The sequence below is a fragment of the Oncorhynchus mykiss genome, chromosome 5 (assembly GCF_013265735.2).
Source record: "Oncorhynchus mykiss isolate Arlee chromosome 5, USDA_OmykA_1.1, whole genome shotgun sequence".
Lineage (NCBI taxonomy): Eukaryota > Metazoa > Chordata > Actinopteri > Salmoniformes > Salmonidae > Oncorhynchus > Oncorhynchus mykiss.
The window spans coordinates 48,880,464-49,010,067 of NC_048569.1; the positions used below are offsets into that span (position 1 = coordinate 48,880,464).

The window sequence follows — 129,604 nt, forward strand, 5'->3', positions numbered from 1 at the left end:
CAAAGTATTTTGTGTTTATCTTTATTTATTTGGTCAGGCCAGGGTGTGGCATGGGTTTTTGTATGTGGTGTGTATGTATGGGGATTGTAGCTAGTGGGGTGTTCTAGCTAAGTCTATGGCTGTCTGAAGTGGTTCTCAATCAGAGGCAGGTGTTTATCGTTGTCTCTGATTGGGAACCATATTTAGGCAGCCATATTCTTTGAGTTTGTCGTGGGTGATTGTCCTTAGTGTCCTGATGTCATTGTTCTGTGTTAGGTTACACAAGTATAGGCTGTTTCGGTTTTCGTTAAGTTTATTGTTTTGGTAGTGTTTGTGTTTAGTGTGTCACTTCATTAAACATGGATTGCAATAGACACGCCGCATTTTGGTCCGACTCTCCTTCTCACCAAGAAAACCGTTACAGTACCTAGTAAACTGTGTATGTCCTTTGTCTCTGTGTGTCAGAAACAATAATGCAGTGCATCATAAGGTTATGATTCAACTTGGCACTGCATTATTGTTTCTGACACACAGACATGTAGTCGTATTGATTTCTCTTTTTTCAACCCATTTCCCCCTTACTAGCTCTGACTTAGCTGATAGCTACTTTGAGGAAAAATGTACTTACTATGACTGTGATATGTGATTGTCCCACCTAGCTATCTTAAGATGAATGCACTAACTGTAAGTGACTCTGTTTAAGAGTGTCTGCTAAATGACTAAAATGTAAAGGTAAAATAAAAAATACATTTCATATCTATAGGCTACAATGAGATTTCCTGCATTTATCAAAGTCCCATCAGGTAGCCTGATTTCAGATGTGTCCATGTAAAACAGGATTATTACGGTAACGTTCTAATAAAACCGTTATATTAATCTATTGTGGTTAGTCAATCACATTATTGCGTGAATGTAACCGTTAATAAATAATAAAATGTAATCCATAACTGCAAGCTTAACAGTGCCCTTTATTGAATCAAGAAGATATGACAGGAAATACTTTTTGTTTGCAAACATTGCATGTCCATAGACCATTGAATTACATTTCTTAAAACACTTCTCTGATCTAGTTTATAAATGTGACATAACAGACACCTATACCATGCTCCCCACAAAGCACAGGTGATGTCATCAAACACACAAGAAGAACTACCTCCTTTCTCTCATACACACACAAAAAGCATCCTCGATTTAGAGGATACTCACTGGGAATCTCACCAAAGATGACATTTTTGCCTTCAAAGGAGCAAAATAACAGTGACACACCATTGTAGAATAAGGCATGTGTAAGATGTAATTTTTCTTTAAGTTCTCTCATGTCCTGGATGAACTTACCGTTGCACTTTCAGTTAAAACAGTTTCCCAGTGGGACTCATCTGGTCCCATTCTAATCCCCCAAACTAATTTTTACCGCAAACAACCGTTAAACTGAAAGGGGTGGCATTTTGGTCACACTTTAAGACACAGGTTCGATCATCCATCCTCAGTGTTAAGACTTAATGGATTGTAGTTCAGTAACAAACTTGCTTCAGTTAAAAAAAGATGAGGTTATACATCTAATCAATTAATACTGGAACTTTTACAACAAACATTCCCCTGAAAAATATATTATACAAAACATCATAATGACAATGCACTCCCAAAATAAAACAGTGAAAATTGGTGCACGATCCAGTGATGAGAGCAACATAAGACACCAATAAATAGCCAGTGTTCGCATAGTCAGTAGCCTCTGCGTCACGGTAGATAGACATACTCCTTTCCTGACGCCCTGTCCCCAATCTCCCCGCACACATAGCCCAGGTTCCCTTCCAATTTAAAAAAAGCAGAAATATAAAAGCATCTTCTTTATATCATCATGTCAAAAAAAGTACATAAATAAAAAAAAAGTTATTGTCGTTAGTATAAAAATTGGTAATAAAAAAGGAAAATCTTCAGTCAGGTCCGATGTTCTTGTCCATTGTCCATTTAAAAGTATTTTTTATTTTGTTTTCATATTGACGAGTTCTTCTGTCCACTCTACTTAAACTGGTTAGGGATAAGTCCCATCTGAGAATGCAAACTCATTGGAGGACTGGAGATGCCCTCTGACCAATCAGACATATTGGAATTTGGAGAGGAGCTGGACCATTGGTCAGGGGATCCGGGGGAGGGAGTTAGAAAGGGGTGGTCAGGCACCTGCAGCTGGTGATTGGGTGTGTTGTCTATTGGGCCGGAATAGCTGTGCTGGGAGGGTGGGGTGAGGAACTGTGTGCCGAGAATCTGGGTCTCCTGGGGGAGGATGGTGTGGATGGGGACCGAGCGACCCACCCCGTTGCCCTGCTGCAGGTCCGAGCCGCTCAGCTCGCTGCTCAGGAAACTCTGGCTCAGGACCTGGCCAGCCGTGGTGGAGTTCTGGTGCTGGAGCTGCGGGTTCTGCCGGGAGTGCATCTGCTGCATGAGGTGGGGCGGCGTGCCCAGATGGCTGGTCTGCAGGCCCTGATAGCCCATGATCCGGGACAGGGTGGCAGTGGGGACCCCGCGGAGGGGAGCCATCATACCGTGGGACATGGGAAGGCCTTGGTTAAAGCCACCCTGCTGCCCGAGACCCGGGTGTATCCTGGAGTGCCAATCACACTGTCCTCTTCCCCCAGCTCCATCCATGGCCATAGTGATGGTTCCCTGGCTGCCGGGGCTGGAAACAGGCAGGTGGGACAGGCGGGGAGGGTTCGGGTCAAAGGGCATACGCCCCATGTCCTGCCCCTTGCCCATGCCCATCTGACCCACGTGGCTGTCTCCACTGCCTTGCAGGTGGTTGAAAGACATGGGCGGAGACTGCTGGAATGGCGATGTCATTGGTGGCGACGCCACGTCGGACAGGTACCCGTGGGGCGACTCCAGGGAGTCGACGGGCGAGAGAACGGCTGAGCTGTCCAGCAGACTGCCCTTCCCGTCCAGGGACTTCTTCTTCCGTATCCTCATATCTTTGCCACCATCCTTCCCTCCAGAGCCTGGCTTGCGGACCTTCTTGCCCGGGGCGGTGGGCTTGAGGCTGCCCAGGTATCCGTTGGGGGAGCACAGAGGAGGAGACAGGTTAGTGGCGCTCAGGGTCCCATTATGGAGCCCTGGGCTCCTCACCAGGTTGTATTCATCGAGCAGACGGATGATGTCGTGGTGCATTCGCTCCTGGGCGATGTCCCGGGGCAGCTGGTCCAGGTGGTCGGTGATCTCACGGTTGGCAAAGTGCTCCAGCAGTACCTTGGCTGTCTCATAACTGCCCTCTCTGGCTGCCAGAAAGAGAGGAGTTTCCTCCTAGAGAGACAGCAAACAGTGTGTGAGAAAATTTTGTACAATACTTTATTTTACATTCGATTGTGATTATTCTTTGATCCCTTGAACAATGGTGGCATTTACTGGAATGGCATTGCACCAAAATGAGCGTTTAGTATTTTTTTCCAACATTTCAAAATACACCATTGAGCATACAACAATTACACACATAACTACACAAGTTGGCAAATAGTAGTTTCACTAGTGTGTCAACTAGTGTAATATGTAAGAGCCATGTTTGTGTTATCCATGTTTTTCACCTTATTGTTCTGCATGTCTTTGTTGGCGCCATTCTTCAACAACACCATGGCAGCATCCACGTTGTTGACAGCTGAAGCCCAATGAAGGGCAGATTTACCTGGATAAGAAATTAAAATAAATAAAAGGATGGATCATTTAATGCAAAAGCAAATAACCTGCACATTCTTAGACCATGAGGGCCATAGTCCATGAAGATGGGTCAGCCGGTTGACCTTTTGTGACTAGGGGGCAGTATTTTCATTTTTGGAAAAATAACGTCCCAGTAGTAAACAGGATATTTTGTCAGGACAAGATGCTAGAATATGCATACAATTGACAGCTTAGGATAGAAAACACTCTAAAGTTTCCAAAACTGTAAAAATATTGTCTGTGAGTATAACAGAACTGATGTTGCAGGCAAAAGCCTGAGAAAAATCCAAACAGGAAGGGACTCTTATTTAGAAGACTCTGTGTTCCTATGCGTCCCTATTGAGCAGTGAATGGGCTATCAACCAGATTACTTTTTCTATGGCTTCCCTAATGTGTCTAGCGTCACAATACATAGTTTCAGGCTTTTATTTTGAAAAATGAGCCTGAATGTCAACATTGTGTCAGTGGTCAGCTGAAGTCTCTCATAGTGTTTGGTGCGTAAAGGACAAATGCGGCCATTGTTTCTCTCTCTCCTACTAAGAAGCCACCAGTCCCGGGTTGATATATTATTGAATAGATATTTGAAAAATACCTTGAGGATTGATTATAAACAACGTTTGCCATGTTTCTGTCGATATTATGGAGCTAATTTGGAATATTTTTCGCCGTTTTCGGGACTGCAATTTCCGGGCGATTTCTCAGCCAAACGTGAAGAACAAACGGAGCTATTTCGCCTACAAAAATACAATTTTTGGGAAAAAGGAACATTTGCTATCTAACTGGGAGTCTCATGAGTGAAAACATCTGAAGCTCATCAAAGGTAAACTATTTAATATGATTGCTTTTCTGATTTCCGTGACCAAGTTACCTGCTGCTAGCTGGACAAAATGCTATGCTAGGCTATCGATAAACTTATACAAATGCTTGTCTAGCTTTGGCTGTAAAGCATATTTTGAAAATCTGAGATGACAGGGTGATTAACAAAAGGCTAAGCTGTGTCTCAATATATTTGTGACATTTGTGATTTTCATGAATAGGAACATTTTCTAGGAATATTTATGTCCGTTGCATTATGCTAATTAGTGTCAGATGATGACAATGGTCTCGTTCACGGGATGGGGTGTCACTAGAGGTTAAGGGCAAATCTCAAATTACACCCATTCCCTTAGTACACTGTGTGGGAGATATGATGTGAACAGAACCAAAGTAAATTCAGTGTAACACGGAACCCAAACCGGCTGCGCGCGTGCGCCATGGTGCATAAGTGTATTCCACCAAACGCGATCACGACACGCAGGTTAAAATATTAAAACAAACTCTGAACCAATTATATTAGTTTGGGGACAGGTCGAAAAACAAACATTTATGGCAATTTAGCTAGCTAGCTTGCACTTTCTAGCTAATTTGTCCTATTTAGATAGCTTGCTGTTGTTAGCTATTTGTCCTGGGATATAAACATTGAGTTGTTATTTTACCTGAAACGCACAAGGTCCTCTACTCCACAAATTATTCCACACATAACTGAATCGTTTCTAGTCATTTCTCATCCTTCCAGGCTTTTTCTTCTCTTGACCTTCTATTGAGATTGGCAACTTTCATAAATTAGGTGCATTACCGCCACTGACCTCATCTTCAGTCACCCACGTGGGTATAACCAATGCGGAGATGGCACGTGGGTACCTGCTTCTATAAACCAATGAGGAGATGGGAGAGGCAGGACTTGCAGCGCAATCTGCGTCACAAATAGAACTGACTTCTATTTTAGCCCTTGGCGACGCAGACGTTCGTTGGCGCGCGCAGTGTGGGTGCAATAATTGAATAATATAGATTTCTACATTTATTTTGCAACGCTCGCGTCACAGTGTGGTCAGCCTGTAACCTACCAAAGTCATCGATGGCGTTGGCATCAGCATGGCAGTTGATAAGCTCATCCACCATGCCTTCCACAGCCAATCGGGCAGCCAGGATCAGAGGAGTTGTTCCATCATGCATGCGGGCGTCAAGATCAGTTGCCCGGTTCCGGATCAGAATCTGAACGAAAAGACAGACACCTTTAGTGAACATGTACAGTACAGGCTAAATCTGAGAGCAAAGTCCAAATGCCTAACTGGTAATAGGGAATGCTACATATGGCATCGTGTATATAATAGCATTTTCAATTCACGAAAATGCACCGTTTTGCACATGCTATAGAAAAGCATTTTGATAGTCCACAAATGAAAAGTGGCATATAAAATGAATGTATTTACTATTTCAGAGTAGCACTATGCTAAGTATGTAGCACTACTAGAGTACTGTAGTAGTATAGAGAACTCTGGTACCTGGAAGACTCCCTGTGCGTCTGCAGCGACAGCGGCATGCAGTGGAGTGCGCCCCATGTTGTCCTGGACATTGGCGTCGGCGGTGGACTCCAGCAGTCGCTTGGCGGCGTCGGAACGGGCGTAGCGGGCGGCCAGGTGAAGAGCGGTCTCGCCTGTGCGGTCCGTCTGGTTGTGCAGGTTGGCACCCTGGTAGATGAAGTCAGAGATGATCTCAGCCGAAGGGTCCTCCTCCTCCTCACTGTTCCCCGTCTCCAAGCCTCCTCCGCTGCATGATGCGATCATTAGAGGAGTGAAACCATCTGAGAGATGGGAATTAGATAGAGAGAAAAAACACACATTAGGACAAAGGGCAAATACTGAGTGGCACTCCAGTCTCCCTTTCACCTCACTTAACACCTGATTTACTTAACAATAGGTGGGCATGGGGGTGTGAGCCTTTGCTCTTTTGTTTTAGTTATTGCTCCTCAAGCAAGGGGGGAGGCCAATATCATCACAAATTCCCATCAGACCAACTCATTGAATGCCCTACTCCTTGAAGTTTGCAGTTGTGTCTAACAAACATTATTTTTCTCATAACATATTTATTTACCCTTTAGTGTGTGCACTTTCAATTTATTTATACGTGGGATATCCCATTTTAACAGGATTACATTTTTTTTGTATCACTGGAGGACATCTTTAATGTTACTTCTAAACAAGTCATGTGACAGGGGGGTATGACAGAGACACTATATAGGCCCCCCATATCAGACGTCCTCCAGCTACTCCATCCAAGAGGGGGATATCAACCATTTCCAGGCCCAGGGACATGTACTAGTCTGTGGCGACCTAAATGCCAGAACTGGACAAGAACCTGACACTGTCAGCACACAGGGTGACAAACACCTACCTGGAGGTGACAGCATTCCCTCCCCCACATGCCCCACTTGGCACAACTGCGACAACATAACCAACAAAAACGGGTCACAACTCCTGCAGCTCTGTCGGACGCTGGGTAAGTACAAAGTCAACGGTAGGCTTCAATGGGACTCTTATGGTAGGTACATATATAGCTCATCTCTTGGCAGTAGAACTGTAGACTACTTTATCACTGACCTCAACCCAGAGTCTCTCAGAGCGTTCAGTCAGTCCAGTGACACCTTTATCAGATCACAGCAAAATCACACTCCTTGAACAGAGCTTTGCCCAATCATGAGGCATCAAAGCCAAAGGAACTGAATAATATTAACGAATGCTATAGACGGAAGGAAAATAGTGTAGAAATCTACCAAAAAAACAATTAGGCAATAACAAAATCAATCCCTTCTAGACAACCTGGACAAAATGTTTCGCTGTAATAATGAAGGTGAATACTTGGCAGTAGCAAACCTAAACAGTATATTTGACCTCCCAGCTTCCCTACCAAATCTAAAAATGTCAAGCAGACAACCTAAGAAAATGAACAGCAATGACAAATAGTTTGATGAAGAATACCTAAGAAAGAAATTGAGAAACCTGTCGTCTAACCATAAACATAGAGACCCAGAAAACCTGAGCCTACGCCTTCACTATGGTGGATCACTAAAACGATACAGAAATACACTACGGAAAAAGAAGGAACACCACGTCAGAAATCAGCTCAATGTAATTGAAGAATCCATAGAATCTAACCACTTCTGGGAAAATTGGAAAACTCCAAAACAAACAACAACACGAAGAGTTATCTATCCAAAACAGATAGGTATGGATAAACCACTTCTCCAATCTTTTTGGCTCAATAACAAGGAACAGCCAGCAAAAACATATACATGATCAAATAAAAATCTTAGAATCAACTATTAAAGACTACACTGGATTCTCCAATTACATTGAATGAACTACAGGACAAAAATATACAAACCCTCCAACCCCAAAAGGCCTGTGGGGTTGATGGTATCCTAAATGAAATGATAAAATATACAGACCACAAATTCCAATTGGCTATACTTAAACTCTTTAACATCATCCTCAGCTCTGGCATATTCCACAATATTCGGAACCAGGACTGATCACCCCAATCCACAAAAGTGGAGACAAACTACCGTGGGATATGCATCAACAGCAACCTTGGGAAAATCCTCTGCATTATCATTAACAGCAGACTCGTACATTTCCTCAGCAAAAAATGTACTGAACAAATGTACTGAGCAAATGTCAAATTGGCATTTTACCAAATTACCGTACGACAGACCATGTGTTCACCCTGCACACCCTAATTGACAAACAAACCAAAATAAAGGCAAAGTCACGCAAATGAACAGGGACCCTGGGCATCTTCTTTTGGTGTTTTTCAGTCAGTGGAAAGGCCTCTTCAGTGTCCTAAGTTTTCATAACTGTTTTCATAACATAATTGCCTACCGTCTGTAAGTTGTTAGTGTCTTAACGACTGCTCCACAGGTGCATGTTCATTAATTGTTTATGGTTCATTGAGCAAGCATGGAAAACAGTGTTTAAACCCTTTACAATGAAGATCTGTGAAGTTATTTGGATTTTTACGAATTGTCTTTGAAAGACGGGGTCCTGAAAAAGGGGTGTTTCTTTTTTTGCTGAGTTAATTTCCCTCAGATTACACAGACACACAAAGAATACAACTGGATAAACTCCCATATCTATTGGTTGAAATACCACAGTGTGCCATCACAGCAGCAAGATTTGTGACCTGTTGCCACAAGAAAAGGACAACCAGTGAAGAACAAACACCTTTGTAAATACAACCTATATTTATGTTTATTTATTTTCCCTTTTGTACTTTAACTATTTGCATATCATTACAACACTGTATATATTCAGAATACGACATTTTAAATGTCTTTATTGTTTTGGAACTTTTGAAAGTGTAATGTTTACTGTTAATATTTTTTCTTTCACTTTTGTTAATTATCTATTTCACTTGCTTTGGCAATGTAAACATATGTTTCCCATGCCAATAAATCCCATAAATTGAATTGAAAGACAGAGAGAGAAGAGAGAAAAGGGAGTGAATGTATACAGTACCATTCAAAAGTTTGGACACACCTACTAATTCAAGGGTTTTGAAAAAACACATGGAATCATGTAGTAACCAAAAAAAGTGTTAAACAAATCAAAATCTAATTTATATTTTGAGATTCTTCAAAGAAACCACCCTTTGCCTTGATGACAGAAACCTGGAATGCTTTTCCAACAGTATTGAAGGAGTTCCCACATATGCTGAGCACGTGTTGGCTGCTCTTCCTTCACTCTGCGGTCCAACTCATCCCAAACCATCTCAATTGGGTTGAGGTTGGGTGATTGTGGAGGCCAGGTCATCTGATGAAGCACTCCATCACGGTCCATGGTCAAATAGCCCTTACACAGGCTGGAGGTGTGTTGGGTCATTGTCCTGTTGAAAAACAAATGATAGTCCCACTAAGCGCAAACCAGATGGGATGGCATTTCGCTACAGAATGCTGTGGTAGCCATGCTGGTTAAGTGTGCCTTGAATTCTAAATAAATCACTGACAGTGTCACCAGCAAAGCATCCCCACACCATCACACCTCCTCCTCCATGCTTCACGGTGGGAACTACACATGTGGAGAGATCATCTGTTCACCTACTCTGTGGCTCACAAAGACACGGCGGTTGGAACCAAATATCTCAAATTTGGACTCTAGACCAAAGGACAGATTTCCACAGGTCTAATGTCCATTGATCGTGTTTCTTGGCCCAAGCAAGTCTCTTTTTCTTATTGATGTCCTTTAGTAGTGTTTCTTTGCAGCAATTCAACCATGAAGGCCTGATTGACGCAGTCCCCTCTAAACAGTTGATGTTGAGATGTGTCTGTTACTTGAACTCTGTGAAGCATTTATTTGGGCTGCAATTTCTAAAGCTGGTCACTCCGGTGAACTTATCCTCTGCAGCAGAGGTAACTCTGGGTTTTCCTTTCCTATGCCGGTCCTCATGAGAGCCAGTTTTCATAGCGCTTGATGGATTTTGCAACTGAAATTGAAGAAACTTTAAAAGTTCTTGACAATTTCCGGATTTACTGACCTTCCTGTCTTAAAGTAATGACGGACTGTCATTTCTCTTTGCTTATTTGAGCTGTTCTTGCCATAATATGGACTTGGTATTTAACCAAATAGAGCTATCTGCTGTATTCCACTCCTACCTTGTCACAACCCAACTGATTGGCTCAAACGCATTAAGGAAAGAATTTCCCAAAATGTACTTTTAACAAGACACACCTGTTAATTGAAATGCATTCCAGGTGACTACCCCATAAAACTGGGTGAGAGAATGTTTTCACTATTATTATATAGTAAAAATTAAGAAAAACCCTGGAATGAGTAGATGTGTCCAAACTTTTGACTGGTACTGTATATAGAGATAAAAAAGAGCAGAGGGAGATCCTCACACACCTGGGCCTCGGACATTGACGTCCATGCAGTCATTCTCGATCTCTCCCTGGGGAGGCGTGGGGGCGATGGAAGGGATCCGCAGGTCAGCCGCGTCCAGGTGTTGCTGGGTCCACTGTCTGTGGTCAGTGCGGTCATCTAGGTTCAACACGGCCTGCTCCTCAAACTAACACAGAGACAAACATGGTCAACCAACTATCGTACAAAATATTTTAAAAACACGAATACAGGGCAACACAATCTCTGTGACCACACAATACACATTATGTAGGCAAAGGCAATTATGTGTTTATGTATTTAACATTAATTCAACAATTTCCAGATGTGTACACAATTTTATACATTTAGTGGTAGTACATGGTCTGTGTAGGTTTCAGATGCTCTCTTACCCTAAAGCGTCTCGAGTCTGGCTCCTCCTCTCCCCACAATCCATTCTGGCTGTCGTCCATCAGAGAAATGTCCAAAATGTTCTTCAGTGGCCTGATGGACGTAGAAAAGACAAGTTAGATAGCCACACATGAAAACACACACACGCACGCACGCACGCACATACTTGAGTCCCACAGAGTCCTCTCCTACTGGCTCTCTGCGTTTCTTCTTGCTGGGCTCAGAAACTTTGAAGCCCTCAGGGAACCAGAGCTGTCCGTGCTCCCGTCGGCGTTTACGTGATACCAGCACCCCCAGGCAGATGAAGCCCAGTACAGCCAGCCCCAGGAACACCACGTACATTGGGTATAGCTCAGAGGATGCAGGGGTGGGCTGCACACCTGGGAGAGAGGGGCAGGGAGAGTACAGCATGTCAGAATGGGGACAACTGTTGTACCATGTATGTAATTCTTACAGTTGAAGTCGGAAGTTTACACTTAGGTCGGAGTCATTAAAACTTGTTTTTCAACCAATCCACAAATTTCTTGTTAACAAACTATAGTTTTGGCAAGTGGGTTAGGACATCTACTTTGTGCATGACACAAGTCATTTTTTAAACAATTGTTTCCAGAGATTATTTCACTGTATCACAATTCCAGTGGGTCAGAAGTTTACATACACTAAGTTGACTGTGCCTTTAAACAGCTTGGAAAATTCCAGAAAATGATGTCATGGCTTCAGAAGCTTCTGATAGGCTAATTGACATCATTTGAGTCAATTGGAGGTGTACCTGTGGATGTATTTCAAAGCCTACCTTCAAACTCAGGGCCTCTTTGCTTGACATCATGGGAAAATCAAAGAAAAATAGCCAAGTCCTCAGAATTTTTTGTTGTTGACCTCCACAAGTCTGGTTCATCCTTGGGAGCAATTTCCAAATGCCTGAAGGTACCATGTTCATCTGTACAAACAATATTACGCAAGTATAAACACCATGGAAGCACGCAGCCAACATACCGCTCAGGAAGGAGATGCGTTCTGTCTCCTAGAGATGAACATACTTTGGTGGGAAAAGTGCAAATCAATCCCAGAACAACAGCAAAGGACCTTGTGAAAATGCTGGAGGAAACAGGTACAAAATAATCTATATTTCACAGTAAAACGAGTCCTATATATTGACATAACCTGAAAGGCCGCTCAGCAAGGAAGAAGCCACTGCTTCAAAACCGCCATAAAAAAAGACAGACTACGGTTTGCAACTGCACATGGGGACAAAGATCGTACTTTTTGGAGAAATGTCCTCGGGTCTGATGAAACAAAAATAGAACTGTTTGGCCATAATGACCATCATTATGTTTGGAGGGGGAGGCTTGCAAGCCGAAGAACACCATCCCAACTGTGAAGCACGGTGGTGGTAGCATCATGTTGTGGGGGTGCTTTGCTGCAGGAGGGACTGGTACACTTCACAAAATAGATGGCGTCATGAGAAAGGAAAATGATGTGGATATATTGAAGCAACATCTCAAGACATCAGTCATGAAGTAAAAGCTTGGTCGCAAATGGGTCTTCCAAATGGACAATGACCCCAAGCATACTTCCAAAGTTGTGGCAAAATGGCTTAAGGACAACAAAGTCAAGGTCAATTGGAGTGGCCATCACAAAGCCCTGACCTCAATCCTATAGAAAATGTGTGGGCAGATCTGAAAAAGCGTGTGCGAGCAAGGAGGCCTACAAACCTGACTCAGTTACACCAGCTCTGTCAGGAGGAATGGGCCAAAATTCACCCAACTTATTGTGGGTAGCTTGCGGAAGGCTTCCCGAAACGTTTGACCCAAGTTAAACAATATAAAGGCAATGCTACCAAATACTAATTGAGTGTATGTAAACTTCTGACCACTGGGAATGTGATGAAATAAATAAAAGCTCAAATAAATCACTCTACTATTATTCTGACAATTCACATTCTTAAAATAAAGTGGTGATACTAACACTAAGACAGGGGATTTTTACTATGATTAAATGTCAGGAATTGTGAAAAACTGTGTTTAAAATGTATTTGGCAAAGTTGTATGTAAACTTCCGACTTCAACTGTATGTGCTCTACGTCGGTCTGTGAATATCTGTATATTGGCATGCTGTATGACACACATTTTTCCTAATGGATACATATAAAGTCACCATCATCATCTAAATCACAAGCATTAAAGTAGTTATTAGCCTATTTTCATAATTTCATAGTCATATTTTATGAAGGAGAGACATTTTTTAATGGAGAGTATTTCAGCTTGAGAGACTGTATGTTGGTTCTTACTGGTGACTGCCTCGATGTAAGGAACATTGAGGTTCCCGCTGGAGGCCAGCGCTCCCAGGAACGCGGCGACGTCGGTGGCGCTCTGGAAGCATTCCGTGGACTGCTGGTAGCACTGGCGGTTATCAATCTCCAGGTATACCACCGACCTATCAGAGAAGGGGAGAGTTAATTCAACCAATAATAGGGAAGGAAAGGAAAGGATTCACTTGACCAATCAGGTCAACTTCTGACTCTCCTCTCAAATATCTAATCTAAGGAAAATTCTTTGGAAAGACTCAACAAGTAATGTCTGAGTGAGTGAGCGAGTGAGTGAGCGAGTGAGTGAGCGAGCGACTGTGGGTGCATTCGTGTGTGCATCATTGAATGCGTGTGACTGAGCAATCAATGTATAACAAAATGAACAAGTGTGTGTACCTACCCTTTGACCTGCATGAGGTCCAATTCTCGGCGCTGGCGGGGCAGGTTCACCATGGACCCCACGCTCTCCTTCATCTGACCGAGCATGTTGGCCGGCACGACCGCCCAGTCAGGCCAGCTGTCGGTGGAACGCTTCACGTTGTGCTTGGCCAGCTCCTGCTCGCTGCCATAGTAGGGGAACACCATGGGCTCTCCGTTTGCGTCGCGCCGGAACACCACGTTGGTGTGCAAAACGCTGCTGAGCTCACGGAGGAACGTGGACAAACCATTTTTTAGCTGCTCGGGGGGGATGTGGACCACAAGGACCAGGTGGCCATCAGCTAGCTTCTCGGGCATGTTGTTGGCGCAGTCCAGGCCGTCCCACTCGCACTCTGCGTTGTTACAACCCTGGTCGCAGTGGCCGTCCGCGTAGTGGTCCTTACAGTACTGGTCATACAGCGGGCTGGGGAGATTAACATGGTCAATATTAGGATTAGCACTTAAGTTAACTAAAGACAGAGGACTTGGATGAGGTCGCCATGTAGATAGAAAACTAGGTAGGTTAGAAAAGATTACTTGCATAGGTAGACTTGTAAGGAGTTGGAAGTAGACAATGTTCATTATTCTTACAAACACAACATATCATCCTTCTTACATGGTTTAATATGTTTTAATAATCATCTGAGAGTGAAACAGGTTTGAGACTGCGCATAGTGAGATAGTGAGAGGTTGAGATGGAACACACGATATAGGAATTCGAGCCGGACTGAGACTCACTTGCACTGTCCCTCTTGTCCCTGGCAGTCGAAGCCGTCGTAGAGACACCCAGGGCTTTTGCACTGCTCGTCACACTTCCCATCATTGAAGTACCGCCAGCACTGCAGAGCTGCCGAGCAGTTCTGCCATGGGTCATCGAAGTTGAGCGAGCAGTCGCCACCGTCCCAGCCGCAGGCGTGGTTGTTGCACAGCGAGTCACAGATGTGGTTGCCCGCCCACTCGTCGCACTGCGGGATCTCGCAGCTCACCTCTACCTCGGGTGGTGGTGTGATGTCCCGGCCGAACCCACCGGGAAAGGAGTAATCAAGGATGTGGCAGAGCAGGCCATTGAAGTTGTTCGGGCAGCTGCAGTGGAAGAAGGGTGCATCGGGGGTTCTCTGGCAAGTGCCCCCGTTGTAGCAGTGGTTGACATTGCAGGGGCTGTTCGTGGGAGTCTGGCACTCAGGGCCGGTAAAAGCTGTGGGGCACAAGCAACGAGGGCTCAGGTGGCCAGAGACACAGGTGCCACCATTTCTGCAGTTGAGGCTACCACAGAAGCGTGAGTCGTATTCGCAGGAGGAGCCTGTGTAACCCTGGATAGACAGAGATCGGTGAGATGAGGTTGTACCTTAAAACAGTCTGTTGGTACACACATTTACTTTGCATTGCCAAACCGCTCCCTTTCCACAAAGATATACAAAAAAGAGACTGAAAGTGAATCAAACACATAAATAATGATGCTTAATGAGATTGTGGCTATAAATACATAGGGAACTAGGGGCTGTCCAAATGTCACCCTATTCCCTTTTCTCTATATGGGGAACATGTTGCCATTATGGCCAGGGTGAGGTCCACAGTTTGTTGTCTGGTCAGTGGAGTGTGGCTCAGTTGGTAGAGCAAGGCGCTTGCAATGCCAGGGTTGTAGGTTTGATTTCCACGGGGACCAGTACAAAAATGTAAGCACCCACTACTGCTCTGGATGAGATTGTCTGTTAAATGACTAAAATGTAAATGTGCTCACCGGTGGGCATTTGCAGATGAATCCGTCGGGGTTGTTACTGGCCACTGCACACATTCCTCCGTTCCTACATGGTCTCCCCTTACAGCCATCAAACACCTTGTCACAGCGCTGGCCTGGAGTTGAGAAGAGAAGAGAGAGGGAGAACGATGTGTGTTATTTATGTACATTACAAATGTGTGGACAATGTGTTTTTTGCATTGTTGTGTCAATCGGTCATAAACACAGAATAATCACATTTATTTGAGTTGCGTAGGGTATGGTCAGTACCTGTGTATCCAGTGCGACACTCGCAGCGGTAGCTGTTGGTGAGCTGGACACAGTTGTAGGAGCCTCGCAGGTCGCAGGGGTCCGACAGGCACTCGTTGACGTCACCCTCGCAGCGCTCCCCTACGTAGCCAGCGGGGCACATGCAGTGGTAGCCCCCCACTCTGTCCACACACTGACCCTTGTTGAAACACTTGGGCTCATTGGTCAGAGGGTCTGTCGAGGGGTTGCAGTCATCCAGGTTGATCTCACAGTGAATGCCTGGGGAAAGGGTGGGTTGAGGATTAGCATTCAGGATTAGACCCACCATTTGTATAATATCAAGTGTATGGACCAGGTTTTCCTTGAGTAGGGTTGCACAATTCTGGAAACTTTCAAGACATTTCCAGATTATCTTGAAATCCAGGTTGGAGGACTCCCGGAATCAGGAGGGAATAAGCAGGAAATACGGAAGAACATGATTACATCTAATTCTATGTAATTTAGCATAGAGCTCCACTACTACTGCATGGTTCTACATGACTAATATGCTGCTACTCACTGTTCTGTGCTTGTTTTTCAGTGGTAGACTGTAGACGGATGAAAGCTTCATAGAGATTTTTATGAGATGCCTGGTGTGTGTGTGTGTGTGCTAATGTGTACCTTGTGTTCCTCTGGGACAGGAGCATTTGTAGGTGTTTATGAGGTCGATGCAGGTGCCCCCATGCTGACAGGGCTGAGACAGACATTCGTTGATCTCCTTGGAGCAGTTCACCCCGTGGTACCCAGGAAGACACTGACAGAGACAAACCGGACCAAAACCATTCAAATACCAGAGAAATTAAGTACTATCTTAAACACGATTCAAGATACCCAGCATTGCTCTACTTTCACACTGTTCTAATATCAAGTGTATGGACCAGGTCTCCCTTGAGTAGGGTTGCAAAATTTTGGAAACTTTCAATAAATTCCCAGATTTTCCCAAAATCGTGCGTGGTTGGAGGATTCCGGATTTCCAACCTGGATTTCTGGATAATCTGGGAATTTATTGAAAGTTTCCAGAATTTTGCAACCCTACTCAACGGAGACCCTGGTCCATACACTTGATATTATACAACGGGTGGTTCTAATCTTGAATGCTGATTGATTAAAACCCTATTTCAGCCGGTGTCTGTTCCACAAATTACCACTTGCTAAATCTATGACGTTAAAATGCTTGTCTCATCAGCCCAGCCAGGCAATTTATAAACTTGATATCCACTATAAAAAGCATCTAGACATTATCACACATTTCTTTTAAACCAACATTTTGCTTTCAACAGCAGATATTTGTATAAACATTGCTATCTATCTCTCCAACATTTGCAACACTGTTTCAATATTGAAATTCAATCTCCTGCTGTCCCATAGTAATGAACATGTCGGGGGTCAGGACGAAACAGACAGGAAGACAGCGTTTCTCAGCCATTCAAAATCTGGAATCAGCTGGCATCATTTTTATGGATATATACAAAAATATATATATTGAAAAAAGTAATTTGCAGTCTTTCCAGCTTCAGTTTGAAGTGATTATATTACTGTAGCTTTGTTGTTGGCTAGCTCCTCTGAACAATAGTGTCCTGACAAATGATCACATTTTCTATGTCAGGCGAAATCATGCCTCATTAGCTCATTGTTATGGATGTATCCAAATAAATGTCAATAGAAAACAGCTTAAACAAACGCAAATGCAGCTACTTTGCTGTTATTCTGGCTGCACTTCTGACGTGACTGTAAATTAGCCGTAGTTGGCTAGTTAGCAAATAAGGGATAAGAACGCTGCCAGCCAGTATGGCAATGGAACATTTAGAACGAACGACTGGGCCACGTCCAAAGATACAGAACAAAAAGACTGAACGACTGGGTCGCGTCTCTAGCAACCCTAGATTTGTGTTGGGACAACAGTTGAAGTCGGAAGTTTACATACACCTTAACAAAATACATTTAAACTCCATTTTTTTTAACAATTCCTGATATTTAATCCTAGTAAAAAGTCCCTGTTTTAGGTCAGTTAGGATCACCACTTTATTTTAAGAATGTCAAATGTCAGAATAATACTAAAGAGAATGATTTATTTCAGTTTTTATTTCTTTCATCACATTCCCAGTGGGTCAGAGGTTTACATACATTCAATTAGTATTTGGTAGCACTGCCTTTAAATTGTTTAACTTGGGTCAAATGTTTCAGGTAGCCTTCCACAATAAGTTGTGTGAATTTTGGCCCATTCCTCCTGACAGAGCTGGTGTAACTGAGTCAGGTTTGTAGGCCTCCTTGTTAACACAAGATTTTTCAATTCTGCCCACACATTTTCTATAGGATTGAGGTCAGGGCTTTGTGATGGCCACTCCAATACCTTGACTTTGTTGTCCTTAAACCATTTTGCCACAATTTTGGAAGTATGCTTGGGCTCATTGTCCATTTGGAAGACGCATTTGCAACCAAGCTTTAACTTCCTGACTGATGTCTTGAGATGTTGCTTCAATATATATATCCACATCATTTTCCTTTCTCATGATGACCTCTATTTTGTGAAGTGCACCAATCCTTCCTGCAGCTAAGCACCCCCACAACATGATGTTGCCACCTCCGTGCTTCACGGTTGGGATGGTGTTCTTTGGCTTGCAAGCCTCCCCTTTTTTCCTCCAAACATAACGATGGCCAAACAGTTGTTACTATTTTTGTTTCATCAGAACAGAGGACATTTCTCCAAAAAGTACGATCGTTGTCCCCATGTGCAGTTGCAAACCGTAGTCTGGCTTTTTTTATGGTGGTTTTGGAGCAGTGGCTTCTTCTTTGCTGAGGGGCCTTTCAGGTTATGTCGATATAGGACTCGTTTTACAGTGGATATATATACTTTTGTACCAGTTTCCTCCAGCATCTTCACAAGATCCTTTGCGGTTGTTCAGGGATTGATTTGCAATTTTTGCACCAAAGTACATTCATCTCAAGGAGACAGAATGCGTCTCCTGCCTGAACGGTATGACGGCTGTGTGGTCCCATGGTGTTTATTCTTGCGTGCTATTGTTTGTACAGATGAACGTGGTACCTTCAGGCGTTTGGAAATTGCCCTCAAGAATGAACCAGACTTGTGGAGGTCTACAATTTTTTTTCTGAGGTCTTGGCTGATTTATTTAGATTTTCCCATGATGTCAAGCAAAGAAGCACTGAGTTTGAAGGTAGGCCTTGAAATACATCCACAGGTCCACCTCCAATTAACTAAAATAATGTCAATTAGCCAGAAGCTTGTAAAGCCATGACATAATTTTCTGGAATTTTCCAAGCTGTTTAAAGGCACGTTCAACTTAGTGTATGTAAACTTCCGACCCACTGGAATTGTGATACAGTGAATTCTGTAAACAGTTGTTGGAAAAATGACTTGTGTCATGCAGAAAGTAGATGTCCTAACCGACTTGCCAAACTATAGTTTGTTAACAAGACGTTTTAAAACACGTTTTAATGACTCCAATCTAAGTGTATGTAAACTTCCGACTTCAACTGTATATCTTGTGGAAGGATGAAATAATAACGGTTTTATCTTGAATTTTGACACCCTACCACCCTTGATAGAAAGAGAGATTATACTGTAGCACACCAAGTGGCGGAGCTGTCGTTTTTGTTGTGCATGGAATTACGGAGTGGGCATTTAACTGTATAAATTAATGATAACAAATGAATAATAATTTATGTTTGTGTTGATTCAGATGTGCTAGCTAGAGCATATATACCTCACAACTGTACCCTCCCAGGTAGTCTGTGCAGGTGGCACCGTTCTGGCAAGGGTTGGGGGAGCACTCGTCCACCTGTTCCTGGCAGTAGCTGCCCATGTAGCCCGCCTGGCAGCGGCAGTAGTGGGTGTTGCCAGCATCCAGACACTGGCCCGAGTTACGACACAGGTGAGCCACCTCCACACCTTCAGACAAGAGAGGGGGTGGGGGGGGGATATTAGCTATACAGTAACATATATACACTCACACAGCATACAAAAACACACACAAACATGCTCTTACCATCCCCTAACCATCCTGTATTGGTAAATTTTACATGCAAAATTGGATCTTTGTCTGCTTGGCCTAGAGATGGTCATACAGTGTGTGCTCAGAACAATTTGTGCTCTGTCTCGCCTAAATTAACGGTCTAATAGTTACAAATGTCTTCAGAAAGTATTCATACTCCTTGACCTATTCCACATTTTGTTGTGTGAATAAAAAAGTATATATATATATATATATATATATATATATATATATATTTTATATACATATATACAGTGCCTTGCGAAAGTATTCGGCCCCCTTGAACTTTGCAACCTTTTGCCACATTTCAGGCTTCAAACATAAAGATATAAAACTGTATTTTTTTGTGAAGAATCAACAACAAGTGGGACACAATCATGAAGTGGAACGACATTTATTGGATATTTCAAACTTTCTTAACAAATCAAAAACTGAAAAATTGGGCGTGCAAAATTATTCAGCCCCTTTACTTTCAGTGCAGCAAACTCTCTCCAGAAGTTCAGTGAGGATCTCTGAATGATCCAATGTTGACCTAAATGACTAATGATGATAAATACAATCCACCTGTGTGTAATCAAGTCTCCGTATAAATGCACCTGCACTGTGATAGTCTCAGAGGTCTGTTAAAAGCGCAGAAAGCATCATGAAGAACAAGGAACACACCAGGCAGGTCCGAGATACTGTTGTGAAGAAGTTTAAAGCCGGATTTGGATACAAAAATATTTCCCAAGCTTTAAACATCCCAAGGAGCACTGTGCAAGCGATAATATTGAAATGGAAGGAGTATCAGACCACTGCAAATCTACCAAGACCTGGCCGTCCCTCTAAACTTTCAGCTCATACAAGGAGAAGACTGATCAGAGATGCAGCCAAGAGGCCCATGATCACTCTGGATGAACTGCAGAGATCTACAGCTGAGGTGGGAGACTCTGTCCATAGGACAACAATCAGTCGTATATTGGACAAATCTGGCCTTTATGGAAGAGTGGCAAGAAGAAAGCCATTTCTTAAAGACATCCATAAAAAGTGTCGTTTAAAGTTTACCACAAGCCACCTGGGAGACACACCAAACATGTGGAAGAAGGTGCTCTGGTCAGATGAAACCAAAATTGAACTTTTTGGCAACAATGCAAAACGTTATGTTTGGCGTAAAAGCAACACAGCTCATCACCCTGAACACACCATCCCCACTGTCAAACATGGTGGTGGCAGCATCATGGTTTGGGCCTGATTTTCTTCAGCAGGGACAGGGAAGATGGTTAAAATTGATGGGAAAATTTGGGGAGCCAAATACAGGACCATTCTGGAAGAAAACCTGATGGAGTCTGCAAAAGACCTGAGACTGGGACGGAGATTTGTCTTCAAAAAAGACAATGATCCAAAACATAAAGCAAAATCTACAATGGAATGGTTCAAAAATAAACATATCCAGGTGTTAGAATGGCCAAGTCAAAGTCCAGACCTGAATCCAATCGAGAATCTGTGGAAAGAACTGAAAACTGCTGTTCACAAATGCTCTCCATCCAACCTCACTGAGCTCGAGCTGTTTTGCAAGGAGGAATGGGAAAAAATGTCAGTCTCTCGATGTGCAAAACTGATAGAGACATACCCCAAGCGACTTACAGCTGTAATCGCAGAAAAAGGTGGCGCTACAAAGTATTAACTTAAGGGGGCTGAATAATTTTGCACGCCCAATTTTTCAGTTTTTGATTTGTTAAAAAAGTTTGAAATATCCAATAAATGTCGTTCCACTTCATGATTGTGTCCCACTTCTTGTTGATTCTTCACAAAAAAATACAGTTTTATATCTTTATGTTTGAAGCCTGAAATGTTGCAAAAGGTCGCAAAGTTCAAGGGGGCCGAATACTTTCGCAAGGCACACACACACACACACACACACACACACACACACACACACACACATACATATTGTTGCAGTATTACCTTAGTGCCTTGTTGCAAAAACAGGATGCATGTTTTGGAATATTTGTATTCTGTACAGGCTTCCTTCTTTTCACTCTGTCAATTGGGTTAGTATTGTGGAGTAACTACAATGTTGTTGATCCATCCTCAGTTTTCTCCTATCGCAGCAATTAAACTCTGTTTTAAAGTTACCATTGGTCTCAAGTTAAAATGCCTGAGCAGTTTCCTTCCACTCTGGCAACTGAGTTAGGAATGACGCCTATATATTTGTCGTAACTGGGTGTAATTGATACACCATCCAAAGTGTAATTCATATCTTCACCATGCTCAAAGGTATATTTAGTGTCTGCTTTATTTTTTCTTTTTTTTAACCCATCTACCAATAGGTACTGTTTCTTGCGAGGCATTGGAAAACCTTCCTGCTCTTTGTGGTTGAATCTGAGGGACCTTACAGATTTGTGAGTATTGTGTCTAGGCCAGTAACCAACAATCTTAATTTAATCAATTTAAAATTCTGTCTAACACAACAACAACAAAAAAGTCAGGGGAAATTAATATTTTCTGAAGGCACTGTATAATTTGAATTGTTTTTACTCTGTGTGCTTAATGTTCACCTTGCTGTTTGGCAGCCACCTCGCAGGAGACACTGGGGACGTCACAGTAGAGGCCGGTCCATCCCGTCTGACACTGACAGGTGTACGAGGAGCCCTGCTGCCAACATGAGCCTCCATTCTTACAGGGAGATGAGTCACACCACCGCACCAGGTTCTGCAAGCAGAGCAGGAACACAGTAACACACAAATAAACCCATGCGTAACACACACACACACACTCGCTGTTGAGTGAACTACCACTATTACGTCTCAGTTGTTTCAAAGATGTTTTTTTAAATTATATCAATAGAAATAGAGGGAAAATAATTATATACAAACACACACATAGAATTCCATGAAGCTCTGAAAATCAAATGCACTCAGGAGATAGTCGAGATGGCTGCCGCTCTGCCCATACCTGGCAGTTGACTCCAGTGTAGCCATGAGAGCAGGTACACTTGTAGGTGCCGTAGCTGTCCAGACAGGTGCCACCATTGAGGCAGGGCTTGGAGTCACACTCATTGATGTCGTGCTGGCAGTAGCTGCCTGTGAAGCCTGGCAGACACAGGCAGGTGAAGGTATTGATGCCATCCACGCAGGTGCCACCGTTGAAGCAAGAGCTAGAGAAGAAACACCACAACGGAAGAGTTGAGACGTATAGTAACCAGAAGTATTGTAACCAAATGAGAAGTATAGTAACCAAATGAGTTAAAGGGATGTTAAAAGGATAGTTCACTTTTTATTTTTATTTTATTTTATTTACTTTAGCTTATTTTACATTTCTGTTGTTTCTTCCAATCTGTTTTTATTAGCTGGTTATTTAGCAACATCCAGAATAATCTGGTCAGTATTTTACTAATACATTTTTTTATTTAACCGTTATTTAAATAGGCAAGTCAGTTAAGAACAAATTATTATTTACAATGATGGCCTAGGAACAGTGGGTTAACTCCCACGTTCAGGGGCAGAACGACATGTTACTTGCCCAACGCTCTAACCACTAGGCTACCTGCCGCCCCGAGCTTGAATCAAGCAATGTGGAAAGGGATTGTTTCAAAAGCATTTTACGTTTACATTTGAGTAATTTAGTAGATATTATTATCCAGAGACACTTAACAATTAGTGCATTCATCTAAAGATAGCTGGGCGAGACAACCACATCAGTCATAGAAATGAGGTTTTCCCTCAAAGTAGTTCAGCAAATTCAGCACTAGTAGGAAAAGACATGGGATGTATTTAAGATACTCTGAAGAGGTATGGTTTCTTGCAAAAATGGGTATTTTTCTCCGTCCTTTTGAATTGCCACTAACGAAAACACAGTATGTGAACTGCTCTCTGTACCTCTCTGTGCAGTCGGGGGTGTTATTCTCGCAGTTGATGCCACTGAAACCAGGTTGACAGGTGCAGGTGTAGGAGTTGACACAGTCGGTGCAGTTGGCCCCATTCTTACACGGGTTGCTCTCGCACTCATTAATGTCATGCTCACACCTGCCACCACGGAACCCTGGCAGACAAGTGCACACAAAGCTGTCCACTCCATCTCTGCACAGACCTCCATTACTGCAGGGGTCTAGAAAGAGAAAGCGAGAGAGATATGTATCAGGTAAGTGATAGTTGGGCCAAGTTCACTTTACAAGACAGAGCGAAGAGTTTATGTTTAGTTCCTTACTGGGCTTGCAGTTGTTGATGTCCGTCTCACACTTCTGGCCGGTGTAGCCCGGACGGCAGCTGCATCGGTAGCTGCCCACCATGTTGTGGCATGTGGCGCCGCTGCGGCAAGGACTTTTCACACATTCGTTGATATCTATCTCGCATGTTTGACCTGAGAGAAGAGGGGGGCAGTCAGTCTCTCAAAAAACACCCTCTATTGGATGGATAGGTGGACAGATGGAGGAATAAACAGAACAGATGGATGGAGGAAGATATGAGTAGTTTACCTTGCCATCCCTCTGGACAGAGGCAGGAGAAGCTCTGGTAGTCCTCTGACTCATGACACACTCCACCGTTCTTACAGGGCTGCATGGGGCTGCATGGGGCCAGCAGTGTCTCACACATCTCACCTGGTAGGGATAGGAACACAACACACACCTCAAACAAATGCCCTCAAGTGCTACAGGGAACCCATCACAGATCATTAATCGGTCTGTACGCTTTTTGAGTAAGAGCCGTGAATGTTTGTTCCGTTCATACATGTTTCGTTCATGTTACATTTTTATTTCACTCTCCACTTCCCTTTTGCAGTTGGACAACTTTGGAGAAGTACTACATCACAATTCAATGCTTTTAAACTCTGACTTCTTCAAAGTTGTCTTACAGCGAAATGGAAATGGCTGCATTGTATGATATTTCCCTTTTTTACCCCCCCCCCCCCCCCCCCGAAGAGTGGCATCAGTTTTTAAAGCCCACTTTTCCGTCCACCTCCCTATCCATCTCCACAGTAACCAGAGGCCAGGCAGGAAGCTGCTTCCTGTTTCCTGCTATTGTTTAGCCCAGAGACAGGAAGAGGAAGTGGCCACGGGCTCCAGTTCCTTGTCCTCACGGTCTATAGCATGTTATTCACACACACACACACACACACACACACACACACACACACACACACACACACGGTAGACAGGGTGGATTTTTCCACAAACGATAGAGAGGAACAAATTATAAGGCCTGTTTCCACACAGTTAGTGGGCATTAGTCAACCTATTTTTTTTCTGAAATAACACTAAAAGTCTGCGAGAAATGTCTTTTTATACCATTGTTCAAGAAGTCTTCTATTCTGGAGCCCTACAGGGCTTTCTGAGTAGAGGGCCAAACCAAAACCAGAGCCATAAGTCTACTGTACACATCTCTTTAGGCCTATATGGTTCCGGGAAAATCAATACGTTCTCATACCAGTATAGGGCAGTAAGCAGTTGCACTTGTAGCCGGCCACATCGTCAATGCAGGTGCCCTGGTTCAGGCAGGGGTTGGAGGCACACTCGTTGATGTTAGTTTGGCAGTTAGGTCCTAAGGCATGGCCGGGGATTAGAGAACACACATGGGTTAGAGTCGCAGATTTACTAGGGATGATATCCACCACACACAAACTCAGAGTTGCGTCATTGAGAGGGTTTTTATTTATTTATTTATTTATTTATTTATATTCAACTAGGCATGTCAGTTTAGAACAAATTCCTATTTACAATGACGGCCTACCAAAAAACCGCCTGCGGGGACAGGGGCAGGAATATAAAAAATAAATAAAAATATAGGACAAAACACACATCACGACAAGAGAGACACTACATAAAGAGAGACCTAAGACAACAACATAGCATGGTAGCAACACATGACAACACAGCATGGCAGCAGCACAAAACATGATACAAACATTATTGGGCACAAACAACAGCACAAAGGGCAAGAAGGTAGAGACAACAATACATCACGTGAAGCAGCCACAACTGTCAGTAAGAGTGTCCATGATTGAGTCTTTGAATGAAGAGATTGAGAAAACTGTCCAGTTTAAGTGCTTTTGCAGCTCGTTCCAGTCGCTAGCTACAGCAAACTGAAAAGAGGAGCGACCCGGGGATGTGTGTGCTTTGGGGACCTTTAACCGAATGTGACTGGCAGAACGGGTGTTGTATGTGGAGGATGAGGGCTGCAGTAGATATCTCAGATAAGGGGGAGAGTAAGGCCTAAGAGGGTTTTATAAATAAGCATCAACCAGTGGGTCTTGCGACAAGTATAGAGAGATACCCAGTTTACAGAAGAGTATAGAGTGCAGTCATGTGTTGTGTCCTATAAGGAGCATTGGTGGCAAATCTGATGGCCGAATGGTAAAGACCATCTAGCCGCTCGAGAGCACCCTCCCCTCCCGATCTATAAATTATTGATCATTGACAATTTTTCCCAACACTTTTGATTAACAGGTCAAAAGAGAAATTGGCCTATAATAGTTAGGATCAGCTTGATCTCCCCCTTAAAATAAAGGACGCACCCTGGATGCCATCCAAGCAATGGGAACCTCCCCAGAGAGGAGAGACGTGTTAAAAAGGTTGGAGATAGGCTTGGCGATGATAGGGGCAGCAACCTTAAAGAAGAAAGGGTCTAAACCATCTGACCCAGATGGTTTTTTGAGGACAAGTTTAAGGAGCTCCTTCAGCACCTCGGACTCAGTGACCGTCTGCAGGGAGAAACTTTGTAGACGGGCATGGGAAAAAGAGGGAAGAGCGCCGGGGATAGCCGCATTAGAAGGGGTGGGAGATGATGAAATGTTGGACGGGCAGGGAGGCATGGCTGAGTCAAATAGGAATCCTGACTTAATGAAGTGGTGATTAAAAATCTCAGCCATGTGCTCCTTGTCAGTAACAACCACATCATCAACATTAAGGGACATGGGGAGCTGTGAGGAGGGTTTATTCTCCAGGTCTTTAACCGTTTTCCAGAACTTCTTGGGGTTAGACCCACAGAGAGAGAACTGCTTCTTGAAGTAACTAACTTTGCCCTTCCAGATAGCCTGAGTGTACTTATTTCTAATTTGCCTGAAAGAGAGCCAGTCAGCCTGAGTATGCATGTGCCAAGCATTTTGCCAAATGCAATTATTGTGGAGTAACTCAGCAAGATCACAGTCAAACCAGGGGCTGAACCTGTTTTTAATTCTCATTTTCTTTATGGGGGTGTGTTTGTTAACAATACCACTGAAAATATTAAAAAAAGAAGATCCAAGTGTCTTCGACAGAGGGGATCAAGCTGATTCTATACCAATATACAGAGGCCAGTTCATGAAGGAAGGCTTGCTCATTGAAGTTTTTAGCAAGCGTCTATGACAAATCAGGACAGGTTGTTTCACTGAGCAACCATTACGAACACAGGCTGTAAAACAGTGATCACTAAGGTCACTAAGGTATTACAGAAAACACCAGACACCTATCAGGATTATTTGTGAGGATAAAATCGAGGAGAGTAGCCTATTCTGGGTGTTTGGAGTCATACCTTGTGGAATTGGTAATAATCTGAGAAAGATTTAGGGAGTCCCATTGCTTTAGGACTTGGTCATGTGGTTTAAGCATGTACCAGTTTAGGTCACCTCTCTGGACAAATTCAGACTTAGTGTAAGGGGCCAGGAGAGAGCTTTGGGCAGGTAGGGTACAGGCCGGTGCTGATGGAGGACGATAACACCCAGGAACAGTCAACAAGGAGCTATTTGAAAGTTTAATGCTTAAAACCAGCAAATCAAATTGTTTAGGGACAGACTTGGTGGAGACGACCGAGCACTGAAGGTGATCCTTGGTAAAGATTGCCACTCCACCACCTTTGAAAGATCTGTCTTGCCGAAAAAGGTTATAACCAGAAAGGTTAACATCAGTATTCAAAACACCCTTCCTTAAGCACGTCTCAGTAATGACCAACACATCTGGATTGGAGCTGTGAACCCACACTTTCAATTGATCCATTTTAGGTAATAAGCTTCTAGTGTTAACTTGCAAGGTGTAAGAAGGTAGAGCGAGAGAGGGAGGGGGAAAGGGAGAGAGACAAGGAGATGATAGGGAGAGTGAGAAACAGTAAGGGAAGACACGTTGAATTGAACTCACCACTGAAGCCGGCTCGGCAGCTACAAACATATCCACTGGTCATATCCTTGCAGGTGCCACCGTTCATACACGGGTTGGACTCACACTCGTTGTTGTTGATGTCACAGTTAGGCCCACCCCAGCCAGAGTCACAGAAACACCTGTAGCTGGAATACAGATAGAGAAAGGTAAGTGCGCGTGTGTGTGTGCGTGTGTGCGCATGCGTGCGTGTGTGTGTGTGTGTGCTCACCCATTGAGCAGATCCTGGCAGCGACCATGGATGCAGGGGTTGCTGCCACACTCGTTCACCTGCAACAGACAGGTGGCATCACTGTAGCCCTCTGGGCACAGGCATGTGAAGCTGTTGATGCCATCGATGCAGGTGCCACCATTGTGACAGGGGTTGATGGCACACTCATCGGTATTGATGTTGCACATGGCGCCTGAAAATCCAACACAGCAAGGGGTGAGTTTTGATTCATATATGGCCATTGTTTAAAGAAACCACAGCTGGACATACTGTTTTCTTCTCCCTCTCTCACTCTCCATTCCTTTGTTAGTTGCTGAGGTGATGGGGGAGTCTGCACAACACACAGGGCCACATTACTAAAGGGTATATAGAGGCAGGGTGAGGCTGCCTGGCTAGCCACTGGAGATTAGCAGTGAGGCCTTTCCCTCTCCCTACCCATTGAATAATAAGATGTGCTCTGGTAAGGAGGGAGAAGGAATGTTTCAGCTGGATCTGAGGGGGTGTAAGCTCAGATATTTTATACCAGTGACAATGGGACACACAAAGCCTCTCGCCACCCACCTCCTCCACGCCTCATAGGGGGAACTGTGGAGGAGGGAGGGCCACCTTAACCCAGGGCTGGTAAGGAGAAACAGAATGGCCAGGCCCCATTTCACACCCTGGTGAGCAACAATTACACCCCCCCCCCCCTCCCCCCATCAATCAGAAAGGGGAGGGCCCAACTGCCTGCTCTACAACTACAATGGCCCTCTGTCTGTGAGCCCTGCCCCTCAACACTCACACAACAGAGGAAAGAGGACAAAAAGATAGAGGAGCAAGGGGGCAGCAAACCCTAAGAGTTTATTAAATATTCACAGACCCACACAAATGTGATACGTACGTGCACACACACACACACACACACACACACACACACACACACACACACACACACACACACACACACACACACACACACATGTAGAGACAACAGGTCCTACAGGGTTTTGAAACAGGAGCCCCATGGGAATAAGTGGACTGGAATTGTTATTCCACAAATGGTTTGGGCTAAATAATCCACCTTTTCTTCACTGACACCGGGAAAAACATATAAAAAGGGTCAATGCTTAGGTGTAAAAACACTTCATACAGACCAGGTGCACATGCAGCAGGTGTGTGTGTGTGTGTGTGTGTGTGTGTGTGTGTGTGTGTGTGTGTGTGAGAGAGAGTAGTTGCATGTGTGTGTATCAGGTTTGGGGCTGCCTCTCTGTTCTCCCGCCTTGTCCCACACAGTGAATGTGACACCACTCTTCTTTTTCAGTTAGCTCACTGGCCACCTGTCCCTCTCCCTTCCACCTTTCTTCCACCTGCCCCAGATTATCCCGTCGACCCAGTGCTCACCTGCGTAACCTGGCTCACATGCACACTCATAGCTGTTGATCTTGTCAATGCACCTCCCGTAGTCACAGGGCTTGCTCTTACAGTCATCCAGATTCACCTCACAGTTAAAGCCTGTCAAACAACCAAAGTAGGGGGTTCAATGTTACTAACACTGGCAGAGCTTCACACATATGCCTAGATGTGGCTGCCTGTGTTGGAAAATATGTAGGATTGTAGTATGGTGTGTGCATGCGTATGTCTGTATATGTGTGTATGTGCGTGTCTGTCTTCCTGTGTGGATGCGTATCTCTGTGTGTGTGTGTAAGTTCTTGTACCTGCAGTGCCCTTGGGGCAGGTGCAGATGTAAGTGTTCTCCCTGTCCTGACAGGTGCCTCCGTTCTGACATGGCTGGCTCAGACACTCATTGATGTTGGTCTCACACAGGCGGCCCGTGTAACCAGGGTGACAGTAGCAGGTGAAGGTGGCCAGGCCGTCCTTACACGTGCCATAGTGACAGGGGTCCGAGTAACACTCGTTGATGTCAGTCTCACAGTGCGGTCCAGAGTAACCTGGAAAGGAGGAGAAGGTAGAGAGTTTGAAACCTTTCTCCAGAAGTGTGCCCTCGTTCACTCCCCCATGTGCATTTCAAAAGCATTGGATTGGTGCAAGCATAGCTGGAAGGAGTTTCCACCATATTCCTCACACCAATCCAATCCATGTATTTTAAATCCATGAAAGGGAGTGTATGAGAGCACATTTCAGAATAAGGGTAGAGAATCAGAACATAGCTTATGTTCTAGGATGATGAGGTCTTATAGAAGGGGAAATTCCGCCGAACCAAAGGAAGCCTATCGATGAACAGGAGTAGGCTTGGCCTTGGTTCATGTAACCACCCTATAAAATGTATTAATATAAACACAAAAATTGAGCCTCAAAACGTTCTGACCATGTGCAAGCCGACTGTACCTTCAGTGCATTCACATGAGTATTTGTTAGGGCCGTCGGTACACTTGGCTCCGTTCATGCAGGGCGTGCTGGCACACTCATCGATGTCAACCTGACATAGACCACCAGAGAAGCCTGGACAGGGAAGAATATATATATATCAGCCATATATCTTTTTGTTGTTGTTTTCTGTGCTGTTTTGCTATTCTTACAGTTTTGTTATTTGTCTCGTATCGAATCCAAGTTTATGTACATCTAACATGATTTGTGGGCTACACATCTGGGGTCAGTTTTATTTATTTATTTTTGTACTACTTTTACCCCCTTTTCTCCCCAATTTCATGATATCCAATTGGTAGTTACAGTCTTGTCCCATTGCTGAAACTCCCCTACGGACTCGAGAGAGGCGAAGGTTCGAGAGCCATGCCTCCTCCGAAACATGACCCTGCCAAGCCGCACTGCTTCTTGACACACTGCTCGCTTAAGCCGGAAGCCAGCCGCACCAATGTGTTGGAGGAAACACCATCCAGCTGGCAACCGAAGTCAGCATGCAGGCGACCGGCCTGCCACAGGTGTCACTAGTGCACGATGGTACAAGGACATCCTGGCCGGCCAAACCCTGGCAAATTGTGCGCCGTCTTATGGGTCTCCTGGTCACGGCCGGCGGTGACACAGCCTGTGATCGAACCTGGGTCTGTCGTGATGCCTCAAGCACTGTGATGCAGTGCCTTAGACCGCTGTGGCACTCGGGAGGCCATTTTTTAAAATTCAAATCCTGTGTTGTCTTGGAAAGCCTTTACACTATGATATATTAAAGAGTTATCAAAATAATACCAACGTATAAACATATTACTGTCATGTAAAGATGCACATTTCTCACGTCTCGTACGCGACCATTAGATTTTCACCCCTGCAAGCAGTACAATCTAAACAGAATTTTCTCTTCAAGCCAAAATGCTCATACAGTAGTTTTATTTTTTTTTAATAGCAGAACAATGTTTTGAAACAGAACAAATGCAGACATTTTCCTTTTAGTTGAATATGTTTTATTGGGTTTTTCTCTGAAAGTGAACTAATAGCCTGTTACATTCTGAAATTGACGCCGTAGCATGAAAAAAAATTAAGAAAGGAATCTCAGAACAATGCACTGGCAAGCTGGATCAACTCCCCAGTGAATTAACAGTTTTCAGTCGGAATTTGTTCTACCTCATGTAATGATTTGCATATTGATAGCCTGGTTTGTCCTAAGGTATTGAAGCCTGGTTTGTCCTAAGGTAATTTAAATATGCTAAAGTTATAATGTACGCCTAAAAGATATCTAACGTTATCTGAATGTAATTGCGCTCTTAATTATTTTACCACATCTTTCAAACATAATCCAGACTTTATTGTGGCTCTAAAGTGCATGAGTTAGAGGAGGGAAAAACGGAAAAAGGTTAAACTAATTTGCATCTAAAGTAGGTCTGGAGGACCCTGAACTTTATAACGACACCCCCCTCAACACACACACACAACCCATATAGCAGGAGCTCCAAATACATACTTGCACACCCCACCACCCCTTATAGCCCCCTCTTTGGGCGCTAAGGTCTTATGCAAACTGTTTTGCCTGCTAATTATGCTGATGTCCAGGTGACCTTGTTATTACCACCCTCCCTGCCCTCATCAGAAATGCCTACACTAGTCAACCTCAGAAAATGATTAAACACACACACACACACACACACACACACACACACACACACACACACACACACACACACACAGTGACGGCCCTGAATTTTTCTGAACCGTCTCAGTGCTTCTCCTTCCAATAGGGCGCTTTCCCTTTAATTCCCAATTAAATAGCCAGCATCAGCTGCGCAAAAGTGGGGTTGTGATGGAGACGTGAATGAGGATGTGTTCAACCTTCAGTTCCGAAGCTTCTCTATTCCGTTTGTTTTGTTGCCGTTAAACGTGTGTTTTGTAGCCTAATAGAGTTTACCCAGGATCCACTCTTTGCGTCCGTGGACTACGCCTCTCCGTTCTTCGTGGCCTTTCTCCGCTGGAGATCTGTTGGCGGATTGGATTGTCTGACTGACCACAACCTTTTTTGTATACGGTATTTCATTTGTTTTGATGTGATGTATACTGTGGTGATTTATGTAGTTAGTTGCAGTTGACTTAGTAAGAGTTGATACGCTTTAAAGTTCTGTGGTAAAATAATTGTTATATTGATTGTATGATTAATACTGGGTTTACGCTACACTTGAATGGACGGACAAACATTGCGTGACAAAAGTCACTTGAGTTCCCCGAACTCCTTTACCGGGCTGGACTCTTTTTAGGCCCGAGGTAAAGGACATTTCTGGAGGAACCAGAATATAGTTGTTTTTGAAGTTCTTTCCAATGTTTTAAGGGTTTATGAAAAGTTTATTTCCATCCTGACTTTTACATAAGTCCTTTGTATTGGTGTAGACTTGACGGACCAGATGGGACTCATTCCCTCCCAAACCAAAAGGAGAAACCAATGTTTTCTCTGGTAGGCACAACCTACCTGGCACCCCTATAAATAATCACCTCAAGTCAAAACCGTTACACAACACACACACGGTAATCATTCACTTTACTTCACCCTCCAGTGACCCCACTTCCACCCAAACCTATCAGGAGCTGAGGACCCCCGCCCTCCATCTACTCCTCCAACCCTCTCTCCCTGTACACCTTCCTTCCTCCATTCCTCCTTTCATTCATCAATTCCTTCCTCCCGCCAACTCTCTCTCTGGGCCATCTCTCTCACCTTTGTGGCACTCGCAGTGGAAGGAGTTGATCCTGTCGATGCACTTCCCGTTGTTCAGACAGGGCATGCTGGCACACTCGTCAGTGTTGATCTGGCAAAACATCCCCTCATAACCTGAACACACACACGTTTATGACAATATTACAGAAACAGTTTCAGGTCACATTACTTTGAGTTCACAGGCTCAAATATTTAGCCATTTTTAGATAGCTAGTATTGTCTTGTGTAGCAGGGGCAGAGAACTGAACTCCAATCATGAACAATTATTCTTACACCTAACAGCATGTCAAAGTGTCTATGTCAGTAAGACAGTGTTACAAACCTAAATATCCCCCTAAATGGTACATTTCAATGTGTCATCGTACCTGGCATGCAGATGCAGTGGAATCCTCCAATTTGGTCCAGGCATGTGGCATCGTTCTGACAGGGGTTGGACATGCACTCGTTGACATCCATCTCGCACCGCGGGCCCTCATAACCCTGGAGACACTTGCACTGGAACGAGCCTTTAGTGTTCAGGCAGCGCCCACCGTGCTCGCAAGGGTTGGCACCTGAAACGTCAAACACAGGATATACATCACCACTTATATCCCCACTTTCACCCTGTGCAATTTCTCTATCATTAATACAAGAGGTAGATATAAAGATCCAGCACGTCAGTGTTCTAATGCCAAAATACTACCAAAATGCATACGCGTCACACTGACAATTATTCATTTTTATTTAACCTTTATGTATCCAAGCAAGTCTAATTGAAAATTGCTGTAGGGAGTGTTTGGTAAATAACACATTGGCAGAGTTTGTCATCCTGAATGTTCAGAGACGGGTATCTTTCTATAGAGATGAGAGAGGAGCAGAACACAGAAGTCACTCACCTAAGGAACACTCGTCAATGTCCTGGTTGCATGCAGAGCCAGTGTAACCTGGAGGGCAGGTACAGATGGCTTTCCCGTTGACAGGATTGGTGTCACAGTTAGAGCCTTTCTGACACGGGTTACTGATGCAGGCATCATCAAGATGACACAGTAAACCTAAGGAAAGACAAATTATGATGAATGGGATTTTTATAGGTAGTGCATTTCCAGGGGCACAAAATGCTTTCTATTGTAAAGGGGAAGAATTGACTCACCTCATCAACTAACATTGTGAAGCACCAACCTGAAAATAGTCTCTCAATATTGTCAAGCAACTATCATGGGGGTGTAACCAGGCCACCTCAGTCCAGTGTGGCCTGGTGTGCAAAGCTCTCAACAGTTTCTTATTTTTAATCTTCCTCCAATGTGTGTGTGGTTTGTGTGGGACAGGCGAGGTCGTAGTACCTGTGCGCCCATGTGGACACTCGCAGAAGAAGGAGGCTACGCGGTCGTGGCATGTGGCGCCGTGATAACAGGCTGCGCTGGCACAGTCGTCGATGTTCTCACTGCAGTCGTCGCCCGTCCAGCCATTGACACAGACACAGTGGAAGCTGCCATAGGTGTCGTGGCACGTACCGCCGTTCTGGCACGTGTTTGGCATCATCTCACACTCATCCACATTCTCGGTACAGAACTGGCCTAGAGAGCAGAGGGCAACGATTACATTATGCAGGGGCCATAAAAGATTGATATAGGGCCAATGTGGGTGGAATCTCAAGTTAATTTATTTCCAGAGACCTTGTCCATCTTGAAGATTGGAGGGTTTGGTATAAAGGTTACCTGTAAAGTGAGGGGGGCACTGGCAGTTGTAGGTGTTGACCCCATCCACACACAAGCCACCATTCTGACAGTTGTGGCCTGGGCAGTCATCAATGTTGTGATCACAATTCTGACTTGTAAATCCTGAGAGTGAGTGAGAGAGAGCGTGAGAGTTGAGAGAGGGGGAGAAAGTAGAGACAATAGGGAAAGAAAAGGGAAAAAGAGACATGTCATTCATAGAAACCAGTAACAATTTCACTACACATAATTCAGACCCACCTTTCTTCTTATTGTTACAATCCTTTATAAACAGAGATAAGATCTGCATATTCCCATGGCCATCTGCTTGAATCTACAGCCTACGTCGTTGTACGCTTCAAAGGCTCTCTGCTTAGTGTGTAGCCATTTTACAAATCAAAACTCAGGTTAACGATAAACCCAAAGCGGCGTAGGTTTCCTGCTCGCCTCACTCTCTGTCTGCATTCTATCACAAAGATACACGAGAGTGGCACGCCGTGGGTTACATTTTAACTCTTAGTTAAATGTTAAAATGCATGCACACACACATTTATCCAAACCGTCCTTCACTCAGAACCTTTAGGATTGGTCTACGGGTGACTGAACTTTGATTCCCACTGAAATCTCAACCTTTAGGCCAACAACATGCTTCACTATCATCAGGAGGAAGGAATGAAGGAAAAATCTGGGAATACCGTCTGTTTCTGAGCCGCTGGGAATGAGGGAGTCTCGGCAGCTGCATGCAGAACTCCACAGCAGAGCCACAAACAGACACAACCACCATGCATGAACCACCATTAGGGCTGTGGAGGTCATGACATTCTTTTCAGCCGGTGATTGTCATGCAAATAACTGCCGGCCTCACGGTAATTGACCAATAATTACCATAAACACATTTAGCATCTCCTGGCTACCATGAATAGCCTACAAACCACTGATGCAGACCATTGGAACAATTACATGAATCCATTTAATATAGACTACACCATCACAATTAATCCATTATTTATTTTAGACAGGATTAAAGAAACATGATATGAAGAAAATGTAATCTATTTCAGAAGAACAGAATATAATATTCTGAGTTGTCCTTATGTTAGGCCCTGATCTGGCTATGCCATATGGCTGTGGGCTAAACAGTTCATTTAACAGACAAGATTTGTTTAGAATTGTATATTATTTTATAGGATGAAGAATACAGTTGAACATAGCTGAATAAAATAGAAAGGATATTTTCTCCAAAAGATTTCAGAGGGAATGCGCACATGCAGCTATTCTGTGTTGAGCAGTTAACAAAGAAACAGGTCCTCCTAAATGCCTATGTTTTTAATATTACAGTGCATTCGGAAAGCATTTAATTTTTCCACATTGTTACGTTACAGCCTTTTCTAAAAATGGATTCAATATACAGTTGAAGTCGGAAGTTTACATACACCTTAGCCAAATACATTTAAACTCAGATTATCACAATTCCTGACATTTAAGTAAAAATTCCCTGTCTTAGGTCAGTTAGGATCACCACTTTATTTTAAGAATAATAGTAGAGAGTGATTTATTTCAGCTTTTATTTCTTTCATCACATTCCCAGTGGGTCAGAAGTTTACATACACTCAATTAGGATTTGGTAGCATTGCCTTTACATTGTTTAACTTGGGTCAAACGTTTTAGGTAGCCTTCCACAATAAGTTGTGTGAATTTTGGCCCATTCCTCCTGACAGAGCTGGTGTAACTGAGTCAGTTTTGTAGACCTCCTTGCTTGCACACGCATTTTCAGTTCTGCCCACAAATGTTCTATAGGATTGAGGTCAGGGCTTTGTGATGGCCACTCCAATACCTTGACTTTGTTGTCCTTAAGCCAATTTGCCACAACTTTGGAAGTATGCTTGGAGTCATTGTCCATTTGGGAGATCCATTTGTAACCAAGCTTCCTGACTGATGTCTTGAGATGTTGCTTCCATATATGCACATCATTCCCCCCCCTCATGATACCATCTATTTTGTGAAGTGCACCTTTCCCCTCTGCAGCATAGCACCCACACAACATGAAGCTGCCACCCCCGTGCTTCATGGTTGGGATTGTGTTCTTCGACTTGCAAGCATCCCCCCCATTTCCTCCAAACATAACAATGGTCAATATGGCAAAACAGTTATATTTTTGTTTCATCAGACCAGAGGACATTTCTCCAAAAAGTATGATCTTTGTCCCCATGTGCAGTTGCAAAACGTAGTCTGGATTTTTTTGGGTGGTTTTGGAGCAGTGGCCTCTTTCTTGCTGAGCAACCTTCCAGGTTATGTCGATATAGTACTCGTTTTACTGTGGATATAGATACTTTTGTACTGGTTTCCTCCAGCCAGCATCTTCCTTTGCTGTTGTTCTGAGATTGATTTGCACTTAATGCACCAAAGTACGTTCATCTCTAGGAGACAGAACACGTCTTCATCCTGAGCGGTATGACAGCTGTGTGGTCCCATGGTGTTTATACTTGCGTACCATTGTTTGTACAGATGAACGTGGGACATTCAGGCATTTGGAAATTGCTCCCAAGGATGAACCAGACTTGTGGAGGTCTACAACTTTTTTTCTGGGGTCTTGGCTGATTTCTTTTGATTTTCCCATGATGTCAAGCAAAGAGGCACTGAGTTTGAAGGTAGGCCTTGAAAAACATACCCAGGTGCACCTCCAATTGATTCAAATTATGTAAATTAGCCTATCAGAAGCTTCTAAAGTCCAGACACAATTTTCTGGAATTTTCCAAGCTGTTTAAAGGCACAGTCAACTTAGTGTATGTAAACTTCTGACCCACTGGAATTGTGATACAGTGAATTATAAGTGTAATAATCTGTCTATAAACAATTGTTGGAAACATTACTTGTGTCATGCACAAAGTAGATGTCCTAACCGACTTGCCAAAACTATAGTTTGTTAACAAGAAATGTGTGGAGTGGTTGAAAAACGAGTTTAATGAACTAAGTGTTTGTAAACGTCTGATTTCAACTGTATATTTTTCATCCATCTACACACAATATCCCATACTGACAAAGCAAAAACAGGTTTTTAGAAATGTTTGCAAATTTGTTAAGCATAAAAAACAGATACGTTATTTACATAAGTATGCAGACCCTTTGTTATGAGACTCGAAATTGAGCTCAGGTGCATACTGTTTCCATTTATCATTCTTGATGTTTCTACAACTTGATTGGAGTCCACCTGTGGGTTATTTCATTCGATTGGACATGATTTGGCACGGCACACACCTGTCTATATAAAGTCTCTGAATGTCCTTAATCTCTGGAGAGACCTGAAAATAGTTGTGCAGCGACGCTCCCCATCCAACCGGACAGAGCTTGAGAGGATCTGCAGAGAAGAATGGGAGAAACTCCCAAAATACAGGTGTGCCAAACTTGTAGCGCCATACTCAAGAAGGCCTGAGACTGTTAACTTCTTAGGGCTGAGATCCAGCTAACGGGATCGATATGACAACAGCCAGTGAAAGTGCAGGGCGCCAAATTCAAAACAACAGAAATCTCATAATTAAAATTCATCAGACATACAACTATTTCACACCATTTTAAAGATACACCTCTTGTTAATCCCACCAGTGTCCGATTTCAAATAGGCTTTACGGCGAAAGCCCCACAAACGATTATGTTAGGTCAGAGCCAAGTCACAGAAAACTACAGCCATAAATCAGAAATAGAGAGAGAATTAATTACTAACCTTTGATGATCTTCATCAGATGACACTCATAGGACTTCATGTTACACAATACATGTATGTTTTGTTCGATAAAGTGAATACTTAAATTTAAAAAATCTCAGTATACATTGGCGCGTTTTCAGTAGTTTCAAAAACATCCAGTGATTTTGCAGAGAGCCACCTCAATTTACAGAAATACTCATAATAAACATTGATAAAAGATACAACTATTAGACACGGAATTATAGATCCACTTCTCCTTAATGCAACCGCTGATTTCAAAAAAGCTTTACGGAAAAAGCAAACCATGCAATAATCTGAGTACGGCGCTCAGAGCCCAAACAAGCCAAAAAGATATCCACCATATTGTGCAGTCAACAGAAATCAGAAATAACATTATAAATATTCACTTACCTTTGATGATCTTCATCAGAATGCACTTCCAGGAATCCCAGTTCCACAATAAATGTTTGTTTTGTTCGATAATGTCCATTACTTATGTCTAAATAGCTACTTTTGTTAGTACGTTTTGTAAACAAATCCAAACTCACGAAGCGCGTTCACTAGGAGCAGACGAAATGTCAAAAAATTCCGTTACAGTCCGTAGAAACATGTCAAACGATGTATAGAATCAATCTTTAGGATGTTTTTAACATAAATCTTCAATAATGTTCCAACTGGAGAATTCCTTTGTCTTCAGAAATGCAATGGAACGCGAGCTAACTCTCACGTGAACGAGCGTCACAAGCTCAAGGCATTCTGGCAGAGCCCTGACTCTTTCCCCTCTCATTACAGTAGAAGCATAGAACAAGGTTCTAAAGACTGTTGACATCTAGTGGAAGCCTTAGGAAGTCCAACATGACCAATATCCCACTGTATCTTCAATAGGGAATGAGTTGAAAAACGACCAACCTCAGATTTCCCACTTCCTGGTTGGATTTCTTCTCAGGTTTTTGCCTGCCTTATGAGTTCTGTTATACTCACAGACATCATTCAAACAGGTTTAGAAACTTCAGTGTTTTCTATCCAAATATGCTAATGCTATGCATATATTAGCAACTGGGACTGAGTAGCAGGCAGTTTACTCGTGGCACTTTATTCATCCAAGCTACTCAATTCTACCCCAGCCATAAGAAGTTAACGCTGCCAAAGGTGCTTCAACAAAGTACTGAGTAAAGGGCCTGAATACTTATACATTTGCAAAAATGTCTAAAAAACTGTTTTTTCTTTGTCATTATGGGGTATTGTGTGTAGTTAGATAAGGGGGAGAAAAACAATGTAATACATTTTAGAATAAGGCTGTAATGTAACAAAATGTGGAAAAAGTCAAGAGGTCGGAAAACTTTCTGCATGCACTTTCTGTTGAAAGGTGAACCTTTGCCCCAGTCTGAGGCGCGATAGGCTAATTACCATACAAAAAAAAAGGCATGACTTGGATCAAACTTGGATCAGTAGCTTCTTTAAAAAAAATACATAGTGCCTACAGTCAGGAGGAAAGGCAGTCCGTGCAATTTGGGAAGATTATTGTTGAGTTGCAACGGTCTGAAAAGTTGAGCGGCTAAGCCAGCCATATTGCAATATTTCATAATACAATGCAGGAAAATATAATTTGGTAAGCAAATGGTTATTGCTGTAAAGAGAACACAATAAAAATACTAATGTCGTATCAAAATTCTCAACTTAATTGACCGAACAACAGTATAGCCTATATTATTGACACAGAACATATTCACTATTCATCATTGTTGAGTCAGTGCTACTTAAAGGTTTGCTTTTTACAATTTCCTCCTCCAGTTTAGATGAACGTCATATTCTGTGTCTCGCCTTCTCTTAGGCCTATTATATGGTCGTTTTTATTGTATCTACTTGTCAGTATCAGTCGAGTAGGCTAACTGAATAAAAAATATTATGCTAATGTATCCAGTCATTGTGTAGTATAATTTTATGAAATGTGTTTATAAAAAGGCAACACTTTCCCATGCAAAGAAAGAAATGTACAGTATCCAATATAGCCTAGGCCTAATCTACACTATAAGTGCTCAGCTATGCATTGAACGGTCGTTTTTTGCGAACAGTGATTGAGTATATTATTAGCCTAAATTATGACCATCCAATCTACTCATCACTTTACAAACAGTATGCTATCTTACATAAGTCTGCAAATGCGATTATGCATGGAATGCTTTTTTATTAAGGGGAATTTTTATGGTGAAAATTTGCTTCACCAAACTTGAAACTCACGCGCCGCCTATGTATGCCAAGTTGTAAAGCGGATTCATGTGCTTCATTTAAAAAATTTAACAACAAATATAGCAGCAAAAGAATCCTGGGATCACTTGTTAAATAGTGGCCATCCAAAACTCTATTTTCAAATGCGATTGCGCAATGACTGGGCTTAGAAGAACACGTTTCACTAGGCTCTGTAGGCTATGTGCTCTCTAACTGTGTTCCAGGGGTCTTGGGCCTATAGGCTACAGTGCCGTGAAAAAGCACTTGTACCCTTTCTGATTTTCTGCATTTTTTGCATATTTTTTTTATGCCGAATTTTTATCAGATCATCAACCAAAACCTAATATTAGATAAAGGGAACCTGAGTTTACAAATAACAAAACCAAAAGTATACTTATTTTCTTTATTTAATTAACAGAGTTATGCAACATCCAACTCCCGTGTGAAAAAGTAATTGTCTCCTGACACTCAACTGGTTGAGCCAACTTAAGCTGCAATGACTGCAACCAAATGGTCCCTGTAGTTCTTGATCAGTTGTGGAGGAATTTATCACAATACCACATGTATTGCAGTGTTTGCAGTGTTTGGTTTTCGGCAGACATAAATGGGACCCACCTCATCCAAAAAGTTGACAAGAAGCACATGGATGATCATCAAGCCTCTTGGAAGAACGTTCTATGGACAAATGAGTCAAAAGTATAAGTTTTTGGACAACATGGGTCCCATTATGCCTAGTCAAAGTCCAGACCTAATCCCAATTGAGATGTTGTGGCAGGACATGAAACGAGCAGTTCATGCTTGAAAACCCACAAATATCGCTGAGTTAAAGCAATTCTGCATGCAAGAGTGGGCCAAAATTCTTATACAGCTATGTGAGAGACTGATCAACAACTACAGGAAGCATTTGGTTGCAGTCATTGCAGCTAAAGGTGGCAAAACCAGTCATTGAGTATAAGGGGACAATTACATTCTCACACAGGGGAACTTGAGTTGCATAACATTGTAAATTAAATAAATTAAATAAGTATACTTTGTTATTTGTTAACTCAGGTTCCCTTTATCTAATATGAGGTTTTGGTTGAAGATCTGATAACATTAGGTATAAAGAAATATGCAAAAATAGAGAAAATCAGAAAGGGGGCAAATACTTTTTCATGGCACTGTACATTTGGAGTTATTTGGTCACTTTAATTGTGATACAAACCTTAATAACAGAAAAGTGTTTTTGAGATTCTTCAAAGTAGCCATGCTTTGCACACTCTTGGCATTCTCTCTTCATGAGGTAGTCATCTGGAATGCATTTCAATTAACAGGTGTGCCTTGTTAAAAGTTAATTTGTGGAATTTCTTTCCTTCTTAATGTGTTTGAGCCAAATCAGCTGTGTTGTGACAAGGTAGGGGTGGTATACAGAAGATAGCCCTATTTGGTAAAAAAAAAACAGGTCCTATTGCAGATTCAGTCTTCCCAGCCTGGTGCAGGTCTACAATTTTGTTTCTGGTGTCCTTTGACAGTTCTTTGGTCTTGGCCATAGTGGAGTTTGGAGTGTGACTGTTTGAGGTTGTGGACAGGTGTCTTTTATAGTGATAACAAGTTCAAACAGGTGCCATTAATACAGGTAACGAGTGGAGGACAGAGGAGCCTCTTAAAGAAGAAGTTACAGGTCTGTGAGAGCCAGAAATCTTACTTGTTTGTAGGTGACCAAATACTTATTTTCCACCATAATTTGCAAATAAATGCATAAAAAAATCATACAATGTGATTTTCTGGATTTTTTTCTCTCATTTTTTCTGTCATAGTTGAAGTGTATGATGAAAATTACAGGCCTCTCTCATCTTTAAGTGGGAGAACTTGCACAATTGGTGGCTGACTAAATACTTTTTTGCCCCACTGTATTTGATTCTTCAAAGTAGCCACCCTTTGCCTTCAGTAGTTAGCCATAACAGTAGAATTTCAGTAGTTAGCCATAACGTTTCCTACAGGTTTCCTCATGGTTCTATTTAAAGGCATGTTTTCAGAACCTCCCAGCAATCTATACATTTACGTTCCCAGAACAGGAAACATTTTCCCTTCCGTTTACAGAACATTTAAAAAAGTTCTGTTTTACAGGTCAGGAAACTCATGGTTTCGTTCCCGGAACCAATGGGAAACCAAAAACGTACGTTCCCACAACTTCCAAGGAACTAAATGTGTTAGCTGGGAAACGTCTGCGCAATAATATCATGCCAGCAAAAACCAGAGACTAGCAATGCCCTATATCCACCAATCACATCCAAGCTACAACAGCTCTCTATTAATCAATTCCTGACAGTACCTCTTTGGTAAACACAAATGATTGAAAAGTCAATGCCAGGCAGGCTCAAACAGGCACAGATTAAGAATTTTAATTGATTTGAGCAAAGGGGTGAAGGGTTACCTGGCAGGCAGCTGCAGTCATAGGTGGTGTCCCCCTTCTGCACGCAAGTGCCCCCACTGTGGCAGGGAGAGGGGTTGCAGGGCATGTAGGGGGTCTCACAGTTGGCACCCGTGTACTCCTGGGGGCAGCGGCAGTGGTAGGAGCCCACCTCATTCACACACATGCCCCCGTTGCGACAGGGTGACGACATCTGGGCACACTCATTGACGTCCAGCTTGCAGGTCTGGCCATGAAAGGCGGGCAGGCATGCACAGATGTAGTGGGACTCGAAGGGTGAGCATTGTCCACCGTTGGCACAGGGGTTGGATGCACAGGGGTTGGCAATCTGGCATGTCTTCCCTAGAGGAGGAGGATAGGATGACAACAAAGAATTAACATCAAACATACCTGCATGAACAGTATTTCATTTGGTCACTTCATTTAGGCCATACCCAGCTAGCACATAATGTTCTGAAAACCATATGTAACCAACTGTACATTTCGGTGTTCCTCAAGGTTCCGTTTTAGGACCACTATTGTTTTCACTATATATTTTACCTCTTGGGGATGTCATTCGAAAACATAATGTTAACTTTCACTGCTATGCGGATGACACACAGCTGTACATTTCAATGAAACATGGTGAAGCCCCAAAATTGCCCTTGCTAGAAGCATGTGTTTCAGACATAAGGAAGTGGATGGCTGCAAACTTTCTAAGTTTAAATTCGGACAAAACAGAGATGCTTGTTCTAGGTCCCAAGAAACAAAGAGATCTTCTGTTGAATCTGACAATTAATCTTAATGGTTGTACAGTCGTCTCAAATAAAACTGTGAAGGACGTCGGCGTTACTCTGGACCCTGACCTCTCTTTTGAAGAACATATCAAGACCATTTCAAGGACAGCTTTTTTCCATCTACGTAACATTGCAAAAATCAGAAACTTTCTGTCCAAAAATGATGCAGAAAAATTAATCCATGCTTTTGTCACTTCTAGGTGAGACTACTGCAATGCTCTACTTTCCGGCTACCCGGATAAAGCACTAACTAAACTTCAGTTAGTGCTAAATACGGCTGCTAGAATCCTGACTAGAACCAAAGAATTTGATCATATTACTCCAGTGCTAGCCTCCCTACACTGGCTTCCTGTCAAAGCAAGGGCTGATTTCAAGGTTTTACTGCTAACCTACAAAGCATTACATGGGCTTGCTCCTACCTATCTCTCTGATTTGGTCCTGCCTCCTAATTGTCCCTAGAATTTTTAAGCAAACAGCTGGAGGCAGGGCTTTCTCCTATAGAGCTCAATTTTTATGGAACGGTCTGCCTACCCATGTCAGAGACGCAAACTCGGTCTCAACCTTTAAGTCTTTACTGAAGACTCATCTCTTCAGTGGGTCATGTGATTGAGTGTAGTCTGGCCCAGGAGTGGGAAGGTGAACGGAAAGGCTCTGGAGCAACGAACCGCCCTTACTGTCTCTGCCTGGCCGGTTCCCCTCTTTACACTGGGATTCTCTGCCTCTAACCCTATTACAGGGGCTGAGTCACTGGCTTACTGGGGCTCTCTCATGCCGTCCCTGGAAGGGGTGCGTCACCTGAGTGGGTTGATTCACTGATGTGATCATCCTGTCTGGGTTGGCGCCCCCCGTTGGGTTGTGCCATGGCGGAGATCTTTGTGGGCTATTCTCAGCCTTGCCTCAGGATGGTAAGTTGGTGGTTGAAGATATCCCTCTAGTGGTGTGGGGGCTGTGCTTTGGCAAAGTGGGTGGGGTTATATCCTTCCTGTTTGGCCCTGTCCGGGGGTGTCCTCGGATGGGGCCACAGTGTCTCCTGACCCCTCCTGTCTCAGCCTCCAGTATTTATGCTGCAGTAGTTTATGTGTCGGGGGGCTAGGGTCAGTTTGTTATATCTGGAGTACTTCTCCTGTCCTATTCGGTGTCCTGTGTGAATTTAAGTGTGCTTTCTCTAATTCTCTCTTTCTTTCTCTCTCTTGGAGGACCTGAGCCCTAGGACCATGCCCCAGGACTACCTGACATGATGACTCCTTGCTGGCCCCAGTCCACCTGGCCGTGCTGCTGCTCCAGTTTCAACTGACCTGAGCCCTAGGACCATGCTCCAGGACTACTTGACATGATGACTCCTTGCTGGCCCCAGTCCACCTGGCCGTGCTGCTGCTCCAGTTTCAACTGTTCTGCCTTATTATTATTCGACCATGCTGGTCATGTATGAACATTTGAACATCTTGGCCATGTTCTGTTATAATCTCCACCCGGCACAGCCAGAAGAGGACTGGCCACCCCACATAGCCTGGTTCCTCTCTAGGTTTCTTCCTAGGTTTTGGCCTTTCTAGGGAGTTTTTCCTAGCCACTGTGCTTCTACACCTGCATTGCTTGCTGTTTGGGGTTTTAGGCTGGGTTTCTGTACAGCACTCTGAGATATCAGCTGATGTACGAAGGGCTATATAAATCAATTTTATTTTGATGTTAGAGCTTGGTGATAGAATGGTTGTCCTATGGTTATTTTGCATACAACCTTCCCACAACCCCCTGGGAATGGTGCAGGATAGTTGATTGGCTTTTGAACACATTTAATGAAAAAAATAAACGTTATTTTCTTGGTATCCCATTAGCCTGGTTGCAGTCTCTGTTCAGCTACTACATTCCACTCCTATCATTTCCCAAAGAGACTGGCCTTTTGGCAATCTTCAAATATGAACATTCTATCATTAATGAGCTCGAGGAGATCAGAGGATTTGATCCTGATTCAATAACCCTCACAGCTATCATCCAATCACAATATTTATGCAAATTCAATTGAGAGGAAAACGTAAACTTAATTTATACATTTGATTGGAAACATTGTAACATTGGGCATGCTGACAAAATACATGTGTGTGTGTGGCGTGTGGAGAACAGAAGATACCCGTTTATTGCATTTTTACCACCAGCCAATGTGATCACATCACACTAGAGAAGCTCTTGCCATTCAAACTTCCCTGCCAGTTCATTGTGAAAGCAGTAGCCTATTTTATATCCAGCAAGCAAGAGCAAGGTGCCTCTTTCCTCAAATAAATGTATTTGCTCAAAATAAGTAACCAAACTATATTGCTACTTCTGGTTCACGAATTGGGCTAGGCTACTGGTTCAATAGCTATAAGAGGATGGAAGAGAGAGGAAGAAGAGATAGGGGAAGAGAGGATGGAAGAGAGAGGATGGAAGAGAGAGGTATAAAGAGGGAAATGAAAGGGAAAGGGGATACCTAGTAAGTTGAACAATTGAATGCATTCAACTGAAATGTTTCTTCTCTGAATCAGAGGTGCGGGGTGCTGCCTTAATCGACATCCACGTCTACGGGGCCCGGGAAACAGTGGGTTAACTGCCTTGCTCAAGGGCAGAATGACACATTTTTACCTTTTCAGCTCAGGGATTCGATCCAGCAAGAGCGAGAGGATGGAAGAGAGAGAAAGAGAGAGGATGGAAGATAGATGGCCAGTGGAGGCCAGTGGAGATGCATGAATTGCGCAAGAAGGGAATAGTGAAGACAGATATGTGTAAATTAGAAGTTAATTAATAGGCTGGACTATGCTAGCCTATATATTAGACCTAGCCTACCACAATTTAGGCGACCAACATCTGTGTTATGCAAAGCCAGAGCCATTTTTTATTTATTTGTCTGATGCCCATTTTGTGCCAATTAATTGAAGTTGAAGATCTCCAAATCGTCAGTTTAATTAAATGTGCTATAAAAAAAAGCATAGTGCCCAGGTCTATTTAATGAAACTGGCTGACAGTGGCTGTTGACGTAGGCAACAGATTGCAAAACAGGGAATCCCCGATTCCTCACTGAGCTTGTCTTATCCAAAAATGCATATCAAATGCAAGTGCACTGTCCAGCAGCTCACATCAGCAGGATCGAGAGCCTTTTGACTAGGAGGGACGTCTAACGTGGATTGCTCAATTAATGATTATGATCACATTTCCTCAATTTAAATAATAACCCTATGGGGACACCTATACCTAGGCAGCCAAGCATGAGGGATCAGCCTTTTATCATTTAGACACGATGTTGAAATATCCTTACGCCTAGAATAAAAACCATCAGGCTTCCGGCATAGAGCCAGCAGCATACCACCCTGCATACCACTGCTGGCTTGCTTCTGAAGCTAAGCAGGGTTGGTCCTGGTCAGTCCCTGGATGGGAGACCAGATGCTGCTGGAAGTGGTGTTGAGGGCCAGTAGGAGGCACTCTTTCCTCTGGTCTAAAAAAATATCCCAATGCCCCAGGGCAGTGATTGGGGACACTGCCCTGTGTGCCGTCTTTCGGATAGGACGTTAAAACGGGTGTCCTGACTCTCTGAGGTCACTAAAGATCCCATGGCACTTATTGCAAGAGTAGGGGTGTTAACCCCAGTGTCCTGGCTAAATTCCCAATCTGGCCCTCAAACCATCACGGTCACCTAATAATCCCCAGTTTACAATTGGCTCATTCATCCCCCCCCTCTCCACTGTAACCATTCCCCAGGTCGTTGCTGTAAATGAGTCAACTTACCTGGTATAAGAACAGATAAAATAAATAAATAAAATATTCAACTGAATTTAAAAAATAAAGAATTACATGAGGCATTTAGGGAAAAACTAATCCAATGCAAATCTTCCTCTGGAATAAGGCACATGCTGGGATAATCATGACATCACTAGTAATACTATAGCGGTCTCTCCATCTCCCCCTTCAAACTTTCCTTGTCAATTAATTTGATATGGTGAATTACACTATAGGCCTAATCTAAAGTTTCCTAAAATAGCCTGTCTGGACTCCATCTCGTAATAAGAGAGGTAGGACAAATAATATAACTGACATAAAAGTAATGATGATCAGCATATCAAAAGGTTAGCTGGACTTAGCTAAAGACCCATAGATCAACAATTCAAGGTTTACCTAGTAGCAGTGCAAATATCATGGTACAGCTATATGGACACTCAATCATTATGGTACTTCTTAATGGTAAGTTTATAAACATATATTATGATAAATATAATTTAAACTTGTATATCATTATGGTAAATGGTGAAATAAGCATTGCCATTTATAAATGTAATGGCTTAGCAGAAAATAAGAAAATATTATCATTACCTAGCTTAAAGAGAAGGAATATAATATATTTTGTTTACAGGAAACTCATTCAACAAATGTAGATGAAATTGTGTGGAAAAGGGATTGGGTGGGGGGGGGGGGGGGGGGAAATATACATCTCCAATGGGAAAAGAAACTCAAAAGGGGTGATGATATTAATGAACAATAATTTTGATCCGACTGTGCAAATTGTTCAAACAGATCCACAAGGTAGATGGATGGTTTTAAATATATTATTGGACTATAAACAGAGTGTTTAGTTTGAGACACAGACGCCTCTCACAAGTCCTCAACTGGCAGATTCATTAAATAGTACCCGCAAAAACACCAGTCTCATCATCAACAGTGAAGAGCAGACTCCGGGATGCTGGTCTTCTAGGCAGTTGAGGTATACCAAACCTTTTTTGATGTACTCAGAGCACCGCTATCAGCATGTTTTAACCAGTCCTATAAAAATGGTAGATTATCAGAGAGTCAACAAGAAAGTCTGATTTCATTATTACTGAAACAGGGCCCAAGTGTTAAATATAAAGATCCAGTCCGTAAAAGAAATTGGAGGCCCCTTACACTTCAGGGTTGTATTGCAAAAATTCTAGCAAAATGCATAGCACATAGAATAAATAAGGTTTTGTCGGATATTATTCATCCTAATCAGACAGGTTTTTTACATGGACGATACATTTGAGATAATATAAGACAAGTACTGGAAACAATAGAACACTATGAAAAATCTGTGAAACCACAGCTGACTTTGAAAAGGCTTTTGACAAAGTACGACTGGAATATATATATAAATGCCTGGAATATTTCAATGGGTTAAAGTTATGTATAGTAACCTAGGTGTAAAATAGTAAATAATGGCTACTTCTCAGAAAGTATTAAAACAAGGTTGTCCACTATCGGCATATCTATTTGTTTGACAATCGAAATGTCAGCTATTCAAATCAGATCCAACAATAATATCAAGGAGCTAGAAATCCAGGGCTTAAAAACAAAAAAGGTGTCATTTTAGGCTGATGATTCTTTAAAAAAAAGAATGTATCCACAATTTGGATCCGTCCACAGCCTTAGAGGATCTACAGTGCCTTGCGAAAGTATTCGGCCCCCTTGAACTTTGCGACCTTTTGCCACATTTCAGGCTTCAAACATAAAGATATAAAACTGTATTTTTTTGTGAAGAATCAACAACAAGTGGGACACAATCATGAAGTGGAACGACATTTATTGGATATTTCAAACTTTTTTAACAAATCAAAAACTGAAAAATTGGGCGTGCAAAATTATTCAGCCCCTTTACTTTCAGTGCAGAAAACTCTCTCCAGAAGTTCAGTGAGGATCTCTGAATGTTCCAATGTTGACCTAAATGACTAATGATGATAAATACAATCAACCTGTGTGTAATCAAGTCTCCGTATAAATGCACCTGCACTGTGATAGTCTCAGAGGTCCGTCAAAAGCGCAGAGAGCATCATGAAGAACAAGGAACACACCAGGCAGGTCCGAGATACTGTTGTGAAGAAGTTTAAAGCCGGATTTGGATACAAAAAGATTTCCCAAGCTTTAAACATCCCAAGGAGCACTGTGCAAGCGATAATATTGAAATGGAAGGAGTATCAGACCACTGCAAATCTACCAAGACCTGGCCGTCCCTCTAAACTTTCAGCTCATACAAGGAGAAGACTGATCAGAGATGCAGCCAAGAGGCCCATGATCACTCTGGATGAACTGCAGAGATCTACAGCTGAGGTGGGAGACTCTGTCCATAGGACAACAATCAGTCGTATATTGCACAAATCTGGCCTTTATGGAAGAGTATCAAGAAGAAAGCCATTTCTTAAAGATATCCATAAAAAGTGTTGTTTAAAGTTTGCCACAAGCCACCTGGGAGACACACCAAACATGTGGAAGAAGGTGCTCTGGTCAGATGAAATCAAAATGGAACTTTTTGGCAACAATGCAAAACGTTATGTTTGGCGTAAAAGCAACACAGCTGAACACACCATCCCCACTGTCAAACATGGTGGTGGCAGCATCATGGTTTGGGCCTGCTTTTCTTCAGCAGGGACAGGGAAGATGGTAAAAATTGATGGGAAGATGGATGGAGCCAAATACAGGACCATTCTGGAAGAAAACCTGATGGAGTCTGCAAAAGACCTGAGACTGGGACAGAGATTTGTCTTCCAACAAGAAAATGATCCAAAACATAAAGCAAAATCTACAATGGAATGGTTCAAAAATAAACATATCCAGGTGTTAGAATGGCTAAGTCAAAGTCCAGACCTGAATCCAATCGAGAATCTGTGGAAAGAACTGAAAACTGCTGTTCACAAATGCTCTCCATCCAACCTCACTGAGCTCGAGCTGTTTTGCAAGGAGGAATGGGAAAAAATGGCAGTCTCTCGATGTGCAAAACTGATAGACATACCCCAAGCGACTTACAGCTGTAATCGCAGCAAAAGGTGCCGCTACAAAGTATTAACTTAAGGGGGCTGAATAATTTTGCACGCCCAATTTTTCAGTTTTTGATTTGTTAAAAAAGTTTGAAATATCCAATAAATGTCGTTCCACTTCATGATTGTGTCCCACTTGTTGTTGATTCTTCACAAAAAAATACAGTTTTATATCTTTATGTTTGAAGCCTGAAATGTGGCAAAAGGTCGCAAAGTTCAAGGGGGCCGAATACTTTCGCAAGGAACTGTATATATTTTTTTTTATGATAAGTGTACTACATTATTATTACGTATTGGATCACTAAAATATAAAATTTTGATATTACCGTGTTGTTTACCAATAATACCCTGTGTTCAAATGCCAAAAATAAACAAATGATCTCAATAAAATACATTTTAAAAGAAAGTTAAATAGATAAGATCTTGATACCATGGAAAGGAAACTACTTGTCTACGTGATAGAAAAATCACCCTGATGAATTTCTTAGTCATATCCTAGTTCACCTACTTGCTTATGGCCTTGCCTACACACCTAGCGACTTGTTTTTTGATTATATGAGCAATTTATTTTATTTTATTTGGAATGGCAAGCCAAACAAAATTAAATGGGCCTGTAAATATATACAGTTGAAGTCGGAGGTTTACATACACCTTAGCCAAATACATTTAAACTGAGTTTTTCACAATTCCTGACATTTAATCCAATTAAAAAGTCCCCGTCTTAGGTCAGTTAGGATCACCACTATTTTAAGAATGTGAAATGTCAGAAGTTGACATACACTCAATTAGTATTTGGTAGCAATGCCTTTAAATGGTTTAACTTGGGTCAAAAATTTTGGGTAGCCTTCCACAAGCTTCTCACAATAAGTTGGGTGAATATTGGCCCATTCCTCCTGACAGAGCTGGTGTAACTGAGTCAGGTTTGTAGGCCTCCTTGCTCGCACACGCCTTTTCAGTTCTGCCCACATATTTTCTATAGGGTTGAGGTCAGGTCTTTGAGATGGCTACTCCAATACCTTGACTTTGTTGTCCTAAAGCCATTTTGCCACAACTTTGGAAGTATGCTTGGGGTCATTGTCCATTTGGAAGACCATTTGCGACCAAGCTTTTACTGATGTCTTGAGATGTTGCTTCAATATATCCACATAATTTTCTTGCCTCATGATGTCATCTATTTTGTGAAGTGCACCAGTCCCTCCTGCAGCAAAGCACCTCCACAACATGATGCTGCAACCCCCGTGCTTCACGGTTGGGATGGTGCTCTTCGGCTTGCAAGCCACCCCTTGCCTCATGATGTCATCTATTTTGTGAAGTGCACCAGTCCCTCCTGCAGCAAAGCACCTCCACAACATGATGCTGCAACCCCCGTGCTTCACGGTTGGGATGGTGCTCTTCGGCTTGCAAGCCACCCCTTTTTCCTCCTTCTTTTAATTTTCCCATGATGTCAAGCAAAGAGGCACTGAGTTTGAAGGCAGGCCTACATCCCCAGGTAAACCTCCGATTGACTCAAATTATGTCAATTAGCCTATAAGAAGCTTCTGAAGCCATGACATCATTTTCTGGAATTTTCCAAGCTGTTTAACACAGTCAACTTAGCGTATGTAAACTTCTGAACAACTGGAATTGTGATACAGTGAAATAATCTGTCTGTAAACAATTTTTGGAAAAATTACTTGTGTCATGCACAAAGTAGATGTCCTAACCGACTTGCCAAAACTATAGATGTTGGAACATTGCTGCTATAACAGCCTTCACTCTTCTGGGAAGGCTTTCCACTAGATGTTGGAACATGGCTGCGGGGACTTGCTTCCATTCAGCCACAAGAGCATTAGTGAGGTCAGGCATTCATGTTGGGCGATTAGGTCTGGCTCGCAGTCGGCGTTCCAATTCATCCCAAAGGTGTTCGATCGGGTTGGGGTCAGGGCTCTATGCAGGCCAGTCAAGTTCTTCCACACTGATCTCGACAAACCATTTCTGTATGGATCTCGCTTTGCGCACGGGGGAATTGTCATGCTGTAACAGGAGGGGGGCCTTCCCGAAACTGTTGACAAAAAAAAAAGTTGAAGCACAGAATCTTCAAGAATGTCATTGTATGCTGTGGCGTTAAGATTTCCCTTCACTGGAACTAAGGGGCCTAGCCTGAAGCATGAAAAAGAGCCCCAGACCATTAATCTTCCTCTACCAAACTTTACAGTTGGCATTACGCTGTCGGGAAGGTAGCGTTTTCCTGGAATCTGCCAAACCCACATTTGTCCGTCAGACTGCCAGATGGTGAAGCGTGTTTCATCACTCCAGAGAACGTGTTTCCACTGCTCCAGAGTCCAATGGTGGCAAGCTTTACAACACTCCAGCTGATGCTTGGCATTGCGCATGGGGATCTTAGGCTTGTGTGCGGCTGCTCGGCCATTGAAACCCATTTTATGACTTTCCCGACGAACAGTTCTTGTTGCTGACGTTGCTTCCAGAGGCAGTTTGGAACTCGGTAGTGAGTGTTGCAACCGAGGACAGACTATTTTTACACACTTCAGCACTCAGCAGTCCCGTTCTGTGAGCTGTGTGGCCTACCACTTCGCGGCTGAGCCGTTGTTTCTGCTAGACGTTTCCACTTCACAATAACAGCATTTACAGTTGACTGGGGCAGCTCGAGCAGGGCAGAAATTTGACGAACTGATATGTTGGAAATGTGTCATCCTATTATGGTGCCACGTTGAAAGCCACTAAGCCCTTTAGTAAGGCCAGTCTACTGCCAATGTTTGTCTGTGGAGATTGCACGAATGTGCACGATGTTATACACCCGTCAGCAACAGCGGTGGCTGAAATAGCCATATACTTTTGTATATATAGTGTCTCTATCTTTCTCTACTGTCACCATCTCCCAATATCTATTCACTAAAATCAGAAATTACCTTAAAAATATACATCCTCATATCTTACCTGACCATCCGGGCGGGCAGCGGCAGCGGTAGTCGGAGAGCGTGATCAGGTCACAAGTCCCTCCATTGCGACATGGCGAACTCATGCAGGCATGGTTGGTAGGCGTCAGGCACAGCTGGTCGGAGAAGCCCAGTCGACATTTGCAGTGGAATTCAAAAGTGTTGCCGTGGGATACGGCGCGGCACTCGCCACCGTTGCGGCATGGCGAGGGGTTGCAGGGGTTGGAGTACTGGCAGCGGCTACCCACATAGTCACTTGTACACCTGGAGAGAAAGGAGACCAGTGACAGAGGTGGTCGAATCAAGTGGACAGCAGTCTAAAAGGTTACAAATGGTATAAAAGCAGAGGAACCACTTCTTTTATGTAGAGAATGAGGATAGAGTATGGTGGAATTCCATTGCAGTTTCTCATGCAGTACAATAGAATTGTATCTCCCCAAACGCTATATCAACACATGATACTAACGAGCCAGGAGTGGAGGGAAGCAAGAGGATGGGTGTGGATAGTGGCCCTATCAGTTTCCTGTTCAGCAGAGGCCCACCGGAGCCCTGCAAGGGAGGGAGGGATGGAGCGAGAGCCAGGCCAGGGTGGGCTGTTTTCCTAGTGTGTCTTCCTGGATTAAATGTCCCTCAGAACTTCGAAAACACACTCTGCTGGGACAACAGACGACACCAAAAACAGGATTTGGGGACAGTCTCGCTGTGCCCGTTTCCAGCTACCTTTTCTAACCCAGGCTGTCCACCCTCATCCCGTCATGACCCTAGAGATCAAGGGGCACTGAACGGCCCAGCTGCCCAGATACGGAGCACCACATTAAGGCTACTAAGCCCCTCTGTGCCCCTCCACAGACACACAGCAACAGTCTCCTAGTCCAACCGCCCCCCCCCCCACATCATGAGACACCCTCTTTATTCCCAGAAAGACCCTCACCCCCATCCAAACCATGGCAGCAGATGTGGTTGGCAGGGGAAAACTAGTCTGACTAGGCATCACTGTAATAATCTAACGTTTATACTAAGAGATCTAGACTGCGATCTAGAGAATCTGTGTGTGTGTGAGAGGGAGAGAGATAGAGAGAGTGTAAGTGTGTCTATGCATGTCAGAGGGCATCTGTTGGCCTCGTAGAATCTCCACAGGGAGCAGGTGCGCATGTTAATGAAGGCAGCTGTTAGGCACACCTCCTCCCCCTCTCCCCTCCTCTCTGTCCTCTAGAGGGGGATGCTGTCCTCTAGATAGTGGATGCATTTTGTCATGAAAGGAGGTCTACTTGCAGTATGCACAAAAGCAACATATAATTCCTTGCACAACCGTAGGGGCAGTGTTGTGTAGGCAATTAAGCTGTATTTTACCACCAAACTCACTTGGTTCCTTGATCTGATCTTTATAGGATATGTATTGATAACCAAATATGATCTCTGGGACTGCTCAAATAATAAGCCAAACAACATTATTACAATTCACCCCAAAAAGGTATTTTGTTTGGAAGTATAACTACACGATTCCAGGCTATTTTCAAATGGTAAAAACAGCTACTAGCCATGTGCTTTTCTCTGTGTCCAAACATGATGACATTCTATGTTTAGCTTATATGAAAACTGGGATAATGTTGTAGGTTACACTGGTAAGTATAATCATTTTTGCCATGGCATATTATTTCATTATAAAATCTGATTATTTCACGTGGGAAGCTAAAAGGCGAGCTGGCGTGCTGTTTTTAGCCAGCTAGCTAGCACGCTGCTAGAGGAGTAGCCTGCAGCCAACTGCCAGGCACAAAAAAAAGTCATGTAAAACGAACTTAAACTTTCATTACATTTAGCTATTACTCAAATATGCAATTGTTTTTCTTTGAAATGAGCTAACAGTGGTGATGTTTTCAACATGATTCTTCTTTGCTTTTACCACAAATGGGAAGACAAAAAGGACATTTCTGCTATCGCCCCCTTCTGAATGTTGCTATTCGGGGGTCTAGGAACACATGCAACGGCGGGGTTATCATGTTACCGAAAGGTGCGTGTTGCTACAAAAAAACATGAGACCTTTACCGGAGTCACCCTTTCACCTAGTATTGTCACGTTAACAGAATTTTCACTTTGATAGGTTTAGTATCATGATACTCAATACCAAAACAATACCACATAAAAAAACATGAAAATGACAGATTTTCCCCAGTTTGTTTGTGTGGTTTACCCTTTAATTCAAGTATGCATGCAGCTAGCATTGTTGTTTGATTAGCCTATCCAACTACATTAAGACGGTTATCATTAGCATCGCTAACGGCTACACAAAGTTGTAGACACACAGTCAGGGGCATTCCCGTGCCATTACCGCTTCAGAAAGAAGCAGGGAATAGGAATCATTGATGCAATCTTTTCATGTCTTATGATAAGCTTGGGAAAATTAATTACATTTTCAAATAAGTTCAATACATTTAGGTGATTTCCAAAATGTGCAACAAATTTTTTATAGAACAGAAAGTAACAAATTCGAATACCTGAGCATTTTATTGTGTTATAGTATCAAAAGTACTGAAGTTTAGGTACACCATGCAACACCACAGCTTACTTTCTCGAAATACTTTCACTTGTGAATCCTCTCTCTCCCGCTCAAATTCAAAATAAGCTTTACTGCCATAAAAGTGATGACCCATGATCTCTCTCACAACCAGGGGAGAACGACTGCCCCTCTCATTTAAGCCACGGAAGTTCAAGGCCGACCGCGGTACTGTTGGCATTGTTAGCAGAAAACAGCACCCACCATTATAGTGAATGGAAAAATGGCAATCTTACGTGATGAATCTTCGTGTAAAAAAACAAAAAGACAATCATGGGACCAATAATTGCTTGTAATACACCAGATATATCATTGAACAGATTGTTTTAAAAATCGCACACAGAAGACATTAAGAATAATTTAGTTGCTAATAGCAGCCTGCAGTACCCCATTATGCCTTCAACTGGAGTTACTCAATGAGAGGGGGCAGCACTGAGCTAGGCTGCAGCGTCACACCCTGGAGTACCTCCAACTGCGCATGTTATGTTTCCATGCGACGCCATCTTAATTAACCAACTTCATTTGGATTCAATGCGCTATTGAGTCTTCACATAGGAATAGATGGCGTAACATGATTGATGGCTTTGTCAATTCATATGGTGCGGCAGGTTGCCTAGTGGTTAGAGCGTTGTGCCAGTAATTGAATACCCGAGCTGACAAGGTCATTCTGAACAAGGCAGTTAACCCACTGTTCCCCGGTAGGCCGTCATTATAAATAAGAATTTGTTCTTAACTGACTTGCCTAGTTAAATAGCGGTTACATATATACATTAAAAAACAGGGCTGAGAGCAATGACTATCTCTGAACCTTCTTACAGCTCTCCTATATGTGTAATTTTTACAGAGCTCGTCTCAGACCTCACACGGGAGACTGTGGTTGACTCACTACGATATGAGGACCGGAGGTGAGGCCAACCGCTCTACCCTTCCCAGGGGTCCAGCCAGAGGCAATTGGCAAAACCGTGTCTTTCTTTGCCTCCCATGCAGACTTCAGTTTCCACTGCTTTTTATTTATTATAATTTTTTTTCACCTTTATTTAACCAGGTAGGCCAGTTGAGAACAAGTTCTCATTTACAACTGCGACCTGGCCAAGATAAAGCAAAGCAGTGCGACACAAACAGTTACACATGGGATAAACAAATGTACAGTCAACAACATAATAGAAAAAACCTATATACAGTGTGTGCAAATGTAGTAAGATTAGGGAGGTAAAGGCAATAAATAGGCCATTGTGGCAAAATAAGTACAATTTAGCATTAACACTGGAGTGATCGATGTCCAGATGATGATGTGCAAGCAGAGATACTGGGGTGCAAAGGAGCAAAAATATAATAATATGGGGATGAGGTAACATGATAAGTAAACAAAAAAACTCAATACATCATGCAGGATAACTTTTTTGGTTGTGTCAGGGGCTTGTTCACACTACAATTGCTACTATTTGTTTGGAGAGAGTTGTGTTTGTGCGAAATAGACAAAGAAAGAGAAAGACAGAGGTGGAGTCTGTGTGTGCGCGTGTCTGCCTATTCGTGTTCCCCATCCCCTCACTGTAATGGATCTTCTTTGTCCTAAAGTCAGTAGGACGCTGTAAAACTATCAGGCCTCAGCAACAGACCCCAGCAACAGGTCTCTCCCAGCAATGCAATGTCCCCTCAGGGCCAGAGCAGATGCTTCCCTGACCCCTGACCCCAAACACATTTGTGACTTTGGGCCAGCCCCCTCTCCTCCCCTCCCCCTATGGGGCCTGATCTGCCATCTGCCACTGAGAGTGACTTTAGCCTCCTACACAAAAACAGCCCCCAACTCCCACCTTTACCCCCCCCCCATTTACACAACGTAGTGCACTGGGCTTTTACTAGTCCTTTATTATCGAGCCGATATAGCAGTCTGTAGCGCGGATAAAAAACATTCTGGTGTGTATGCCTAGTTAAATAAAATACATAAAAGTACATGTCCGTGCATGAAGAAGTGTGACACTTGTGGCATTTACCTTCCTGCTGTTTGTTGCCACTGCTCAGGTAAACTCCGTCCTTTACCTCTCCCCACACCACCACCCCCTTTCTTACTTAATTAACCCTCTGCTCATATTTTTCCGCCCTTTCAGCATTATGTTAGTCTTCAAATAACATTTTATTTGTCACATTTACCAGCAGCATACCACCCTGCATCTCACTGCTGGCTTGCTTCTAAAGCTAAGCAGAGTTGGTCCTGGTTGGTCCCTGGATGGGAGACCAGATGCTGCTGGAAGTGGTGTTAAAGGGCCAGTAAGAGGCACCCTTCCTCTGGTCTAAAAAAATAGCCCAATACCCCAGGGCAGTGATTGGGGACATAACATTGCCCTGTGTAGGGTGTTAAACAGGTGTCCTGACTCTCTGTGTTCACTAAAGATCCCATGGCACTTATCGTAGGGGTGTAAACCCTGATGTCCTGGCTAAATTCCCAATCTGGCCCTCATGTGGTCACCTATTCATCCCCAGCTTACAATTGGCTCATTCCTTCCCCCTATATTCCCCCGGTTGTTGCTGTAAATGGGGCGGCAGGTAGCCTAGTGGTAAGAGCGTTGGGCCAGTAACCGAAAGGTTGCTAGTTTGAATCCCTGAGCTAACAAGGTAAAACTCTGTTGTTCTGCCCCTGAACAAGGCAGTTAACCCAATGTTCCGAGGCCATTATTGTAAATAAGAATTTGTTCTTGCCTAGTTAAATAAAAGGTAAATAAAAGAGAACGCGTTCAGTAAAGTTACCTGGTAAAATAAAAAAACATGCGCCGAATACAACAGGTGTAATGCTTACATACGAGTCCTTAACCAACAATGCAGAGTTTAACAAGTAAGTAAGAAACATTTGTTAAACAAAAGGAAAAATGGTAACAATAACAAGGCAATATACGACGGGCACCAGTACTGAGTAAATATGCTACTGGGAGTAGTAATGTTGATCAATCACTGACGATGGGGCGTAGAATAAGCTACCATTTTGAGCGAGCGTTGCTCCTTTTAGTTTTCTTTAATATTGATTAACATTTATTTGTCTCCATCTGCCAAATCGTCCTTCTAAAAGGTAGGCTATATCCTACATGTAAATGTAGGTCAAGAGAAAGTGCAAATGTCCACTCTCATCATTCTTGCTGCTTTAAATTTAGTAGCCATGTGAGTGAATAGCTGCGTGTGGTATTTTTTCTAATTGTATTCTATACCTTATGCATGGACGGAGAGCATGAGGCAGCTATTTTTCCAAGGAAATTAACTTCCTCAATATGATTAGGACATAGTTTACTGCATTGTCTAGAAATACATATTGATCACCTACAGTGCCTTGCGAAAGTATTCGGCCCCATTGAACTTTGCGACCTTTTGCCACATTTCAGGCTTCAAACATAAAGATATAAAACTGTATTTTTTTGTGAAGACTCAACAACAAGTGGGACACAATCATGAAGTGGAACGACATTTATTGGATATTTCAAACTTTTTTAACAAATCAAAAACTGAAAAATTGGGCGTGCAAAATTATTCAGCCCCCTTAAGTTAATACTTTGTAGCGCCACCTTTTGCTGCGATTACAGCTGTAAGTCGCTTGGGGTATGTCTCTATCAGTTTTGCACATTGAGAGACTGAATTTTTTTCCCATTCCTCCTTGCAAAACAGCTCGAGCTCAGTGAGGTTGGATGGAGAGCATTTGTGAACAGCAGTTTTCAGTTCTTTCCACAGATTCTTGATTGGATTCAGGTCTGGACTGACTTGGCCATTCTAACACCTGGATATGTTTATTTTTGAACCATTCCATTGTAGATTTTGCTTTATGTTTTGGATCATTGTCTTGTTGGAAGACAAATCTCTGTCCCAGTCTCAGGTCTTTTGCAGACTCCATCAGGTTTTCTTCCAGAATGGTCCTGTATTTGGCTCCATCCATCTTCCCATCAATTTTAACCATCTTCCCTGTCCCTGCTGAAGAAAAGCAGGCCCAAACCATGATGCTGCCACCACCATGTTTGACAGTGGGGATGGTGTGTTCAGCTGTGTTGCTTTTACGCCAAACATAACGTTTTGCATTGTTGCCAAAAAGTTCCATTTTGGTTTCATCTGACCAGAGCACCTTCTTCCACATGTTTGGTGTGTCTCCCAGGTGGCTTGTGGCAAACTTTAAACAACACTTTTTATGGATATCTTTAAGAAATTGCTTTCTTCTTGCCACTCTTCCATAAAGGCCAGATTTGTGCAATATACGACTGATTGTTGTCCTATGGACAGAGTCTCCCACCTCAGCTGTAGATCTCTGCAGTTCATCCAGAGTGATCATGGGCCTCTTGGCTGCATCTCTGATCAGTCTTCTCCTTGTATGAGCTGAAAGTTTAGATGGACGGCCAGGTCTTGGTAGATTTGCAGTGGTCTGATACTCCTTCCATTTCAATAGTATCGCTTGCACAGTGCTCCTTGGGATGTTTAAAGCTTGGGAAATCTTTTTGTATCCAAATCCGGCTTTAAACTTCTTCACAACAGTATCTCGGACCTGCCTGGTGTGTTCCTTGTTCTTCATGATGCTCTCTGCGCTTTTAACGGACCTCTGAGACTATCACAGTGCAGGTGCATTTATACAGAGACTTGATTACACACAGGTGGATTGTATTTATCATCATTAGTCATTTAGGTCAACATTGGATCATTCAGAGATCCTCACTGAACTTCTGGAGAGAGTTTGCTGCACTGAAAGCAAAGGGGCTGAATAATTTTGCACACCCAATTTTTCAGTTTTTGGTTTGTTAAAAAAGTTTGAAATATCCAATAAATGTCGTTCCACTTCATGATTGTGTCCCACTTGTTGTTGATTCTTCACAAAAAAAATACAGTTTTATATCTTTATGTTTGAAGCCTGAAATGTGGCAAAAGGTTGCAAAGTTCAAGGGGGCCAAATACTTTCGCAAGGCACTGTATATTTGTCTCGGTCTGAAAATCGCCCCACTCCAAAAAGGTAGGCTATAAAATAGCTCAAGAGAAAGTGCAAGATTTCACTCTCTCATCTTCAAACTACGTCTATTGGCTGATATAGCACAGCAATAATCTAATATAATGGGCCATATGAGAATCTCTGGTAATTTAACCTATTTCTTTGGTTATTTGTGCATATTTTGATATTGCCTATAGGGCACACAATTGCTGGGACCATGGCTAACTAGTGACTGCGATTGGGTTTGGGACCAGTTCTTGTGGTAGTGGGTGGGCATCGGACAGAAAGTATGAAAAGCTGCGGATGCAGGCGGGATGAAGAAATCTGTTCTGCCCAGACCTCTAGCTCGGGGTAAAACTTGGGGTAAATCTCCAATGGAAATTCAGCACTTGGGAATGGTTCGGGTCATGAAAGGAGTGCTGGCCCTTGAGACTTAAAAGCCAATAAAAGCCCAACACCTGCCAACACTCTTGGCGCTTGACCCTGGGCCGCACGGCTCCTGATATGGCCTTAAGCCTCAACTAGGAGTTGAGCTTTGCCAGAGAGCACGGATTAATCCTATAGGAGGACAAATGAAGAGCAGCATTCGCATACATTGCAGGCAGCATTCCTTGAATCGTGGAGGAGCATCGCAGAGGATAAATGCGTTCCTCTGAACAATCTTAGAGGGGGTTTCGCATACTCCCTTAATTAATAGACCTTCGCTTAAAATATGAGAAAAGGCAGCAATAGTACTGCTTGTCCATCTTGAGACGCCGAAGCCAGTATACAATTCCTAAAAAAAAGTCAAAGATCTTAGTCGTGCAGTTTTATATATAAACGAAGATGTTTGGTGCAGTATTTCTCAAGTGAAAGATTTGCATGAAAACGAGTTGAATGACAACCAACACTTCATTGAAGAATCCCTACTGTTGACCAATGAAGGGGCATAGACTTCAGCTTGCCTCAATAATTTGGGCGTGCATGAACAGTTGAAATACCCTATGACAAAGAACAAAATTAACAAAAATATCATCATAATAAACTCAGCAAAAAAATAAACGTCCCTTTTTCAGCACCCTGTCTTTCAAAGATATTTGGATTTTTACGAGTTAACTTCACAGATCTTCATTGTAAAGGGTTTAAACACTGTTTCCCATGCTTGTTCAATGAACCATAAATGAATGAACATGCACCTGTGGAACTGTTGTTAAGACACTAACAGCTTACAGAAGGTAGGCAATCAAAGTCACAGTTCTGAAAACTTAGGACCCTAAAGAGGCCTTTCTACTGACTCTGAAAAACACAAAAAGAAAGATGCCCAGGGTCCCTGCTCATCTGCATGAACATTCCTTAGGCATGCTGCAAGGAGGCATGAAGACTGCAGATGTGGCCGGGGCAAAAAATTGCAATGTCCGTACTGTGAGACGCCTAAGACAGCGCTACATGGAGACAGGACGGACAGCTGGTCGTCCTCGCAGTGGAAGACCACATGTAACAACACCTGCACGGGATTGGTACATCCGAACGTCACACCTGCGGGACAGGTACAGGACGGCAACAACAACTGCCCAAGTTACACCAGGAATCAACAATCCCTCCGTCAGTGCTCAGACTGTCCGCAATAGACAGAGAGGCTGGACTGAGGGCTTGTAGGCCTGTTGTAAGGCAGGTCCTCACCAGACATCACCAGCAACAATGTCGCCTATGGGCACAAACCCACCATCGCTGGACCAGACAGGACTGGCAAAAAGTGTTCATCACTGACGAGTCCCGGTTTTGTCTCACCAGGGGTGATGGTCGGATTCGCGTTTATCTTCGAAGGAATGAGCGTTACACCGAAGCCTGTACTCTAGAGCGGGATCGATTTGGAGGTGGAGGGTCAGTCGTTGTCTGGGGCAGTGTGTCACCGCAGGCCAGGTTCCTAGCCTGCTAGTCTCCCAGGGGCCTTATTCATAAACGCTGCATAGGCACAAAAGGTGCACGCCACGGACACTTTGACCCATACGTACGCACCTAAACTGGAGAAATGTGAAACTCCGACTACGATGGCAGAAGGATGAAACTCGAGAAACGCCTTGAAATTGATACCATTGTGTAAAATAAATAGAAATATTACCTCTCACATATTATATATGAAGAGTTCCCTGGAGTGCACAAAAAACAACACTAAAAACATGATTTAGGATAATAAATAAAAACGGAGATATCTGTTCTTGCAAAATAACCCCTCAAATATGTTTTACAGTTTAATCGGGAATCATATTTAATTGGATCTGTAATTATGAAACAATACTTGCATGTTATGAAATGTATTCTCATAAATAAGGTGAACAGTAGGACAAATTACATTTAAACCAATGCCGTTTTCGATGCCTCAGGTGGGAAGATACAAGTGCAGAGTTTCATATATTGTTATCACATGTTCGTTGCGCAGAACTGTCAATGTGATAATGGTCCTGTCATTGTCAGTTACAATCAGGGTAATTACCACACCTGAAGGTGTTACGCAAATGGGTAGCGTTGACAATCAAATGGGTGGGTATAAAAAGGCATGCAATTACAATGTGCACTGATGCACAATGGCTGCTTTGGCACTGTTGGAAGATTTGGCAAATGGAAGATTTCTGGCCACTGATGAGTGGCTTATGAGTCTGTTCCGATTACCAAGCTCTGTTCTCTTGGATCTCTATGCTGTAGAGGGCCCAGCTTTACAGAAAAGCATGCGCAGAAACCAAGCCGCGCCTGTCCAACTTCAACTCCTTGGCAACCTTGTTAATAGAGTCGATGGTGTCTCTTTGCGTTTGCAGGACTGCATCTGTGAGGACACGGCCGATTGGAGGGTTGTGACGCATGAGGTGCAGTGGAGACGGCAGGGCTGGGTGCACCCAGCTCCTGCTCAGCTGCAGCACCACCGACCCCGCTGGAACACGCAGCGACTCAAAACAATAGAAAAAAAAATCACAATTGTTTGTCTAAATATTTTTTTTAACAACTGGATGCATTTGGTTTACTCTTTTCAAACGAGGGAATACTAATTACATACCTGGATCACCCGGTGCGTCTGCATGTGCAATACACTCTCCCAAGATGGCATAGCAGTTCAGACGTATTTTTGTCCTCGTCCTGTCGTGTCCCGTATATATATATATATATATATATACACAACTTTTTTTTTCACATACATTTTTAATTTTCCAAAAACTCATCTTCAGAACACTCTCCTGCAATCCGTTTCACCAATTTATATTTATATAAAAAAGTATTATTTACCTCAGATCTGTGATCCTCCGAGAGGCTAGCCAGAAATTAGCCAGAAGCTAGCCGGGAGCTAGCCAGAAGCTGGTCCAGAAGCTACTCTGAAGCTGTTTCAGGGGCTAGTTCAGAAGCTAGTTAGCTTATTTACTGGCTAATCGTTGGTACTCAGCTGACCACGGTTTGTGGTCATCGGCTGTCCTTTGGCTCGAGAATCTATCGCCAGTTTTGTACGGCGCGGTGCAGCGCGGCTCGGAGCGGAACATATCGGACCAATTTTTCTCTCCATGTCCCTGGATTTCGGCCGCTGGCTCTGGACGTCCATGCCTGGATCTCGCAGCTAGCTAGCTGCTATCCGTGTGACTATCGGCTTTCGTCGATTCCAGAGCTAACATCAATTGTTCCGGAGCTAGCCAGCTGAAGAGTTCCATCAATCACTCCTGGGCTGCAGTCACCTATCCGGACCCGTTTTGCTGCCTACGCGCGGAGCCCCACCGGGCCTTCACGGCTAGACTGCCGACGTTGTCTACCCGAGGGAACTGTCCGGCTGGCTCCTCCGGTGCAACGTTGCCTGGGCGCTCATCTGCGGCCTGCTAGCCGTTGCCTATCTTATCGGCTGCTATCTGAATAGACAATCGGACAATTTTTATTTTATTTTTATTTTATTTATTGATTTATTTTTCTTCTTGGGCCTCTATAACTATATCTATTGTTTTTATTTTTGTTGTTGTTGTGTGATTTGGATTCATCCCCTCTACCACACGGAAACCCACTAATCTACTGACGGAACGCAAGAGTTGGCTAATAACAGACCTCCATCTTATGCTAGCTTGCTCCTATGCTAGCTTGCTCCTATGCTAGCTTGCTACCGATTTAGCTGTCTAAATCGCCGTGACCCCCAACCAACCTCTCCACTCACTGGACCCTTTTGATCACTCGACTGAGCATGCCTCTCCTTCATGTCAATATGCCTTGTCCATTGCTGTTCTGGTTAGTGTTTATTGGCTTATTTCACTGTAGAGCCTCTAGTCCTGCTCATTATACCTTATCCAACCTATTAGTTCCACCACCCACACATGCAATGACATCTCCTGGTTTCAATGATGTTTCTAGAGACAATATCTCTCTCTTCATCACTCAATACCTAGGTTTACCTCCACTGTATTCACATCCTACCTTACCTTTGTCTGTACATTATACCTTGATGCTATTTTATCGCCCCCAGAAACCTCCTTTTACTCTCTGTTCCAGACGTTCTAAACGACCAATTCTTATTGCTTTTAGCCGCACCCTTATTCTACTACTACTCTGTTCATCTGGCGATGTAGAGGTGAATCCAGGCCCTGCAGTGCCTAGCTCCACTCCTATTCCCCAGGCGCTCTCTTTTGACGACTTCTGTAACCGTAATAGCCTTGGTTTCATGCATGTTAACATTAGAAGCCTCCTCCCTAAGTTTGTTCTATTCACTGCTTTAGCACACTCTGCCAACCCGGATGTTCTAGCTGTGTCTGAATCCTGGCTTAGGAAGACCACCAAAAATTCAGACATTTTAATTCCAAACTACAACATTTTCAGACAAGATAGAACTGCCAAAGGGGGCGGTGTTGCAATCTACTGCAAAGATAGCCTGCAGAGTTCTGTCCTACTATCCAGGTCTGTACCCAAACAATTTGAACTTCTACTTTTAAAAATCCACCTCTCTAAAAACAAGTCTCTCACCGTTGCCGCCTGCTATAGACCACCCTCTACCCCCAGCTGTGCTCTGGACACCATATGTGAACTGATTGCCCCCCATCTATCTTCAGAGCTTGTGCTGCTTGGCGACCTAAATTGGAACATGCTTAACACCCCAGCCATCCTACAATCTAAACTTGATGCCCTCAACCTCACACAAATTATCAATGAACCTACCAGGTACCTCCCCAAAACCTTAAACACGGGCACCCTCATAGATATCATCCTAACCAACTTGCCCTCTAAATACACCTCTGCTGTTTTCAACCAAGATCTCAGCGATCACTGCCTCATTGCCTGCATCCGTAATGGGTCAGCGGTCAAACGACCTCCACTCATCACTGTAAAACGCTCCCTGAAACACTTCAGCGAGCAGGCCTTTCTAATCGACCTGGCCGGGGTATCCTGGAAGGATATTGATCTCATCCCGTCAGTAGAGGATGCCTGGATATTTTAAAAAAATGCCTTCCTAACCATCTTAAATAAACATGCCCCATTCAAGAAATTTAGAACCAGGAATAGATATAGCCCTTGGTTCTCCCCAGACCTGACTGCCCTTAACCAACAAAAAAACATCCTATGGCGTTCTGCATTAGCATCGAACAGCCCCCGTGATATGCAGGTGTTCAGGAAAGCTAGAAACCATTATACACAGGCAGTTAGAAAAGCCAAGGCTAGCTTTTTCAAGCAGACATTTGCTTCCTGCAACACTAACTCAAAAAAGTTCTGGGACACTGTAAAGTCCATGGAGAATAAGAACCCCTCCTCCCAGCTGCCCACTGCACTGAAGATAGGAAACACTGTCACCACTGATAAATCCACCATAATTGAGAATTTCAATAAGCATTTTTCTACGGCTGGCTTTCCACCTGGCTACTCCTACCCCGGTCAACAGCACTGCACCCCCCACAACAACTCGCCCAAGCCTTCCCCATTTCTCCTTCTCCCAAATCTGCTCAGCTGATGTTCTGAATGAGCTGCAAAATCTGGACCCCTACAAATCAGCCGGGCTAGACAATCTGGACCCTTTCTTTCTAAAATTATCTGCCAAAATTGTTGCCACCCCTATTACTAGCCTGTTCAACCTCTCTTTCGTGTCGTCTGAGATTCCCAAAGATTGGAAAGCAGCTGCGGTCATCCCCCTCTTCAAAGGGGGTGACACTCTTGACCCAAACTGCTACAGACCTATATCTATCCTACCATGCCTTTCTAAGGTCTTCGAAAGCCAAGTCAACAAACAGATTACCGACCATTTCGAATCTCACCACACCTTCTCTGCTATGCAATCTGGTTTCAGAGCTGGTCTTGGGGGCTCCTCAGTCACGCTCAAGGTCCTAAATGATATCTTAACCGCCATTGATAAGAAACATTACTGTGCAGCCGTATTCATTGATCTGGCCAAGGCTTTCGACTCTGTCAATCACCACATCCTCATCGGCAGACTCGACAGCCTTGGTTTCTCAAATGATTGCCTCGCCTGGTTCACCAACTACTTCTCTGATAGAGTTCAGTGTGTCAAATCGGAGGGCCTGCTGTCCGGACCTCTGGCAGTCTCTATGGGGGTGCCACAGGGTTCAATTCTTGGACCGACTCTCTTCTCTGTATACATCAATGAGGTCGCTCTTGCTGCTGGTGAGTCTCTGATCCACCTCTATGCAGACGACACCATTCTGTATACTTCTGGCCCTTCTTTGGATACTGTGTTAACAACCCTCCAGGCAAGCTTCAATGCCATACAACTCTCCTTCCGTGGCCTCCAATTGCTCTTAAATACAAGTAAAACTAAATGCATGCTCTTCAACCGATCGCTACCTGTACCTACCCGCCTGTCCAACATTACTACTCTGGACAGCTCCGACTTAGAATACGTGGACAACTACAAATACTTAGGTGTCTGGTTAGACTGTAAACTCTCCTTCCAGACCCATATCAAACATCTCCAATCCAAAGTTAAATCTAGAATTGGCTTCCTATTTCGCAACATAGCATCCTTCACTCATACTGCCAAACATACCCTTGTAAAACTGACCATCCTACCAATCCTCGACTTTGGCGATGTCATTTACAAAATAGCCTCCAATACCCTACTCAACAAATTGGATGCAGTCTATCACAGTGCAATCCGTTTTGTCACCAAAGCCCCATATACTACCCACCATTGTGACCTGTACGCTCTCGTTGGCTGGACTTCGCTTCATACTCGTCGCCAAACCCACTGGCTCCATGTCATCTACAAGACCCTGCTAGGTAAAGTCCCCCCTTATCTCAGCTCGCTGGTCACCATAGCATCTCCCACCTGTAGCACACGCTCCAGCAGGTATATCTCTCTAGTCACCCCCAAAACCAATTCTTTCTTTGGCCGCCTCTCCTTCCAGTTCTCTGCTGCCAATGACTGGAACGAACTACAAAAATCTCTGAAACTGGAAACACATCTCCCTCACTAGCTTTAAGCACCAACTGTCAGAGCAGCTCACAGATTACTGCACCTGTACATAGCCCACCTATAATTTAGCCCAAACAACTACCTCTTTCCTTACTGTATTTTATTTATTTATTTTGCTCCTTTGCACCCCCATTATTTTTATTTCTACTTTGCACATTCTCCCATTGCAAATCTACCATTCCAGTGTTTTACTTGCTATATTGTATCTACTTTGCCACCATGGCCTTTTTGCCTTTACCTCCCTTATCTCACCTCATTTGCTCACATCGTATATAGACTTGTTTATACTGTATTATTGACTGTATGTTTGTTTTACTCCATGTGTAACTCTGTGTCGTTGTATGTGTCGAACTGCTTTGCTTTATCTTGGCCAGGTCGCAATTGTAAATGAGAACTTGTTCTCAACTTGCCTACCTGGTTAAATAAAGGTGAAATAAATAAAATGTCAGTGTCCCCCTCCATCACTACTCCACTCAGAAGGGACTCCCCTATAATACTGGCAAGTTGCTCATCAAGGGGGTTGAGCTCCAGTGTCCCCTTTCCCCCGTCCGTGGCACAAACATTGTCTGTGTGAGGCTATGCGCCTTTTGGCCTCCATTTTTAAGTCAGACCAGTTCTTTATTTATTTCTGAGAGGGTCTGATCTTCTGAGCCAGAAGCATTCATAGCGTTGCCACATGCTGCCACTAATGCCCACACTGTGCCCACCAAACAATATATTTTGTCTTGCTTCAACCTCCCCTACAAGAACTTCCATTTCTTTTTTAGTCTTCCTGTCGGGATTTGCCGTCATTGTCATTATGCAGTCAGTATGGATGAATATTAATTAGGGCCGTTTCACTGACTATTTATAGGCAATTATGAGCATTAAAAAGGTTTTGTCCTTATCAGACAAAACTCCCTCAGACCAAACTAATATCGATGCAAGGATGTGAAGCCATAAGGTGAGCTATTCTTGGAACCTGAGGTGGAGGACAGAATACATGGGCGACCCCCCCACCCCCCCCAAAAAGTACTTCCTGTTTTCGAGGAGGTGAGGCAATCCTGCAGGAAGGAGCAGCGTAAACAAGTCAGTAAAACCATGTCCTGTTCTAAACCCAAACCTAATCCCTAATAGTTTGATCCAGATGCATTTTAGCTTGGTCCTCTAAACCAACCTATATAGAATTTTGCCACCAGTTGGTCCATCATAAAACATTGACTTGAATGGGAATATGTTCTCTTAATTTATCTGAGAAGTTAGCTGAACTAAAGTATGCATATCTGGACCAGGCTAAGCCCCTATCATGTCCATTCTAACTCTCTAAATCTTTGACCTGTCAGGTCTCTGACAGAGTATGACTGAAATCTATCCCAGTATATTTGAGTCAAACTCCACCTCACCATAACTGCCATCTGTGTCATGGGCCCAATCTCTGGATCACTCATCTAGAATGACTTGAATAATTTGTAAATTCCTCAAAATAAGTAAAAGGGTGATCAGATGATGTGCTACATGCTCTTTGACATTTCTGCTGCTGACATCCGCCCTCCTCTGATGGAACTCCGCACCATCACATCAATCAAACCACACACTGAAACTTGGGCACACTTTTCCCAAGACTACCTTAGGTAATTCCACATAAACAGTTGGGGGTAATTCATTCCATGTCATTTCAGCAAACCATAAAACCCACCATGTTGTTCTGAAAACATTTCTGTAGTTAAAAATTATAAACAGCACCATCTAGTCATCCCAATCTGGTAATATCAGGATGTAGGATGGGACATAAAAAAAATGTTTTTTTTAAATTGAACCTTTATTTAACTAGGCAAGTCAGTTAAGAACAAATTCTTACTTACAATGACGGCCTATACCGGGCCAAACCCAGACGACGCTGGGCCAATTGTGCACCGCCCTATGGGACTCCCAATCACATCCAGTTGTGATCCAGCCTGGATTCAAACCAGGGTGTCTGTAGTGACGCATCAAGCACTGAGATGCAGTGCCCAATAACTTCAATAACAAAATTCTCTGAGAAGGGTGAAAAAACATCACCAAATTCACTGGGAATACATTACATGCAATGAAGAAACAATACTCCGAGCCGCAGTTACTACTTGTTAAACAGACTGATACTATATACCTGTTGTTGGGGTGGGATTGGCGTTTCTGTTTCTAACATAAACGAATTCAGAACAATCTGAGATTGAGGGTCGAAATCCTCTTGCGTTTTTTGAGGTGGAACGAGATGTGTGCGTGTGAATAATAAACTTAATAAATAAACATGAGCTTGATAATCAATACCCTCCCAGATCCTTCCCAGTGACGCTCCACTTTGACCCCTGGATATTGACACTGACACACCTAAATGTCAACTATGATTGATGGTTGTTTTGGCTTGGTGAGGAAAAGAGAGATACATGATGAATAAGAGGAAGACTAAGACTGCGTTTTGACAGGCAGCCCAATTCTGATTTTTTTGTCACTAATTGGTCGTTTGAAAATATCAGAATTGGGCTGCCTTTGTAAATGCAGCTTAAGGAGAGAGTGGACAGAGACATCCGCATCTCTATCTGATGAGGCACTAGATCCCCCTATCCTGTGCTGGCAATCCAGTCTCATTTTAATCTAATTTAACACCTGACTTATTTAACAAAAGGCACTTCTAACTCAGATGTAATTGAGTTGTGGCCCACGGGCTAGCATAGGTTCCCTGTCCCCAGAGTGGGGCCTTCCCCAAATGCCATCAGGCCACACCCACCACTGAACTCTTTCAGAGACCACCAGCAACATGGTGATAAAAATATTTTCAGGGATGAACACGGGTCATTTGTATATTTGTTTTTACAGACGGTCTTTAAATTCAAATGTAAAAATACACAATAAATGTATAAATACACAATATTTTGTAACATATACTGCCCATCCCTGCACCAGCATCAGGCCCAGGCTAGAGAGCCCTCATCTGCTCCACTCACTCCCACTTGTTTGCTTTCAAATTTCTTCAGTTTACTCCAATTAAATTCACTCCACCAATAACATCCAATCCAATTACATTTCAGCACCATCTGGCCCTCTACTGGAGTTCATAATGGGGAAGAATGCCTATTCAGGAATCAGGAGAAGAGCCCTCGAACGGGGTACGGCAAGAGTTTTAGGGTGTGTTGTGGCGGTTTTTTTTTGGGGGGGGGGGGGGGGGGGGGGGGGTTAGTAGTTGTAGCGTTCTTGGGAAGCCCCACTCTGATTAGTCACACAGCATTGCTCTGACTAAGGGACAATGGTCACCGGGCGGCAGGCGATCCCCAGCTGTCGCCCCATGAAAGAGCAGAAAAACAAGATTTAGGACTGGGACGCGTCCCTCACGCCGCCGGGGAAGTGTCCTGCATTCATAAGCGCGGGGGGGGGGGGGGGCACTTCTCTTTCAGTCTTTTCTTTTGGAGTGCAGACGCGCAGGGCTCTGCGGCTACAGGAAGGACCTTGCTCAGAGGAAAGTGGAGGGCCTCTGGTTGCTGAGCAGAGTTGCCTCTCAAAGGCTGGAATGAGGGGAAACACAAGGCCTCTTGCCTCTATAGCCTACCAAAGAACACTCTAATATGTCTAGTACCACACACTATTATCAAAACCTTACTATACCCCTAACACTGCACCATGCACCTTACAAAATACCCACGGATAACTTCAGAGTTCCAATAACCTAACCCAACTTTGAACTCCTGTGCTTAGAAACACCCAAACTCAAAATCCTGATCACGGTTGTAATAACTGGCCTGGTATTGGGGAAAAAGTTCTGAGGTTGATATCAAACAAGAAAAGCCATTCAGCAAAGTGTTGTCAATATGTGGACTGTGGACTATTTACCTGCATTCTCCATTTCTGTCAGAGGAGGCCTCACACCTCCCTCCATTCAGACATGATTCAGTAGTTAGAGAGCATCTTAGACCTGTAGGGAAAAATCTGTTATAAAATAGCAACAATAACACTCTCACAAAAACAGTCATTCACACAAAAACACATTAAATTCAGTCATTAATAGGCCCACTGTAAAAACGTTATTTTACCGTAAGACATAGGCTGCAGAAAGTGGAACTTTAAAAGCCAATTCACATTAATAACACTTGCACAATAACCATTTTTGCTAAATGCCAACTGAGATGTGTGCTTTGAAACTAATCATGTTGTGTGCAAGCTGTGGTTTGGGGGACAATGTAGGTCTAGACTACTTGTTGGCCGGCGAGGCTAGCAGCATGCATGGTGGGGGCTAATACTACTTCCTGATGTTGCCCCCACATCAAAGAGGAAGAAAGAGGCCAAACTCATCCAAAAATCTGCCAATTCAATTTAAGGGGCTTTATAGGCATGGGAAACATGTTTACATTGCCAAAGCCATGTCTGTCTCTCTCCAGCAGGTGGCATGTTTTTTTGTTGGTGGCGTTCAAATACATTTTTCCCAGTCGGAACTCGTTTCTCTCGAGTTTCGACTTAATTTGGACCCACTGAAGTCCGGTGGCGTACATTTCCGAGTTCCCAGTTGCTTTCAACGCAGCATCAGCCAGGGGTAAACAATAGACTGCTGCAACCAGATTGACTGAACGCGATACGCAACATCCGTGACTAGCATTCCTAGGCATTAGCCACTCTAGCATGGTGGTGGAAAATTGTGTTACATAAAGAAAGTATGCATATTTTCCCAGTTATTTTCCCGCGTTCTTGCCATTGAATCGAATTAAGGAGGAAATCAAAGCCTTTTGCAGCCTGAATGGAGAATGTTTTATGCACGAACCAGTCGCCGGGGGACACGAGTGTATTACCGTCTGGGCACATCAAGCCCAGATGACATTGGAGATCCATAGTACCCATTAACAGCTCTCAAGGCTAATTTTGCGCGGAAAGCGCAACAGCTGCTGAGCTCAGACGTGTGAACAAAAGAAATCACAGTCATAAAACAAGCCAGCAACCCCCACCTCCTACGGGACTGACACGCTCTCCCATAGAGAGAGAATAACACCCTCTCACCAACGCCCCCCGCAACACACGCCTTCCATACATAGCCTACCACGAAACTATCGCTCCACAGACGAAATCAAGTTTAGTCAGGCCTAGGCTAACCTTAGCCTACTTCATGAGAAATAAAACAAAATGGATCTCATTTTAAATCTAGATATAGCCTAACGAGACGAAATCAAGTGCACGTTTTAAAAAAAGAAGATGAACAAAGGTCACACATCAACAATAGCCTACATGCTTAGTGGGCTAAACGTTTTGCATTGCAAATATGCTGAAGTCTACTAGTCAAGAGTATACAGTTAAAATTATCGTCATCACTTTGAGTTGTGAAGTGTGTAAGACCGATGTGCCAAGGCACAGGGATGAGTTCCCATGATTTGTTCGCACTGAGAAAGACGCAGAAGATCAGAGATCCGTAATAAAGCAATTCAAATAGCCAACAAGACTTCTAAATCATATCAGATTAAGTACCACTTCACATCCATAGACTACAGAGGCAGAGCACCAGTAGCCTATTTTCCAAACATTAAAGCCTCATTTACTGAAATGAAAGAATAGTGATCTTGCAGCACTCAACAAAATCAAACTTAACGTAACAGTCATTCAACTCAACTTAATAATATTGATTTGAATTAAAACATTCAGTCTCAAATGGTTTAAATCCTTAGGAGAAATAACTTTGCAGTAGTTTTTTTCCAGGCACTTTACCTTGTGTTATGACGATGACTGGAATAAGAAACGTTAGTTTCACAAAGAAACGATACATTCCTCCTCTCTTCAACTTCAAAAAAGCCCTACAATTCCTACGATTTGCATAGATCCACAGTGTCGTTAGCTGCAGACGTGGTTAAATTGTTTTAAATAAATATCCCTTGTAAATAAATAAATTGGACTGCCAGACGACACACTCCGGAGAGAATAGTCTCCGTGAAAACTCAATTCGTGAGATGTCGACGCATACGCTTCTGAGTTCGGAATGAAGAGCAGTCTATCGCGCAACTCTGAAAGTTCCTCCTCCCCAGCCTTCACTCAGGTAGACCAACGGCTGCCTATCAAGTCAACTCATTCGATATGGTTTCACTGTCATTGTCAAATTAGCAGATACACGTATATACAGTACGTGTAATGAAATGTGTACAATAATACATTGAAAAGGAAACACCTTCCCCCCATTTGTGAATGTAGCCCGCATAATACACGTTGTATCTTGCTGCTGTATCATGTCCTGTTAATACATTTGTATTTGTTTGAATGTAATGCAGTTTAGCCCTATTCAGATTTGGGATATGCACGCCTTTCCTACACATGCCTTGTCTATGTGTTGGGGAGTTAAAATGGTTATTCCATCGAATTTCAAATTATTAGAATAGTGCACAATGCAGAACAGAACAACCATGTTAAGGGTCAGTGGCCCAAGCCCATGAACAGGAATATTCCAAGTTCAGACAGAAGGGGGGAGTCAGATCGCTATGATCGTCAGGAACTTTACATTTGGTGTCTATTTTTAATTGTTCTGCTACTAGTGCGGCCTGTTGATGTTAAGTAGACAGCTACAGTAGCTGAATGATATTAACATATTCGGGTTTTATTTCATTAAATGTATTTTATTTCATCTGGGTGCTTACGTTACCTACTAACACCCCGGTACTACCCATAGCTCCCGTTCTCCTCAGTCAGAGAAAACAGAGAGAAAGATATCAAATCAAATGTATTTATATCGCACTTCTTAAATCAGCTGATATATCAAAGTGCTGTACAGAAACCCAGCCTAAAACCCCAAACAGCAAGCAATACAGGCGTAGAAGCACGGCGGCTAGCAAAACTCCATAGAAAGGCCAAAACCTAGGAAGAAACCTAGAGAGGAACCAGGCTATGAGGGGTGGCCAGTCCTCTTCTGGCTGTGCCGGGTGGAGATTAAAACAGAACATGGCCAAGATGTTCAAATGTTCATAAATGACCAGCATGGTCAAATAATAATAATCACAGTAGTTGTCGAGGGTCCAACAAGTCAGCACCTCAGGAGTAAATGTCAGTTGGCTTTTCATAGCTGATCATTGGGAGTATCTCTACCACTCCTGCTGTCTCTAGAAAGTTGAAAACAGCAGGTCTGTGACAGGTAGCACGTCCGGTGAACAGGTCAGGGTTCCATTACCGCAGGCAGAACAGTTGAAACTAGAGCAGCAGCACAGCCAGGTGGACTGGGGACAGCAAGGAGTCATCATGCCAGGTAGTCCTGAGGCGTGGTCCTAGGGCTTAGGTCCTCAGAGAGAGAGAAAGAAAGAAAGAAAGAGAGAATTAGAGAGAGCATCCTTCAATTCACACAGGACACGGGATAAGACAGGAGAAATCCAGATATAACAGACTGACCCTAGCCCCCCGACACATAAACTACTGCAGCATAAATACTGGAGGCTGAGACAGGAGGAGACACTGTGGCCCCCACACCACTAGAGGGATATCTTCAACCAACAACTTACCATCCTGAGACAAGGCTGAGTATAGCCCACAAAGATCTCCACCACGGCACAACCCAAGGGGGGGCGCCCACCCAGACAGGAAGATCACGTCAGTGACTCAACCCACTCAAGTGACGCACCCCTCCTAGGAACGGCATGGAAGAGCACCAGTAAGCCAGTGACTCAGCAACTGTAATAGGGTTAGAGGCAGATAATCCCAGTGGAGAGAGGGGAACCGGCCAGGCAGAGACAGCAAGGGCGGTTCGTTGCTCCAGAGCCTTTCCGTTCACCTTCACACTCCTGGGCCAGACTACACTCAATCATATGACCTACTGAAGAGATGGGTCTTCAGTAAAGACTTAAAGGTTGAGACCGAGTCTGCGTCTCTCACATGGGTAGGCACACCATTCCATAACAATGGAGCGCTATAGGAGAAGGCCCTGCCTCCAGCTGTTTGCTTAGAAATTCTAGGGACAATTAGGATGCCTGCTTCTTGTGACCGTAGCGTACGTGTAGGTACGTACGGCAGGACCAAATCGAAAAGATAGGTAAGAGCAAGTCCATGTAATGCTTTGTAGGTTAGCAGTAAAACCTTGAAATCAGCCCTTGCCTTAAGAACTTTTTAGGGCTGCAATTTCATTAATTGGATCAATATGACAACAGCCAGTGAAAGTGCAGGGCGCCAAATTCAAAACAACAGAAATCTCATAATTGAAATTCTTCAAGCATACAAGTATCTTATACCATTTTAAAGGTAATCTTGTTGTTAATCCCACCAAAGTGTCCGATTTCAAATAGGCTTTACAGCGAAAGCACCACGAACGATTATGTTAGGTCAGAGCCAAGCCACAGAAAAACACAGCCATTTTTCCAGCCAAAGAGAGGAGCCACAAAAAGCACAAATAGAGATAAAATTAATCACTAACCTTTGATGATCTTCATCAGATGACACTCATAGGACTTCATGTTACACAATACATATATGTTTTGTTCGGTAAAGTTCATATAAAAAAATCTCAGTATACATTGGACGCGTTATGTTCAGTAGTTCCAAAAACATCCAGTGAATTTGCAGAGAGCCACAACAATTTACAGAAATACTCATCATAAATGTTGATGAAAATACAAGTGTTATACATGGAATTAAAGATATACTTCTCTTTAATGCAACCGCTGTGTCAGATTTTTAAAAAGCTTTACGGAAAAAGCAAACCATGCTATAATCTGAGAACAGCGCTCAGAGAACAAATACATATATCCGCCATGTTGGAGTCAACAGAAGTCAGAAATAACATTATAAATATTAACTTACCTTTTATGATCATCAGAATGCACTCCCAGGAATCCCAGGTCAACAATTAATGTTTGATTTGTTCGATAATGTCCATCACTTATGTCCAAATAGCTACTTTTGTTAGCGCGTTTGGTAAACAAATCAAAACTCACGAAGCGCGTTCACTAATTGCAGACGAAATGTCAAAAAGTTCCGTAACAGGCCGTAGAAACTTGTCAAACGATGTATGGAATTAATCTTTAGGATGTTTTAAACATAAATCTTCAATAATATTCCAACCGGAGAATTCCTTTGCCTTCAGAAAAGCAATGGAACTGGAGATACCTCTCATGTGAAATGCACGTGACCAGCGTGTGACTGCTGGCAGACCTCTGACTCAAATCCACTCTCATTCGGCCCCACTTCACAGTAGAACCCTCAAACAAGTTTCTAAAGACGGTTGACATCTAGTGGAAGCCTGAGGAAGAGCAAGATGACCAATATCCCACTGTAACTCCAATAGGGGCTGAGTTGAAAATCGACCAACCTCAGATTTCCCACTTCCTGGTTGGATTCTTTTCTCAGGTTTTTGCCTACCATATGAGTTCTGTTATACTCACAGACATCATTCAAACAATTTTAGAAACTTCAGAGTGTTTTCTATCCAATACTAATAATAATATGCATATATTAGCAACTGGGACTGAGGAGCAGGCAGTTTACTCTGGGCACCTTTTCATCCAAGCTCTCAATACTGCCCCTGCAGCCATAAGAAGTTTAACAGGAAGCCAGTGTAGGGAGGCTAGCACTGGAGTAATATGGTACATTTTTTTTGGTTCTAGTCAGGATTCTAGTAGCCGTATTTAGCACTAACTGAAGTTTATTTCGTGCTTTATCCGGGTAGCGGAAAGTAGAGCATTGCAGTTGTCTAACCTAGAAGTTACAAAAGCATGGATGAATTTTTCTGCATCATTTTTGGACAGAAAGTTTCTGATTTTTGCAATGTTACGTAGAGTAAGGTAGTTCAAGAAGAGTAAGGTAGTTCATTGAAACTTCATACTGCCAGTGAACTTCCTGCCGGTGGGACAGACGAGATGTCCACAGCCGTCTCTATTGCTTCAGAGGACGAAAGACCAGTGTTCGATGTGGATGAGGATTCAGAGGATCGAAGAACTGCTGCCTGGATTCTTGAAGGCCAGAACCCCGAGGGGCCTACGGAAGCTGAAGCTCAAAAATCTTTGGGACTGAAAGATGGAGTAGACATGAGAGAAGCTGCTCCTCAAAGCCTATGCAAGGACCTAATCTCCAGAGAAGAAGCTAGCTCCAGTACAGGAAGCTCCTCAAGGATGCCTAGTGATGATTCAAGTGATCCTTCTGAAGATGACACAAGTAGAAAAGGGACTTCAGTGAGCAGTCTACATCGCATGAGCAGTAGAAGTGCATCAGTCAGCGGCTCTGGATGCATAAGATCTACTAAGAAGAGAATGAGTAACCAGAGAGAGGAAGAGCACAGAAACAGACAACTGAGTTCACTGATACAGTCCTGAGACCCAGTGAAGGCACCTTGAGAACTCAAACTGGAAGAGTTGTGAAGCCTGTCAGAAGACTTTTAGAGTCAACGAGTCAAGTGATTGCTGAGCCTGACAAAAGAGAGCATCTAGCTGCCCTGATTCAAGCCATATCAACTTTTGTTGAAGTGACAGTACCCCAGTGAAACAGAGGCCAGAGGATATATTAAGGAAATGAGAAATACTTTATTATGGGGTCATATGTTTTATGTACTGTATATGGGCATATTTCTACCTGGCAAAGTCTGCTGTCCTTCTGGATGACTCTTGGTCAAGGTTACCCCTGTGGAGGAAGAACTCTTACCTTTTGTCTTAAAGTTTGCTGAAATTAAGATGGGGTATATGTTGCAGATTACTCCTTTGTAGAAGTCCATAACATGAAATAAAGAAAAGGTTCAAATAATTCAATCAAAGGTTAATGCTGTAGATATTGTTATAGTGGAGTGTGAGACTATCGAAACATGTAACTTTCAGAGTTTTATTGTTGTTATTGATATAGTTTACAGAGTGCTAAAAAGTATTGCTGTTGCTAGCTAGCATGCCTTTCTGTGATGCAAACGGGTAGCTGAGCTGCCGACTGATGCTAGCGTTGCATTATGGGAGATATAGTTTTAGCACTCTAAGGTCTGAATGGGATAAAGGCGATTTCACTTTGTAGCTTGTTTGTATTTCAGTGTTTTTGCACATGAGTTGTTGTATTTTGGTACTGTCAACACAGAAAGCACCTAGCAATGTATTGGGGATGTGAGACAGGATATGTGTTTTACCTTTCTTCATGCTCCTGTATAGAACAACTTGTCAGATTTATTTATTTCACCTTTATTTAACCAGGTAGGCTTGTTGAGAACAAGTTGTCATTTACAACTGCGACCTGGCCAAGATAAAGCAAAGCAGTTCGACACATACAACACAGAGTTACACATGGAATAAACAAACAATAATAATACAATAATACAATCGAAAAAGTCTATATACAGTGGTGCATTGGAGACTGATGTGTTCCTATCCTGTCTTTTCATAATACTATTGCAGGTATGGTTCTATTGTCTAAGAATTAAGATTATACATTCTTTGTATTAAGGTTTGGTTATTATTTTATACTATACATTGTGGCTTTATGTATGAATGTGATTGTGTGAGTCTGAGAAAACACAGAGAGAACGAACAACTTGTCAGATGGTGCATTGGAGACGGTTGTGTTCCTGTCTTTTCATAATACTATTGATTGACATAAAAGCCAAAAAAGACAGCCGTGGTGTCTCTCTTCATTTGGTTCCCCTGTGGTACATATAAAGACCGCTACATATTCACTTCTCAGTAGCTGGTATTCAGACTTGCATGCTGAATACATGCAATTCAACAGCTGAAAACCTTTTGGCTGGCTACCCACACTCCTCGCTCAGGCCAAATGCTACTTCAAGCCCACGGACATTTGTTTCTTCTCTGCAATGAGTCTGGATCTGATTAGATACCCAACGATTTCTAGAATGCAAACACATTCTGAACGTTCTGATTGGTCCCAGAAACCGATGGGTTGGGCCAGAGTAGAACACACGTGGGTAAAGTGGCCTTTTGAAAATTCTTTTTTTGGCTTTGATACTCTGATTGGTTAGAGATGATCCAATCACTGATGAAATGGTTTTGTACAACACCCCTCATTTTGACCTCACCACAAATTACTTCAATGATGGCAATCTCTGAAGCATGTTGTGAAAGATGGAGCAGCAGAAGAATTCAGTTTGAGTCATCTGGTAAGAAAACCCTCCACCTTGATGACCAACACATTTTCTCGTGGAGTTTGCATTCAATAGGGTTTTCAGTACATCTATGTTAAGCCATCGTTTAAATCCGGCATACCTTTTAATTCAAATTTTGGCAACAGACTCACTAGAATACATCGAGAGAACAGGTTCCGAATATAGGGATCAATTAAAGGGTGCATTTGTATGTTCAATCTGGAGTGCCAAAGTGTGCTCAGAGTGCCCTCTGGGCGTTTCCTTCTCGGAGCATCAGAGCGCACACTGGAAGCTCTGGACGAATAGGGTTGATCCGAGCATTCTGGCCCCACAACTGCAGTCAAGCACCCAAGGTAACAGGCTAACGTTGGCTAGCTTGCTAGCTACTTCAAATCAAATTATTATTGTTCACATACACATGGTTAGCAGATGTTATTGCGAGTGTAGCGAAATGCTTGTGCCTCTAGTTCCATCAGTGCAGCAATATCTAACAAGTAATATCTAACAATTCCACAACAGATACCGAATACACACATATCTACGTAAAGTAATGGAATAAGAATATATGAATATAAATATATGGATGAGCAATGACAGAGCGGCATAAGCTAAGATGCAATAGATTGTATAGAATACAGTATATACATATGAGATGAGATGAGGAATGCAAGATATGTGTGCATTATTAAAGTGGCATTATTCAAGGGACTAGTGTTCTGTTTATTAAAGTGGCCAATGATTTCTAGTCTGTATGTAGGCAGCAGCATCGCTGTGCTAGTGATGGCTGTTTAACAGTGTGATGGCCTTGAGATAGAAGCTGTTTTTTAGTCTCTCGGTCAAAGCTTTGATGCATCTGTACTGACCTCACCTTCTGGATGGTAGTGGGGTGAACAGGCAGTGGCTGTTGTGTAGGTGTCCTGGAGGGCAGGTAGTTTGCCCCCGGTGATGTGTTGTGCACACCACCCTCTGGAGAGCCCTGTGGGTGTGGGTGGTGCTGTTGCCGTACCAGTTGGTGATACAGCCCGCCAGGATGATCTCAATTGTGCATCTGTAAACGTTTGTGATGGTTTTAGGTGACAAGCCACATTTCTTCAGCCTCCTGAGGTTGAAAAAGTGCCGTTGCGCCTTCTTCACCACACTGTCTGTGTGGGTGAACCATTTCAGTTTGTCCGTGATGTATATGCCAAGGAACTTAACTTTCCACCTTCCACCTTCCACCTTCCACCTCCATCAATAAGCTAAGGACCCTGGGACTAAACACCTCCCTCTTCAACTGGATCCTGGACATCCTGATGGGCCGCTCCCAGGTGTTAAGGGTAGGTAACAACACGACTCCAACACCATCATTAAGTTTGCCGATGACACAGCAGTGGTAGGCCTGATCACCGACAACGAGGAGATAGGGAGGAGATAGCCTATAAGGAGGAGGTCAGAGAATTGGCTGTGTGGTGCCAGGACAACAGCCTCTCTCTCAATGTAATCACGACAAAGGAGATGATTGTGGACTACAAGAAAAGAGGACTGAGCATGCCCCCATTCTCATCGACGAGGATGCAGTGGAGCTGGTTGAGAGCTTGGTGTCCACATCACCAACAACCTAAAATGGTCCAAGCACACCAAGACAGTCGTGAAGAGTGCACAACAAAACCTATTCCCCCTCAGGAGACTGAAAAGATTAGGCATGAGTCCTCAAATCCTCACAAGGTTCTACAGCTGCACCATCGAGATCATCCTGACTGGTTGCATCACTGCCTGGTATGGCAACTGCTCGACCTCCGACCGCAAGACACTACAGAGGGTAGTGCGAACTGCTCAGTACATTACTGGGGCCAAGTTTCCTGCCATCCAGGACCTCTATACCAGCCGATGTCAGAGGAAGGGCCTAAAAATTGTCAAAGACTCCAGCCACCCTAGACATAGTTCTCTCTGCTAGACTGATAGACTGTTCTCTCTGCTACTGCGCAGTACCGGAGCGCCAAGTCTAGGTCCAAGAGGCTTCTAAACAGCTTCTACCCCCAGAGGTGAGAGCTCTCGGAGTGCGGTGTCAGGAAAATAACCTCTCACTCAATGTCAACAAAAGAAAGGAGATGATCGAGGACGCCAGGAAAGGGAGTAGTAGCGGTGAAAAAGAAGGGGGGGTAAATGCAAAGGTCTGGGCGGCATTTTGATTAGATGATCAAGAGTCTTATGGCTTATAAGACTCTTGATCATCTAATCAAAATGCCGCCCAGACCTTTGCATTTACCCCCCCTTCTTTTTCACCGCTGCTACTCTCTGTTGTTATCATCTATGCATAGTCACTTTAATAACTCTACCTAACCGGTGCCCCGCACATTGACACTGTAGCGATATAGTATATAGTTTCACTATTGTTATTTTACTGCTGCTCTTTAATGACTTTTCCTTTTATTTCTTATTCTTATATGTATTTTTTCAAACTGCATTGTTGGTTAGGGGCTTGTAAGTAAGCATTCACTGTTGTATTTGGTGCATGTGACTATTACAATTTGATTAGATTTTTTCTTCACTGCTGTCCCATTGATGTGGATAGGGGGGTGCTCCCTCTGCTGTTTCCTGAAGTCCACGATCATCTCCTTTCTTTTGTTGACATTGAGTGAGAGGTTATTTTCCTGACACCGCACTCCGAGAGCTCTCACCTCCTCCCTGTCTCGTCGTTGTTGGTAGTCAAGCCTACTACTGTTGTGACGTCTGCAAACGTCATGATTGAGTTGGAGGCATGCATGGCCACGCAGTCATGGGTGAACAAGGAGTACAGAAGGGGGCTGAGCACGCACTCTTGACGGACCAACTGGGGGCGGTCTGTCAGGAAGTCCAGGACCCAATTGCACAGGGCGGGGTTGAGACTTAGAGGGATGCTGAGCTGTAGTCAATTAACAGCATTCTTACTTAGGTATTCCTCTTGTCCAGATGGATAGGTCAGTGGGCAGTGTGATGGCGATTGCATTGTCTGTGGACCTATTGGGGGGGGGGCGTGGAAGTGGGTCTAGGGTGACTGGTAAGGTGGAGGTGATATGATCCTTGCCTAGTCTCTCAAAGCACTTCACGATGACAGAAGTGAGTGCTACGGGGCAATAGTCATTTAGTTCAGTTACCTTTGCTTTCTTGGGGACAGGAACCAATGGTGGCCATCTTGAAGCATGAGGGGACAACAGACTGGGATCAGGAGAGATTGAATAGGTCCATAAACACACCAGCCAGCTGGTTTGCGCATGCTCTGAGGACGCGGCTAGGGATGCTGTCTGTGCCGGCAGCCTTGCGAGGGTTAACACGTTTAAATGTCTTACTCACGTCGGCCACGGACAATGAGACCCCACAGTCCTTGGTAGTGTGCCACGTTGGTGGGACTGTATTATCCTCAAAGCAGGCAAAGAAGGTGTTTAGTTTGTCTGGGAGCAAGACATTGGTGTCTGAGACGTGGCTGGTTTTCCTTTTGTAGTCCGTGATTGTCTGAAGACCCTGCCACATGTGTCTTGTGTCTGAGCTGTTGAATTGCGACTCCACTTTGTCTCTATACTCACATTTTGCTTATTTGATTGCCTTGTGGAGGGAATGACTACACTTTTTGTATTTGGCCATACTCCCAGTCGCCTTTCCATGGTTAAATGCAAAATGGAGTCGTGGTCAGATTTTACAAAAGGAGGGCGGTGGAGGGCCTTGTACGTATCGCGAAGGTCAGAGTAATAGTGGCCCAGCGTTTTTCCAGCGCGAGTGCTACAGACAATAAACTGATAGAATTTAGGTAGTCTTGTTCTCACATTAGCTTTGTTAAAGTCCCCAGCTACAATAATGCAGCCTCAGGATATATGGTTTCCAGTTTGCATAAAGCCCAGTGAAGTTCCTCGAGGGTCTCCGTGGTATCGGCTTGAGGGGGGATATACACGACTGTGACAATAACGGAAGAGAATTCTCTTGGCCGGCATTTGATTGTGAGGAATTCTAGGTCAGGTGAACAAAAGGACTTGAGTTCCTCTATGTTGTTACAATTACACCATGAGTTGTTAATTATGAAACATACACCCCCGCCCGTCTTCTTCTCGGAGAGATGTTTATACCTGTCGGCGCAATGCACTGAGAATCCAGGTGGCTTTACCGACTCCGAATATATCCCGAGAGTGCCATGTTTCCGTGAAACATAGTATGTTACAATCGCAGATGTCTCTCTGGAAAGCAACCCTTGCCCTAATTTCGTCGACCTTGTTATCCAAGGACTGGACATTAGCGAGTAATATACTCAAAAGCGGTGAGTGGTGTGAAGGCCTCCGAGGTCTGACCAGAAGACCACTCCGTCTTCCTGTTCTCCGGCGGCATTGTTTTGGGTTGGCCTCTGGGATCAGTTTAAATGCCCTGGGTGGTGTGGACAAAGAATCCGCTTCTGAAAAGTTGTATTCCTGGTCGTAGTGCTGGTAAGTTGACGTCGTTCTGATATCCAATAGTTCTTCCCGGCTGTATGTAATAACACTTAATATTTTCTGGGCTAACAATATAAGAAATAATACATAGGAAACTTTGAGGTATTTTGTTTTTTTAAAGACTAGAAGCGAGCCAGCCCTCTCTGTCGGCGCCATCTTCCAGACACAAATGAAGGACACCTCAGTCTGACCATTTTACTCGCCCTAGCAGAGCTTGTTAGGCTGTTTTCATGTTATCCAGAGCATTGGTAACAATTTAATTATTGTTTTTTAACGACATTGTTTTACTGGGGTATAAATATGAGGTGACACACAGGCCAAGTTCCCATTGTCATCCTTCATTATGGGAAAGACCCGAGAATACAACGATGATGTGCGACAAAAGGTTATTGAGCTGCACAAATCAGGAAATGGCTATATGAAAATAGCTCAAATGTTAAAAATGCCCATTTCCACTATCAGGGCAATAATTAAGAAATGTAAAGCAACTGGAGATGTTAACAATCGGCCTGGAAGAGGATGTGTGTCTATATATATTGACCCCACGCACAGTGAGGAGGATGGTTTGAGAGGCTAAAAAATCTCCAAGGATCACAGCTGGAGAATTGCAGACGTTAGTTGGGTCATGGGGTCAGAAAATCTCCAAAACTACGATCAGATGCCACCTACATAACCACAAGTTTGTTTGGGAGGGTTGTCATAAAAAAGCCTTTGCTGGCATCAAACTACAAACTCAAGCGCCTACAGTTTGCCAAACATTACTGGAACTTTCACTGGGACCGGATTCTATGGTTAGGTAAGACCAAAATAGAGCTTTTTGGAAAGAAACACCAGAGGTGGGTTTGGCATAGACAGAAAGATATCCATGCAGAAAAGCACCTCATCCCCACTGTGAAGTATGGTGGTGGATATATGATGTTGTGGGCCTGTTTTTCTTCCAAATGCCCCGGACAACTTGTTAGGATACATGGTATCATGGACTCCATCAAGTACCAGCAGATATTAATTCAAAACCTGACTGCCTCTGCTAGGAAGCTTAAATTTGGGCCGTGGTTGGATCTTCCAGCAGGACAATGATCCAAAGCACACCTCAAAATCAACACAAAAGTGGTTCACTGATCACAGAATCAAGGTTTTGCCATTACGCATTATAGGAGAAAACTCAGAGCTGTTATCTTGGCAAAGGGAGGTTGCACATTGAATGAAGGGGTGCCAGTAATTGTGGCACTCATATATTTGAGAAAAATACTTGTTTCATGATAAGAATAAATATTTTCTTCCAATTATTTTACTTTAATTAAAGGTTTGATTTTTGTGTACATTTTGAATGAAAGACCAAGAGGATAAACAATAAAGACGTTTTTTTTTCACAGCCTGGTTTGCTCATATTTACCAAGGGTGCCAATATTAGTGGAGGGCACTGTACCTTAATCCTCACTAATCATGAAACTGTATGACAATGATCTTGTCATCGTGAACCGTGCGCCAGGCTCCAGGTTTAAACTGCTAAGTGTGGTTAGTTCCATAATGATTCAAATACTATTGCAAATACTATCCACTATGCTAGCAACCCTCAGGAACAAGTATATGGACGTAACAGAGGAAAGAAAGATAAACAGAATGGAATAGAATGATGCAAAATGTAGGCTCCAAATTGAAGGAAACTAACACTAAAGTGACAGTTATACATTTATGTGGGTATATACTGACGGTGGCTCCCAATAGCTCCCAATATTTAACTTGATACAAATAGTAATATATAATTGAGAAACACCCAGGTCTCTGAATAACCGCACAGCGATTTATAGCCTAGTTTTACTATAGAAAAGTGGCCACAAAACTTGTCATGTTGATATGATTTTCTGTTTGCTTCCATATGACTGGTTTCACATTAGTCTACAGGGATCATAAGGAAACATCATCTAAAACAATTGCTAGGTATATTTAAAATCCCCTTCTCCAAATGGATTGCTAATTTACCTAGCTCTTATCAATAGCTCTTATCAATTTACCTAATTACTGTGCATGGAGATTATATCATAAAAAATAAAGTAGATGCTTTTTCCACTTGGAACCTGCAGGTTAGCTCAACCTTATTCGTGTTTTCCTTGTGTGTAAAATTAGTAAATTAAGTCAAGGTCAGAATACGGCGTAGTGAATCTGTAGACACTCCTCTATCACACCTTCATTTCATGTTATTTTCATGCATAAATTCAAGGTCAGAATACCCGTAGAGAGAAAAGTGACTGATATGTGCATTTACTCACGCTTAACTCGGGTAGGAATTCCCCCCCTTATGTGCCTGTATGTGCCATACTCTATACGACTTTATTATATTCTATAATAATTAATTCAAGTATGGTTAATCTATGACAGATGTACATGGTATATAATGCAACAATATTTAAATAATATCACAGGTAAAACCATGCAAACATAAATGTTCCATCATTTTGCTGAACATGCCTGTTCCACATTGGGGCAGGTAAGATTGTTTAGTACTGTAACCAGGTAAGGATGTTATTTCACAAGAGAAGCTCAACAACAAGTTACTGATACAGTGATAGCCCTGTAATCTGTCAGGAGTCTGGAGTCTCTAGACCAATGTTCCCTCTGAGCAAATTTCAGGTATGCTGAGCACAAACTTCCAGTGCCAGCGCCAGGTGGCACCCGTGGAGGTGGGGGTACTGTCACATCTGCTCCTACAACGCCCTCTACTACACATCCTGTGTCTCCTTGACCTGCCGCCGCTCCCCCAGTACTCTCTCCCTCTCCCTCTCTTCTGTGTGTGTGATTGTGTGGGCGGAGACAGGTGTGCTGGAGTCAGAGCAGATCCCCACCAGCTGCAACCTGTTCTATAAGCAATACCTCTACAAATACTCAGCCCTGCCACTTCCATGTTGCCAGATCGTAATCTCTGCTCAGTCTGTATATACTTCTAGCTGTTTGTTACTATTCAGATCCTGTTATCCTGTTGTGCCTGTTTTCCTTGCCTGACACTGTTTTGCTCTCCGCTACAGTTCTGCCTGCTCTGACTCTTGTCCCTGTCTCCAGTCCCACATCTTGTCATCACGCTACTCTGTCCTGGATTCTCCACTCTACTACTCCCTTGGATTCCCCTCTGGACCTGCTTACCCTGTCTCAACCTCTATCGCTCCAGCCTTAGCCTCAGCACCTGGTTTCCACCTTCCAACCTGCCTGAGCTTCCCCTGACCCTCACTCCATCTCCCCCTGGGTTTCAATAAATACCTTGGTTACTTCATCCTATTCTCCTCATCTGAGCTCTTGGTTACCCCTGTTCCACTTCACGTAACAAGCGATGGGGAAAGGGACGATAAAAGATGGTGAACGTTTATGGGACACCGCCCGGAGGGGCAGATCCTGAATGGACAGCCATTGACCCCATAGTGGGGTGCAGGGGACTGGTGGCGGACCGCCTGTTGCCGATACCTGGAACAGCGGACCGGGATCTCTTCCAGGTACGGTGATAGTGGCGGATGAACATCTGGGCCGAGGGTATGCTGGCCTCTTCCTCTTGCTCAGGGAAGAGCCGGGTCTGATATCCCATGGAACACTCAAAGGGCGAGAGACCAGTGGCTGAGCAGGGAAGTGTGTTGCAGGTGTATTCCACCCACACGAGTTGCTGGCTCCAGGTGGTCGGGATTGGCGGAGGCGAAGCAACAAAGAGCTGTCTTCAGGTCCTGATTGGCTCGCTCCGACTGGCCGTTAGACTGGGAGTGAAAACCAGAGGACAGGCTGGCCGACGACCCAATGAGGAGTCAGAATGCATTCAATAACTGGGACAAGAACTGAGACCCATGATCACCATAAGCTGGGCCGTGTCCTTGGCTTAGGGTAACCTGGGAAGGGGAATGAAATGGGCGGCTTTGGAAAACCTACCCACCACCGTAAAGATAGTGGTGTTGCCATCTGATGGAGGCTGTTGGTGACGAAGTCCGGGGATATATGGTACCAGGGGCGGTGAGGAACAGGGAGTGGTTGAAGGAGAAAAGCCGGAGCTTGCCGCAGAGTCTTATTCTGAACAGGCGGCGACAAACGCGGAGACGCCAGGAATCATGGTGGGCCACCAAAAACGTTGTTGTACAAATGCCAGGGTTCGACGGAGGCCAGGACGGCAGGCAAGTTTTGAGGAATGAGCCCATTCCAGGACCGGGGAACGGGCAGAGTCGGGGAAAATATCCGGTTAGCTGGGTCCCCCGGACCTAGTTCTCTATGACCCAGATGAGTGCAGCCACTAGTCAAGAGGTAGGGAGGATGGTCTCGGGGTCCAACGGTGTAGCAGCGGGACTATGGAGGCGTGAGAGCGCATCAGGCTTCACATTGGAATCCGGGCAGTAGGAGATGGTAAAGATGAATCAAGTGAATAGCAGGGCCCATCAAGCTTGCCTAGAGTTGAGGCGCTTGGCGGTGCGGAAATATTCCATGTTCTTATGATCAGTCCACTCTAAGAATGGATGTTCTAGTGCCTCTACTCCTCCAACGCCATCTTCACTGAGTAGTCCTCGCTTTCCAACATCATTATTCCTCTCAGTGCTATTAAGACATGGGAAAAGAAAGCGCAGGATGCAGCTTTTATTCCTGAGCAGAACGCTGGGACAAGACAGACCCCACTCCGACATCCGAGGCGTTGAACTCCACCAAGAACTGACAGGACAGATCCGGATGGATTAAAATGGGAGCTGAAGTGAATCGATGCTTGAGGTCCGAGAACGCCCGGTCAGCAGCTGGAGACAACATGAACGGGACCTTGGAAGAGGTGAGTACTGAAAGGGGGGAAGCCAGGGTGCCGTAACACTGGATGAAATGGCGGTAGAAATGACCAAACCCCAGGAAGTGTTGCAGCTGCACTCTGGATGTGGGTTGAGGCCAATCCACCACCGCTCTCACCTTGTCAAGAACCATCTGCATATTCCCTGCCGCGATGATTTATCCTAGGAAGGAGATGGTGGAGCGATGGAAAAAGCTGTTTCTCCAGGACACGCTGGAGGACCTGTCGGACGGGTAGGACATGCTTTTATGCTGAGCAGGAAAAGACGAGGATGTCATCGAGTTAGACAAACACGAACTGGTTCAACATGTCATGGAGAACATTGTTAACCAGGGTCTGGAACACTGCAGGAGCATTGGTCAGTCTGAATGGCATCAGAAGGTATTAGTAGTGCCCACTAGCTGTGTTAAAGTTTGCCTTCCACTTGTCTCCTTCCCGTATATGCAACAGATGGTAGGGGTTCCGAAGATCCAACTTCGAGAAGATCGTAGCCCCCTGGAGAGGTTTGAAAATGAGGATATGAGTGGAAGCGGGTAAAGTTTTTTAACCATGATGTCATTAAGGCCCCAGTAGTCGATTCGCTTGCGGGGGAAGCAGATGGATGGATACACCCTGCAGCCAGGGAGTCATCAATGTACCTTTCCATCGCCTTGGTCTCCACCCCGCAGGTAATAAAGCCGCCCCTGAGGTGGTGTAATGCCAGAGAGAAGGTCAATAACGCAGTTGTAGGACAGGGGAATCCCTGTGGCCTTGGTCTTGTTGAAAACCTCCTGGAGATCCTGGTACTCTGCGGGAACGGCGGAGAGCTCTGAGCCTTATCCCAATACGTCCCGGGCATGCGGTGCCGACTCCAGACAATGAGCGTAGCTGAATGGACTGCAAACATTGATAGAACCAACAGTCCAGTTGTCACGCCCTGGCTATAGAGAGGCTTTTATTGTCTATTTTGGTTAGGCCAGGGTGTGACTAGGGTGGTCATTCTATGTTCCTTTTTCTATGTTTTTGTATTTCTTTGTTTTTGGCCGGGTATGGTTCTCAATCAGGGACAGCGGTCTATCGTTGTCTCTGATTGAGAACCATACTTAGGTAGCTCTTGCCCACATGGGTTTTGTGGGTAGTTAATTTCTGTTTAGTGTGTGTTGCACCTGACAGAGCTGTTTCGGTTGTCTCTTTGTTGTTTTGAATTTTAGTGTTCAGTTTCGAATAAACAAGACGAACACGTACCACGCTGCGCTTTGGGCCTCACCTTCTTCCACCAATGGCTGTTACACCAGTCAATAAAGGTATTGTGCCTCCAGAGCCATGAAAACCCCAAAACCATGGGTACTTGAGGAGATTCGATGAGCAGAAATTGCATAGACTTACTGTGGTTACCTGACACTCGCAGGTGGATAGGAATCTTATTGTGGGTAACTCTGCCAATAGAGCGCTCATCCAGTGCTCTGACATGCATGGGAATGGAGAGGGTTTGAGTGGGGCTTCCCAGCTCTGACACCAGGGTAGCGTTCATAAAACTATGTTTGGGCCCAGAATCAATGAGTACCCGGAGAGATTTAAACCGGTTACCCCACAGCAGGATGGCATGGAGAGGGGTACGAGTATGGCCCACCAGCGTGCCAGCAGCGTACTCGTACCTACTGATAAGCCTGGTCTTTTTAATGGACAGGTAGAAATGAAATGTCCTGTAGTTCCACAATACATACAGCTCTTGGAGTTCAGCCTGCGTAAACGTTCAGCATGAGACAATCTAGCTCTGCCAAGTTGCACAGGCTCCGGAGGAGGCGAGTCGGCAGACCTCTGTGAAACCTGGGGGAACACGGGTAATGTCGGATTCTCTTGGTAATGTAGATGCCGGGGACCTCTGGGATTCCTCGGAGGTGAGGTGGGATCAGTGGACGAGCGAGTATGACTGGGAACAGACCTTTTCTCCCTCCGAAGTTCCCGTAGCCACCCATCGGTCCGTATGTTCAAGGCGATGAGAGAGTCGAGATCCATGGGCAGCTTCTGGGCTGCGAGCTCGTCTTTCACCCCCTCCGATAATCCATGAAGGAACACTTCGAGCAGGGATTCCGGGTTCCAGGCACTCTCGGCAGCCACCTTCCGGAACTCGACCGCATAATCTGCCATTCTACGGGAGTAGTGGAAGTCCTCCTGGACATCAGCGTTATGAGGTACACTAACTTCCAGCGGTCCGAGAGAAAAGAAGAGGGTTGCAGCTCGAAGATGAAGGAGCACTGGGAGAGAAATGTCCAACAGTTTTCCGAAACTCCAGCGAAGCGCTCCGGAGGAGGTAAGCGGGGTTCTCGGGAAGCCGGGTTGGGCTGGAAAGACGCGTTGCTGACAGTGGGGTTACTGAGAGGCTGGGAGGTTACTGTTGTGGCTAGATAGATAATCTGCGGAATTGCTCCTGCAATGTATTGAAAGCACAGTCATAGTGTTCCACCAAGGTCTGGAATCCTTCCATAAGATTTTGAAGTAACACCTCGTGTCTTCCAATGGTGGCTCCTTGGGAGTAGACAACGTTGCGAAGCTGGTCCGAGTCTGCTTGGTCAGTCATGGCCAGTTCGTACTAACACAACTCAGGATAAGACCCAGATGCAGACACAGGAGAATCTCAGATGTTTATTACAAAAAAGGGGCAGGCAAACAGCGGGTCAAACGCAGGCAGAGGTCAGTAATCCGATGCAGAGTCAAACAGGGACAGAACGGCAGGCAGGCTCAGGTTTAGGGCAGGCAGAATGGTCAGAAACGGGAAGACTAGAAAACAGAAACTGGAGATACTGGAAAACGGGACAAAATGTTGGTTAGACAAGACGAACTCGCAACAGACAAACAGAAAACACAGGTATAAGTACACAAGGGATAATGTGGGAAATTAGGAAACACCTGGTGGGGGGTGGAGACAAGCACAAGCTAGGTGAAACAGATCAGGGTGTGACACCATAGTTTGTTTTGTTTAGGTATGTTGTATTGAAAGTGACACATTTTGCGTTGATTCAATCACAATTGCCACAGTAAAGGGAAACATTGATAGTGTTAACAGGGAAAACTCTAGAACAGAGTCAAGATCACTTTGAGTCAAAATGCAAGCTGAGAAGTGAAAGCTATTGGTAGGAGCTATAGGAGAACGGGCTCATTGTAATTATTTTTTAAATGTCTTAAGTCAGTTAAGAACAAATTCTTATTTACAATGACGGCCTACCAAAAGGCAAAAGGCCTCCTGCAGGGACGTTGACAGGGATATAAAAAAATACATATAGGACAAAACACACACATAAAGATAGACCTAAGACAACAACATAGCATGGCAGCAACACATGACAACACAGCATGGTAGCAACATAACATGACAACAACATGGGAGCAACACAACATGGCAGCAGCACAACATGGTAGCAGCACAAAACATGGTACAAACATTATTGGGCACAGACAACAGCACAAAGGGCAAGAAGGTAGAGACAAATAATAAATCACACAAAGCAGCTACTACTGTCAGTAAGAGTGTCCATGATTGAGTCATTTGAATGAAGAGATGGTGTTACAGCTCTCGTTGATGGTAGGAAGTGTAGACCAAAGTGCAGCGTGGAAAGTGTTCATGAATCTTTTGTTAAAAAAACACTAAAACAAAATAACAAAAGCGAAAACGAAAGCGCACAGTTCTGTCAGACAAAGACACTAAACAGAAAACAAGATCCCACAACCTAATGGTGGGAAAAGGGCTACCTAAGTATGATCCCCAATCAGATACAACGATAGACAACTGCCTCTGATTGGGAACCACACTCTGCCAAAAAAACAGAAGACATAGAATTTCCCACCCGAGTCACACCCTGACCTAACCAAACATAGAGAATAATAAGGATCTCTAAGGTCAGGGCGTGACAGATGGAGATAACACTGTCCAGTTTGAGTGTTTTTGCAGCTCGTTCCAGTCGCTAGCTGCAGCGAACTGAAAAGTGGAGCGACCCAGGGATGTGTGTCCTTTGGAGACCTTTAACAGAATGTGACTGCCAGAACAGGGGTTGTATGTGGAGGATGTGGGCTGAAATAGGTATCTCAGATAGGGGGAGTGAGGCCTAAGACGGTTTTATAAATAAGCATCAATCAGTGGATCTTGCAACGAATATACAGAGATGCCCAATTTACAGAGGAGTATAGAGTGCAGTGATGTGTCCTATGAAGAGCATTGGTGGCAAATCTGATGGCCGAATGGTAAAGAACATCTACCTGCTCGAGAGCACCCTTACCTGCCGATCTGTAAATGACATCTCTGTAATCTAGCATGGGTAGAATAGTCATCTGAATCAGGGTTAGTTTGGGGGTGAAAGAGGGGTGAAAGAGGAGCGATTACGATAGAGGAAACCAAGTCTCGATTTAACCTTAGCCTGCAACTTTGATATGTGCTGAGAGAAAAACAGTCTACCATCTTGCCATACTCCCAAGTACTTGTATGAGGTGACTACCTCAAGCTCTAAACCCTCAGAGGTAGTAATCACACCTGTAGGGAGAGGGGCTTTTTTTTTACCAAACCACATGACCTTTGTTTTGGAGGTGTTCAGAACAATGTTAAGGGTAGAGAAAGCTTGTTGGACACTAAGAAAGCTTTGTAGAGCATTTAACACTAAATCCAGGAGAGGGGTCAGCTGAGTATAAGACTGTATAATCTGCATATAAATGGATGAGAGAGCTTTCTACCACCTGAGTTATGTTGTTGATGTAAATTGAGAAGAGCCTCGGGCCTAGCATCAAGCCTTGGGGTACTCCCTTGGTGACAGGCATTGGCTGAGACAGAAGATGTTCTGACTTCATACACTGCAAACCAGGCCAAAGACCCCTCGGAGACACCAATACTCCTTAGCTTAGCTTTGGCCAAGTCAATAAAAATAGCAGCACAGCATTGCTTGGAATCAAGGGCAATGGTGGCATAATTTAGTACCTTTTAGATTGCAGTGGCACATCCATAACCTGAGAGGAAAACCAGATTGCATACCAGAGAGAATATTATAGACATCAAGAAAGCCAGTCAGTTGATTATTGACAAGTTTTTCCAACACTTTTGATAAACAGGGCAAAATAGAACTTGGCCCATAACAGTTAGGATGAGCTTGATCTCCCTCTTTAACTGAAGGACACAACGTGGCTGCCTTCCAAGCAATGGTCACCTCCCCAGAGAGGAAAGGCCTTTTAAAAAGTTCAGAGATAGGCTTGTCGAGGATAGGGGCTGCAACCCTGAAGAAGAAAGAGTCTAAACCATCTGACCCAGATGTTTTTTTGTGGTCAAGTTTAAGGAGCCCCTTTAGCACCTCAGACTCAGTGACCGCCTGCAGGGAGAAACTTTATAGAGGGGCAGGGGGAAAAGAAAAAAAAAAGAGGGAGGAACATCGGGGCTAGTCCCGTTAGAAGGAGTGGGAGATTAGGAAATGTTGGATGGGCAAGGAGGCATGGCTGAGTCAAATAGGAATCCTGACCTAATGAAGTGGTGATTAAAGAGCTCAACCATGTCAGGAACAACCACATCATCAACATGAACTTCTTCGGGCTAGGGGGCAGTATTCGGAAGTTTGGATGAATGAGGTGCCCAACGTAAACTGCCTGTTACTCAGGCCCAGAAGCTAGGGTATGCATATAATGGTAGTATTGGATATAAAACACTCTAAAGTTTAGTTTCCAAAACTGTTAAAATAATGTCTGTGTGTATAACAGAACTGATATCACAGGTGAAAACCCTTAGGACAATCCATCCAGAATTTTTTTTCGGCTCACCCTTGATTACTATGGCTGTCAATGGGAATATAAAAGGAATAACTCCCAGAATGCAGTTCCTAGAGCTTCCACTAGATGTCAACAGTCTTTAAAAAGAGTTTCATGCTTGGTTTTTGAAAAATGAGCTAGAATTTGTAGTTTTAGTAAGTGGTTCCCAAGTTGGCTGTAGTGTTTGTTGCGTGTTCTGGTGAGGGCGCGTACTTTGTTATTTATCTCCGGTAATGGTCTCCGTTATTCTCCGTCTTAAATTTGATTGTTTATTTACATATTAGGGTACCTGAGGATTGATTAGGAAAGTTGTTTGATATGTTTGGAAGAAGTTTATTGGTAATTTACGGGATTCATTTATATGCATTTTGAACGAGGGAAACCGGTGGATTACTGAGTCGGGCGCGCCAATGAAAAATAGGTTTTTGGGATATAAAAGAAGGACTTTATCGAACAAAAATAACATTTGTTATGTAGCTGGGACCCTTGTGATTGCAACCAGATGGCGATCTTCAAAGCCAAGTGATTTATTTTATCGCTATTTCTGATTCTGCTTGGTTGGAAATGTATGTAATGTTTTTGTGTGCGGGGCGCTGTCCTCAGATAATCGCATGGTTTGCTTTCGCCGCAAAGCCTTTTTGAAATCTGACAAAGCGGCTGGATTAACAAGAGGTTAATCTTTTAGATGATGTATGACACGTGTTTTCATGAATGTTTAATATTACGATTTTTGTCATTTGAATTTCGCACTCTGCAATTTCACTGGATATTGTCGAGTTGGGTCGCTAGCGGCACGTCTAGCCCAAAGAGGTTGTGACATGGGCAGCTGTGAGGAAGAGGTTGATTCTCCAGGTCTTTAACCGTTTTCCATAACTTTTTGGAGTTAGACCCAGAGAGAGAGAACGACTCCTTAAAGTAACTAACTTTGGCCTTCCGGTTAGCACTTATTTCTCATTTGCCTGAACGAGAGCCAGTCAGCCTGAGTATGCCTGTGCCGAGCCTTTCGCCAAATGCAATTCTTGAGGTGGAGTAACTCTGCAAGATCACGGTCGAACCAGAGGCTGAAACTGTCTTTAATTATATATTTTTTTATAGGGGCGTGTTTGTTAACAATACCACTGAAATTATCAAAAAAGAAAGTCCAAGCATCTTCGACAGAGGGGATGGAGCTGATTTTATACCAATTTGCAGAGGCCAGGTCATGAAGGAAGGCTTGCTCATTAAAGTTTTTTACCAAGCGTCTATGACAAATCAGGACAGGTCATTTCACTGAGCAACCATTACGAACACAGGCTGTAAAACAGTGATCACCAAGGTCATTACAGAAAACACCAGACACCTATCAGGATTATTTGTGAGAATAACAACAAGGAGAGAAGCCTTTTCTGGGTGTTTGAAGTCATATCTTGTGGGATTGGTAATAATCTGAGAAAGATTTAGGGAGTCCCATTGCTTTAGGACTTGGTCAGGTGGTTTAAGCATGTGCCAGTTTAGGTCACCTTAAAGGACACATTCAGACTTAGTGTAGGGGCCAGGAGAGAACTTAGGGCAGGTAGGGTACAAGCTGGTGCTGATGGTGGACGGTAACACCCAGCAACCTTCAACAAACAACTATTTGAAAGTTGAATGCTTAAAACCAGCAAATCAAATTGTTTGGGGACAGACTTGGTGGAGACAACTGAGCACTGAAGGTGCTGCCAACCCACCACCTTTGGAAGATCTGTCTTACCGAAAAAGGTTATAACCAGAAAGATTAACATAAGTGTTCAAAACGCTTTCTTAACCAATGGCTATAATGGAATAAATGGAATAGTATCAAGCATATCAAACAAATGGAAGCCACATGTTTAACTCCATTCCATAAACTCCATCCCAGCCATTACAGTGAGCCTGTCTTCCTATAGCTCCTCCCACCAGCCTCCTCTGAAGCTGAGATCTACTGCTCAGATTTTTTTTATTTCTTGACTTAAAAAAAAGTAAGCTTATGCAACAGTGTACTGTAGCAATGAGGTTTGTCCAATACATTACCACTGCATATTGACTTTGCTTGAATTGCCCTGCCAATGCATTGCCAATGCCAATGCCTATATGATCACACCCGTTGTTGTATTATTTTTCCGTTGTTGAATTACTGTTGTATTACTTGTGAAGCACAGCTGAGTGAGAATACATTTAAATCATATTTTATTTTTTATTTTACTGGGCTGATGGTCAGTCTTAGTGGAGGAAGAGAGTCCGCCTCTCAACATCCCTCCCCTCTCCCTTTCCTCCACTGACACTGACCAAAAAGGGAAACCGTCTTCCAGCTGATGGCGAAACTGACGTCGCACCACATTATTTCAGCCTCATGTACAAATTCATGTTGTTACTGCTATGAACAGAGAAAGTGAAATATTCCTTGATATTAAAAAAGACCCAAGCCTAAAGATACACTTTCCTCCTAAATTCATTACTGCTGCAGTGCTTGTTGTAGCGCTGAGTGGAAGTAGGAAAAACACCTATTTTATGACTTATAAAAGTGTTGAATACAAAGTGTTGACAGTGCTGAGTAAGAACTTAAACATGAACTCACTCATAAAAACAGCAGCTCTTTGCTGTATTCGTTGACAGTATATTTCTAGTCATGGTTTCAAACATTTTGAAATCTCACAGTATCAAATTGCAGACACAGTAATCTGAACCATCTGATTGGCCAGAGGAAGGCATATAGTGCACTTCAAGGCAGAGTTTGTGCCTTCAGACACATGAAATTGTTTAAAATGGCAACAGTTCACCTTCCTGAATCAGATGCACCTACCGCCAACAGCCTGAGACAAAAATAAATAAATAATGGGAATACAAGGCTTTATCGTTTTTTTACAGAAATGCTTGGCGATTGACTAGGAATGCCTTGGAGATCATCCAGTCGATTGGGTTAGTGACCACTGCTTTGAATTGTTGAGTGAAGTTCAATCTCGTGCTTCTCTCTGTGGGTGGATAGTTCGTGGTCTCGGCGCTACTGCAACTCAGTTTAGAGGGAACATTGCTCCTGACCACCAGCAAACTCAGACCACTGGCCCAATCTCACTTCCCTTTCAATCTACAGTCATGTTAATACATTCAAATCAACCCATGATCTTATAGACAACAGTCTTGACAGTCATGACACAATTGTCTAACACCAGACTATTATTCAAAAACACAACATCTTAAAAAACATCCCTCCTCTGCTTGGAATGTTATAACATTGCTATAATACATTTAAACATACAGTTGAAGTTGGAAGTTTAGATACACCTTAGCCAAATACATTTAAACTCAGTTTCACAATTCCTGACATTTAATCCTAGTAAAAGGTCCCTGTTTTAGGTCAGTTAGGCTCACCACTTTATTTTAAGAATGTGAAATATCAGAATAATAGGAGAGAGAATGATTTATTTTAGCTTTTATTTCTTTCATCACATTCTCAGTGGGTCAGAAGTCACTCAATTAGTATTTGGTAGCATTGCCTTTAAATTGTTTAACTTGGGTCAAACATTTCAGGTAGCCTTCCACAAGCTTCCCACAATAAGTTGGGTGAATTTGGGCCCATTCCTTCCTGACAGAGCTGGTGTAACTCAGGTTTGTAGGCCTCCTTGCTCGCACACACCTTTTCAGTTCTGCCCACACATTTTCTATAGGATTGAGGTCAGGGCTTTGTGATGGCCACTCCAATACCTTGACTTTGCCATCCTTAAACCATTTTGCCACAACTTTGGAAGTATGCTTGTGGTCATTGTTCACTTGGAAGATCCATTTGCGACCAAAATGTAAAGACTGATGTCTTGAGATTTTGTTTCAATGTATCCACCTCATGATGCCATCTATTTTGTGAATTGCACCAGTCCCTCCTGCAGCAAAGCACCCCCACAACATGATGCTGACACCCCCGCGCTTCACAGTTGGGATGGTGTTCTTTGGCTTGCAAGCGTCCCCCTTTTCCTCCAAACATAACGATGGTCATTACGGCCAAACAGTTCCATTTTTGTTTCATGAGACCAGAGGACAATTCTCCAAAAAGTACGATCTTTGTCCCCATGTGCAGTTGTAAATCGTAGTCTGGCTTTTTTTATGGCGGTTTTGGAGCAGTGGCTTCTTCCTTGCTGAGTGGCTTTTCAGGTTATGTCATATAGGACTCGTTTTACTGTGGATATAGTTACTTTTGTACCTGTCTCCTCCAGCATCTTCACAGGGTCCTTTGCTGTTGTTCTGGGATTGATTTGCACTTTTAGCACCAAAGTACGTTCATCTCTAGGAGACAGAACACGTCTCCTTCCTTAACGGTTTTGCAGCTGCGTGGTCCCATGGTGTTTATACTTGCGTACTATTGCTTGTACAGGTGAACGTGGTACCTTCAGGCGTTTAGAAATTGCTCCCAAGGATGAACCAGACTTGTGGAGGTCTACCATTTTTTTTCCTGAGGTCTTAGCTGATTTCTTTGGATTTTCCCATGATGTCAAGCAAAGAGGCACCTGAGTTTGAAGGTAGGCCTTGAAATACATCCACAGGTACACCTCCAATTGACTCAAATGATGTCAATTAGCCCATCAGAAGCTTCTAAAGCCATGACATAATTTTCTAGAATGTTCCAAGCTGTTTAAAGGTACAGTCAACTTAGTATATGTAAACTTCTGACAAACTGGAATTGTGATACAGTGAATTATAAGTGACATTTTCTGTCTGTTAACAATTGTTGGAAAAATTACTTGCGTCATGCACAAAGTAGATGTCCTAAAGGACTTGCCAAAACTATAGTTTGTTAACAAGAAATGTGCGGAGTGGTTGAAAATCTAGTTTTAATGACTCCAACCTAAGTGTATGTAAACTTCCAAGTTCAACTGTATGGTGTCTTGATTGACAGCAGGTATAGGAATATTGTTGAAAATATAAATTGCCTTGTTCTTTTTGTGTCTTAGGTATTATGCACCTGAATTCATATATTCTTTGCTTCTCCACTTGGTTTTTCAGAAAACAGTGTATTACACGTCCATTAATTCTTCTCCGCTGTGCAATCTGGTTTCCGAGCCGGTCACGGGTGCACCTCAGCCACGCTCAAGGTACTAAACGATATCATAACCGCCATCGATAAAAGACAGTACTGTGCAGCCGTCTTCATAGACCTTGCCAAGGCTTTCGACTCTGTCAATCACCATATTCTTATCGGCAGTAGCCTCAGTAGCCTCGGTTTTTCGGATGACTGCCTTGCCTGGTTCACCAATTACTTTGCAGACAGAGTTCAGTGTGTCAAATCGGAGGGCATGCTCTCCGGTCCTCTGGCAGTCTCTATGGGGGTGCCACAGGGTTCAATTCTCAGGCCGACTCTTTTCTCTGTATATATCAATGATGTTGCTCTTGCTGAGGGCGATTCCCTGATCCACCTCTACGCAGACGACACCATTCTATATACTTCCGGCCCGTCCTTGGACACTGTGCTATCTAACCTCCAAACAAGCTTCAATGCCATACAACACTCCTTCCGTGGCCTCCAACTGCTCTTAAACGCTAGTAAAACCAAATGCATGCTTTTCAACCGTTCGCTGCCTGCACCCGCACGCCTGACCAGCATCACCACCCCGGATGGTTCCGACCTTGAATATGTGGACATCTATAAGTACCTAGGTGTCTGGCTAGACTGTAAACTCTCCTTCCAGACTCATATCAAACATCTCCAATCGAAAATCAAATCAAGAGTCGGCTTTCTATTCCGCAACAAAGCCTCCTTCACTCACGCCGCCAAACTTACCCTAGTAAAACTGACTATCCTACCGATCCTCGACTTTGGCGATGTCATCTACAAAATTGCTTCCAACACTCTACTCAGCAAACTGGATGCAGTTTATCACAGTGCCATCCATTTTGTTACTAAAGCACCTTATACCACTATGTATGCTCTAGTCGGCTGGCCCTCGCTACATATTTGTCGCCAGACCCACTGGCTCCAGGTCATCTACAAGTCCATGCTAGGTAAAGCTCCGCCTTATCTCAGTTCACTGGTCACGATGGCAACACCCATCCGTAGCACGCGCTCCAGCAGGTGTATCTCACTGATCATCCCTAAAGCCAACACCTCATTTGGCCGCCTTTCGTTTCAGTACTCTGCTGCCTGTGACTGGAACGAATTGCAAAAATCGCTGAAGTTGGAGACTTTTATCTCCCTCACCAACTTCAAACATCTGCTATCTGAGCAGCTAACCGATCGCTGCAGCTGTACATAGTTTATTGGTAAATAGCCCACCCATTTTCACACACCTCATCCCCATACTGTTTTTATTTATTTACTTTTCTGCTCTTTTGCACACCAATATCTCTACCTGTACATGTCCATCTGATCATTTATCACTCCAGTGTTAATCTGCAAAATTGTTATTATTCGCCTACCTCCTCATGCCTTTTGCACACAATGTATATAGACTCCCCTTTTTTTCTACTGTGTTATTGACTTGTTAATTGTTTACTCCATGTGTAACTCTGTCTGTTCACACTGCTATGCTTTATCTTGGCCAGGTCGCAGTTGCAAATGAGAACTTGTTCTCAACTAGCCTACCTGGTTAAATAAAGGTGAAATAAAAATACAAATAAAAAATAATTACTTTTTCAGGCGTGTTCCTAATAAACAGTGTATTCAACATTTTGTTACGTTACAGCCTTATTCTAAAATGGATGAATAATTTTAAAAAATCATAATCAATCTACACACAATCTCCATAATGACAAAGTGTAAACAGGTTTTTAGGAATGTTTATAAATGTAAAAAAAACGAAATGTTATAAGTACCATAAGTATCGTTTGCTATGAGACTCGAAATTGAGCTCAGGTGCATCCTGTTTCCATTGATCATCCTTGAGATGTTTCTACAACTTGATTGACATCCACCTGTGGTAAATTCAAATGATTGGATATGATTTGGAAAGGCACACACCTGTCTATAGAAGGTCCCACTGTTGACAATGCATGTAAGAACAGAAACCAAGCCTTGAGTTCGAAGGAATTGTCCATAGAGCTCTGAGACAGGATAATGTCGAGGCACTGATCTGGGGAAGGGTACCAACAAATTTCTGCAGCATTGAAGGTCCCCAAGAACACAGTGGCCTCCATCATTATTAAATAGAAGAAGTTTGGAACCACCAAGACTCCTCCTAGAGCTGAACGCCTGGCCAAATTGAGCAATCAGGGGAGAAAGGCCTTGGTCAGGGAGGTGATGATGGTCACTCAGAGTTCATCTGTGGAGATGGGAGAAACTTCCAGAAGGACAACCATCTCTGCAGCACTTCACCAATCAGGCCTTTATGGTAGAGTGGCGAGACGGAAGCCACTCCTCAGTAAAAGGCACCTGACAGCCCGCTTTGAGTTTGCCAAAAGGCACCTAAAGGACGCTCAGACCAAGAGAAACAAGATTCTCTGGTCTGATGAAACCAAGATTGAACTCTGCCCTGAATGCCAAGTGGCTTCGGGACAAGTCTCTGAATGTCCTTCAGTGGCCCAGCCAGAGCCCAGACTCGAATCTGATCAAACATCTCTCGATAGACCTGAAAATAGCTGTGTAGCGACGTTCCCCATCCAACCAGACAGAGTTTGAGAGAATCTGCAGAGAACAATGGGAGACACTCCCCAAATACAGGTGTGCCAAGCTTGAGAAAACTTGAGGCTGTAATCGTTGCCAAAGGTGCTTCAACAAAGTACTGAGTGAATGGTCTGAATACTTATGTAAATGTGATATTTCAGCTTTTATTTTTAATACATTGGTAAAAATTGAAAAAAGGTTTTTGCTTTGTCATTACGGGGTATTGTGTGTAGATTTTATACATTTTAGAATAAGGCTGTAATGTAACAAAATGTGGAAAAAGTCAAGGGGTCTGAATACTTTCCGAATGCACTCAATATTGCACATGTAGACACATTGGGATCCTTGCCAAAAGCTTACAGGGTGCAGCCTTTTTTCCCTCCTCTCAGGGCAAGTGAAACTGCCAGAGAGTAACTGTGCAGTTTCAGCACCCGGGGGCACAGCTTATTTTGTTATTACAGCACTACTCCTCTATATTATACCGTGACAGCTAAATGGACATGTGCCAGGAAAGGGAGATCAATGTACTACTGCACAAGGTGTGTGGGAACTGTTGGGTAACCAGAGAAAGCGAGAGAGAGATAAGATTGAAGGGGAGCGTGAAGCATATTCTACATGAAAGTAAATGTGTATGGACATGTGGGACTAGCGGTGCATTCGTATCGCCCCAGCGTGAGAATCTGTCAAATCACCCTGACACACGCTGTAATTGTCATGCTAACTCTGTTAGCACATGTCCCTCTACACTTTTCATGCTCAGTGACTGCGATGTGCCCCAGTGATTTTGTCTTTAAACTTAAGTAACACGTCTGAAAAGTGTTAACTTGGTGTTTGTTAGCTGACTGACACTAGTGAAATCTGAACTCCCCAGGTCTTTGCTGACTTGGGATGCTTGTTTGTTTGTGTAGAGCTTAGGGACTATGAGAAAATGTGGTGTAAGGGATTCACATGGATGGAGAGGAGCGCAGAGGGTTGGATAATTGTTTATAAAAAATATCTTGATATAGTACACATGGTTATCAAAACGTTGATAGAGTTTATAATGGAATTACATCAGAAAGTTATTGTAGAGTGCTCATATTGGGAAGTGCTGTGACCGTGTCTTTGTCTATTTCTGCTCAGAGGGAGAAAGGAGGGGGTCCAGAGGAACGAGGAACTGTTATTGGCCACGAGTCAGATTCCATTGTTCCTAGGGAGGACAGCTATTGCCATACGCATATTTCAGCACCAAAAAAAATCATATTTTTACTTGCAGTTCGTTTTACAGCTGCGGTCTGCATATGTACTATATCAAGAAATGTTTTTATTTTTTATTTTCCAACCCTCTCCTCTCCTGTCCATCCATGTGAATCCCTTACACCACATTTTCTCATAGTCCCTTATCTCGGAGGAGAAGTCAATGTTTGTGGTTAAATAGAATTGAATACAACCAGGAAATTGATGTAAACTTTAAATCAAATGACCTGCCATCATGTGATTGCCCTTTATGTGAGCTAGTCACCGATTGACATTTTATTGATTCAATGAACACATTTATAGGCATAAAGCCTAACCTGACCTATTAGAATGAGATCAGGGGCCAGCGAGAATGTGCCCCTAAAACAGTAGGTCATCTAGTAGAACATCTAACATAGTAGAACATCTAATCTGCTCCATCTTCAGCCAAAATCATTCCTCTACCTAAGAATTGTAAAGCCTGCTTCAAGCCTATTAGGGAAGAAAAAGTCATTCCTCTACCTAAGAATTATAAAGCCTGCTTTACTGGCTCAAATAGCCGACCAATCAGGCTGTTACCAACCCTTAGTAAACTTTTGTGACAGTGACAAGATTCAATGCTATTTTACAGTAAACAAATTGACAACTGACTTTCAGCACGCTTATAGGGAAGGACATGTAATCAGCCAAAGTCGATGTTATGCATGCCTCTTGGAGGAGGCAACGCAACACCCTGCTACACTGAAAGAGGTATGTGACTGCAGGTGCGGGTAAGGATGACAGAGGCAGAATATATTACAGTTTACAGGGAATTTATTTCCTTCACACGGTAATTTGGGGAAAGGGGGCTGGAAGGAACCAAAGCAAAGAAAGTTAAAGTTAAAGAGCTCCTACCTTACCTACCCACAACTTAGCTAACCAGCACAACCTGGCGCACTAACCAAAATACAAGGGATGGTCCGCCCAGGTCTTACCTAGTGTGCATAGACATACTACCGGTATATTTCTGCCCGCAGGCCTCTTGCTTAAGCACTCCCAAGGTGCCTTCCCCTTCCCCCCTGGGAACAAATGAAACAGAATACAAACTTACAATCAAACACACAGTCCTATGGCATACACAAATGTCAGCAGGTCTAAAGGAAGGTGAGTTTTTTCTTCACCTCTGTTGAGGTTCAAAGTGCCTGCCTCACGTTTCCTGGTCTCTGAGATTCAGCGTTTAAACCACTTTAGATGTGGGCTGCAACTCTCTGTCCTTCCTCGTCTAATGTTCATTTCTGTTGGCAATCCTTTATGCACTCTTGCCAAAGGGGACGGTTCCGTCAGTCAGACGCTCTCTGACCGCACTCGGGGCGTGGCTACTTACTATGCTACAGTTTAAAGGCAATAGATTCTCTTATACCTCGTAAAATCACATTCATATCTTAACAAAAATACTTTCATTTTCATATACAATGTTAGTAAAGGAGACTTCATACCTATAGTGTAAATACTTTTCAAGTTACAATATTTCCTCCATAATCTTTTAAATCAAATCAAAGTGTATTTGTCATGTGCGCCGAATACAACCTTACAGTGAAATGCTTACTTACAGACTCTAACCAATAGTGCAAAAAAGGTGTTAGGTTAACAATAGGTAAGTAAAGAAATAGAACAACAGTAAAAAGACAGGCTATATACAGTAGCGAGGCTATAAAAGTAGTGACGCTACATACAGACGGTTAGTCAGGCTGATTGAGGTAGTATGTACATGTAGATATGGCATCAGAAAATAAAAAACAATATTACATTAGTTTTCTATAGCTCCCCACTGACCATTCCCCACATTCCTATGTTAGAATTATTGTTATAGTTTTGACGGGAAATGTCTGTTAACAAAGACATTCCTCTGGTGGATTTTACTGTAGTGGGAGAAAGAGTCCACCTTCTCCTGTGATTTACAACAGGGTGTCAACTGTCTCTTCTGTAGGTGAGAGAAGGTCTGGTTGTTGTCAACCATTGCCAAGCTGATCTGACCTATTGTGATCCTCACAGGACAGTCATGACACTGATCAATCCACGGTGCCTTAGCTGTTCTAGCAGTCAGTTTTTTTTATTTCTTATGGTATAGGGGACGCTTGCGTCCCACTTGGCCAAAAGCCAGGGAAAATGCAGCGTGGCAAATTCAAATAAAATGATACAAAAATCAAACTTTCATTAAATCACACACGTAAGACACTCAATTAAAGCTACACTCGTTGAGAATCCAGCCAACATGTCAGATTTTAAAAAGGCTTTTCGGTGAAAGCATAAGAAGCTATTATCTGATGATAGCACAACAGTAAACAAAGAGGGTAGCATATTTCAACCCTGCAGGCTCTACACAAAACGCAGAAATAAAATATAAAACATGCCTTACCTTTGACGAGCTTCTTTTGTTGGCACTCCAATATGTTCCATAAACATCACAATTGATCCTTTTGTTCGATTAATTCCGTCCATATATATCCAAAATGTCAATTTATTTGTCGCGTTTGATCCAGAAAAAAAACAGCTTCCAAATTGCGCAACGTCACTACAAAATATTTCAAAAGTTGCCTTTAAACTTTGCCAAAAAATTTAAAACTACTTTTTAAAATATAACTTTAGGTATTTTTAAACGTTAATAATCGATCAAATTGAAGACGGGTCTATCTGTGTTCAATACAGGAAGACAACAAACCAAGCTACTTTTCAAGTCTTGACCAACTCTCAACAGTGTTACGCAGTTCCTAGATGGCCATACTTCTTCATTGCACAAAGGAATAACCTCAACCAAATTCCAAAGACTGGTGACATCCAGTGGAAGCGGTTCCTAAGAAATATCGTTTCCCAATGAGAACTCAGTGAACAGACAGAGACCTAAAAAAAGAACATTCTGAACGGTTAGTCCTCGGGGTTTTGCCTGCTACATAAGTTCTGCTATACTCACAGACATGATTCAAACAGTTTTAGAAACTTCAGAGTGTTTTCTATCCAAATATACTAATAATATGCATATCTTATATTCTTGGCATGAGTAGCAGGAAGTTGAAATTGGGCACGCTATTTATCCAAATGTGAAAATGCTGCCCCCTATACCTTAAGAAGTTAATAGGTGCATGTTTATCAATAACAGGATGGAGTCCTTTCATGAATACTTTAATTGCAGTGTCTGTATGCTCCCCATTACACCAAATCAATCTTCTTTATATCTTCAGCATAGGAATCACTACAAAACATATCCACTCTTGTAGGCCCTGTCTTTGGAACTTTGGCATTTCAGAATTCAACTATTATATTGTGGCTCAATGGGTGTGGAAACATATTTCGAACAAAGTTCTGCAGCATTAGTAAATATATAATCAATACACCTAGGTGATATAGTGCCTGTACTGTTTGAAACACTCTGGTAGCTTGATTAACACCTTTATCTTTGTGGACCTGATGGCTCTGTTCATTAGGGCACACCGTAGTGAAACATTATACAACAGAAAACAAAATCGAGCATTTCTTACTGGACAACTTCCCTATCGCACTCCATTTTGGGCACTTTTCTTAAATTTCTTGACTAAGGATCACCGTGGTTAGTTGGTAGAGTATGGCTTTTGCAACACCAGAATCAGAAGTTTGATTCCAGCTGGGGCCATCCACACTAGTAATATATGCATGCATGACTCTAAGCCGCTTTGGATGAAAGCGTCTGGTAAATGGCATATATTATTAACTAGACCCAGAACAGAGAGCACCACTTTGTTCAACCACATGCTCACTCAATCACTATTTGTAATGTAAAAAGTAGGGATGAGACTTGTCACCCTCCGGCTGCAAAGACCAATGTGCGAAATCCGAACATCCCCTTGATAGATGCTAGCTACCATAGGTGGTGGATGAAGTGAGGATCAGCCCACCAGGTGAGTGCCCTACACCCCAGCCCTCAATTCCACTCCCACTCCAACCCCTGACCATTGATCTGACTGGACACCACCTTACCTTAACGGACACCTCACACAGCCTTTGTTTGGTTGATATGTATGAGTCATGCTAATGCCAGACCTGTCCAAAGCATGCCACGAAGAGGATAGTGGAGGTTGATCAGGGGAGCCAACTTGCCCTTGATAATAACTCTGTACCATTACACTAAACAAAAATCATTGAAAGAAAGGCGTCTTCTGTAGTTTTGTTAAAAGCACCAATGCTCAATCTGAACATTGTGGTATGTTTTGGAATCATTAGGACATTATCTTCCATATCAGTGAGAAATAATTGTAAAAAATTGATACACAAATTGAAAGGTTTAGGGTTAGTGTTCTCACATGGCCATATCTCCATGTTACAGCGCTTGTTAACAAAAGACAAGAGGCGACCTTTGCTAATTATCTGTCTCTCCTAGGCAATCAGCAATTAGTACTGGGAGGTGTGCTCTTCATCTTTGCAAGGCAATTAGCATTTATTATTAATACATCAGTTTCCTCTGTTATTTCTCGTCACAAAACTGTAACCGTCGCTGAAACATAGACTGTTCTGCCGAGCTGTTGTGCAGAGAGGAAAGCCCCACACCACTTGAATATCTTACCTAGTCATATTATCCAATTTTGTTATTTTGTAGCTTTGGCAACTGAGTGTGTGTTTTCTATCCCAGTTCCCTCCTATCCCTGTAGGCTTTACAGAAGGTCTCTTAGCTGCAACCCTTCTAATTTAGTGTACCCTGCATGCACAAGCCATGTTGAATTCCTGGTCTCTGGCAGCGTTTGGAACTGCCGATCTGCGGTCAAGAACGCCAAACACTTTTTTGGCCCTGACGGAGAAATGTAGCACCCCAGAGAACACTGCTACTGCAGCTGCTCTTTCTTCATCTGATTACGTTTTCTCTCATAGTCCGAGAGCATCTGGTCGCCGCAGTGGTGTCACAGGGCAACTAATTTCTTCTAAATGTAGATTTTTTTTTTCTCTCTCACTCACCTGTCCAGCTCCTTATTTGAATTCCATGCTTTCACTGTCACAAGCTTAAACAACTTCTTAGGTCTAGGGGGCAGTATTCGGATGTTCGGATGACTGACGTTCCCAAAGTAAACTGCCTGTTACTCAGGCCCAGAACCTAGGATATGCATATAATTGGTAGTATTGGATTGAAAACACGCTGAAGGTTCTAAAACTGTTAAAAATAATGTCTGTAAGTATAACATAACTGATATGGCAGGCAAAAACCAGAGGAGAATCCATCCCGAAATTATTATTTTTGAGGTCACCACCCATTCAAACGCTTGTCTATGAGATATTCAAAGGAAATCCTCCCAGATTGCAGTTCCTATGGCTTCCACTAGATGTCAACAGTCTTTAGAAAGGGTTTCAGGCTTGTGTTTTGAAAAATTTGCTAGAATGAGTTAGTTTTTCAAGGTGGTTCTCATTTGAACTGTAGTCTTGTGGCGCACACTTCGTTATTTATCTCCGATATTGAACATACTATTCTCCATATTAAATTGTATAGTTTATTTACATATTAGGGTACCTGAATATTGATTAGAAATGTTGTTTGAATTATTTGGACGAAGTTTACCGGTAACTTTTGGGATCCCATTGTCTGCATATAGAACGAGTGGAACAGGTGGATTACTGAATCAAGCGCGCCAAATAAACTGACTTTTTTGGGTTATAAAGAAGGACTTTATTGAACAAAACAACCATTTGTTGTGTAGCTGGGACCCTTGGGATTGCAAACAGAGGAAGATCTTCAAAGGTAAGTGATTTATTTTATCGCTATTTCTGACGCCTCTGCTGGTTTGGAAAATGTTTTTAATGCTTTTGTGTGCGTGGCGCTGTCCTCAGATGTATGTTATGCTTTTGCCGTAAAGCCTTTTTGAAATCTGACAAAGCGGCTGGATTAACAAGAAGTTAAGCATTTAGATGATGTTCTGACACTTGTATTCTCATGAATGTGTAATATTATGATTTTTGTATTTTGAATTTTATGCTCTGCAATTTCAACGGATGTTGTCAAGTTGGGTCGCTAGTGGCACGCCTAGCCCAACGAGGTTTTAAAATTGTTGTCTTCTACCCACCAGGTGTTCCTCAATGAGCTTGACACCACGATAAGCTCATTTTCTGATGATGGCTTACTGCTTTTTGTACTTGGTGACTTCCACCTCCCGATGTCTGCCTTAGATTCCTTTTTTCAAACTCTTTCTTTCCCTCTTTGCTTTTTTTGGCCTCACCCTTTCCCAGTCCCCTCCCACTCACAAGACAATGGCTCACTGCTTTTTGTACGACTTCAACCTCCTGACGCCTGCCTTGGATTCACATTTTCATACTCTTTCTTTCCCCTCTTTGCCCTCACCCTTTCCCAGTCCCCTTACACTCACAAGGCAGGCAATATGCTTGACCTCATCTTTACTAGAGGCTGTTCGCCGACTAATGTCACTGCAATCCCCTCTCCAGGTCTCTGATCACTACTGTGTTTCCTTTCCTCCAACCCTAGCCACTCAGCCCCTACCCAGATGGTCATGCGCCGTCACAATCTTAGCTCTCTCTCTCCGACTAAATCAAATCAAATGTATGTATAAATCCATTTTTACATCAGCAGATGTCACAAAGCGCTTATACAGAAACCCAGCCTAAAACCCCAAACAGCAAGCAATGCAGATGTAGAAGCACAGTGGCTTTTAAAAACTCCCTATAAAGACAGGAACCTAGGAAAAAAACTTAGGAGAGGAACCAGGCTCCGAGGGGTGGCCAGTCCTCTTCTGGCTGTGCCGGGTGGAGATTATAAGGATACATGGCCATTAAGGCCAGATCCTTCTTCAAGATGTTCAAATGTTCATAGATGACAAGCAAGGTCAAATAATAATCACAGTGGTTGTAGAGGGTGCAACAAGTCAGTACCTCAGGAGTAAATGTCAGTTGGCTTTTAATAGCTGAGTATTCAGCAGGTTTGGTAGAGGGAGGGAAAGAGAGAGAGGGTTGAAAACAGCAGGTCTGGGACAAGGTAGCACAGCCGGTGAACAGGCCAGGGTTCCATAGCCGCAGGAAGAACAGTTGAAACTGGAACAGCTGTACGACAAAGTAGCATGTCTGGTGAACAGGTCAGGGTTCCATAGCCACAGGCAAAACAGCACAAATTGGATCAGCAGCACGACCAGATGGACTGGGGACAGCCAGGGGTCATCAGGCTTGGTCCTAGGGCTCAGGTCCTCATCCTCCGAGAGAGAAAGCGAGATGGGAAAATTAGAGAGAGCATACTTAAGTTCACACAGGACACCAGATAAGACAGGAGAATTTGACCAGATAGGACAGACTGACCCTTGTGCCCCGGCATATAGACTATTGCAGCATAGTGGATACTGGAGGCTGAGACGGGGGTGACGTCAGGAAGTCCAGGATTCAGTTGCAGAGGGGGGGTGTTTATTCCCAGGGCAACATGGTGTTGAACGCTGAGCTGTAGTCAATGAACAGCATTCTCACATAGGTGTTCCTTTTATCCAGGTGGGAAAGGGCAGTGCGGAGTGCAATTCAGGTTGCATCGTCTGTGGATCTGTTGGGGCGGTATGCGAATTGCAGAGGGTCTAGGGTATCCGGGAGGATGCTGTTGATGTGAATCATGACCAGCTTTTCGGCTACCGACGTGAGTGCTACAGGGCGGCAATCATTTAGGCAGGTTACATTCGCTTCCTTGGGCACACAGACTATGGTGGCCTGCTTGAAACGTCTAGGTATTACAGACTCGGCTAGGGAGAGGTTGAAAATGTCAGTGAAGACACTTGCCAGTTGCTTTGAGTACACGTGCTAGCAATCCGTCTGGCCCCGCGCCTTTGTGAATGTTGACTTGTTTGAAGGTTTTGCCCACATCGGCTACCGAGAGCGTTATCACACAGCCGTCTAGAACAGCTGCTGCTCTCGTGCATACTTCAGTGTTGCTTGCATTGAAGCGAGCATGAAAGGCATTTAGCTCATCTGGTAGGCTCACGTCACTGGGTGGCTGCGTCTGAGTTTCCCTTAGTAGTCCGTAATAGTTTTCAAGCCCTGCCACATCTGACAAGCGTCATAGCCGGTGTAGTAGGATTCAATCTTAATCCTGTATTGACGCTTTGCTTGTTTGATGGTTCGTCTGAGGGCATAGCTGTTTTCTTATAAGCGTCCGGATTAGAGTCCCGCTCCTTGAAAGCGGCAGCTCAAGGCTATAGATCGATGCGGATGTTGCCTGTAATCCATGGCTTCTGGTTGGGACATGTACGCACTGTTACTGTGGGGACGACGTCGTCGATCTACTTATTGATGAAGCTGATTATTGAGGTGGTGTACTCCTAATGCCATTGGATGAATCCCGGAACATATTCCAGTCTGTGCTAGCATATTCCAGTCTGTCCCCCTACCAGAGTCCAAAGAACCGTGGCTTGAACCTGGACAACACCCTGTCGTTCTCTGCAAATATCAAAGCAGTGACTCACTCCTGCAGGTTAATGCTCTGCAACAAAAGGCAATGATCCACTTTCTCCAAAGAATTCAATCCTACTGGACCAGATTCTTCTTCATCATGTCCATTGATGCCAGGTTCGGGTTCCAAACTCTTCCCCACAGCTCCACCTCACTTAACCCGCCCCCATTCACTTCTATTTCATTACCAGAACTCAGTCTGGCACACGGCTCACTGTTTGCACTTGACACCCATCTTCTTCGACATCCCGTCTCCATTTTTATTGGCATCTTCCTCAAATTAAAATCCAACCTCTGTTTTCCTTATTCTCTTCGACCTCTTCTTCCTCTTTTTTTACCTTCCATTGCTCCTCAAAATTCTACCTTTCTGTGTCCCTGTCCCAATATTCCTCTTCTCCTGACTTTGCTTGCGGCCTGGTGGCATCCCGATGTAACTCCATCTCACAATCATCCTGCTCACCTCGGAGTAGTGTCTTCTCCGGGCGGCAACATTTTGAGAGCATGAGCCCTGGCCACACACAGAAAAACGACCCCCTAACTCAACTCTGCTCTACCCCCGTCCTGTCTGTGTCGGTCTGGATCCCTTGACTGAACTGAAGGCCAAACTTTTATAGCAGGGGACACACCCTTAAATTGTTAATTAATAATTAGAAACACATGGAAGCAGCCATGAGATTGAGTTGAAGAGCTCGTGATTGTTACATTCATAATATAAAGCTTGGTTTGTTCTCTGGAAATATGCTGAAGTTTTAATGTCTAGCAGCTATAGTTCAGCCAGTAAGTAGCTAATGTTAGCTAACTAGTAGCACATCATTTCTGCATCCGCTTCTCATCATTGATGATCTAGTTTAGTCTGATATCTAGCTCTGTATAATAAAAATTACACTATATGATAACGTTACTGTACTTTTATATTTATATGAGAGGTGTAATCATACAGTTTTGATAGGCTAACATTACATGTTGAAGCATATGTTTTTAGCTAGCTTGCAGCAGCTGCTATGTGCTATTGTCTTGTAATTTTATACGTTTATGGATGAGAAAATTAAACATTTAATTGTCTGTACCTTTTTGTGAATTTTTGTGTTATTCAATAGTGTAATATAGTTTAGATGAGATGTTGCTCACATTTAACATTGTTAAAGTCCTACTCCAGTTTCCTTTTGAGCTAATTTATCACTTGATTTACCTAAAGTGCAGTCAGAAACATGATGTTTCTGTGTTTTATATATTTTTGCACACTAGGAGGTTGGAATAATACTGTGAAAATGTGAAAATTATGATAAGGCCCTTGTAATGTAAGAACAGTTTGAAAAGACTGAAATGTCTACCTGTTTTGGTGGTAAATTAGGTGGTAAATTAGTAATAGGTGGTAAACCAGGTGGCAAATTAGTAATAAACCAATAAGAAAGGGAGTTTTAAACCGCTCTACCAATAACTGCTAGTTTTCAGTTTTCCTTTTTGTCCATTTGAACTGAAAACAGTCACAGAAAGGTATTTAATTGTTACCCAGAAATGATTTGATATTGAGATAAAAACAGCTGCATTGGGCCCTTGACAAAAAGAACATTAGAAACACCCGGAAGGTGGGTATGTATCCCCATGACATGGCACAAGTGGGGTATGGACCCTTCCTCTTTTCTTCTCTATTTCTCCTCTATTGTTCCCGCAGGCAAGCGGGGAGGCCGAAGACATCAGACCAACTCTTTGAATGGTAAATTACGCCTGGAATATTTCAATTTAGGAGAATCTCTTGTAAAATGGGTTAAAGTTATGTATAGTAACACTAGGTGTAAAATAGTAAATAATGACTACTTCTCAGAAGGTGTTATACTGTCAAGAGGAGTAAAACAAGGTTGTCCACTATTGGCATATCTATTATGGCCATTGAAATCTTAGCTATTAAATCAGATCCAACAATAATATCAAGGGGTTAGAAGTCAAGCGTTTAAAAACAAAGGTGTTATTTTGATCCTTCCACTTTTTCTAACCTCTCTGGATTACAACCAAATTATGATAGGTACTATATTACGTATTAGATCACAAAAAATTACAACTTTTACTTACTTAGTGTAGTTTACCTAGAAAATGGTCTGACGGTGATGTGGACATACTCGGTATACATATCCTGAAAGAAAGAAATTGTCACGCCTGCTCCCGCTCCCAAACGCCAGGCTGACCATCATTACGCACACCTGTCACCAGCATATCGGCACTTCATTGGACTCACCTGTACTCCGTCACGTTTTTGACTGCCTGTTTCATCCCTGTGTCAGCATTTTTGTCATTATGTTTCCCTTGTCCAGATGCTGTCCTTGTTTCGTTTCATGTCTGTTATTTATTAAATGTTCACTTGTACTTGCTTCTCGTCTCTTCTCGTTTTTGTTTTTGTTGATGACATTGGGTCCAGGTGCCGCTGCCGATGGAACTGGGGGTGCCTCAGCTGACTTCTTTGCCTCGGTTGGCTCGGCAGGCTCCCATCCCAAGTCATGCCTCAGGTGGCTCATCAGGCTCCCACGCCTCAATGGGATCGTCGGGCTTCCACACCTCAGCCGGCTCGTCGGGAACAACCGACGTGAGAAACGAACATCCACGTGAGAATGATATTCATTGACTACAGCTCAGTGTTCAACACCATAATGCCCTCAAAACTCATCACTAAGCTAAGGACACTGGGACTTAACACCACCCTCTGCAACTGGATCCTGGACTTCCTGACAGGCCGCTCCAGGTTGTAAGGGTAGGTAACAACACATTTGCCACGCTGATCCTCCTCCCTCCTGTACTCCCTTTTCACCCATGACTGCATGGCCAAGCACAACTCCAACAGCCTATAGGGAGGAGGTCAGAGACCTGGCAGTGTGGTGCCAGGATAGAAACCTCTCCCTCAACGTAATCAAGACAAAGGAGATGATTGTGGACTACAGAAAAAGGAGGACAGAGCACGCCCCCATTCTCATCGACAGGGCTGTAGTGGAGCAGGCTGAGAGCTTCAAGTTCCTTGGTGTCCATATCACCAACAAACTATCATGATCCTAACACACCAAGACAGTCATGAAGAGGGCATGACAAAACCTATTCCCTCTCAGGAGACTATAAAGATTTGGCATGGGTCCTCAAATCCTCAAAGTTCTACAGCTGCACCATCGAGAGCATCCTGACTGATTGCATCACTGCATGGCTTCCTACCGCAATTCACCACAGAGGGTAGTGCATACGGCCCAGTACATCACTGGGGCCAAGCTTCCTGCTATCCAGGACCTCCATACCAGGCGGTGTCAGAGGAAGGCCCAAAAAATTGCCCAGGGGCCACAGTGTCTCCCGACCCCTCCTGTCTCAGCCTCCAGTATTTATGATGCAATAGTTTGTCATGGGTCAGTTTGTTATATGTGGAGTATTTCTCCTGTCTTATTTGGTGTCCTGTGTGAATTTAAGTATGCTCCCTCTAATTATCTCTCTCCCTCTCCCTCTCCCTCCCGTCCCGGAGGACCTGAGCCCTGGGATCATGCCTCAGGACTTCCTTGCCTGATGACTCCTGGCGTTCCCCAGTCCATGTGGTCGTGCTGTTGCTCCAGTTTCTACTGTTCTGCCTGCGGCTCTGGAATCCTGACCTGTTCACTGTAAGTGCTACCTTGTCCCGGACCTGCTGTTTCTCTGACTCTCTCTCTCTACCGCACCTGCTGTATGCTCGGCTATGAAAAGCCAACTGACATTTGTGACTCACCACCTAGATTCGGTCTTATGCAGCAACATTTGAAATTAGGTTTATAACATTGGTGAAAAGTAGAGACTCAGAGCTAGAAAATGGTATATCATACACTCCTGGATCCAAGATGGCGTAGCAGTAGGACGTATTGTCGTGTTGTGTCCCTTGTATATATCGTTTGTTTTCGTTTTTTTTTCTTCACATATCTTTAAAACTTTTTGCTGAACCTCAACTTCTTCTAAATACTCTCCTGCAACCCGCCTCACCCAACGTAGCTATTTTTCCTAAAGTATTTATATTTACTTCGGACCTTGGAACCCCTCAACTGAAGCTAGCCAACGAACTACCAGCTTCAGCAAAACATTGCTAGCGGTCTTCAGCTAACCGGTCATCAGCTAACCTTTAGCTCGGAAAGCTCTCGCCAGTTCGAACAACGCGACTCTAACCAGAGCATAACGGACCTATTTATTATTTTATTTTATTTTTCATCCCCGGATTCCCATCGCAAACGGAACATTTTGAGCTCCTGGGCTACAATATCCAGACCCACGACCGGTCCATCGATGTCACTGCATGAAGAGGAATAAACAGATACCCCCATCGCGACGTCCCCAAAGGCTAACTCTCTAGCCCTTGCTATCTCCTTGCTTGCAAATTCGGCCTGCTAACTGCTAGCTTGTTTAGCCCGGTCCGCTAACTGCTACCGTGTTTAGCACCGTCTACTAACTGTTAGCTTGTTAGCACAGGCCTGCTAACCGTCTGAATCGCCGCGTCCCAAACACTCACTGAACCCATATTTACTTTCTATCCCTTTTCGATTTTTAATTTGTTTATACCTTCCGGTAACCTGCCTCACCCAATGTGATACGGAACCGCTATTATCTTTACATTTTTAGAACACACTCAAGAACCTCCAGAAGCTAACCAGCTAACTGGCTACAAGCTATTTGGTCATTGTTAGTTTTCTAACCTGGATAACACTCGCCAGTCCAGCTTCCCTGCCCCATCCACCGCTGCCCCTTGGACACTGATCACTTGGCTACATAGCTGATGCATGCTGGACTGTCCATTAATCACGGTAATCCATTCTGCTTGTTTATGTTTTATCTGTCGGCCCCAGCCGCACTTAGGCTCTGTGTGTAGTTAATCCGACCCTCTCTGCCTAATCAATCGCCATTCTACCTGCTGTTGTTGTGCTAGCTGATTAGCTGTTGTCTCACCTACTGTTTTAGCTAGCTCTCCCAATTCAACACCTGTGATTACTGTATGCCTCGCTGTATGTCTTTCTCAAATGTCAATATGCCTTGTATACTGTTGTGCAGGTTAGTTATCATTGTTTTAGTTTACAATGGAGCCCCTAGTTCCACTCTTTATACCCCTGATACCTCCTTTGTCCCACCCCCCACACATGCGGTGACCTCACCAATACAACCAGCATGTCCAGAGATACAACCTCTCTCATCATCACCCAGTGCCTGGGCTTACCTCCGCTGTACCCGCACCCCACCATACCCCTGTTTGCGCATTATGCCCTGAATATATTCTACCATGCCCAGAAACCTGCTCCTCTTATTCTCTGTCCCCAACGCCCTAGGCGACCAGTTTTGATAGCCTTCAGCCGCACCCTCATACTACTCCTTCTCTGTTCCGCGGGTGATGTGGAGGTAAACCCAGGCCCTGCATGTCCCCAGGCACCCTCATTTGTTGACTTCTGTGATCGAAAAAGCCTTGGTTTCATGCATGTCAACATCAGAAGCCTCCTCCCTAAGTTTGTCTAACTCACTGCTCTAGCACACTCTGCTAACCCTGATGTCCTTGCCGTGTCTGAATCCTGGCTCAGGAAGGCCACCAAAAATTCTGAGATTTCCATACCCAACTATAACATCTTCCGTCAAGATAGAACTGCCAAAGGAGGAGGAGTTGCAGTCTACTGCAGAGATAGCCTGCAAAGTAATGTCATACTTTCCAGGTCCATACCCAAACAGTTCGAACTACTAATTTTGAAAATTACTCTCTCCAGAAATAAGTCTCTCAATGTTGCCGCCTGCTACCGACCCCCCTCAGCTCCCAGCTGTGCCCTGGACACCATTTGTGAATTGATCGCCCCCCATCTAGCTTCAGAGTTTGTTCTGTTAGGTGACCTAAACTGGGATATGCTTAACACCCCGGCAGTCCTACAATCTAAGCTAGATGCCCTCAATCTCACTCAAATCATCAAGGAACCCACCAGGTACAACCCTAACTCTGTAAACAAGGGCACCCTCATTGACGTCATCCTGACCAACTGGCCCTCCAAATACACCTCCGCTGTCTTCAACCAGGATCTCAGCGATCACTGCCTCATTGCCTGTATCCGCTATGGAGCCGCAGTCAAACGACCACCCCTCATCACTGTCAAACGCTCCCTAAAACACTTCTGTGAGCAGGCCTTTCTAATCGACCTGGCCCGGGTATCCTGGAAGGACATTGACCTCATCCCGTCAGTTGAGGATGCCTGGTCTTTCTTTAAAAGTAACTTCCTCACCATTTTAGATAAGCATGCTCCGTTCAAAAAATGCAGAACTAAGAACAGATATAGCCCCTGGTTCACTCCAGACCTGACTGCCCTCGACCAGCACAAAAACATCCTGTGGCGGACTGCACTAACATCGAACAGTCCCCGCGATATGCAACTGTTCAGGGAAGTCAGGAACCAATACACACAGTCAGTCAGGAAAGCTAAAGCCAACTTCTTCAGGCAGAAGTTTGCATCCTGTAGCTCCAACTCCAAAAAGTTCTGGGACACTGTGAAGTCCATGGAGAACAAGAGCACCTCCTCCCAGCTGCCCACTGCACTGAGGCTAGGTAACACGGTCACCACCGATAAATCCATGATTATCGAAAACTTCAACAAGCATTTCTCAACGGCTGGCCATGCCTTCCGCCTGGCTACTCCAACCTCGTCCAACAGCTCCCCCCCCCCCGCAGCTACTCGCCCAAGCCTCTCCAGGTTCTCCTTTACCCAAATCCAGATAGCAGATGTTCTGAAAGAGCTGCAAAACCTGGACCCGTACAAATCAGCTGGGCTTGACAATCTGGACCCTCTATTCCTGAAACTATCCGCCGCCATTGTCGCAACCCCTATTACCAGCCTGTTCAACCTCTCTTTCATATCGTCTGAGATCCCCAAGGATTGGAAAGCTGCCGCAGTCATCCCCCTCTTCAAAGGGGGCGACACCCTGGACCCAAACTGTTACAGACCAATATCCATCCTGCCCTGCCTATCTAAGGTCTTCGAAAGCCAAGTCAACAAACAGATCACTGACCATCTTGAATCCCGCCGTACCTTCTCCGCTGTGCAATCTGGTTTCCGAGCCGGTCACGGGTGTACCTCAGCCACGCTCAAGGTACTAAACGATATCATAACCGCCATCGATAAAAGACAGTACTGTGCAGCCGTCTTCATAGACCTTGCCAAGGCTTTCGACTCTGTCAATCACCGTATTCTTATCGGCAGACTCAGTAGCCTCGGTTTTTCGGATGACTGCCTTGCCTGGTTCACCAATTACTTTGCAGACAGAGTTCAGTGTGTCAAATCGGAGGGCATGCTGTCCGGTCCTCTGGCAGTCTCTATGGGGGTGCCACAGGGTTCAATTCTCGGGCCGACTCTTTTCTCTGTATATATCAATGATGTTTCTCATGCTGCGGGCGATTCCCTCATCCACCTCTACGCAGACGACACCATTCTATATACTTCCGGCCCGTCCTTGGACACTGTGCTATCTAACCTCCAAACGAGCTTCAATGCCATACAGCACTCCTTCCGTGGCCTCCAACTGCTCTTAAACGCTAGTAAAACCAAATGCATGCTTTTCAACCGTTCGCTGCCTGCACCCGCACGCCTGACCAGCATCACCACCCTGGATGGTTCCGACCTTGAATATGTGGACATCTATAAGTACCTAGGTGTCTGGCTAGACTCTAAACTCTCCTTCCAGACCCATATCAAACATCTCCAATCGAAAATCAAATCAAGAGTCGGCTTTCTATTCCGCAACAAAGCCTCCTTCACTCACGCCGCCAAACTTACCCTAGTAAAACTGACTATCCTACCGATCCTCGACTTCGGCGATGTCATCTACAAAATTGCTTCCAACACTCTACTCAGCAAACTGGATGCAGTTTATCACAGTGCCATCCGTTTTGTCACTAAAGCACCTTATACCACCCACCACTGCGACTTGTATGCTCTAGTCGGCTGGCCCTCGCTACATATTCGTCGCCAGACCCACTGGCTCCAGGTCATCTACAAGTCCATGCTAGGTAAAGCTCCGCCTTATCTCAGTTCACTGGTTACGATGGCAACACCCATCCGTAGCACGCGCTCCAGCAGGTGTATCTCACTGATCATCCCTAAAGCCAACACCTCATTTGGCCGCCTTTCGTTCCAGTTCTCTGCTGCCTGTGATTGGAACGAATTGCAAAAATCGCTGAAGTTGGAGACTTTTATCTCCCTCACCAACTTCAAACATCTGCTATCTGAGCAGCTAACCGATCGCTGCAGCTGTACATAGTCTATTGGTAAATAGCCCACCCATTTTCACCTACCTCATCCCCATACTGTTTTTATTTATTTATTTTTCTGCTCTTTTGCACACCAATATCTCTATCTCTACCTTTACATAACCATCTGATCATTTATCACTCCAGTGTTAATCTGCATAATTGTAATTATTTGCCTACCTTCTCATGCCTTTTGCACACAATGTATATATAGACTCCCCTTTTTTCTACTGTGTTATTGACTTGTTAATTGTTTACTCCATGTGTAACTCTGTGTTGTCTGTTCACACTGCTATGCCTTATCTTGGCCAGGTCGCAGTTGCAAATGAGAACTTGTTCTCAACTAGCCTACCTGGTTAAATAAAGGTGAAATAAAAAATAAAAATAAAAAAATAAATAAAACTGCATTTTTGAGGAAGAATGGAAAAGTTATTCTGCTTTGAATGTTGATAAACTTATGAACTCACTTTTGAAAAAAGGGCCTTTGAATGTTTTGGTACCTACTCGAGAGCTCTCCTTTGTCTACACCCATTCAACATTGTTTACACCCTCTTAAGCCAGCCCCACCAATCTCTTTAAGGATTCACATGTGAGGTCATGTGCTAAACAGTGAGTAGTGTAGTAAAGATTGACTAAAAGTGGTAGTAGCCTAAAATTAGGAAAAATTCCAGGTAAACAGAAAGTGTCCAGATGTAAAGATACTTTAGTAGAAAATGACTGTAAAAGTAAGTCCCCAGTAAAATACTACTTGAGTAAAAGTCTAAAAGTATTTGGTTTTGAAAATACTTAATATCAAAAGTAAATGGAATTGCTAAAATGTACTTAAGTATCAAATGTAAAAGTATAAATCATTTCAAATTCCTTAAACCAGACGGACCAATTTCTATTTTTATTTTTTATTGACGGATAGCCAGGGGCACATTCCAACACTAATTTAGAAAAAAAAGCATTTGTGTTTAGTGAGTCTGTGTGATATGTAACAAAATCATGTTACGGCCACACATACAGTGCCTTGCGAAAGCATTCGGCCCCCTTGAACTTTGTGACCTTATGCCACATTTCAGGCTTCAAACATAAAGATATAAAACTGTATTTTTTTGTGAAGAATCAACAACAAGTGGGACACAATCATGAAGTGGAACGACATTTATTGGATATTTCAAACCTTTTTAACAAATCAAAAACTGAAAAATTGGGCGTGCAAAATTATTCAGCCCCTTTACTTTCAGTGCAGCAAACTCTCTCCAGAAGTTCAGTGAGGATCTCTGAATGATCCAATGTTGACCTAAATGACTAATGATGATAAATACAATCCACCTGTGTGTAATCAAGTCTCCGTATAAATGCACCTGCACTGTGATAGTCTCAGAGGTCCGTTAAAAGCGCAGAGAGCATCATGAAGAACAAGGAACACACCAGGCAGGTCCGAGATACTGTTGTGAAGAAGTTTAAAGCCGGATTTGGATACAAAAAGATTTCCCAAGCTTTAAACATCCCAAGGAGCACTGTGCAAGCGATAATATTGAAATGGAAGGAGTATCAGACCACTGCAAATCTACCAAGACCTGGCCGTCCCTCTAAACTTTCAGCTCATACAAGGAGAAGACTGATCAGAGATGCAGCCAAGAGGCCCATGATCACTCTGGATGAACTGCAGAGATCTACAGCTGAGGTGGGAGACTCTGTCCATAGGACAACAATCAGTTGTATATTGCACAAATCTGGCCTTTATGGAAGAGTGGCAAGAAGAAAGCCATTTCTTAAAGATATCCATAAAAAGTGTTGTTTAAAGTTTGCCACAAGCCACCTGGGAGACACACCAAACATGTGGAAGAAGGTGCTCTGGTCAGATGAAACCAAAATTGAACTTTTTGGCAACAATGCAAAATGTTATGTTTGGCGTAAAAGCAACACAGCTCATCACCCTGAACACACCATCCCCACTGTCAAACATGGTGGTGGCAGCATCATGGTTTGGGCCTGCTTTTCTTCAGCAGGGACATGGAAGATGGTTAAAATTGATGGGAAGATGGATGGAGCCAAATACAGGACCATTCTGGAAGAAAACCTGATGGAGTCTGCAAAAGACCTGAGACTGGGACGGAGATTTGTCTTCCAACAAGACAATGATCCAAAACATAAAGCAAAATCTACAATGGAATGGTTCAAAAATAAACATATCCAGGTGTTAGAATGGGCAAGTCAAAGTCCAGACCTGAATCCAATCGAGAATCTGTGGAAAGAACTGAAAACTGCTGTTCACAAATGCAAATAATAATTTTGCACGCCCAATTTTTCAGTTTTTGATTTGTTAAACATTTTGAAATATCCAATAAATGTCGTTCCACTTCATGCTTGTGTCCCACTTGTTGTTGATTCTTCACAAAAAAATACAGTTTTATATCTTTATGTTTGAAGCCTGAAATGTGGCAAAAGGTCTCAAAGTTCAAGGGGGCCGAATACTTTCGCAAGGCACTGTAAATAAAATAATATACAGTATGCACACAATCAATAATGATAGTGACAAACAAGGTAGTTGTATGCCAACAATCAGGGGTAAAGGGGCTGATCAGCAGGATAAAAAAAGTACAGTAGCAGCAACAAGTGTTAGGAGACAGGCATTTGAATAGAGGCACTGTGTCACGTCCTGACCTTAGTTCCTTTTTTATGTCTCTATTTTAGGTTGGTCAGGGCGTGAGTTGGGGTGGGCATTCTATGTTTTGTTCTATGTTTGTATTTCTAGGTGTTTGGCCTGGTATGGTACCAAATCAGAGGCAGCTGTCAATCATTGTCTCTGATTGAGAACCATACTTAGGCAGCCTGTTTTCGCCCTTGAGTTGTGGGTAGTTGTTTTCTGTGAGTACCTGACAGAACTGTTGCGTTTTGGTCTACTTTTGTTTCAGCGTTCCGGTTATAATAAACAACATGGACACTTACCGTGCTGCGCATTGGTCCGATATTTCATACTCCTTGTCAGAGGAGGAAGAGAACCTTGACACTGCAGATAGTGCTGATGACTGGTCTGTCCGAACCACGCATGAACAAGGGAATCTATATGAATTCCAAGATGGCGTAGCAGTGCAGACGTTGTTTGTCGTTCTCCCGTGTAAATGTAGTATTTTTTAGTCTTTTTTGTATATATTTCAATATATTTTTCCATCTCTTTTTCCATTTTTAAATTAAATATACCTTCCGGCAACCCACCTCACCCAATGTGAATCGGATCTGCTATTTTTAGACCTTCTAGCCAGAACCTCCATCAGCAGCTAGCCATCAGCAGCTAACCAGCTAATTAGCTACTAGCTATCTAGTCATTGCTAGCGGCCTTTACCTTTAGCACGTACACCAGCCGCTTTTAGCCTGGATAATACTTGCCAGACTGCGAGTCTGCACAGCTTGCTATCAATGCTGTGCATATCGCACTGTTTTCTCCACTACAACACCGGATCCTGCCGTAAGCCCTGGACCATTACTCTTGATAATCGCAGCTAGCTGCCACCGAGTGGCCCAGCACCAAAGCTAGCCTTGAGCCAGGCCCATCTCCCGGCCTGTTCAGTGGACCCTTTGTTCACTCGGCTACAGAGCTGATGCCTCCCAGACTCTTCACTAACATGACTAGAATCCACTACACCACTGGAATCTTGCCGTAAGCTCTGGATCTTTGCATGGAATCATCGCTGCTAGCTAGCTGTTACCGAGTGGCTATAGTGGCTAAGACCCTTGTTCCCGAAGCTAGCACCAGTTAGTGGCGAGCCAGGCGCATCTCCAGCCTAGCAAACTAAATTACCCCAGCTTCAATACCTCTTTTGCCAACTGGCTTGGACCCTTTGTTGACATGGAGCCCCGCAGTTCCATCACGACTGGTCTGCCAACGTAATTCTATCCGTTGTGCCCTCAACTGGCCTTTGCTGGACGTCGGAGCAGATACTTCTACTAGCCACGGCAAGCTAACTTTTTTTTTTTTTGCCGTGTCTATCGCTTGCTAGCATAGTAACGACTACCTAGCGGCTTCCCTGTTTCATCTATTGCTGTTCACTGGACCCTATGATCACTTGGCTACATAGCTGAAGCCTGCTGGACTGTTCATTAATCATGGTATTCCATTTAGTTTATCTGTCGGCCCGAGCCTCAAACTCAGGCTCTGTGTGTAGTTAACTGACCCTCTCAGCCCATTCATCACCATTTTACCTGTTGTTGTCTTGCCCGTTGTCTTAGCTCTCCCAATCAACACGTGATTGCTTTATGCCTCGCTTTATGTCTCTCTCTAATGCCTTGTATACTGTTGTTTAGGATAGTTATCATTTTTTTAGTTCACTGCGGAGCCCCTAGTCCCCACTCAACATGTCTCAGATACCTCTTTTGTCCCACCTCCCACATGCTGTGACCTCACCCAGCATAACTAGTGCGTCCAGAGATACAACCTCTCTTATCGTCACTCGATGCCTAGGTTTACCTCCACTGTACCCGCACTCTACCCTACCCGTCTGTATATTATGCACTGAATCTATCCTACCAAGCCCAGAAACCTGCTCCTTTTATTCTGTCTCCAACACACTAGATGACCAGTTTTGATAGCCTTCACCCGTACCCTCATCCTACTTCTGCTCTGTTCCTCGGGTGATGTGGAGGTTAACTCAGGCCCTGCTTGTCCCCAGGCGCTCTCATTTGTTGACTTCTGTAACCGTAAAAGCCTTGGGTTCATGCATGTTGACATCCCATCTGTAAGGGAATGCACTAGCATCGAATAATCCCAGTGATATGCAACTTTTCAGGGAAGTTCGGAACCAATACACGCAGTCAGTTAGGAAAGCAAAGGCTAGCTTCTTCAAACAGAAATTTGCATCCTATAGCTCTAACTCCAAAAAGTGTTGGTACACTGTAAAGTCCATTAGGGAATAAGAGCACCTCCTCTTTGCTGCCCCGTGCACTGAGGCACAGATAAATCCACGATTATCGAGAATTTCAATAAACATTTATATTCGGCTGGCCATGCTTTCCTCCTGGCTACCCCAACTTCAGCCAACAGCTCTGCACCCCAAGCTGCTATTTGCTGAAGCCTCCCCCTTCTTCAAAGGGGGTGACACTCTAGACCCAAACTGTTACAGACCTATATCCATCCTGCCCTGCCTTTCTAAAGTCTTCGAAACCAAGTTAACAAACAGATCACTGACCATTCCGAATCCCACCGTACCTTCTCTGCTGTGCAATCCAGTCTCCAAGCTGGTCACGGGTGCACCTCAACCACGCTCAAGGTTCGAAACAATATCATAACTGCCATCAATAAGAGACAGTACTGTGCAGCCATCTTCATCGACCTGGCCAAGGCTTTCGACTCTGTCAATCCTCGTATTCTTATCGGCAGACTCAACAGCCTTGTTTTCTCTAATGACTCCCGCACCTGGTTCACCAACTACTTCTCAGATAGAGTTCATTGTGTCAATCTGAGGGCCTGTTGTTCGGACCTCTGGCAGTCTCTATGGGGGTACCACAGGGTTCAATTCTCAGGCTAACTCTTTTCTCTGTATATGTCAACAATGTCGCTCTTGCTGCAGGTGATTCCCTGATCCACCTCTACGCGGACGAAACCATTCTGTATACATCTAGCCCTTCTTTGGACACTGTGTTAACAAACCTCCATACAAGCTTCAATGCCATACAACACTCCTTCCGTGGCCTCCAAATGCTCTTCAATGCTAGTAAAACAAAATGCATGCTTTTCAACCGATCGCTGCCCGCACCCGCCTGCCCGACTAGCATCACTACTTTGGACGGTTCTGACTTATGTGGACAACTACAAATACCTAGGTGTATGGCTAGACTGTAAACTCTCCTTCCAGACTCACATTAAACATCTCCAATCCAAAATTACATCTAGAATCGGCATCCTATTTCGCAACAAAGTCTCTTTCACTCACGCTGCCAGACATACCCTCGTAAAACTCATCTATCCTACCGATCCTCGACCTCGGCGATATAATTTACAAAATAGCCTCCAACACTCTACTCAGCAATCTGGATACAGTATATCACAGTGCCATCTGTTTTTGTCACCAAAACCCCATGTACCACCCACTTCTGCGACCTGTATGCTCTCGTCGGCTGGCCCTCGCTACATATTCGTCGCCAGACCCATTAGCTCCAGGTCATCTATAATGCGGAGCTTTACCTAGCAAAGACTTATCTCAGCTCACTGGTCACCATAGCAGCACCCACCCGTAGCACGCGCTCCAGCAGGTATATCTCACTGGCCATCCCCAAAGTCAACATCTCCTTTTGCCACCTTTCCTTCCAGTTCTCTGCTACCAATGACTGGAACGAATTGCAAAAATTGCTGAAGTTGGAGACTTATATCTCCCTCACTAACTTTAAGCATCAGCTATCTGAGCAGCTTACCGATAGCTGCAGCTGTACACAGCCCATCTGTAAATTGCCCATGCAATCTACCTACCTCATCCCCATATTGTTTATATTTACTTTTTTGCTCTTTTGCACACCAGTATCTCTACTTGCACATCATCTGCACATCTATCACTCCAGTGTGAATTTGCGAAATTGTAATTAAATTAAAATTACTCTACTATGGCGTATTTATTGCCTTCCCTCCTCACGCCATTTGCACACACTGTATATAGACTTTTTCTATTGTGTACGTGCGTTTGTTTATTCCATGTGTAACTCTGTGTTGTTGTTCGTGTCGCACTGTTTTGCTTTATCTTGGCCAGGTCGCAGTTGTAAATGAGAACTTGTTCTCAACTGGCCTACCTGGTTAAAGGTAAAAGGTGACATATACAATATATACACTGCTCCAAAAAAAGGGAACACTTAAACAACACAATGTAACTCCAAGTCAATCACACTTCTGTGAAATCAAACTGTCCACTTAGGAAGCAACACTGATTGACAATACATTTCACATGCTGTTGTGCAAATGGAATAGACAACAGGTGGAAATTATAGGCAATTAGCAAGACACCCCCAATAAAGGAGTGGTTCTGCAGGTGGTAACCACAGACCACTTCTCAGTTCCTAAGCTTCCTGGCTGATGTTTTGGTCACTTTGGAATGCTGGCGGTGCTTTCACTCTAGTGGTAGCATGAGACGGAGTCTACAACCCACACAAGTGGCTGAGGTAGTGCAGCTCATCCAGGATGGAACATTAATGCGAGCTGTGGCAAGAAGGTTTTGTGTCTGTCAGCGTAGTGTCCAGAGCATGGAGGCGCTACCAGGAGACAGGCCAGTACATCAGGAGACGTGGAGGAGGCCGTAGGAGGGCAACAACCCAGCAGCAGGACCGCTACCTCTGCCTTTGTGCAAGGAGGAGCTGGAGGAGCACTGCCAGAGCCCTGCAAAATGACCTGCAGCAGGCCACAAATGTGCATGTGTGCTCAAACGGTCAGAAACAGACTCCATGAGGGTGGTATGAGGGCCCGACGTCCACAGGTGGGGGTTGTGCTTACAGCCCAACACCGTGCAGGACGTTTGGCATTTGCCAAAGAACACCAAGATTGGCAAATTCACCACTGGCGCCCTGTGCTCTTCACAGATGAAAGCAGGTTCACACTGAGCACGTGGCAGACGTGACAGAGTCTGGAGACGCCATGGAGAACGTTCTGCTGCCTGCAACATCCTCCAGCATGACCGGTTTGGCGGTGGGTCAGTCATGGTGTGGGGTGGCTTTTCTTTAGGGGGCCCTCCATGTGCTCGCCAGAGGTAGCCTGACTGCCATTAGGTACCGAGATGAGATCCTCAGACCCCTTGTGAGACCATATGCTGGTGCGGTTGGCCCTGGGTTCCTCCTAATGCAAGACGATGCTAGACCTCATGTGGCTGGAGTGTGTCAGCAGTTCCTGCAAGAGGAAGGCATTGATGCTATGGACTGCCCCGCCCGTTACCCAGACCTGAATACAATTGAGCACATCTGGGACATCATGTCTCGCTCCATCCACCAACGCCACGTTGCACCACAGACTGTCCAGGAGTTGGCGGATGCTTTAGTCCAGGTCTGGGAGGAGATCCCTCAGGAGACCATCCGCCAACTCATCAGGAGCATGCCCAGGCATTGTAGGGAGGTCATACAGGCACGTGGAGGCCACACACACTACTGAGCCTAAGAGGCTCACTTGTTTTAAGGACATTACATCAAAGTTGGATCAGCCAGTAGTGTGGTTTTCCACTTTAATTTTGAGTGTCACTCCAAATCCAGACCTCCATGGGTTGATACATTTGATTTCCATTGATAATTTTTGTGTGATTTTGTTGTCAGGACATTCAACTATGTGTTCCAAGATGGCATAGCAGTTCAGACGTCTTTTGTCCTCGTCTTGTCGTGTCCCATATATATACAGTGCCTTGCGAAAGCATTCGGCCCCCTTGAACTTTGCGACCTTTTGCCACATTTCAGGCTTCAAACATAAAGATATAAAACTGTTTTTTTTTGTGAAGAATCAACAACAAGTGGGACACAATCATGAAGTAGAACGACATTTATTGGATATTTCAAACTTTTTTAACAAATCAAAAACTGAAAAATTGGGCGTGCAAAATTATTCAGCCCCTTTACTTTCGGATGTTCTAGCTGTGTCTGAATCCTGGCTTAGGAAGACCACCAAAAATTCTGAAATTTTAATCCCAAACTACAACATTTTCAGACAAGATAGAACTGCCAAAGGGGGCGGTGTTGCAATCTACTGCAAAGATAGCCTGCAGAGTTCTGTCCTGCTATCCAGGTCTGTACCCAAACAATTTGAACTTCTACTTTTAAAAATTCACCTCTCTAAAAACAAGTCTCTCACCGTTGCCGCCT

The 129,604-nt window shown here is 43.7% G+C and overlaps 1 protein-coding gene across 3 annotated transcripts; it reads right to left on the reverse strand.

Moving 5' to 3' along the window:
- Nucleotides 1–929: 929 nt before the first annotated feature.
- On the reverse strand, nt 930–74,406 carry notch1 (notch 1). Of its 3 annotated transcripts, NM_001135695.1 has the most exon segments (34): nt 930–3,270; nt 3,549–3,646; nt 5,562–5,709; nt 6,000–6,298; nt 10,395–10,557; nt 10,781–10,871; nt 10,945–11,158; nt 13,066–13,211; nt 13,484–13,924; nt 14,239–14,810; nt 15,239–15,351; nt 15,506–15,763; nt 16,145–16,277; nt 19,246–19,430; nt 22,071–22,224; nt 22,468–22,669; nt 23,391–23,619; nt 23,719–23,871; nt 23,987–24,109; nt 24,936–25,049; nt 27,617–27,762; nt 27,846–28,038; nt 29,226–29,336; nt 29,540–29,773; nt 30,171–30,284; nt 32,929–33,042; nt 33,294–33,479; nt 33,804–33,959; nt 34,248–34,481; nt 34,623–34,745; nt 42,959–43,297; nt 53,445–53,707; nt 72,188–72,269; nt 74,042–74,358. In NM_001135695.1, coding segments are annotated over 34 exon segments (7,461 nt in total). In that variant the 5' UTR covers nt 74,100–74,358; the 3' UTR covers nt 930–1,998.
- Nucleotides 74,407–129,604: the final 55,198 nt, after the last annotated feature.

Coding starts and splice junctions, on each gene's coding strand:
- notch1 (XM_036976505.1), bottom strand. CDS start 34,929: ATGCAGATCTTATCTCTGTTTATAAAGGATTGTAACAATAAGAAGAAA. Junction 34,482..34,622: donor GTGCCCCCCTCACTTTACAG/GTAACCTTTATA, acceptor TCTGCTCTCTAG/GCCAGTTCTGTACCGAGAAT. Junction 14,811..15,238: donor TCATCTGCAAATGCCCACCG/GTGAGCACATTT, acceptor CTGTCTATCCAG/GGTTACACAGGCTCCTCCTG.